A 122,545-nucleotide genomic window follows, 5' to 3' on the forward strand; every position below is an offset into this window, starting at 1 on the left:
ACGTGTGTGCCGTAGAATTAAGTGACACGGGATCATAAATTCTCATCGCGATAAATTGCGCGCTTTGAACGATTCTTCTTGTTTTCCACACGCCGATATCAATTTTCGTTTTCTGTGCCTGATGCCTTTGTAACTTATCGTTTAAATCGATCGATCTAAACCGCTGCTCCGCCGGTGCTGTTGTCGAGGCGAGTTAGTGAGTCAGAACGTGCGCTAAGTGCACACGGAATGCGTTTGTGCGCGGAGTATTTTAATAGAAGGGTATTAGCGATAAATTTAGCACAAAACGCAGTTGAGATCTTAATCTTCAGCTCGTTTAAGTAAACTCATTACGCGATCCCTACTTTGGAGGAAGTAGCGGCAGCATCGTTAGCATAAGCGATGACCCCTCCCTCTCTCTCTCTCTCTCTCTCTCTCTCTCTCTCTCTCTCTCTCTCTCTCTCTTTGCTCGACTGCCTGTGCTACATGTTAATAAGAAACTCGCTCTGCAAAACAAAGGGAATAAACTAGCTGCACTCCGAGAAGAAACCTGTCTTTGTTTCCGTATTAACGCGCTCGCCAGCACGTTTGATTAATTCCGCAGATTAGCGTAATTAATGTTCCTTTAAGGTTTCGTCTACCGCGCGAAACGGTATTTTGCTCGCTGAAAAATTGAATTCAAAAATGCAACTAGTTTATCGCCAATTCAAATGAATTTACCTGATTAGCTTTGATAACGAGCTCACTGAACAGGATTTGCTATACTGATTTAAATGTTAATTAAGATCTCTTTTTTAAGGCTGCACGTAATTATAAGGGCAATAAAATTGAAATATTCTCTTCTGCATACATATAATCTCGAGGTAATCAGGTGAGGTGGTTGTACAGAGATATTTTTACATGTTTATTACATAGTAAACCGAAATTTATCAAACGATAGATATATTCCGCTCGGTATATTTCTTGCAAAAAAATTTATTTTATTTTAAATGCACCGTTATATTCTCACGAAACTCTCGATTTTTCTACGAAATCTTTTCATGCATTCATTTTATTTCTTTGCTTAATTACTTTCTTCTTCTGTGTTGAAAGGAAGGATCTTCGCTCTTCGAATAAGGTATTATTTTGCGGAAAACTAATTCCCTTTTTTTATTTCGTTTCCCGAATGCAACTCGTTAGCTCCGCGTTTCGTGCACCTGCAGCCGTCTTGAATCGAAGTATTCGCGGGTTAACTCAACTCCGTTAACAAGGTAAATTCTCCCCCGTTCCGACCTCGGCGGTGGACTTCATTGACGTCATTACGATCGAGGTTCGCCAGAATGCTTGCACCCACAGCACGGAATAGTTCGGGCTTACCAATTGTTCTCCCAGGAATGCCGTCAATCTCCATTCGTGGAATTGTTACGAGAGCGCGGAGGAGAAGGAGGAGAGAGAGCCCCTCTCGCGCGCCGCGATATCCCACGGCGTTATTCTCGAGTCTTAACGACTCGTCTTTATTCCACCCGGTATAAATTGCACCGGATATTATTTTCGTCGCGCGAGACTCTCCCCGAAGTCGCGCGATTAATCATGTAACTTAATGCGGGGACGGTGTAACTTAAGGCCACCGCCGCCGTCGGGGCAAGTTCCCCCTCTGCAGGCCAACAAGCAGCGCCGCGATCGTGCGATTCTGCGACTTCCGCTTCTTCTCGATTAACTCTCTCGAATATATATCGTCCCCTTTTCGCGACGTGACGCAAAAGCTAATCTGAAATTACAAAGTATACAAGCTGTGATATATAAGTCTCGCTTGAGAGAAACTCGGTATGTTAACGAAGTATTATATTACGACTTCTGATCTTCAGTCTACCGAGTTAAAAAGAATTTTGCATAACGTAAAATAACAGTTACGAACGTGAATGTAAAGCGACGTGGACTATAAATTTATTTTAATTTGTGTATACACGTATGTGTGCTACGTGTGTATATATGCACTTAGGTATATTTTTTTATACAAATTTTTTAGAAGTTTACCTCCCGATGAAATTTCCGCGAGAGTTCACTTTAGAGTTCGTTTACACGCGGGGCTATAATCACGCGAGGCATTTACCGTCCGCCGGTCGATATAGGTGCGTTTATCCGTCTATTCAACCTTAAAGGGGAAACAATCAAAATAAGAGTAACAGCGGCCGAGCTGTCATCGTGTGCGATAACTAAAGCCGAGAACGTCTTTGTCGATTTTCTGCGCGCCGATCGACGGGGACTGGGGGGGGGGGGGGACAGGAGGAGGAGACGTTCGCATGAATTAGTACGAAGCAGCGGTCGATTGGGCAACAGTTGATCGATGCACCTAACGATTATCCGGCCTATAACCGCGAAAGAAACGTGGTGAAATGGAGAAACGAATTGCGCAAGCAACTTAATACCTTTATCTATTTACTTCTCTTAGCTCGAGCGGGACTTGTCATTCCTTTTTGTTGTTTTAAAGCGATTTCAAATGGTATATATTGTAAAACCATCGTGTATCTCGCGATTTATACACGGAGAGAATTTTTTTTAAATTTACCCTGCAAATCATGTTAATTGTGGGACAATATAGTATTTAGGCAAATTTTACTGTGCACTACAATAAATTTTACTGTAAAATCTTATTGTTGTGCATAGTAAAATTTATTGTAGTGCACAGTAAAATTTGCCTTAATACTATATTGTCCCACAATTAACATGATTTGTAGGGTAAATTTAAAAAAAAATTCTCTCCGTGCAGCGACGTTAAATTCGAGAAGAATTTCGGGACTCGTAAAGTATAAGCCGGTCCGCGTAAAATTGATCGCCAACCCGTAAATTGACGTATGCGCGCGCGGAGAAGCATTACATTGAATTACATTAAAGAAAGTCTGACAAGTCATTCTCGGTAATTTATGTTAATTCTATTCCTCACTTTAAGAAGCTGTTGCTCGGATCATTTATCTCCCGCCCGTAAATAGGCGGCTGCTGTTTAATCATCCTACTTTTGCGACGAATGCGAATCGATATCGTCACGACGAAGGAGAATCTAGACGGCCTGTACTGTACCATTTATAAAACTTGTCCAGCCGTAAATCACTTCTATCTCAAATTATTATTTTTCTCTTTTTTTTTCGGTACAATATTTTGTCATTCGCTGTCCCTTCCTTTTTCTTTCTTTTTATTTCCCGCGTCGACCATCCACCCGCCGCACGGTTGCACGCGCGCGGTCGTGTGTCACGTATAATGTTCCGAGAGGACTCGGTGTTTTAGAGAACACACGGAATAAATTCTACTGTGCTCTCTATTGGGAGATCCGTCGATATATCTCCCTCTCCTCGTCCAAATCTCCCTCGTTTCTCTTTCTCGCGCGTTGGTCGTTATACTGACGCGGGGCGGTTGGACCGCGGCCAAAATGCCGCCGGTAAAATTAATCGTTGCCTGACACGAATTCCTCTCTAAGTGGGAATACCAATTTGTAGGTGCGAAATAGAGAGAGAGAGAGAGGTAGACCGAGAAAGAGAGAACACACGTCCCTGTAGGCGAGACGAGGAGAGGTTCGCGGCGCGCTGCGCGCCGCGGGGTGAAAGCCGGAAGGCGGAGAGGCGGAGGGGAAGGAGGAAGCGGGTGGGTAGGAGCCGGGTCTCTAAACATGTCGTTATATCGAAGCTAACAACCCGGTTTACGCCGGCTCTCGACTCGTTCTTAGAGTACTCCCGAGAGAGAACGCGCCGGCGAGCAACGCGCCGTGCGCGTTTTCGCTAGTTATTGGCCGCCGGCCAAGTGCCCCTGAAGACTTATCCGCTATCGAGCATTGTTTATGAAAGCAATGTGACTACAAAGCGACGCGCGTAGTCTTTCGAGTGGGATTAGACCGCGCGTGACGCCAAATTAGCGCTGTCAAATTAATTGGAGCCGCCGGATTCTCAAACGGACGACCGCGCCCTCCTGTCTGTCGCGGCTCGTAAGATCCGTGAGACGCTTTTATTTCTAATCCGCGAATTTCGCTGCACGATTCTAAACCTACTCTCTGCAGGATTTTCTCACTCTCTTCGAGAGATTATAGCATATTTTCTCAAATTAAGTAATAAACTTTCTCTTTATCACTTTATGTCCATTAGTTAAATTAATTCAAAATGCGTATATTACTGAAACGTTCTATGTATCTCTTTTAATCTTTAAATAAAGTTCGTTGACTTCTTTTTTGCTAATATACTGTTGCCAGCTATATACTATTCTTTGAATTTATCGAAGAAAATTTTTTATTATGTAGAAAGTAACAATAGAAGTTAAAGTAACGAGAAAAACATTTTAAATTTGTACATTACCTCATTAAAATATTTTTTTCAACAATCTATAGAACGCTATAGAATGTTTTTTTTTAATTATAATATCTAAAAATAAATTTTAGTTTATAAGAACAAATATACATAATTAATTAATATATTGTGCAACAGTCTATGGCAAGATTGTATAACTTATATTGTAGGTTATTATTGTAGTGAAATAACGGTCGCCTCGTCTTCTTTCTAAAACAATAATTGTGCCGCTGGAATGCGTCTCATGTTAGCGGCGAGCGGCATGTCTATCAAGCTAAGAATGTGCCGGCGTATCTCGGCGTTGTTTTACAAAGAAAACAGAACGGATTGTGCTTGCCTTGCTATATTCGAGTTGCTCCATTCTCGTCGCATGTATTGCCACATCTGTAAAATTTCCATCGAGTTAAAATAAAAAAAAGTAGTAGACAGCGACGATAACGATAGCAGATTTTTCTCGAAATGGATAAAAAGACAGAGTAGTCAGAGTCTTGTAAAATTTTAATACTTTAATACTAATGAGCTCAAGATTCTAAAAATAGAACGTAAAGTAATAAAAGTTTAATCAATAGAACTGAAATCATGAATAAACAGGCGGCGAATATTAATCAGACGTCCACGGAGCGACTGCTTCGACAAGATAATCTCTAGCTAATCCGTTAAGCGATAAATTAATCGTTACACGTTTAACGTCGACGTGAAAGGAATCACTTACGTGTTACAGATCGGAAGCACGTCGATCAGCCGAGGCGCGGTTCCGCCGGGAAATCGAAGGGAAGAACCGCACGTTAGGCTGACGCCGACTGGGAGGATCGTTTCGGGGGACATGGCTTAACTCACGACAAGACAGTGGGAGAGACAGGTGGAGGAGCTACCATCCTCGGGTCTCAGGGATTCCAGGGGAGCGTGGATGGTCGCCGAGATTTCCTACGACGTTGGAAGTAATCACGGAGTGGTGTCGGGTGGTGTGTTCGTGATCAAAAGGGGGGGGGCTCAGTGGCTGTGATCGTGGTGTTGTGTCGAGGGAGATCAGTGTGCCGTCGGTGAGGAAGTGGGTGAGAGGTATATCGAGTTGCGCGTATCTCGGCTACGCGGGTAAGAATTAACGACAGGAGCAAGTGTGGTGAAGAGAAATCAAGGTGAATAAGGTGTACACACGATAACACGAGAGGTGGAAGGCGCGAGGAAGAGGAGAGAGAGAAAGAGAGAGAGAGAGAGAGAGAGCGGGAAGAAGGAAGAGAGAGATACGGCCGGATATATCGCGAATTACGTCGAGCGAGAGTAGAAGCGAGAGAGTGGAGTGATGTGTTCGATGGACGAGGCGCGTCTCGCGGGCGGTGGTCGGGGTAATGATAACGCGTGTAGTCGCGCGCGCTACCACTACTACTACTTGGTATCCAAAGTGAGAAACGGCGGGCAGTCGGTGACCAGGCTGGCGGGCGCCGGGGAAACGTTTCCAAGGGCATGGCGACCACGCCACTAGGCGGTCGCCTCCCTAACGTAAACCGTAAAGGACCATCTCCGTGCATCGGTGGTGGTGGTATTAGTAGTAGTAGTAGTAACAGTAGCAGCGGTGGTAACGTCAGCAACGGCAACACCAGTAACGGTAGCAGCAACAACAACAACAACAACAACGGCTTAAGTAACAACAACGCCAGCGGCGGTCAGTCGAGGAGGCAAGAGAGAGCACTAGTCGGCAGGGAACATCGCGATCATCGTCACCATCACCATCACCATCACCATCATCACCATCATCACCATCACCATCAAGGTCGGGACAAGTCGTCATTGTCATCGTCGTCGTCGTCGTCGTCGTCGTCGTCGTCGTCGTCGTCGTCAGGCCAGCAGCGTGAGTCCAATAAAGCAAGCACAGTGGCTGCTAACGCCGGTGAACTGGATCCGGCCGCGACGAATGCGACCAATAACTTTGAGTACGACGACAACGAATGGGACATTGGCATAGGTGACCTGATAATCGATCTTGATGCGGACATTGAGAAGACGAGGGACGAGAAATTGAGCTCGGGGACAGGCATGGCTTCTACGCCTGCCTCGGCAGCATCGGCACCGAATAACGCGAATCATCATCAGTTACAAAACTCAGCGAGTGGTCTCAACTCCTCCAACTCCTCGTCCTCGTCCGTCCCGTCGACTGGCACGAACGCCGGCAGTCAATCGTCGTCGTCCTCGTCATCGTCGTTGTCGTCGTCCTCCTCATCATCCTCATCGTCATCGTCCTCCTCTTCCTGCGGCGTCAACTCATCGTCCGCGCGCTCCAACAGCCCCGGGAGCGGCGGAGGTAGCACGAACGGTACCGGCAGCGCGAACGGCGCAGGTAACGCCAACGGCACCGTGTCTGTGGTCACCGGTCCCGGTAATAAGCAAGCGTCGGGCGTGAACGTGAGCGGCGTAAACGCCGTCCACGGTAACGCCGGTAATCCCGGCAAGATGGCCGTTGAACACTCGGCCACCGTCGACAAGGGCCTCAAGATGAAGATCAAGCGAACGAAGCCCGGCACGAAGACCAGCGAGGCTAAGCACGAGATCGTCAAGTCGAACGAGATCAACGGCACCGTCTCGTCGCAGGATTCGAACAACGGCACCGCCGCGTCCTCAACGTCCTCGTCCTCGTCCGTCGGCTCGACGTCCGCGTCGGCCGCGGTCGCACAGAACTCACAGAACTCGGAATGCGGCGCGGCCGGCGGCGGTCAGTCGTCGTCGTCGAACAAGTCCAAGCCGAGCCACTCGCCGGCGTCGGCCGGCGGCACCGGTGCCGCGCCATCGTCCACCGCCGGCTCGAAGCGCGGCTCGAGCGGCCATCGGCGCGACAAGGCGCGGGACAAGCACGACAAGCCGCAGAGCAATCACACGCCCCAGCAGACCAAGCCGGAGATGAACGGTACCGCGCGACCCACGCCGCAGGGCCAAAACTCGGCCGGCGGCGCGACGCAGTCTCAGTGCCCAACGCCGGCCGCCACGGCGCCGCAACAGACCCAGGGACCACCGCCCAACTCGAGGACAGGTTTCTCCGTGTCACAGGGCCCCGGGCCACCCGCGACCAGCGCGGCGGCACCCTGTCCGCCGCCGAGTCCGGCGAGCGCCACGGCGGCCGGCGCGGCGGCCAAACCGGAACAGACCAAGGTCGCCGCGGTGCCGGGTCCACCGCTCACGACACCCGCCGAGGAAGCAATGGACACTGCCGCTAGTCCTCCGCCCGCGAAAAAGATTAAGACGGAACCAAAGGTAAGTCCCTTCAAATTGCCAATTAAATTTTTTTCGTCGCACTGTTCAGATTACTTGGAATTAGCAGAAAGCGTTATTCTTACGAGATTTGAGAGAATCTTTTTAAATGTCAATGAAGATGATCATTTTTCCGAACTTCGTAAATTTTAGCATTCAGATAAGATTAAACGAATGAATTTAAAGTAAAAGTTGATTAAAGTTTACTCCAGATTTGTCGACTAATAATATCTCGTTATTTGCTTTCACGCTTGAAGAATTTAATTTATGAGAAACTATTTTCTGTGGATTTATAGAAAACTATTAATGGCTAAATATTTTTAACTTTAAATGTCGCAAGAAATAACATCTTCTGTATTGAATCTGGAATATTTAGACTACACGTTAATATCATTATATCATTCATTTCCCGCTTCGCATTCTCACAAAGTATCCGTCATTAGTACTGCGATTCGAAAACAAACGGACATGTGTGCAATTAATTTTTCTTTCTCTTTTAAGAAAGAAAGAGACAAGTTGAATTAAGCTTCACGGATTTCCTTTTCCCGCACAAAATTACGCGGACAAACATATGTTAGCCGGGACAAACCGAAGGAATTTTTTTTCTCTCCCTTGCGCGACGCATTCCGACCGGATATGTAATGTTGATTTCCGGCAGCTCGTTAGTCGCCACGAGCTCGGGCGAGCCCCTCCTATTATACCGATTGGTATCTTCGTCTCGTCGGCGGCGACGCGTAACGCTCGTACGCACCTAACTCGCTCGCGGCGCGGTGCGGCGAGGCGAGGCGAGATGAGAGTCGACACGGAATCAATTACATAAGTTCATATGCATAGAACGCGAACGAACCGCGACCGGTACGACAGTCCGCGTGATGCGTGGCATGCGCCAATACCTGCGTATACCGTTGCGTGCATCGGAAAAAAGTTTGGCTTGAAAAGGGAGATCGTAGGGAGAAGAAAAAAAAATACTCAGAATGCCGCATTAGAGACTCATGACGTGCATCAAGTAAAATAATAGATAATTAACAAGGTAAATTTATTCAGATAAAAGTGAGTAATTTTAAATTCAAATGAAAGACTGACGTTTCCTGTAGCAACAGTATTTTTTTAAAAACATGATGGATGATTTTTATAAAACGTAAGATATATAAAGCGTATTTTTCCGTTTTAGACAACATATCCAGAAGCGAAATAAAATGGTACTTCAGATCGAATTTGTTTGGAAAATTCCTTTTTTTATTTCATCTATTCGCAAATTGAACAGAAACGCGTTAATGAAAAACTTACGAAGACGATATTTTTTTCTATTTTCATTCAAATGGAAACTCCAAAGAATCGATATCGCATTGACGGTATTTGCCTCCGTTTTATTCCCACGTCAGGGTAAACTATCGCCGTGACACTTGAATAAATAAATCCACGACGAGGAACGTTATTGTAAAATACGAGCTTCGATTTCTGTTGCGAACCTTTGTGCGAGCGCACGCGCGCTCGCTCGCTCGCTCGCATATGTATATCTGAAAATAAACGCGAAGCGAAAAATATCGTTTTAGAGATACGGCGGAGCGCCATAAATAAATCTCGTCTCGCGCGCGCGCGCGCGCTCTTCGCTCGTCCCGATCCGCAGCCATCAAAAGTTGTGCATTATTTTCCCTCGAAGAGATCTCAACGTTATCGTATTTTACGGTTGACCGCGCGGACATGGCGAGCGTCGGACGGCTCTTCTTCTTATTGGGTACCTGTATGTGCGCGACAAATTTTTCCCTCAAGCTGGACCTTATCCGGACTCGACCGCCGCGAACGTTCGCCTCTTAATGCCGTGCATTTTTTATATTCAGTCTTTTTGAAATGTCCGCAAATACAGTCGAGTAGTAAAATTTCATCGTTTCGCTCGAATTCAAGCGGAACTTTTGCCGCACACACGGAATTTTAACCGTAATTTTAATCGGCGAGTTATTAAAAGTTTCGACTCTCTCTCCGTCAAAATACGGTATACACGTTCGCAAAAATCGGTTCCATATTCCGCGTGACGAATATTTCACGAATGTATTATTACATTGTGAAATTGCTGTAGCGCGCGCGCGCACGCAGGACATTGTGTACACGCGCGGAGTCGTGAAATCCCGTCCGCGTTTTCCAACGGGCCTCGGCGTATCTCTCTCGCCTTGGCACACATCGGGGGCCCGTCGTTCGTCGTTGTCGTCGTCGCTCTCGTCATCGTCGTACCGCACGTACATGCTCGTTCGCAACCTTGTTCGCGAGCCATGTAACGCCGGACACGTATTCGCGCGTCAATCAACTCGCGTACGTGTCGCGGATGCGCTCGCGGCTCGCCCCGGCACGGCACGGCTCGGCTCGGCTCGGCTCGGCTCCGCTCGAGCTGGCTGGCAGCACAAAACTTGGGAGGGCACGCGCGTAGGCGCCCGCGGCGGGAAAACCCGGCGACACACGTCACAGTGTTAACTGTTAAACGTTCCAGTTGATTGTAATGACGCTCTTTCGTGCGCTTTGAAGAGCGAAAGAGGGATTCTCGCATAAAGTTGCAAAGAAAGAGCATGCCGCGCGTGGCAAAATACATATATGTAGGTTGCGTACTCGCTAATAGATTGCAGCTTTGAAGTTTGGCTCGTAAATATCAATTTTACAGGGGCGTGGGTGGAATGGGAAGAAATAATTCTGCGCTAAATTGCGAGAGTAAAAAACGTTCGTTTATTATTTTCGCGGCCGTCTTCGGCGCTCATTTCATAGTTAAATGCTAATAAGTTTTTTTTTATACTCTTGTATTGCTGTGTGACTTTTTTATCTATTTACATATGCAAATCACGTGCACTCTGTAGGCTGTAATTTTAAATGCAAATTTTACGTATCGATTTTACCGGACAAATACCGTATAGATTACGATAAATATACTCTTTGTTGGTATAATAGACACTACGTGATGTTTCAATGTTGTAGATCCCTCGCGCGCTCTGAGGGGTATAAAGTTCAACCAAGATAGAAATTGGCACGAACTATTTCTGCTCTTTGTACGATGATTGCAGCGAGTATTTTCACTTGGCGTCTCTCGTCGCTATTCACGGTTCATGGCAGCCGCTTTGTCGAAGCCGTTTTGAAAGTATCACCGACACGTCGATACACAGCCGATTGACTCGCGTCATCTATTATTCGCCGCCCGATTCGGCGAGTGACATCGATACGACTCTGCTCTCCATTGTAATAGCGGCGTCATTATTTTTGCACGCTACGATTTGCCGACGATATTATTAATGATCACCGCGCTGTCCGAGAGAGAGGTAATATTTAACGAACGTATATTCGCGTGCAAACAAACGATATGTAATCTCTGTCCTCGCGGTCTATTGTTTTCCGACCTCATAGTTTTCATAGGTGTTTCCAGATATCGTTTTAAATTGTATTCAATCCTCAATTCTCACTCTCTCTCTCACCGCTATTTATTTTCAACTTTTGCTACACGGTTATTAGATTTCTATTTATTTTTAATCTTAAAGTTTAATGTCGATTATAATTCTCAATTTCAAATTTCCTCCAAAATCCTTCCTTGTTAATGTTAAATCATCGGCCTATTCTCATCTCGTTCTCGGCGAATTTCATAAGTACCGTGAAAGGGATAAATTTCAGATTATTTGAAATTAAGGATCATTGTGTGATTATGACGATCTCATTTAATCTCGCCCCGATGGATTTTAATAATTCGGACGTGTGGTTAATCGAGCCGGTGATGAACGAGTGGATTAACGCGCGGGGGAAGGAGGATCCGCTTGACGTGCCGTTTGATAAATATTTTTGATCGCGCCCCCGTCGACTCGGAATTGACGCTCATCGATGTCGGAGCGGGTGCGGAGGTTGGGCGAAAGCCGAGGGACATGGCATGGTGGCCTGAGCAAAGTGGCATCGTCGACTGCTCTATGCACCGAGGGGAATAATCCGTTATATCCCTCGTATAGAGAGAGAGTTAGGGGTTCTCAAACTCGTTCCGTGTGTGTATATAAGAGCGTTCTATACTATCTCAATAACGTTTAAACGATTGAGATAAAGCTTTTATTCATTCGTATGTAATAATGTAAACTATATGTTTTATAATGATTTATTATATAGGCTAAAATGATTTTATCTAGTAGCAAATTTGATCTTCTGTATTAATTGAGCTACGATATAATAAAGGGGAAATCCACAAATGCTAAATCGAGCTAATAATATCGAATTATCGTCCTTGAATTTATTACAGTTATTGGGTGTGTTTGCAAGAATTTTATTTTGTTCTTTTAAGTAAAAGTCCTTCATAAATTAAACTGCGTCAATATGTATTATTATAATTAATATTAAAATTTAATCTAGAGTTTTCACAAGTGAAGTAATACAAATGTATCGGAGAAAACATTCAAGGAGGATAATTCGATATTATTAGCATTTGTAGATTTTCCCTTTATTATATATCGTGGTTCACAATTAATATAGAAGAGCAAATTTGCTACTAGATAAAATCATTTTAGCCTATATAAATCCTTATTATAAAACTCGTTAAACCAAAAGTTTAAGTTGTTTACTGCAAAAGCGCAGTTAATTAAAAGTTTCATTACCCTCATGTTCATTCGAGATGCTATTAAAAACCGCATTGTCCGACGTTTCCGCTAGTTACATCATGAGAAGTCAGTATATGTCGATAAAAAGGGTCGGATGATTAATCACAAGTTTTAATTGTCATAAACTTTCGGGTCAATCGAATTATCGGTTTTCGCATCGTGTTTCTTTCTCTCTCTCTCTCTCTCTTTCTCTCTATGTTGCAAATGTTTATCCTGCGCCGCATTATTCATCGCCTGCCCCGTGCTCATAAACCGCTTACAAATATCGGACGTATACGAGAGTTTTCCAATTAAATGAACTGAACTCACAAACGTCAGCTACCCCTGGCCCTCCACCTCCTCGCGCGCCCCCTTCAACTCACGTCGTCAGAAAAGCAACAGCGGAATAAACAGATTACATTCTCCCCGGAACACATTTTTGCCCCGAAATTTACTCCGCGATACACACCCATTTCCCGCACGATGTCACCCACCCACGTTCTAACCCTTCTTCCGCGTTGCCGTCCCCACCCTCGCGAGCGTCGCGACGTCGATGCAGGCTGCACAGTGCCATCTTCGTGTCCGCGCTTTCGCCTTTCCTCCTTTTCCACCGTGCGAATTTCCCCCAAGTCACTCCCGCGTTACCTTTCCCACTCTTTTCAAAGGGGTCCTCTCTTTCTCTTTCTTCCTCTCGCGCGCCAACACACACACACAACACACACACACACACACACGTGCGCGCGTACGACTCTCGCAGGGTTGGCTCACCAGGTTGATTCGTTGGTGAACGGTTGAGCAAGGTTTTGTCTGTGTGACGGTCGACGAGCCCCTAGAAGCTCGTCGGCAGGATCTACATCGGTGTTGGTGCACCAGAGCCGGCTCTGGATCTTTCGCCACCCCCGATAAATGACTGGAATCGCATGACTGAAAGTCCCGGTGCTGGAGTGAGTCGTCGCATATATTAAGCTCGGAAACATATGGAAGCAAAATCCACATTCTCCAAGTTTTTTTAATTACTGCGCACCGCTTTTACTTCCGTGCTTTGTTTTTACGTGTATTGAATTTTTTCCTTTTCGTTATTTTCAGATAAAACCATCTAGAAAAATAACATCTAGTATTTTCAAATTGGAAGAATTTAGAAACTTTAGCTAAATGCTGTATATGCGAGTACAAGCTTTTTTCAATTTTAATATAAACTTTGCGAGATGGAAAATATGAATTTTGTTTGGAATTTTCTTGTTTATTTTTCTTCTCTGTGAAGAATATAGTATTATGAATTTAATATTTCTTTAATGCATAAGTCATAAATAATTCTTTAAATTATAAATAGAATTAATCTAAGAATTTGATTCCCTTCAATTATAATTACATTTTTTCATGAAAAATGAAATAAATATTTATGAAAACAGAAAGAAAAGGGGAATTAAGTTTTGCATGTATTGTTAAGGAATGTGGTTAAAAATTATTTTTAATGAAATAAGAATTCCTACTGACATTTGCGCAAAGAAAGATGAAGAAATACGTCTATCATAAGTATTCGCTTTTCGCACGAGCTTCTATGCGTTATTGGAAAAATGTCTTATGATAGAAATAGCATTCTCAAATAAAAATGTTATTTGTTAGTTGTTAGAAAAATACGAGAAACGTATTTTGTATTTTTTTTTTCGTGTATTTTAGACAGTGTTAGTTTAGACAAAGTTTTCGCCAATTTTTTCACACATGTTATCTTCATATCTTTTCAATGAGCTATTTATTCGCAAATATGTGGATCTAAAGTGGATTCCATGGCTTCTAGACCCAGCCCTGGTCGGTAGCGTCGCTACCACCAGTGGTTTGAGTGAAATTGGGGTGGTCGGGTGAGAAAGAGAGAGCGAGAAAGAGACGGAGTGAGGGCTGGTGGCTGCTCCTACGACTGTGTGCCGGTGGGGAAATGTTGCAGGAGCGGTAAAGGGGGGGTGCAAACGGCCTGGGCACGAGGGGAGAGAAGGGCGATGAGGAGGGGGAGAGGGGGCGGTCGACGGGGGAGGAAGGGCGGGGGTGAAATCAATACTCTGCGGTCTCCGCCCCCGGGAGTACACGGATGAATACACGGACAAACACGAGCGCCGACGAGGGTAGCTCGTCGGATTTCGCCCGTGGTGGTGCACCGTTCCGCGTTCCGTTTTCGCCCTTTTCCCTTGCCCCCCTCCCCCCCCGCGCATCTTCAAGCCCTTCCATCCTCCCACTCTCCTTTGCGTGTCGCCCTCCATCCCCCCTCCTCCCTCCCCTCCCGCCTCCGCCAGCAACCCCCTTTCGCCACCGCATGTCGTCGCTGCTTCCCGCTCGTTATAGTTGACTGTCTTACCGAGTCGAGGACGTCGACATGCGAGATGCCGTCGAAAGTGGGATTGGCAGCCGGCCAATCGCGATCATCGGAGACGCCGTTTGCGGTCGTTTGGGGATAAATAACAGGGATGAATTACGGAATCGCTTCGCTGCGCTTTCATTCCCCCTCCCCCTTTTTTCCTCCCTTTTTGCGCAAAAATGATTCTTCAAAAGTGATCCCCCCGGCGCGCGGATTTTTCTGTTTCCCGTTTCCCGGTGTGCGCGCGCGGTAGTATAACAAAAGCGACTAATGCAATGCGATGAAATAACAGAGAATTGTTAACGGAATGCAATCGGGTTGAGGCTTGAAAAACGTCAATTTCGAGTTTTATACACTTTTTTAGATTGCCGTTTGTAATAAAAGATTCCGTGATGATGGACAATTTCCCTTTTCCGAAGCTTTTTCGCTTTGACTTTTTAAAACACTTGTCAAAGACAAAAAGCTGCTGATGTATTTTTGCGGCGATCGTATATTTTCAGTATTTTCGTGCTCTTTTCGTACGCTTTATTTGAGACTAGCATTACAGGCGCGCGCTGTTTAACTTTTTACTTTACTTAACTTTTTACTATAATTTGCAAGATGCGAGTATCAATTTCATGTCTTTTTTTTTTACGCTTACGTCTCCTCTCCGATGAGACGTCTGCAAAATGATAGAGGACTTTTCTGCTCACAAGTCCGTTCTATTTCCAAGCGTTGCGTTAATAATTCTCGGACGTCTTGTATAAAATGTTCGCTGTCGCCGTTCTTTCGCTAATTGTCCGTCACTTTTGGCGTACATTTTCAACAGGAACTTATACATACCCTGAGGATGCCTGCATGTATCGAGCTAAAGGTGTTCCCGTTGAAAATGCATATGTCCAGCTAAAGGTGTCAGTGGTACCTTTATATCCTTTATATTAGAGGTACTGGCGATGCTCCCAACGTATATACAGGTACCACTAACGCTACGAGACAACCAATCGACATCGCGGGAAAGATACAACACTTCGACAGATGCGAGTACCGATGCCATATCTTTTTTAGAAAGGCTAATGAGCCCGATCTCTCCAATCACAATTAAATCCACGGTTACATTTTCATATTTTACTTTACGCAGCATATCCACGGAAATATTATCTGAAATGTATTTTCAAAGGTTACCCGTCGCGTGTAATAGCGTTTTTTTTTTTTAGGTTTCTCATTTGTATTTTACTTGTGATATAATAAGGCAGAACGTTCATTGTTATTACGTTGAAATTTTCGCTCGCTACGTACGGTATTCCCTTGAGGGGCTTCGAGCATATCCGTGAAATTCGAGAACCACGAACGGGATTTTAAAACACAGCTCTTCTCATTGCGGCGAACATTATCTCCACTTAGTGGATAATATTCCTTTTTTTTTAGCGCTGCTACCATCCGCCGCGCGGAGGTGGCTTTAAAATTTACTTCGCGCACGCCGGAAGGAAAGTCCGTCTGATGCCCGTTTCAGAATTACGACGCGGGTTGTAAAGCACGACGGCGGGAGAGAATGAAAGAGAGAGAGAGAGAGAGAGGGAGCGAGAAAGAGAGAAATGCGCTTTCATTCGAACGACGTTCTAAAAAGATCTCTCATAGTCGCGGCGAGCGCCGTTAGCCCTTTTTCTCGGTCATCGCTCTCGTCCCTTTCACGCGACGTCGCTCGCGCGATAATGCAAGCGAAAAACCAGTGCCCTTTGAATCGCCACATCTTTTTGCCAAAGCTGCGATCACAAAATCACATAGACATTTGTATCCGAAACATGTTATTTACCGATACGCAGTGATACGTAACGCGACGCGCTTACGGGTTTTTGCAAAATGTGTCGTTAACAAAAAAGATGAGTTTCCTCGCGTTATACATTATTTATCTATAAATAAATCGTTTTGAGCTTCAATACAATTTTGGTGTAACGAAGGTCTATTTCTTGATTACGAAAAAGCTCTAGCGTTTGTTCTCCTGCTAACTGCTTTTCAGACTGTGCAATTTAAATAATATAAAAACAGATATATGAAAGGGGAAATATTAGTTTTAAAGTAATTAGTTCTAAAAATGAAACTTCTACGAAGAGAGAGAGAGAGAGAGAGAGAGAGAGAGAAAGTAACAAAATGTACTGATTCATATTTTAATAGTTTTCCAAACGATTTTAATACCTCTGACAATTCTCTTTCTTTTTAATATTTTTCTTTATATGTTTAACAATTGATGTCCCTTACTTTTGTAATCAGAAATCTTTCGTTTCATTTAAATTTGAATCCTTGACAAAATGTTAATTTCGATATTATTTCGCGAGGATGCAATCCGCTATTAAACGACGATCAGGAGAGCAGTTAAAGACGGGTGCGGCGCGCGGTATTATTACCCGATGCCTCTATCTACGGCATCGATGTATCGATTCTCGATTTTCGATATACGATATCCCCCGTTCGCAATCGGTTTTATGGCTGGTCGACGCGATTTCGCCCTCGTCGCACCGCAAAGCCGCAACTTCCATCAGCCAGCCCGACGATATCAACGGGCGGACGCGAGTATTCACGTTCGATATTTCGAATACATCTATCTCGCCTGTAACTCCGCTCCGTTTTCGGATGAATTTGTCGACTCCCTTCGACGGCTTCTTTCGATGATATTGACATGATTTCTCGGGAATGCTGCGAGTGGGTGTGTTCCTCGAAACATCGAGATTGAGAATTTACGGAAAAGATTTTTCGAAAAAGTCACGACTGAGAAGTTGCAAATATTATATTATATTTAACATTAACGTTTGATAACTATTATTACATTGAAATAATTGAAGAGGCTCGGTTTAATATAACAATCTCTTGTTGTAGAGAATGTAGAGTGTCTTTCGGAGATGTGAAGAGGAAAATTTTGTTAGCGCTTGCATATATCTACAAATTTTCGAGATAAGAAAGGCAGGTCTGAATTTAGAAAGAATTTTAAACGCACCAGGTAGACATAATTCGTAGCGGAAGCAGAATGCATTGATAATTAGGACATGGGGCAGGTACTTATTCTTGACTGCGCGGACGTAAGCACGCGAAAGAGAATAAGCTTGACGTGTCGAAAAGAGTCCGTAGGTGCCACACCCTCGGGGCAAGGCGCTCGCGTATGCACACCCGAGCGTAGCGGCTCGCACACAAACGTGTTGAGGGGTTGGTCGGGAGGTCGGTACGATGGAGCAAAAGGAAAGAGCGAAGCGAGAGGGAGAAATGAGGGCGAAAGAGAAAGAGTCTCGGAGTGCCATTCCGCTTACAGAGACACACTCGCTCAGGGACAGTTTCGTATATAGGTATCTGCTCGCCAGAAGAGCAGACTTAAAAATCGTGATCTCTTCACATGCTATATTTAGCTTTTAAATTGTTTTATTTCTTGCTAACAAATCAAGTTGTTTTCATGTACCTATTGTGATCATTTTAAAATATATCTGCGTCCTGAAGTTAAAATGCAATATCATTGCAAGTTTCGCACGTCAATCGATATTAATGTTGAGATATGTATAAGGTATCTTATTCGAGAAATAATAGCTCTTACACGTTGTTTATCTGAAACGTGTAAAATCATTGCGGGCGTCTCTTTGCACGACACATCCTGGAGCAGCTGTCTGCCTGATTACCGTCTGAAGCCGCCGCTGCGTTTCATCCCCTTGCTCGTCGTGAGAGACGTACGCAAACAGTCGCAAAGGGATGAGACGTTGCTGGTTATAAGGGGGTAGAGAGTGCGTATTGAGAGTGCGAGATTTCTAGAGAATGAAATCCGCCATGAGAGAGAATGACTGCGAAGCCCGGAGAGTGCTCATTGTGTGCGTGTGTGTGCGTGTGCCGAGGGTGAAGCGAGGGGCTGAAGTACAAGGGACTCGAGGAAACGCGGCGAGGAGTTTTCGAGGGTGTCAAGGGTGTCCGCAGGGAAATCGGCGATTCCCCGCTCTACCGGAGGAGGGGGGGAGGAGGCAAGCGGAATAATACGCGAATTTCTCGAGATGGAGGGTACATGATGAGCGATCGCGGTAATTAAGCGTCCGTTGTAATTAAAACGCCACTTGCTTTCAGCCCCGCTCTTTTTTCGCCCGCGTCGCCCTCCCTGACGTTGGCAGCTGTCTCTTTTCGATTGCGATTCGACGATCTCGTAGGTAAAACGGCGTTTTATCGATGAGACATTCGATGCGATAATTGAATGTACAATTAATCCTTAATTTGATAATATAGATTGTACAATAGAATATAAGCTACCGTCCTAGGTATACTTACGAAGAAAGCGATCATAAAACAAAGTTACATAAATATACATTGGATGATACTTTTTTAACAATTATATATAGATATTGCAAATAAAATTATCTCTGAAATAGGAAAGATATTCTCTATAAATATCTGAAATTATGTTGTTTTAAATCTTTTAATTTTCCAATTTCTAGTAGTAAAATCTAGGCCTTTAATAAAAATATACACGAGCAGTCAGAGATTGCTTCATGTCGCGTTTACAGATCCTAAAAGGCCAAATTATCAGCCTAAAGAAAATAAATGGGAACGTCCTGTCATTCGGTTTGCTGTATGTAGGGGTTTTATTCCAGCTGGAAGCCCAAAAGTGACACTGATTTAAGAACGCTTTCATTCTCCTTTACATCCCCTAATATACATTTCGGCCGTTCCGGATAGGGATTGCGCTTTCGATCGAATCGGAGTGAATCTCGATCCCTTCCTCGATAACTCCGAGGTGCCTATCTCCTGCGCATCGCATAGGAGACGGTAAAGCCGACAAGGTTCAGTCGAGAACAGTAGATTACCATTACAAGGAAAAGGGGAAGGGGCAACCGAGTAGTTCTCTAACATGTCGAGCGCTCTCTCTCTCTCTCTCTCTCTCTCTCTCAGACCTGTTTGAATATTAATCGACTCGTTTGACTTATTTATCAGCCCCTTCGTGCCACGGGCACGAACGATGCTACCGAATCTACGGCATACACGGAGGGTAGGAGAACTCTTTTCGAGGGACATAAAACGACTGTTCCACGACCGCAAGTGAGACAGCCGAGGGTGATGTGTACTGCCTCGCGCACAGGGTGTTTCGAAAACGACGCTCGTCATGCATTATGAACGAGCGTAGGAATAGGGCGGAGGCTGAGATTAATTTTATCGCAACACTAGCACGCCGGATTCGGCGTGCCTTTTACAGCGTCGACCGAGCAAACGTGACACACATTCTTTTTTAGGTGAACGACAGATTAAAATAAATACTGTAATTTTCGTTACTAACGGGAGGCTAAATCGAGTTTTCAACACTGATGCCAGATTGATAATTTGACGCACACGGAAAGAACAATTTTGCTGAATCTAAATCTGAAAATAATTTTTGTTCAATAATCAAAACAATTTTGTGCGAGAGTCAAAATGATTGCTAGAATATCAAAACGTTTTTTATGGCAATGCTTATCAGTTTTAACATTCGAACAAATTATTTTGATGATTGAATGAAAAATTATTTTCAGATCTGTTTTTAGCAAAATTTTTCGACCTTTCAACAAAATCGTTCTTTCCGTGCATCATTGTTAATTGATAAATCAGCTCAATCAGCTTATGCTTATAAGAACACGAGTTAATTTGCGTTAATTAACTTTCGAACATCTCAATGGGTGTTCTCATATAACGATAACGACGTTTTACACGCGTAAACTAGAAAGCTATTCCACGTGCGATTGTATTCATCTCCGTAGTCTCGGGATCGCTCTCTACGACGTACTCCGCGCTCGCGTTCCCCGCGTCTCTCGCGAGATACTTCTTGAGCATCCCGTGACACATGACGTACGACTACGATCGAGTGCGTGTGCGGTCGCGCCTTGGGCTATACGGCGGTATATATACGGCGAACATGACGAATAATTTATCGACACACGGCCTAACCAACCCTTCTCGCGTGTAATACCGCGTGCGCGCCGAGCGGTCGCCGACTAGGTTTTAGGGTCCCGTCATCGCGGTTAAGCTCGTTACACCCGAGCACGCGAGCAGCTTAGTCATGCGTGTCTCTTACGCAAACACGACCGCGCCCGTACGGCTACGCGAAATTACTCATTTGTCGCCTTAATCGCCGCTTTTGTGTCGCGCGTTTCGCAGCCCGAAACATCGAGGGGAGGGGGGACGATCGTTAAATCGGCCGTGTCCACGCGAGGCCTTCCTTAGCGTTCGATACGCGCAGTCACGCGTACATTTCACAATACATTGGACAATTCCTGTTGATTTCCCGTAATAACGTCGCTGCGCTATTTCTCGGCGAGTTTCACGGGAATTAATAGACACACATTTGTCTGGCAATATATTTAATGAAACAGACATTATATATAACGAATAATAAAATGATTACTAAGCTGCGCAATATAATAATATATATAACGCATATAATAATATATGTATAAAGAGAATGTTATTTATAAAATTATTTTTTATTTTTTATATTTTTTAGTAAATTTAGTAATTGTACTTTCTATAAATAAGGACCGTATTTAAATGAAATATTATTAAAACTTCTCTAATCTGGTTAAAAAATTCTTAGATACGGGCGATAATTTAACTTTTATGGGCTACTTAATGACTTATTCACTGACCTTTTGTGAGAAAATTGATACGAGAAACACTCTATTTCGAGCCATTTTGTCCTAGAATTCTCGTGAAATCGGAAAAATGATGGGCGGAAAGAGCGCCGGAGATGTAATGCGGCGAGGAGGAGCATCGGGAACTCTATTTGAGTTATGGTTCTTCCCACGTCGCACAATCGTCGGGAGGCTCGTATTCACGTTCCTTATGTTCCTCCTCTGCCTCACGTCTCTGTGTATCGTACATATGTATCTACCGCCGCGAGCAACAGCACACGAAGCGGTTATCTGTGTAAACCGGGGAGATATGGGTTGGAAGAGATATCCACACACACATACACACACACTGAGTGCAGACGTGTCGCTTCAATTCTGTAGATTGGCGTGGATGATCTGCTTGGCGAATTTTTAGTCGAAATCATTTTCTCGTCAAAAATTTGAGAAAAAACATCGTTGTACATTTTAAGTTTTATTATTGAGGTTTCAATGATTAGACCCTTAATAACAATTCCATTGCCGCGATATTTAAACAACTCGTCATTCTGCACGCTTTGACTTCCATTATCTGTCATCCGTGGGCAATGCGCGATTCTCGGGACATGCCCGCGTACGCGAGCGAATACGAGGCGCTGCGAGTAACGGAATGGAATGCGAATCGCGCCCGGATTTTCATCGCGACTCTCGTTGGCTTTGAAAAATAGAGCTGGAATGTGGGTAATATAAAACGGAGCATCCTAAGCCTGGCCGGAACGCGCTGTTATTAAGTGCAGCGGTACCAAGTCTAACGTTCGAGAGATTAAATTGTTCGTTCGTGATTAATGGTCTCTCTCTCTTTCTCTCTCTCCCTCTCTCCCTCCCCATTTGCTTTCATTAATTTCGCTTTGTCCGCGTTGGAAAGGTCGACTTCCGCGTCGTGACGTCTGCCTTCTTAATTACGCTAACTAACCAACTTGGTTATTAAAAAAAAAAAGGAAGGATTATTTTTATTATCGTCACACAAATACATTTTCATTAGTTTTAATTTACTGAAAAGACGACAGCTATGGCAAAGGAAGGGAAAACTGTGAGAAAACTGTAAGTAAATTACTTTCCTCGGGTATTTTCTCGATAGATGAAACAGAAATACCCTGCTGCGAATTTATATTTATGATATTTATTATGTTACATTATAAGATTGACATTATAACATTATATGTGTGTGTATAAAAATGTAAATATAAAGTAAAAATATAAATATAAAGTAAAGCCAAGGTTTTTCTCAAGCACGATGCTCTCGTCGTTAATTAATTGAAAATTGTACATGCATCTTTAATGATGAAAGTATCAATCATGTAGGTACGCAATAGCTTTCCGGGATGAAAAAACATGATAGTGAAATATGAAGGGGGGCCAATCACAGTGAAACGCGGCGCGCAGTTCTACATGTAACGCAGACTACGTGGATGTGGGTTAATTGCACCGGGAGACAAACGACTTAATTCCTCCCGATTAATTAAGGCCGTCGCGTAATTTCTCCATCCGGTCCATGAGTCAGTATACAAGGCGTACCCCGGGTCCTACAATTTTTCTGGCGACCGACAGAGGATGCTCTTGGTGGAAGATGTGTCTCGAGAGACACGGAGACTGTATTAGCGCGCTCTGAAATTCCAGGAAAATAACAGGAAGCGTGTAAACATCAGTACGTTGACTTTTGACGCAAAGGAGAAATTCAGTTATGGTTCATTGTCACGGCTAATTGTCTCTTCCTGTTTCTTCTTCCAATTTCTAAATTATTCGCCTAGATTGCTATCTCGAGCACATTCTGAGAACGAGCGAACCGTCTTCATTTATCTCCTCGCATCAGATCGCAAATCTGCGAACTGATAGAACGCCGATATCGAAGATTGTATTGCAGTATCTATCTTTAATACAGAGCCAACCGCGTTGTTTTTATTTTTCTCTCTCTCTCTCCTTTATCTCTCAGACACCGCGTTCTCTCTCTCTCTCTCGCGTGTAAATAGGTACTTTATATTTCATCCTGATATATTCTCAGCGAACGAAACTATAGGAGGGCAGGAGAACATAAAGCCTGGACGAGATGAAGCCCGAGGGGGAAAGAAAGGTGCTGATGTCGAGAGTCACGGTCCATTTGCAATATGTCCGATTATCATTTCTTCCCCTTCGCGTCCTCCTGACTTCCAATCCCCGGCACAAACAGGTATCTCTCATACTTTGTCTTGCAATATTCTTAATAAAACTATAACACAGGACGGAGAATAGAATCGGTAGGGGACCCCGAGACCCGAGGGAAGATATTGATGTCGAGAGTCACGGTCCATTTCCAATATGGCCGATTGCCTTTCTCCCCTTCGTGAGCCTCGAACCAACCCCGCTTACATGGATATTTTATATCACCCTGTCTTGTTATATATATTCTTAATAAAACTGCACCGGGAGGGAGCAGAATGTAGCGCCGAGGGCATGAAACCTGACGGGAAGATATCGATGTTATTATACAAGATACTCGTGTTTCAAGCAACGGTTCCATTTCCGGTATTGTCGCGTTTTCTTCTCTTTATGTAAAGACTGCGCCGTCGCAATCGCGCCTTTATAAAATTCTGCCGTCATACAACGTTGTTCTTTTAATAAAACCGCGACAGAGGGAAAAATAGGTGCGAGAGGAGAAAAAGGATAGATTTAATTAAGTCTTTCTATTTAATTAAGTCTTCTCTGCTTTTGTCTAAATTAGAGCGTTGCGCTTCGTCCGTAGCGTAACTTTCTAATTTTTTTCTAAATATATAATATAAATTTAATTAGCGACACAGCGGGTAGTTCGACCGAGCGAAGTCTTGAGCAATATCTTTCTGACATCAGTAGTTAGTTCTTTCCGATTTTTGAAACAACGCACGCGTGACGTTTAATCGTGCGAGAAGTATTTTAGGAGTAATTAGAAATATATCGAGCGAGCATTATATCACCGTGATTGATGCAAAATCGCTCGGACGAACGACTGGCCACTCGAGCGCGAAATACTCGTCGTCGATCGTCAACAGTTACGAGCCGGTCGGCGGATATAAATATCGATAAAGCATCCATAAGAGGCTCGCGATAACGAGCGATAATGAGTGTTCGCTCTTTCGCGCGCGCGGCGATAACACACGCTGCACGAATTTATTCTCGCTCCCTAACGGGGCCATCGCCACGTCCCTCCGCGATAGGAGCATCGATGCCACTTACGAGTCGATTGGTTAGCATTAACCGTGATTAACCCCCGCGGCTCCAATAGGAACCTCAAAGTGTACGTGTTACACGCACCGCATGGGGCTTCACGCCGGGTTTTTCCTCTTACACGCGACTTTCAGAAGCCGCGCGACCATAAATCATCGTGGTGACCTGAATTCCGAAAAACGTATCTACAAGTCAGCAGGATAAATATGTATCGGTTTTTGCTAATCTAGTTTTGATAACTGGCGCTTCGACACACTTTTCCCGTACGGAGAACGACTCCATTCTCCGGGAAAATGGATGAATTTTCCTTCTCCGGACGTGAAACTGGGATCACGAATTAGAAATAGCGGAGATTCGCTAATCAGAGACGGTTAATTCGATATATCGGGAAGAAAATTATGCGAAATCGTGATAATATTCCGAAAATTCGCGAATAAACGTGGCAAAGAAAACGGTCGTATGGCTTTTGATACAATGAATTACCGGAATAATTCCGGATGGAGGTGGGACGGCTCGTTTCGTTTCCCGGAGTATTTTACGCGCCGCCGCGAGCGTTTCGGAGAAATGGTATTTCGGAACGACGCGATTTCGAGATAACGTATTTTCGGCGGCTGCTCCACTTAGCGTTCGCGCGGATTTCGGGACTCTCGCGCATCCCGCGCGCCGCGCGCTTTGCTCTCGTCGACCGGATGTAACGTGCCCCGGAGTAGACACACACGTACGGCAGCGGCGCCCGGGGAGCTGTCGTCGTGTGCGCGACCCGCTTCGCTTTAACAGCTGCTCGTATTTCACAGCCGCCGCCGCTGACACCTGAAATACCAGAACGTATTTGCCTTCTAATTATTAGTTGTACTCCTGAGTTATGACGACGCTGATAAGCCGCGAGAAGACGTCGCTCAGAGGCGCGTTCGAGCGTGACGTATTTTCTCGACGGCGCAGATTGCCTTGGTGTTCGCTGAATTGTTTCCACCTTCTCATTCTAGCATCTCCAACAACCAGTTATGAAATTTTGATTTTTCTTTTATTACTTAGAATCTTCTTTTTATTTATTTATTGTGCAATGTTTAAGGGATGGATATCTCCCTGAATTGAAAACTCTTAAATATACTTAAAGAACTTTTTCGCGATGATAAGTTGATGAAGAGCAACATGATTGACGTCTATTATAAAGAGGTGTATTTTAGATTAAAAAAACATGTTGCGAACAGATATCTTCGAACTTATATTTATAAGAGATTATGAGGAGATTAGATGTTCGAACGCATTGATATTTTTTCTTATCGGCACTATCTTGCAGCTGTCAATATCTACTTAATATCGAAAGCAAAATATCGATATCAGAGATATCTCGGTGTAAAAGGTAAAGTAAAGATACTGGCACTCTTTCTGTGAAATTCAAGCTCTTTCCTAACACGTTACGTGCCGTATTATTTACATTGATACATTTAAAGAGAGGTAGAAAAGTAAATTCTACCGTTTTCTTTGAAGAATAAAAGTCAATTCGGAATTTTGATAACAAATTGAATTTGATAAACTGTAAATTCACGTGACATTTTTGTTAACAGACGCTCTCGGAGCGGATAAAAAAAACTCAAGTCTCGTCGGAAGTCCTGACGCGTTTCCGATTGAAACTGCAACAGGATTAATCAATATCGGCTCGCGAGATATTCGCATTCCTCGTCGGCTCTTCTCGCCGCTCGCGCGAAAGTCTTCGCGATTCCGCGCGGAGAGCCGCGCGATGGCACGACGCGCGGCGGCGCGGGACACGGCGCGTGTTTATTTGCGCGCGTACGCGCAAATATTATCTAACCGCGGCCGGGGTCGGCTTACGAAACTAAGCCGAGCGCCAACAGAGTCTATAATGCACACGGCTGAGCAGAGCAGAGAGCCGGGGCCAGCTCTCCCTCCCTCCCTCCCCACGGTCTGTGCCGCTGACAGATGGCGCGGGAAAGCCTCCCGCGCGAGAATCAATATTCCTGCGGTATAAATTCCCGGCCCGTATATATACTAACCCGTAACTGCTCGCCCGCCTGTGTGCGGCGAGCAGCGCGCACAAGCCGTCCGCACAATCTCCGCCGCGCGCGTACCTACGTTCGCTTCTGCGGTAAAGGATTAAATCCGCGGCCCCTCCCCCCCCCTCCTCTCTTCGGTCCCTTTTTCCCTCCCCTTCTCGTCCCACGCCATCGACCTCGTAATAGTGATTTTGTAACCGCTCCTTCTCGCCGCGAAAAGTACGCGCGAATTAACCTCCGTGGCCCCGGGGGCTGGAACCCTACATTACGTTACGTTACATTACACTCTGGTACCGCGCTATTACCGTACCGTACGCGAATGTTATACCGCTTGTATTATATGAGAAGCGGATAACTAATATGCAGTCCCGCGGTGTCCGAGCTTTGAGAGCGTGATACCTCTCGGTGGATCTGTGTCTTCGCGGAAATTCGCGCACGCGCATTAATAATTAAAACCGTAATAAACATCAAGAGTTTTCCTCAGTAATTTGAGTTTTTGCTGAAAAAATCGATCGCTGAAAACATTTGTATAAATATTTCTCGTTAAGAAATCACTTTGTTTCGAATTTTCGTTGCGTGTTTTTAAAAGCGTGGCAATATGAGCGAACACATTTCGTTAATTCATCGATAGCTTATCGAATTGGGATTACGAGGTTCAAGCCTAGGTGGCCTGAAAAAAATTTAAATCACGTGAAAACGACGCGATTATTCGCGCTGTTCCGTTTTACAGTAGGGCTTCAAATGCGTTACGACCGAGATACCGGCTTACGATATAGCCGATTAGAAAACCGGATCGCGCACGATTTTGGAATCGTATTTCTGTATTAAATGCAAATAAATAATTCTAAAATGTAAAATAGCGTTAACCGGAGAATGAGCCATGCGGAAGTGGTAATTATTGTTGCGCAATGTTAATCGTCCATTCGTCGATAGCACGAAGCGTTTCGAAATAGTCGCGCTTTGTGCAATGAATGTCCAATAATTAACGTAATATTTTTATTGTTTTTACCATATTGCACGGAAAGCCAAGTTCGCGTCACGTTTGTGTACTGAACCTTAAAGTACTGATTAAGCGGCTCGGAATAGTTTGCGAAAAATCGTTTTACCATTTTCGATCATTTTTAATTAAAAAGAAAAAAAAAATTTTCGTCGACTCATTTTTACGGGAAGTTTTATTTTTGAATATTCAATGCAATTTTGAAAGTTGTTCAGCACCCCGCGAAAAATTCGACAGAGGGAATCGCGCGGGTGATTTTTGGACGTTAAATATTTTCCAACGTTTCCCGTTCTCGAGGTCGACGAGAAAGTAAACGACTGGGAGACTTTTTGAAGGCGTGCCGAAGTGCCAGAACAGTTTCAACGATAATCACCACTCTCTGCCGGCACTTTTCATTGTACCTACCCACCGCGTCGTCTCTTCGCGCCGCTTTGGGAGTTTAAGTACGTTGATGTGGAAGTATCGGAGCTCGCGCTCTTTCTCTCTTTCTCTTTCTCTTGCTTGCTCGCTCCTTCTCTCCTCGCTACCCACTCTCCTCTTCTCGCTCCGAATCGTCGGAAACTTTGTTCGCCTCGTACCCTCGTCACGAAAGTTAACCGTTCAACCCCCGGAGCAACCCCTGCTGCTTCCCCAACTGCCCTCTCCCTCCGGTGTGCTCGTTCCTCACCCCGTATGTATTAGGTTGTTACGGAAGTTCCGGCTGGTTTTTGTGCAGTAACAATCGCATCTGCGGATCCGACGGCTGCTGAACTCGGGGAATAGTCTCGAGATAAATCTGACAATGCGACGAACCGTCATTTCGGGATCCAAAGCTTCAGAATGCTACAATTACGGGGCAGTTTTGATAGATCAATTTTTTTTTATCAAAAGAATTTGTCGAAAGATACATAGATTTTTTTCTCTCTCGTCTATTTTTTCGCTTGTATGGATATTCGGAAAAAAAATATTAAAAAAAGAAAAACCAATAATAGATAATAGATCATCAATAGCATAACAGATCATGTTTGAATAAAAATTTTACGATGCTTGCATATTTTAAAAAGAAAGAAATATTAATATTTTGACTAAAGATTTATGAATGTTTTAACCAATTTCAATTATTATTATTGAGTGATGATTAGCTAATAAACTTTTTTCAATTAATTAATAAATAAAACAAGCAATAAGGCGTGTAAAATTCATAATTAAAGACATAAATATGATGTTTGTATGTACGAGAGTTGTCGAAAGCTAAATTATGATTACCTGTTCCATTATCTGTATTACAAAGAGTTAATAGTAAAATAAATAGACTACATAATATTAGATTACTTTATCGTGGCCATTAATAATTGAACTCGATAGTCGATAATTCGTGTGGTACTATAAATGCGGCGTAGTTCCATCATTCGCTTTGCCTCTTCAATTATGCCTTTATACTCTTTTTCCCAAGCACCCTGAAATTATTCCCAGATCGATCGACGTTATATCACAGCGTTTGTGTCGCTATTAGAATATCTACATCTAGTACGTTGGCCGAAGAAGTAGACCGAATAAATAGCCGATCGCGAACGCAATCGCATTACATACTGAATAACTTTTACCGATATCCCTTTCGCACACGTCGAATTCGCAGCCGCTTCTGAGCAGCTTCGCGGCTGCGAGAGATCTGGCGAGATAATAGAATTTTCCCGAATTTCCCGAAAGAGCGCGGCCGCGGCATCCCGGAATTTCCAATTCCGAGCGACACAGTTATGCTATCGACCCGGCATCGCGCGGCATTGTGCCATTAGAATATCTACATCTAGTTTGTTCGCAAAGTAGTAGAACCCGCCGCGCGATACTATCGCGGCATTATACCGCTATTAATTCTAACAGCATACAGAATGTATGGTAATCGGCTTTGGTATAGACCAAAGAAATATTGATTCCTCGTCACTGTAATAAGAACGTATGTACTACCAGTTTTAAACGATAAATAGTTAAAACAGGGCAAAATATAGCTCTGTGATTAACGTCTGACTAATGCCTCCATTATTTATCGAGTAATGCACCGTACGTTCGATACGTTCTGGAGTTAATTATGACAGATCGTCGCGTACCCTGGAATTTGTGGATTAATTTTAAACATTACGTTCCGTAATAAAATGTCTGTACGCGGATAATGAGTTGCTTTTTCGGAGAGAAGGTTATTTTGAACAAATCGACTTATTCTAACAACAAATCATACATCTTAATTTCACAATATCGCAGAATGTGTACTTACGAGAAACTAAATATTATTTTCCAGATAAAGTTTTCAGTTTTCTCTTCTCTCTCTTTGTTATTTCATACGTCCATTTTTCACTTCTTTATTTCAGTATGTTTTAATAACTATGTAGAAATATATTCTTTCTATTTTCTAAATTACGAGACACGTTTTATTAAAATAAATTTCATTGCAGCTCGATATTTCGATATGTAGTCTCTTATGCGGTTTTCTATCTTGCAATTAGCGAGCTCTGTCTCTCTATATCCGCATCTGGTTTATTCGCGTAGTAAGTGGAACGCGCATGATCGCCTTGGGTGGTTTCAGTATCATTTCTCCAACGTTCATTCACAGGCAGCGGGGTCGTTTATCAGCTGGCTAATTAATCGATACGATAGCCTGAAAAATTTACACTCCGCGTGTTATATTCGCTTTATCGTCCGCATAAACCATTCGCGATGACAGGGACGGGTGTTGTATCTCGATTCTTTATTGGTGATTTTACTCTTTCGTACTTTCTATTAGTTCCTTTATTTATAATTTACAGTCTATGTTGTAACAATATAATATACAACATACGATATGTATTCATTTCGTTCGTAATAGCAAATGTCATTGCAAATGTCAACTTAATCCACCTAAAAATCTCCCGTGAAAAAAATTCGTACGTTAAAATCTCGCAAAAATTTTTGTAATATCTACAATCGAGTTAAAAAATTCGTGGAAACGTCTACGTTGTGATGCATAATGTGCGACATATTATATCTCATTTCGCTTATAATAGCACATGTGATTGCAGATGTCAGCTTGAGCCATCTAAAAAGTTCCCGTTAAAAAAACTTGTACGTTAAAATAACACAAAAATTTTTTAAATATCTGCAATTGAGTTAAAAAATTCATGAAACGTCTAAATCGTTGTGACGTATAATATGCGACATGCTATATCTGCCCATTTCGCTTATAATAGCATATGTGATTGCAGATGTCAACTTGAGCCATCAAAAAATCTCCCGTTAAAAACATTTGTACGATGTACGTTAAAATCTCGCGAAAATTTTTGTGATTTCACAGTCAAATGAAAAAGTTGATATCTTTTTTTTTTTCACGGGGCTTACGATACCTAAAAGCATTAATCGGTCAGCGAAACAATTCGTATTTCGATCGTATCTGCGAAAGAGAGAGAAAGAGAGAGCTGTTAAAACGCCACGACGTTGACATTTTCAGGACATTTATATCGCCGCTTTACGATGCGCGCGCGTATAACTCGCGGCGCGGCCCCGGCGCTCCTTTTATCGCGTTTATTGTTTAGTTTCATTATCGGCCGATACGGACTCGCTTAATTGCGGAAAAATTGCCGCCGCGTATCGCGGCTTTACGAGTACAACCCCGGCCGCCTGCAAAGATCGTCGTTATAAAGTCGCCCAGGCGTTAACGATCAAGCGGCAATTTATTGCTTAACGCCGGCGAGATAACGCAAATAGAGACACGCTCGAGCGTGACGAGTGAGCTAACCGGATAATTAGAGTATCGATACTCGGGAATTCAGGCTGCGAGTCGGACGAGTCGTCGGCCGACTTTTACAAGCGCTCGCCTTGGCTTTTCCAGACGAACGGCGATACTAAACGGTCGGTTAATGGCCACGGCTACTCCAATTTACAGTCGGCTATCGACACTGTAATATTCTAATAATTTAATTTATTACTCGCAAAACAACGCAGGATCTCGATATTACTTAGATTAGAATGTTTGGAAACGCGTTAGATATATGATTAATAGGAACGCCTTTCTGCCTGTAGTTTCTAATAGTTTATACGAATATAATTTATCTTTACGTATAGTTCACATAAAATGGACTTGATTCTTTTATTACCGCACGATGACGTTGTTGAATTTCTAAAACATTTTTACTTTTACTGTCCGCGTTTATACGGAATACTTTTTTTGCGAATACGATATTTGGGTTAACATTATAAAATAACTTTTCGGTAGAAATTGCGCGCTGCAATGTATCGAGAAGCTTTTTCATCGCTATCGCACGTATCTATACGAGGCTAATTAGTCAACTTTTTCCAACGGCAAAAGTTACGTCGCACACCTGCAGTGATTTAATGAGTTTGGACATTCGGTCCGTGCCTTCGAAATTCATTTTACGAGCGCCACTGCATCTTGCGGCCGGAGCCGCTTGCTTTTTATTAATCTTCCACATTTCTTAGTTGTATATTTTACATTACGGCGACTGCGCACTCCATAATCTTATTAATATAAAATTCAATCCGTTTGTATCTCCGTTTGTGCAGTTTAATATTGCATGGATGAATAATCTTCAAAAGAAATAATTTTTTTCTATTTTTTTATTTCTTTATATATCTAAAAACTTGGAAAAAACATAAATGGATTATGTGTATCTCATATAACATGTGATAAAATGAGGAAAGTTTCAAAGTTTGACAAATATTAAAATTTACATCGTTAAAATAACCTATAACGTGAAATATCATTCTTCATCACTAAAAATTCTTTTGCTGTCTCATTTCCCTGCGGCGAGTTAGAGAATTTCTCTCAGTTTCTCTCGTTTTTCTTCGCCACGAAAAATTTCTCTTAATTTCTAAGTTTTCTTCTGAAACATTTTTATAAGGGTACGATGAATATATTCCACATTCTCAGATACTTCAAGGCAAACTATGATAGACGAGAGCAACTGAAAGAGTCACGAGATCCACTAGAGATTCCCGGGACTTAATGATTTTATGCGGAAGAACGCGGGAGTTAGCGTAATTTAAAACGGAAGTTGGGGCAACTTCGCGAGAGGGATGTATAACTAAGATTTGAGTCTCGGGTTACTGATAGTGTTATTGAGAAAAGTTCGATAATTTTCTTTCCAAACAAAGTCTATCCTTTCTGGCAATATTTTAGGCAACTTTCTCGATTCTATCTATCTCCTCATCGTGCAACTTTCGCACGAATTCTCGCTAAATCGCCCTTCGATACTACAGACATTATTCATCGCGAGGACGATATCAATCCAAATTTGAAATTATTACGACTTCTTCTTCGTTCGGTAATAAGATTTTACGGGAAAATATTCTCGTCAATTTCTACAAACTACTTGTCTGAGGAGAGAAACGCCCGACCAAGTCTCAGACTGGATTAAAATAATTCTCGATTTAATTTGCATTTTCTTTCTGTGTCTCCATTGTTCGCGCTGCTCTTTATGTTCCCTCATATTTTACGCCGGAAAAGATGGTAACTCTACAGATTTCCCTGGCATTTTCACGGATTTCACGTCACTTTTTCAAGACTGTTCCTTGAAAAGGCCGTCTTTTAAGTCGTTAAATACACAGCGTAAGAAAAGTGAGATATATCTTGTAAAAGCGAATTGCGGCACGTAATCTCATCTTTGGACAGAAAATCCCCTCGGGCGGCGTGTAGGTATAAAGGGCCATACAACCGCACAGCCATGCTTACCGGATCACGAACGAGAGCAACACACAACACTCGGTTCTGTTTCCAGAATACCTCGTGGATAGACAGGTACGCGTGTAGAATCGTGTGTCAGACGGCGTTGTAATTGGCTTAATATCTTATCGGATAACAAGCGTGCGCGCACGCTCTCGTTCGGTAAACCGGACGCGCGCGGGGTGTGGGGCGAAACTTGTCGATCGCCGTTTAATCTTCGCCTTTGCGCCGCCCGATGGAAAGTGATATTACGCCTGCGATAAAAGGGCGACACGACGTGAGAATGCCTCGGGAGTAATTAGGATAGACACATTGAAAATACCTTACCGTTTAATCTCAGCTGCTAGTACATTTTACCATTATTTGCTATCGATTTTTTTTTAACTTTAAATTGTTCCAATCTTTTATAAAGTTTTCCAAAGTTCTAACGTTATGAAGCTTTACAGTCTCAGGATTAAATCAAGATTTTTAAAGTCAAGGTACTTAAAATCAGTTAAGAAATAAAATCCTCTTTGAATCGGTTAAAAAATAAAATCCTCCGTTTTTCTTTGTACCTTTACAGTATACAAATGGCCGATGTCGAATTTCTGATTTATGATCAAACTTCGTTTTTTTTTAAAGAAAATTTTTGAATACGCCCGATCAGTTATCGATCGGTAGAAATCGATTGCGAGAGGCGAATCTTGCGCACATACAAGTGATGGCTTTCAGCGCGATTTCTCGTGAGACCTTGGAGCCTCGAACGAAGTATAAAAAGTCTCCGACATGCACGGCACCTCTCTCACCTCGTCTTCTTTGAAGGTATAAGAAGACGCGGATATCCCGAGGAGTCTCAATTACCCCCCGCGCGCGCCGTAACACGCTCGAGCGGAGGCGCGCAGCCTTGAGACGGTAACTTTCCTCATTCGTCGAACCTTTATGCCCCGCTAATAACGCACGCCTCTTTATCACCGTCCGAATCTTGGCGGTAATTACGATCGTTAATGTCGCGTCTCGTTAGAGACGCCGTTCCCGCCGCGGCATCTCCTCCCCCTCCTCTCCCCGTCACGGAACGCCACGGCGATTTCCCGCATCCGACCTCGCATCGCCTCGTGAAAGATAAGGAGATGCATCTTCCGCGCTTATTAAGAAAGATGGTAATTATACGGCGCGCGAATCATTTTATTTTAAAAATGTCACACAAGCGATTTAATTTGAATGTAATTTTTCCTCTTATACAGCGGTGACATAATTGGGCGACAATATTTTGACAGCTCCGCTCCAATTTATCCGACGCGAGATGAATAACAAGACTGTCCTTCTGTCGTTCGGTAATAGCATTATCGAAATTTCGTTTTCCGAAAGATGTAAGGGACTTATAATGGAATGTTTCTCTTCTGTAATTATTCATTATTCAATTAGTGTAACAAGCTTTTGCAGATCACCCGCGGAGATTATCTCGGATGGAGAAGGTTTATGCAAACATGACTTTTCTTTGGCTTTGTTATGTATCACTTAGGACAAACAGGTTTCGCGACACGAGAGAGAGAGAGGGGGGGGATCTCGGATATGTAACAAGTAGATGGTCGCGGTTGAGTTTCCCCCGTTGTATATCTCAATTCAAATCCCACTATTACGATCTCTTATCTCGCATCGCCGATCCTTCGATTCATACGGGCTGGACTGCGCGAAGCTTCGCAGCGGAGGATGCGCATTCGCGATCGTTGGAGACTCGCGAGAGACGCAGCGGCGTGTCGTAACCCGGGGTGATAGGGGGAGGAGGGTGGAGGGAGGGGGGAAGAAACAACATGGGAACGCGCGACCATTCGCGATGTTTAACATGCACGAGACATAATTTCCGAGCTCTGGAACACGCGAGCGCGCACGTCGGGGTCGCCGGCAAGGGAGCGAGTCGGTCAGACTCGGAAAACGTGTTATTCAAATGAGGGACTCGCAATAAAAACGGCAGGTCGTAATGAAATGACACATTGAATGAATAAACTGAGTTTAAAGCTTGTCCTCTTTTCCCTCGGGTTACTGCTAATATTTCCCTGCTTTGACATTACCGGGCTGGAATATTAAGTTCCCCCTGCGCTATCCTCCTTCCCGTCATTTATGAAAGGTTTTTCTGTCGGTCGAAATAACTTTTTCGTTATATTATCGTACTCGGTTGAGATCTTTTCTTTTCTTTTCTTTTTACGCTTGTCCTAAATTGTGCCAGGTCCCGTTTTAAAATACAAGCACAAATAGTTTTCAAATAATTAACAGAGTCAAAGAACGTGGATGATACGGAAGTGCCTTCGCCGAAGAGCGTCTCGTTTGCGCCGAGCTCTCTGCGCGGAGACACGAACACGTTCGCGGATGTCTCTTTCGTCGGGATTAAAATGGGCACGATAATAAATCCCGTGTGTGGCGAGATGGCTTATCTTGTCAGGCGAAGTCGGCGAGACTTCCTTCGCGGCGGTGCATGAGCGTTGTTGGTCGCCTCTTCGCAGCGTAGGACAAATGCGATCGTTGTCGCACCGCGGCGCGGCGCGGCGGCGGCGGGACGCGCGTGGCGTCAAATTAGTTTCGCCGCGCGCGCGGGGCGGAGTTAATATCGATCCCGTCGCCGGTAAGTCGTTCATATTGTCGGGGCTTTCGCGCTACCCGGCTCCGGTAGTGCAGGAGTTATTGCGACTTAGCGGAAGCGCGGAGTTATAATCCTCCGCCCTTCGCGCCCCAAGAAACCCCGATAATCCTCCATCCGGGGATTACCGCCTCCGAAGCACTTACGGCGATTAGTTACAGGCGGAATGCGACGGTCCCTGCGGAAAGTGGGATCCGCATCCGGTGTGCATAACAAAGTGCGGTAATGGTGCCTAATAGAGTCCCTATCAACGAAACGAGACAGGAAAAAAAAAGGCTCATGTCTCTCCCGACACTTTCTCCAATTTCAATTTTTTTTTCTTTTTTTCGAGGCACGGAAACGCAAGATTGAAGTAGAATGTATATTTTTTTGTCGTTTAGCTGTATGAAAAGATTGAATAATTTTTCTCAAGCTACTCTGCGATGATTCACGAATTGTCTCGAGGATTAGTAAAACAAGAATAACGTGGCTTCTTTTGTTTTCCTATTTACTTGCTCTTTCCTTCATTTCCTTTCCTTGGCTCTCTCTTCACTCAATTAGGATTCGACGAGTTTTTTTTTTTACTCTTTCACGTACAATAATCATATTTTAATAGTCGTATTTTATTTTTATCTCGCTTTTAACGGAGGGATTCTTGATTCTTGCAATCGCAGCATTCGTCGGAAAAGCGGCAACGAGCAAAGCCGAGGGACAACTTAGATTACGCGCTTCAAGCTGTCCCTACCCATGCATTTATCATTACAGCCATTTTGCACAATCCACAGTGAAACTGCCGAGCTCGTGGGAAGCATTGTTATTGTAAATTAACCCCTGAACTGAAAACATATTTCTTAGGAAAGGAACACGGAACTTAATTATAATTCATTACATTTCATTATGCAAAGAGACTGCGCGACCTCTTAAAGGAAAGAGGGAGGGGGGGAGAGAGAGAGAGAGAGAGAGAGAGAGAGAGAGAGAGAGAGAGAGAGAGGAAAGGAGAGACGTTACGGATATAGATGACGGAGCTCAATAGGGAAATAGTTATTTTAACACTCGGCATTTTCCGCAAGCCGCGGCCGCTTACGGGCTCTACTTATAATTCACGGCGTTTCTCGCGGAAATGGCAGTCCATTCCTTTCTTTTCACGTTGTGTTTGTACAGTCCAATGCTAATTCGTACAAGGCAGAAATACACGTCGCCGGAAAATGATGCCGCGGCAAAGGACGTGTGTGTACTACGAGCGGCATTTTGTCGGGGAAAATATCACTCGTGTCCGGAAAGCATGAACGCGCGACCTCAAAGAAACTCGCATTTGCGCGTCGAGCGGACTTCAAAAGACGGACACGGTGTTTGTGCGCGCGAGTGTTATGTCCTCCTCTCGGCATAAGATAATGTCTCTACAAACCGACGTATCAAGAACACCGACGGCTTAGCTCGATAAGAGTCCACCGTCGTTGATTGTCGAGCTGTCAGAGTTATTCGCGGATAAAATACATTAGCAGTTGAACAGTTGTCGAAGTAAGCCGCGGCAAGTGGGCCTCGCGCTCGCGGCTGCATTAATCTCTGTAGTCCGCAATACGTCGCAATTACAATCTTTTTTTACTGCACGATAATTACGCGAAGGAATTAAACAGCGGAGGAATTAACTTTGGCAATTTACTTAATTAGAACGTAGTGTTTCTCGGAGAGAGAGAGAATTAAATTATTACCTCTTATCGCAGTCTTTAATTAAAGGTGACGAACTTTAATGCACATTATATCATTATATGTATATATATCGTTGTAATAGGATTTATAACATACTACGTGCCAATAAAATTATTTCACGGTATGTTCATTCTCGAACAGTATAATCATATTAAATTTACTTTCCAAAGTATGGGTGTAAATTATGTAAATTTTGATTAGTTTAGTAACTTAGACTTACACGTTCGCGCGCACGTCGCGCACCGACCAATTTACGTCGAGCAAAAATTGTCACCGCCGCCGAGATAGGCGGCCTCCGTACACACCGTTCAGCGTTGCAGGTATAATTTTATGATTAAATATTAAGTCACTGTCTTCTCGATCACCTACGCGGAAACGGACGACGCTCGAACGCGGGCCCCTCGCGCAGCTGCGGCGAACAACCCACGACATACGTGTGGGCTTAATCGCGTGTCATTTCGCATCGATCGGCCGGACGGACGGACTTATTATCGATGTAACCCGCTTTACATCACGAGCGATAGTGCGCCCCTATAACAATCTGCCCGTCACTTATTGTTAGAATACCCTGTTGAGGATGCGTACGCGCGCGCTCTCGCAGCCGCGTCTCGCGTGTCTGAGATGCTGCTTTTCAGTTTGCGTTTCCGCGCGATATTACGAGGCGGCTTCGACGCGTCGAGACTGCGACGACGTTGAGAAATTGATCGCGCGCTCTCCCAAGACACGTTAAATTTTATGCCGGACGATGAAAATTATAGTTTATTCTCCATCCCTCCCCCCCCTCTGATGATTTTTCCCTTCCCCCGCGTAATCTGAAATCTGTTGAGCTTATATCGAGCTGCATGTCCGCTATAAATAGCCGAATGCAAGCACCGCGAGTGCGGCCGAAGTAACAATGTGCGTGCATCATGGCACATCGAGGATCAGTGCCGCCGAGAATCCGCGCTGGCCGCCACTCGACGTGTTAATTACACGCCACGATTTCGCGCCAATTGCCCGAAGTCATGATCGCTTCACGTCCCCGCGCGTTGACACGTTAGTTAGCTGTCTTGAACTCGCCATATACTAGATATATGCAGTTACCGTCAAGCCGCGCAGCGCGATGCCAACTTGGCAATTACGAGCACGTAAACCCTGCTGAGGATCGGTCGCTCGCACCGATCGACCTTAAGACCGATCCACACGATTCGCGTTTAATGGACGATCGTTTGATAGACACCCAAGAATTATACTTGAGTCTTGAATTACTGCTTCTCATGATTGACAGAATGTAAATGTAAGATCGCTGAAAAAATTCGACCTCGATGATTCGTACGGAAGGTCTTGCTTTTTTATACATTCAACTGATGAATTATTGATGAAATAAAACTTCTTATTAATTTCGCAAAGGAATTAAACCGCAAAAATTAACGACAATTTATTAAATTAGAATGAATTAATTTATTTAATTAAAATGTAATATTCCCATGTTGGTAGAGAATTATTATTTCTCTATCAATAGTCCTATCTTTAATTAACTTTAATATGCATTATTTTTACCGCCATAATAGGATTTCTTTTATAAATTTATAATACTTATCAATTAATTTACATTAAAAAAATTATTTTATATTATTTTATATTATGTTCGTCTGAAGTATAATCATATTAAGCTTACTTTCTAAAGATGAGTATAATTTCGATTAGTAATTTAAAGTTGAACGTTCGTCGTGTGTCGATCGATTTACATTGAACAAAAATTATATAGGTATAGGTATTTAAAAAAATTCTCATATGAAAATTTTGTTATATTTAATATTCTACCTAGAATCGTGTAATATTAAGCACAAAAAAGCACTGAAGCTTTATATATATCCCAATGTCTATCACTTAATTCTTCACAATTCTTTTTAAATCTTCAATTCGTAATTCTTCACAATTGTCGCATGTTAGTTTATAAATAGGATTACAAACTTAAGAACTCTTTGAAAAATCTTCTTGAGCTTTAAAAATCCTTCTTTGTATCGATTTTTGTAGAAATTATACTTTACGAGAGAAAGAATATCGATTTTTGAAATTCGCTTGGCTTCACATTTTTGACAGATATTAACGTAGAATTAAGAGAGAGAAAGAGAGATAGATAGAGAGAGAGATATCTTTTAACATGTAAGACACGTCGTCGCGCGAGCGAACCACATTGCCGAGCTACGCCAATGGCGGTTCTCTCGGCTACGGAGAATGCGCGGCACTAGTGCACCTGCATTTTATTACTTCCATTAAAGTCGATCGCTGTAATGCGCTCCCGGGTAACAAAGACGAGTTTTTCTCGTAATTGCCCGGCAGTTAACGAATCCCGCCGCGGCGCGCGTCTTACCGTTTTCGATTCCACCGCGCCGTTGGCCCCTTCCTCGAGGGACATCGAGCGAGATCGCGAGGAGCGGTATATAATACACGTTGGCTATACGTTCACCGTAATTATCCAGCATTTTATCTATCGACGCGCCGTACGTGGAAACAGGTGCCGACTTAATGTAATTAGCGAAGATTTCTGTCTCACCGTCGCTGTCGCTCCGCACTTTATTGCTTCCTCCATGCGCCGCTCGTTCGTTCGTTCCCGCCTTCTCCCCTCGGGCTTAAACCCGTCGTGTTCTACACGTTACACGGTATCTCCGCGACTATCATCGCCGTCCTTCCCGGCCGCGGAAACCGACTCTCACAATCAGAGACGAAAGCAAGAAAAGGGGCAATACAACGGCTTTTCGAGGTCCGCGCTGAGAATCTTAATAGGTATAAAAATTTAATGCAAACGTTCTAGGGCGAGAATTTGCAAAGTCATTAAAGTGCGAAGCGATGCCGTTGGGGTATTCTTTTACCGTCCCCCGCGACAATACAGCGTAGCATCTCGATTACACGCTAACGGTCACGCTATACACAGCAGCGTGCCGCCGCCAGGAGGATCCGCAAGTTACACGCTTTACCAGCGACCGACGGTCGCCGTTACAAGGCGATTAGTCCGGGGCAGCTCATTTTTCTCTCTCTCTCTTTCTCTCTCTCCACTCTCGCTCCGTTCTGCTTTAACACGTCGACAAGTCACGATCGGATCGGGCCTTTTCTTCTTCTCGTCGGGAACGAGCCAGCTGCCATTAGACGGCGGCTCCTCGCAGCTGCCGGCGTCACTTGGTTATAAATTTTACAGTCAACCACTTCGTTCGATCGCGCCAGCGCGCCCGACGATTATTTCGGCTTCCTTTTTTTTTCGCTCGTTTTTATCTTAAATATCTATCCCGCGCGCCGGAATGGTAACGAAGAGGGAACGTTTTTTTTTTTTTAACGACAGATCCGCGGGATCCCGGAATAGCGATTTAAATTCTTCACGGGCGATTCGGGGACCCGTGCCGCGCTGCGCGAGCGACCAAATGGCAACTTGAACTCCCCCGCCGTATATTTCTGAAGGTCAAAATGAGCCCGCATGCAGCATATAAATTTCTTATCATATCTGTAATTTCGCAGATGTTGACTCGTATATTCTCGTCATACATTTCGCCGGCAAATGTGATCGTATAACTTCGAGTCTTGTTTACTTAACGTGAAAATCGCGGTCAACAATAACAAGGTGAGAACGTGACCTGATAATGTGGCGTATAACTTAACGTGTTTTATTTCGAAATAAATTTTAATTTTCTTCATTTTATCTGACAAGTTTTTTTTTTAATTATCGGGTTATTGAAGAATTGACGTTTGAAAATTTTAATGCTAGTAATTTCAGCAGTCAAGACATTCTCATTCTCATTCTCTTCGAAGGTACCTCAGCCTATCCTTATCCGGATTTACTAGTCGACGTATAACAATTTAGTTGTCATTTTACGTTACGTGCGGATGTAAGGATTTTTAGGTTGGCGGAAAAGTGGATGATGCGTTAGAGGATTTAAGACCTTCATCACCGCTGATAACCGGTTTCCACCGGGAGAATTGCTTCTGTAACTTCAGTTTCCGACTCCGAGTCTCGTTGGGATCAAACAGCTCGTTGCGACCCTGAGGGTCCTCGCCTTGTTCCCCGAGATTCCTGCACGCTACGTGTGTGTGATTCGAGGGAAACTAAAAGACAGATATTACGAAGTAACTCGGTAACTTTAGCTGGCGCACCGTTTCTTATTAAGTGAGCTTTGACGTGTGCTCCTATATTACATATTTCTCGCGTTTCGAGAAATGTTACTCTGTAATACTTTACTTCTGCGCCGGAACTTTCTCTCTTGGGTTTTCTGGCACCCGTTTGGTATCTTTGTATAGGATTCTTAGGTATTTCGCTCCTCTCCCGAAATACCGAAGCCCATTTGGTATAAGCTCCCTCGGGCGCTGAATACCTGCATTTTTAGATCTTTGTATTCTCGAAGCCCGAATTCTCCTCGCTTTAAGTAAATTGTGGAATTAGCATAAAGCATGATATTTAAATCCCTGAATTCTGTAATTTCACGTCTACCAAATCCCCCAAAGGACTTTGGATTTTGTTCTTAGATTTTCAGGGATTTCTTGTTACTTAGTTTCTTTTTTTTTTCGGAAGGACGATGGACGAGAGCAAAAGGATGTCGATTTTCAGAAGTATTCTTCTATTCATGAAACGTTAAGTGTAACAAAAGTTGGCAAGGATAAATGTATATTTAATAATTCGTTGTGCCATCTTCAAAGTTCTTTTTAAACTCGCAAGACAAATGTGAAGTAACCGCGACAGATGTTAGTCATAAAGAAATGCTGCAGATTTTTCGTATTTCGCCAGCGACCAGTGTTTATACGCGCGGTAATCCTTTATCAGCGCGCGGGCGAGATCGAACGGAGGTGTTATGAAAACTCGTATGAAATTCGAGCCACGCGACACACACACACACACACACATACACACGAGAGAAAGGAGAGAAAGAGAGAGGTGCTCGTACACATGCACGCGCAGTTGACAAAGAACATCCCCGAAATACAAGGCGGGCATTATATCGCAGCTTAATCCGTCCCGATGCAACGCCCGCGTTCGCGTCGTGCATGCGTGTGCATCCGTGCGCGTGCACGCGTGTGCGCGACGTACATATAACGCGCGGGGTTTACGCGCGCGCGTAGATTAACGCGCGCCGTGCACGGCGTTACTTGTTAACTTGTTACGTGCTCGTCCGTCGTGCATTGCCGTGCATCGCCACGCTATATGAACGAGAGGGCGGGAGGGTAGAAGCGCCGAGAGGAGGACGAGGCGGCAGCAGGGGGCCACGCTCCGCTCCGTGTTGATGCACACTCGTGCGACTCGCACCTATGAATATATTCATGAGCGGTGAACATGGCGCCCGGAGCTCCCACCTTCCACCCTGCATGCCCTCGCTCTCCCTTCGTCAGCCTCCATCTGTTTCTTCCTCCTCCTTTTCCCCCTGCGGTTCTTCTCGCTCACCCGCTATAATACCGGCGCGGCCGTAATCGAATCGACCCATCGTTTGATCGGCAATTATATTAATAACCCGCGTGCGACCGACGACGGGACATGAACGGGGAAGGGGGGGACGCTTCTCTCGCCACCGCCGATTTTCTCGCCGTTCGTACATCCGGATCTACTCGCGCCTGGTGCCCGGCATCGCCGTTGTCGTTTAAGGATCATTACTTCGCTCTTGTTGCCATCGCCGGAGGAAGCCTGGGAGCCATATTGCAGTCGGAAACCCTCCTTAACTCTTTCTCTCTCTCTCTTTCTTTCTCTTGTTTCTCTTTGTCCGACTCCGCTTGCTCTTGCTCTCTCCGCCGTGCTTTCATTCGCGTCCGGCTTCTTCCTCGATCTTCCGTCCTCCTCGCCTTCCCGCTGTCCCTCCTCTCTCCTCCCCCGTGCGGTTTTCTATCTACCGGGTGGCACACAACGTGTCGCGCACGTGCCACCGAGTTTTGTGCCAATTCGATGGAAATCGCTTGCGTGTCGGAAATCGCTTCCAGCGAGCGGATTTTACGACGCCGAACGTCGCGACAGACAGCGACGACGTGCTCTCGTCGTTACGTTCGATATTCCTATACATTTCTATACATTACATTGAACACGCCTTTCCCTACATCTTTCTGTAGAACGATAAAACTGCTTCCACAAAACGTTCTTGGCATGAAATTCCATTCCATTATTGGAAAGCTCGTATTAAATTATATTTCGTTAAGCCCTGAAATTAAATTTGGAAATTAAAGGTTTACAACGTGAGAAAATTCACGAGTAAAAATAAATGATTATCACAGAATGCTTTTAGCGTGAGTTAATTTCATCAGTATTGAAAAACTTGTTACATATTGAATTATATTTTGCTAAACAAAGTTTTAAAGTTGAACTTTGAAACGAAAGACTTTCTATGTGAAGAAAATACGCGAAAATTTGTCTTTTAAATTGTTTTAATTAAATTTTAATTAAATTTGTCTTTGTGTAGTGCATTCTAAAAATATTAAAGTATAAAATATAAAAGTAACGAAAAAATTCGCGATAAGATGCGTTTCTGAAATGTACGCGAATTGAATCACGATTGAACGATCTGAAACGTACGAAGTCATGCGTGATGCACGATACACGATCATGTGTGTGTATGAAAGTGTATAGATGTGTAGAGTATTATAATGTAGCGTCAATGTTCGTGAAAATCTCTGAAAGAGATCGTCGTCTCCGCCGTGAACGATCCGGGTATTTCTTTACGCCCCGTATTTCCGTTTCTCGTTTGCTCCACGTGTCTCCACGCACAGCGACACTTCTCTCTCTGTGTAAGTAAATTTACGCGCTTCTTTCTTTATCCCCCTCCCCCCTTCCTCCCGCCTTCTATTTCGTGTCTTTTCCTGGCCTCTTCTAGCCCACGCTCTTTGTTTCTCACCGTGTGCTCCATCACGGCCTCTCTCTCTCTCTCCTTCCTCTTCCCTCTCTCCCTCTTGCGTTCTCTTTACGCGCTCTTTCCCGTTTGTCTCAGAAAACACGTGATACAGCGTTTCCGTCTTCCTTCTCCGTAGTTTTCCCCGTTCCCCTTTTCTCTCCCCCTCGTTACAAAAATTCGTGAGACTGATTCCCCGAGTGTTCTCACAAATGGCGTTCATCCCTTCAGCTAAAGGAGGACGCGCACAAAGAGGCCTCCGTCGTCTCGTTATTTTAATTTTAGCATTTACGATTTCTTTTATTTCCGCGGCATTCTTGATTGACTTGATTCTACCTTTTCTGAATATCTCTTTAACCAATCATGCTTCGTTGTCTTCTCGTTACGTACTTCTATGCTCGCCCTACATTTTTTTTTCTTTTCGGTGTAATGGACCTCTTTGTATCTTTCTCCTTTCCATTTTCTTTCACAAATACTGCTGCGATTTTTTTCTCAACTACACGTGATTTATTTCCAATTGTACACCGCTTATTGTACTCCGCTCCACCACGCCGCGCCACGTTCACGCTCATTTCCTCGTGTTACACAGTCGTATCATGTGCCGTTTCACCGTATGCCTAAAGAGAGGCCTGGTCCCAAGGCGAGATAAAATTCCCTCCCTTTTTCCCACCTCCTCACCCATGAGGGACAGAAGGTCTGGATTGACTCGTGGCTTCCCCTTCACGTTCGTCTCGGGGACCCTCGTAAAGCTGTCTCCCTCGCGGGCTTATAGGGGACAGGGCAGGTCTCGCGGCGAGATTTCTCTCCTGCGTAGCCCCTCTCCTCGGAACTACCTATCGGAATGCTGCTGGCTGTTCCCGTGACACCATATATACACACTCGACGAGCTGTACAGGCGACGCGTCTTCTACGCGGCTTGTTTTCGCCCGACGATCTCGGGGATGAACGGGCCGATAACTCTATTATATTTCTCCGACGAAGGAATATCTCGTGAAATAGAAGGGAACCGGACGCGCGCGCGATGCCGAATCACGTGCGCTAAATCAACAAACGCCGATATAGCCGAGCTCAATATGGAACAGTCCATTGGGGATTTGTCTCTCGAAAAGTGTTGGATATCTGACAGTGGAGAGACTAATACGATAAAAAACGGATCGCATAAAAGAAGTACTCTGGTAGATAAGATCGAGGGGCATATGCACAGGGTGTTTTTTAAATAACTATTCAATAACTTAAGAGTCCATTTTTGAGATTATTCCATGATGAAAAATTTATATGAATTTATGATCTCGTTTCAGAAATACATATAGTCTTATAAAAATTCTACATCGTTTTTTCTAAAAACTTCAAATTTAAACTAAACTTTTAAATTAGAAAAGGCTTTAAAAATTAATTTTTTATCCAAATTTTGCATATTAAAAGTATTGAATCTGATACAAGTATATATCTTTAAGTTAAATTAACCATACTATGTTAATTTATCTTACACAGAAAAAGCGAATTTGCTGCATACAGATCTAAAAATAATTTTATTGGACCATTAAAGTAATTTTATTGGAAATTCAAATTGGTTGCTAGAATATCAAAACGTTTTACAGTAATGCTCATTATTTTGAAATTTCTGAAACAACGTTATTTTGATGATTCAAGTAACAATATTGTTTTTAGATCTGTATCCAGCAAAACTTTTAAGAGCTTCCAGCAAAATCGTTCTTTTCGTGTAACACTTACATCACTGCTTTTTCTTCTATTTAAAAATAGAACACACCCCATTAAAAAAGTATCACTTTATAGGCATGTTTTTTTATAAGTTTGTAAGGCGCTATATTGCAAAGCTGCAGGAAAAATCAAAAGATTACGATATCTTTGAACATCACTGTCATTTACAGTCGAATCCCCGCGCTTGTAACGGTCGTAAAAACATTAGAGACAGCAATCTCGTCGCGATACGCGTAATACTCGCTAAATGACCTATCCGCTTTGTCGATATACCCGCCGATTGATAGGCTATTTTTAAAGAACGTAAAGTCGCTTTTAGATAGGTATCGTATTTATATACATCGGCGACAGACGTCGCCGGACAGGCATCGCCGTCGGCGTCATCATCGTCGCCGTCGTCGTCATCGTCGGCGTCGATCGATAACGGGCGACGATCGTGCGTCGCTCGTAAATAAAACGTAAGGAGAATGTAAAACGCGGGGCCGATATTACCACGCGTTCTGTGTGTCGCGCTTATATATACGAACTTGTATTCCCCGTGTATAATACACCGGGTATACTCTCACCATATCTCTCTTTCTTTCTCTCTGTCTCTCTCTCTCTCGCGAAGCCGCCCCCTTCCGTCACCGCCTCCGCGTTTCTCCCCCTCGGTGTGCCCGTCCCCGTCGGTTACTTATATCCGCCGGTCTCTGCCGGTCTCTTCTTCTCTGCCCTTCGCCACGGTTTCTTCCATCGACGCTGCAGGCTCGAAACGGCAGTAAACCCGGTCCTCTATAGCCGATCATAAAATAGTTACAACTCGCCCTCGCGCGCCGCCTCTCTTGCCCTCTGTCGTATACACACGCGCACAATGCGCGGCGCGAGCGATACACTAGGAATGCATACGCACGCGTATGCGTAGTACGTAAATACAGCCACCCATCCACCCACACACGCATGTAGCCGTTCACACTGGCGCGAGCAACCACGCGCGCGCGTGTGAGCGTAGAGCCCCTCCCACACGCGCGCTAAAATATGCATGCGTATGCACACAAGTGCAACCGGTGTTTCAAGCACGAGGCGAACGCACGTGCGTGCAGCGTCTCTCGCTTTATCATTTCGCAACACCGCCGGCGATCCGCCGATTGTTCCTCCGCAAATTGCATTTCTAGGCGAGAGCGTCCGCGGGAGAAGAGCCCCTCTCGCGTGCGCGCGCGGTTATCGTCGACGATAACGATCGCTGACGACCGACAAAGACTGTGCGGGGGAACCCACGTGTGTCGCTTTAACCCTTTCCCGCCTCTAGACTCCACTCCCTTCCTCGATTTTACGATCGCGCCAAGTCCGTTACGAAACGCGACATTAACTGCAGGTGAGATTTAACTCAGATCCGAGATAAGTGGTATCTCAATTTCGAACGCGCGGATAGACGTTAATGTATGAGCAAGTTGAACGGGCGTGTCAGCTCGTGTCTTCATTTCGAAATAAATAAATTTATAATGAGTCGATTAAGTGCCGCGCCAGAAGTGTAAAGTATACAGAAGTAGAAGTATTTATTTTTTTTTTATCGGCGGTGTATATAATAGATATACACGCGTGTGTATTTGTGTATATAGACGTTAATGTATGAGCAATTTGAACGAGCGTGTCAGCGTGCATCTTCATTTCGAAATAAATAAATTATAATGAATCGATTAACGTGTCGCAAGTTATAAAGCGCATTTTTATCGGCGATATATAATAGACGTGCACACACATATATATATATATATATATTTATATATATATATATGTATATATATATACATATTCGCGTACGGACGTACACATACTCGTGTAACACTTTACCGTGTACGTTATATATCTTTAGCAGTCGACGTACACTTCAGAAGTTCCAACATCAATTTTCTTGATTGCTATACTCGATACCAGACTTTTGTCTAGTATAGTAGCTACTACACGAGCTGTGCATCGTGAATGATTGATCACCCCGAAGGAATTTAATGAAGAAACCGTTTTATCGGGGGGGGGGGGAATGTACAATAATAGCGAAGTATCGTAGGGAAAATATTGCGGTGGCGTGGTGTTTCTAAATGTTCCGCTGACGGACGTTAAAGGACGCTACGCGTAAGCCCCGTAAACGATTTCCAATTAAAAAATAGGTATAGTTCTTTATTCGATGTTTATATTTAATATTTCGTCGCGATAACTCGCACTCCGCGCGCGCTCTTTCTCCACCTCTATATCCGCCAATTTCACCGAAATGACTGCGATAATGGGTAACGTGTTTCCCCCCCCCCTCCCCCTCCGCGCGCGCGATATTATTTTCGCCGTTGCAATTTATTATACTATTCATCTAGCCGTCAATTTTGCCGGCGATAATGATGCCGGCGAGTATAAAGCAACGCGGGGCCGCGTGTCGCGCGTCGGTCGATGCCGTTGTAACGTCGACGTGCTCGAAAGTGCCCGCGCCAGAAATTCCCGACCGCGCGCTTTTTCTTTTCTCGAGGAAAATGCGCGCGGGCGGCAGTTCCATTTTCGCTCTCGAAACGTTAAAAGGAACTCATTCGATGTGCGCGACGTCGATCTACGATCGCGCGCGAGACGAGGGCCTCTTGAAAGAAATGCGTATCCAGCTGTCCCTTTGACACCTCAGTTTTACCCCCCTCCCCCCGCTTTTCCGCACGACCGTGTCATACGGCGATCCTCACGAGTCTCGCGACAACGCTTTCTCTTTGAAAACGTTCAAGCGCAGTATAGGACTATTCGTTGCATCCCTCGGTGCTGGGGCAAAAACGCGGAATAATTAACGACCAGCCAGGAATCTTATTAAATCAGGAGGAACAGGAGATTAAAACTGCAATTGCTGAAATGAGCTGGCATCGTATTCACGCCCGGAATGCAATTCAACGAAGCTATGCAAAGTTTTCTAGCAAACAAAGCGTGCTAACGTTTACGTCAGGAGTAACGTCGAGTGACAAAATGCGATTATCTATCTTTTTAATGTTCTTACCCGAAAAGAACGATTTTGCTGGAAGATCTAAAAATTTTCCTGCATATCAGATGTTGAAAATAACTTTCTTAGATCACAATAATTTTTTTGTTGAAAAATTAAACCGGTTGCTAGAATATCTAAATTAACAGTTTTACAGAAATGCTCGTCATTTTTGTTTTCAACAAAATTATTTTGATGTGGTCTGAAAATTATTTTCAGATCTGTATCCTGCAAAACTTTAAGAACTTTCAGCACAATCGTTTTTTCCACGTAATGATATAGGCATGATGAAACTGTGATTGCGTTATTCATTGTTCTTTTATTTTATTTGTTAAACGTCTCCGTGACATTTTCCTAAAACAGTATCGACATCTCGGGGTATTATTGAAGCTCCGTCAGGGTTTTTTTTCTTCCATACCCTGATATCCGTCGAGTAACGACGCGATGTCGTTCTTCTTTATTGTCATAGACAGGTTGCGCAAAAGCTCGTTGGCGAAGCTTCGATGTATTTCCTTCCTCTCGCAAGCTGTCGCATCTCACGTTTCACGGCTGTCCTTCCGCATCACCGACTCGTCGCCGTCGTCGTCATCGTCGTTACCGTCATCACCACCATCGTCGTGCGTATCGTCGTCGTTGTCGTAGTAACACGGCAAAATAGTTTCGCGCCAGAACAATGCCACGATTACGTCGGTCCGTGTGCATTGTACATTATGAGAGAGGTAACGCGCGCGCTTGCTTCTGTAATTATGGAAACCAAGCATAAACTCCGCGATTTGCATTTCAAACTACTATTGTAATCTCGGGCCCCGACAGGCGGCCGCGTGCTCGTTCCTCCGTGCTCTCTTACCATACCTTATACCCATCTATCGCCCCCCTCGCCCTTACCCTTTTCGCCGTAGAATATTCCGAAATTGCCTCTTACTTTCGTGGATCCCCGCCGACCAATTTGAAGTCGGTTCGTTCTTAACGAAAATATACGAAGGCACGAATAGCCTTAAACTGCAGTTTAACTGAAATTAAAGGATTTTTTTGGGAGAATTATTTCAATTTCAGAAGGATACAATCTTATATTATTTCTCATTTTACTTTGGCGAGTCTCGCGAGGGTGTACGGCATTAAAAATCGTAAATCAGCTCCATTCTGCCGTTAAGAGCACGTCGAAATTATCAAAGAGATGAAGAGAGATGCAAAATCCGCGGAATCACGAATATTCCGTATACACATGCATGCGGATTCATCCGCGCACGCTGTCACTCTTCGTCCCGATTATCCACGTTAATGCGTTTCGACGCATTCAGCCAACCCGCCTGTAAACGCGTTTCCGGCACAAATTTTATTCCCCCGCACACAGGCGAAACGTCGGCGAAGCGATAACGCCGATAAATTCGTCTGGATTAATACAGAGCACATGTATTGGAAGCTATCTAAAAGGCCGATTCCACGCGCGCGGCGCGGTCGATATAACTTTCGATGGCGTGCAAAAAATCAAATAAAAACGGGCCGAAAATATAATATAAGCAATTCCGTTCTTTTTGGCCGACGGGTTCAAGTAAAATCGAATCCCCTGTACTCTCGATTTTACGCCTACGAGGAATTTTGTTATTGAGAGACGCGCTATCCCCGCGGGATATAACGGGGCCGCTTATCGAGCGGACATATGGCTTTGTGCGCCGTTTGAAAATCCGTTCCGCGAAAAGCAGATATTAATATTGAACGACGACGCGGGGATATGTATCGTTCGACATCGGGCGACATTTAAATCCCGCAGGGTGAATAAATGAAAAATTCGCGGCAAGCGCACCGCCGCGTCGCGGCGCCGATATTTTCCCGGGAACATGGCGAAAAAGTTACGCGCCCGCGTTACCCAAAATTGCGCCGCTAATTAGCGCGTTAATTATGCGCGGCATCACTAATTGCTCTCAAAGCCCCAGTCGCTCCGCGCGCGCGCGCGCGCGGCGGCGGATTTTGTTTTCCGAAATGGAAATTTGTTTGCATCGAGCCGCGAAAATTACCGCGACCGGCGGAGCGCATTCATTCAGCAGACATCTCGCTAATTGCTTTTAAACCCGCAACAAACCGGCTCACGGCTGCATTTCCCTATTATGCCATATTTATGTGCTTAAGTGCGTGCTATACGTATACGTACATATATGAAAATGTATCGCGTATCGTATAATAACAAAATGGCAGCCGTAAATAAAATAGTAGTAAATACGATACTCGGATATTGATAGTAATGCCAATGATAAAAATGGAAACAATGAGAAATGTCATTAATCTGCACGAATCCCGCTGTACCGCGCATACCGCGATAACGAGATCGTATTTACCTTACATTGTATCGACACGCATTTTTAATGCCGCATAAAAATATAGGAGGGGAAACATTTTTAACGCGATTAAAAATATTTGCAATAAAACGATCGCGCGAGGGTGAGGACGAGAGGAAATTTTATCACGCGGCCGAGATCCTGTAAAATACGGTCTGTCCCGCGGGCGTAAATCAGAATCGATATCGCACGGGCTCCGCCTGGTGCTGTATATATCCCGAGCCGGGAATGACGTGTTCGTCAATTTCCAGCGACGCGACACGGTAGGTGTGCGGAAACGTTATGCGAAAATCAACCCTCGGCGCTCTCTCGCGCGGGTCGCGTTTCTATTTGCAAGCCCGGTGTAAACGTGCCGATGGCGGAACCGCATTTCCCGACCGTGCATGCGTTTCCCGTTTACGGCGTACATACTATCGGGCCGATATTTCCATAAACATAGCGAGCGAGCAGGGGCGACACACGGCGCGATCGAGAGAGTGATCGACGTTAATTGGGTCTCCTCCAATTGCTTTTATATCCTCGGCTGCATTTTCGTCGCGCCTCGAGGCCGCCGCGCCGCGGCGGCCCGGGATGCATTTTCCGCGTGCGCGCGCGGGCGAGTCCAGCGCGACCGGGATTACATCGATTTCCGAAATGAACGAGCGAAACGATACTTTTTCGCGTCGTCGCCGCGCACAGGCGGCGCCGGTATTTCGGCTCGACAGCCCGACGCGATATTTTTGAAAAGCCCGGAGATATCATGTACGATGACTCGTTAACACCTCGTCGAAATCGTCGCGCAACGTCATGTCGGCGAAACGGTCGTGCACACTGTGTATTACAAGCCGGCCAGAGTACAGCGTACCTAAATGTATGGACTGAAAAATGTATATTTTCACGACAGCGGGACAACCACACACACATACACACACACACACACGCGCGCGCGCGCGCGCACGTCGGGATTTTATCTCGCGTTGCACAACAATGAAGAGTGGATGAATTGAAATTAAACGTATGAGAGTACACGGTATACGCGGTATACACAGTCGCGGAAATATTCGAGCGAAACAGACGTTTTTCTCTCTCTCTCTCTCTCTCTCTCGAAACGGACGTTTATTAAACATTAGTTTCGTGCACTCGCCACGGTGGAGAGCCGCTCGCGGGATCCAGCGGATCGTTAGTTAGCATCCTCATCGCTCAGTCATGCTATCGCTCTTGATCCATTCTCGTGTGGACTTAGGAGACCGTGTCGTAGTTAGAATGCGAGTCCCCGGGCGTTACGGGAACCGCTTCGTAGTTGGAATGACAAGTCCCTGGACATACGAGACTATCTCAATCTAATTACGAACAATATACATTGTCTCCTGCGCTTGCATCAGAGGGTGCCCGATGCATACAGCGGTGGTCTTTGATGCCAATGATATTCCAGAATAAACGCGAATAAATAAATCCAGAAGAAACTAGCCCTTTAATCGCGGTGGAAAATCACTGCTAAAATAATTATTACTCTTACGTATGTTAAAAATCATTGTTAAAATAGTTATCACTCGTATTATTAAAGTAGTATAAGCTCACGATGTAATCTTCATATTGTAGATTATTTCACGCGGGTGGAATTGATGGAATACGCGATACCTTATCGATCCTGCATATCGCACGTAGTGACAAGTGACACATCACGGCTCACCGTACGTCGAACTTTGTGTTGCAGGACATGTCCGACGTGTGCGTTGGGACCAGCGTGGGGACCATTACGGAGCCGGAGTGTTTGGGGCCCTGCGAGCCCGGCACCTCCGTCACCCTCGAGGGCATCGTTTGGCACGAGACCGAAGGAGGTAAGAACCTCGTTACAGCTTAATTCGCCCATTTGCCTTCGCAAGCTCCGCGCCACCTTGGACCTCCGAACTTCTTGTTATCCCCTTAGCTGCCTCTTAGTTACAGAGGATTAGGCAGCGAAATTAATCCTAGAAACGATAGCGTTTGATTTAGCGAACGCGAGGCATTGATTTTTAATGTTCTCTTAATTGACAATTATCGGTCGATGAAACGACATGCTTTTTCCCTTCGTCGGGAAAACGTATTTTTACACAAATTGATTTTATATTAATTTTCACGAGATATTGTTGGTTTTCTTTTTAATGTATTTAATTGTCACATCGCGCAGCTAATGGATCCCCAATTAAAGATAAATGAAATAATATTAATTTTAAATGATAATTTCACATGTAATTTCGAATAATATGTTTTTCATGCAAGAGTCAGTTCGCGAATACAGAAAATTTAATTACAATTAATTCTATTTGATATCTGAAAAGAGTATAACAGAGAGGATATTTCCATTTAGCTGCGATTATTTAATGATATTCTTTAATAAATTATCTATCGATCGATCTACCTTATTTTTGTCCAATGAAAATGGAGGATCCTTTTTTTCCTTCTCTCGGCAAAAACACGGTATTTTTATACAAATTGCGACCTGTGCAATTAATGCCGTGCAATTAATCTAATTTTTCTTTTAATATAATCGGAGGAATATTACACGCGCCCGACCGCTTTTCTCAAACTTCTCTTCTCGGATGCTAAATTAACAATCTATCCATTTTTAATCGATTCGTTAAGTATATACGACGGATTTAACTGTCAACGCTAAACGTCGCGGACGTCGGTAAAATACGAAGAATTTGCATTTCGGCCATTAATGATTCATGCACATTCCCAGGTACTTGCTTGCCAAATTTGCCTCCATCAAATTTACCCTGCTATTGCCCCCGAGGCACTGCGGATAAAGTCATACACGGTGCTTATTGATTTATCGAATTTCTGCAATTCGCTGAATAACAGTAATAACGCTAATGGTACCGCTGCATACACAGAGAATCTGCGTTATTATTATGGAAATCACCGTCGTCGTGAAGGGGGAATTAAGTTATACGAGCGCATCTTCTAGCGCGTTCAACGTGAAATCACCGCGTCCATCCGCCCACCTGCTTTTCCCGGGGATATTAAATAATATCGAGCATCGTTAGAGTTGCTTTACAAAATGATGTTCACCGTTAGCGGCGCGTTTAAACGCGGGGCGGGGTGGGGGGGGGGGAGGAAGCAGCGGCAGGAAACAAGAGCCCCGCGCGTTCGCATTTCGCGGGCATTTTCCTCGCGCTGTAATAACGAGCGATAATTACGCGAGAAAGGATTACAGGCGCCACTTTTCCGCTGTGCAGGAATAGAAAAACATTTATTTCCCCATGCATTCTCGACTGTATACAACATAACAATTTAAATGTATAACGTTTACTACCAGAAATTACTCGCACCGTTACATTTCCTCGTCACATAAATTGTTTTTCCATTAGCCGTTATTTTGTCGGCGATGTATAATGCCCGATAAATGTAATTGAACGTAATGTCTCGAGCGTCAGACACACCGCTTCGGAAATTTTCCGGTCTTTTTTAATTTTCATATAACGTTTCGAGCGGATCGACGTCGACTTGGATATATTCATGCGACACACCGACAGGACAAATGGCTGAATGAAGGGTCCGATAACGGAGGGACATGCATAATGTATCCCCTGATGAATTTGAGACGAGTCGACATTATCGTGAAGATTTTAAATGAAAGGCTATATATAATTACCGGCGGAACAGTCTTACGCGGGTTGGGGAACGGTCGGGGAAGATAAAACGAAACCTCGTGCCCGTAGATTAATTTCGAGCGGGCTCTCATCGAAATTTGATTTGCTTTCACGAATTTCGTTGTGATACTGATCTTCGGATTTAATGAACTCGATTATCGCAGGAGTTAACAAATAATGATTGACGGAATCGACGAATGACGGATCTAGTTGTTACAGAGTCGTTACGTTTATTCGCCCCGTAGCCTCGCGCGAATAAATAATAATCACATCTGTCGTTGTGGTTATCGGCGGAATAAAAGTCGTATCGTCCCGTGTCGACTGAAAATAACTAGCGCCGATGATCAATCAATCGTTTGCCCCGGGTAAACATTCGGAGAGAGCACCGATGTAATAGGAATAGCACTCGATCGATCTTGTTGCTGCTCGAACGATTCGGGGTTATAAATATCCGTCCGATATTCCGCCGGCCGGAAAAGTCGGGTAAATAAAAGCGTGTTGCAATCCCCGACATCATTATTTCGTTTGCCGAGTCGCGATCGTAATGTTAATGTATACGAAATTTTGACACTTCGTATTTCATTCGTATATATTTTTCAATTTAATATTTGTTTCTCGAGAAATTTCCAAATATTTTTCTGTCTTCCGAATATTTTACTTTGTTAAAAAAAAAAAGTTTTTATTATAAAATGTAATCGCACGCGGGAAAGAATAAATGCTTTTTGCGCGCGCGCTTCTCCGCGGACTATCTAATTTATCGCAACGTTACGCCGAAATATTGCACTGTCACGCCGGTGTATTTCCACGAGTAATGAGTGTGATTAGAACAAACGCGGATAAACTACGTAATTGGATCGCTTGCAAGCTTATTAAGACCATTTCGACAGTTAAAGTAGCGGTAACTCGATAACGATCACGTTTGCGAAGTAATGCAAATTAATTTATCCGCGGGTTTAAGCTTTCATCGCTTGTTAGCATACGTTCCGTAAGCTTAACATTCGCCGTTGTTTTACGGCTCGCGTACGTGTACCTATGCTCGCTATAAGCGAGCTACGCTTGACTCGCTAATTCCACATCGGCTGCGAAACGCACTGGCTGGGACTTTGCGTGCGACGCGCGGAATAATGTAATAACGTGGAGTGTTGATAGAGAAAATATATTTAAATATTTAAGAATACACGCGGTGTGTTAACGTATATGTATGTTGCGAGAAGCTCTAATGGACATACATATTTCTGCGCGTCACTTATTTCATGCCTTAATGAAAAAAATACGGAACGCCTTGAATAAATTATACGCGACTCGTACTAGTTAGCGCCGATGTATATCAGAGAAAGAGAGAGGGGGTATAAAAAATGCAACTACGTGAAAATCAACAACGTATATATATAAACTTATTCGGTGAACTTTTATCGAATTTATGTAATGAATATTGAAATTTGATTCGACTGATGATTAAGATACTTAAAAATTTACCGTGTCATTTCGAAACGTCAACTAATTTGATTCGCTGCAATTTATTAAAAACACATTACGCTCTTAACGAGAAGCAATCTTTCCGTCGTTCATGTAAAAGTTTATTAAAATTTACAATGTGCACATCAACGATTTTTCGCTCGACGAGCGTATTTCGATCGACTTTTTTTTTTACTTTCCACAGCGGCTGCTAGCCTGAAAGTTTATTAATGCTTTTTCCCTCTTATCACTCCCTGTATAATAATGAGCCGCGATATAATAATACGATACAATAATGCGCCGCGACTCGCACGCGAGATAAAAACTGATGTACGTAAAATGAAATTAATACAAAAGTGCCGGGAGACGCTCTCCGGCGGAATAAATTAATTCTACCGAGCGGACGAGCATAATTAATATCAATTTCGCTAATAGATCGTCTCCCCAATTCCCTGGGGAAGCCTCCCTGAGTTCCTATTCGTCGCCATGCCTCAACGACGATTTCTTTGTAATACGATTAAAGCGATCTGCGGAAATTATAAAGAAAGCCGCACGCTATATACGAATACACACGCGAGCGCTTCGCCCGCGCCTCCATTTACATTCGCGACAAAACGTGACGGCTGCGCGTAATACATGTTTCATGAATACAAATAAATTCTACAATATCGAGACATTCGAGACGCCATACCCCAAAATTATGGCTCATTCTTTAGCTCGAAATACTTGCGAAATCCATTCCCTTCGTCGTACAAAGCTTCTTTTTTCCGTATCTAATATCAAAAAGTTATATGAAATAATGTATAAAATGTAACGCACGCCCCCCCCCCCCCCACACACACACACACACCGTAAAATTATAAAAGTATAATTATGCCGACGGAATGAAATCGATAAAAGTCTGTTCTTCGCATGCGATACGCAAGATCCTGCCAACCGTTTCGGACAGGCCTACAATTAGTTTTACCCGAATCCTCGAATTCTCGAACCACACTCGAGCGTGCAACGCGGGCACATGCAACCGCATATACGCCTGTGCATGCCGTGCGGTAAGCTCTGCGTGCACACAAAAGCGCGTGTTTCGCACACACGGACGAGGATTACACACGCATACACACGTGCACACACGCGCGTACAATACGTACGTACACACTCGATACAACACGGGTAAGGTAGCTTGTCAGACAGGTATTATATGTAATGCCGCGGTCGTGGTTGTCGTCGGGTTAAACTACATCGTGACTCTCCCCGGTTGCTCTTCCCTCTTCCACTCTTTGTCCTCTCTCTCTCTCTCTCTCTCTCTCTTTCTCCATCTTTTTCCTTCCGTCCTTTTCTCATATATTCCTCTCGTGTTTTTCCCCTCTTCTTTCATTCGCGGCACCAAAGGTCCACTTTATGATCGTTCCCTCGAAGGCGGTCGAATCGAGTAGCTGTTTTTCACCGCGCTGGATCCCCTCGCGAAGTAAGGATAAATGAACGGCCATTATGTGAAAGGAGCCAAACGCTTCCACGTCAAAACTGAGAAATGGACTTTCAAAGTTTTCTAAAGAGAAAAATGTGCTCCCTTCGCCGTGACGGTAATTCGTAGGATTCTAATGTAAAGTTTAATCTACTTAATAAACGACTGCTTGAACCCGCTTGAAAATGTAAGTGCCTTGAGCTCGAAGTAGATAAAACTGACGTTTGGTACCTTTCATGTAAAAAGCCCGCGTAAAATACAGCCAGCGTGCATTTATGCGTACACGGGAAGAACAATTTTGCTGAATCCAAATCTGAAAATAATTTTTGTTCAATAATCAAAATAACTTTGTACGAAAGTCAAAATAATTGCTAGAATATCAAAACGTTTTTTATATCAATGCTTATCAGTTTTAACTTTCGAACAAATTATTTTGATGATTGAATGAAAAATTATTTTCAGATCTGTTTTTAGCAGAATTTTTAGACCTTTCAACAAAATCGTTCTTTCCGTGTACGCTTTCAACGAATGGCAATTTTTGTTATACTTGTAAATTCACGCAAGAGAAAACAAACAGCTAAACGTGTATGGATACACGTACGAACACATCCGGTAAAATTACTTTTAATTAGAAATTAATTCCAGCGGCGATTACATCGAGAGATATACGGGGAGGAAATGCTCGTAGAGCTGCTTGCTACGCATTAGATAACATCAACGTGAGTTATATTTTCTGCGAGTGATACTCTCGATTCGCGTTGACGCATCATTACGTCTCTGCGAGCATCTGGTAGGATGACCTGGCCTTCTCTCTTTCCTCGCTTTGTTCGCCATCGAAAGAACAAACGACGTAGCGGCGCGTAGCTAGACGCGAAAGGGAGTTCCTAAATGGCCGTCCATAATGGCAGATTAGGAAGTCCATAAATTCGTCGAATTCCCAATTGAATGGCCGACCAATCTGTCCGAGCCTGCAACCATCCATCCAAGTTTTATTACTTTCGTCGTTCGCTGCTGATATCCTGCTGCTACATCCTTTCACCTCCCGTCCTCCGCCCTCCGCTCTCCTCCTCCCGCATCCCCATAACTCTTCCATCGCCCTTCACCCCTTTTTCTTTCTCTCTCTCTCTCTCTTTCTGTCCTTCGACTCGCGCAGTCTTCTTCCACTTCTTTTCATCTCCTTGTTATTCCTCTTCTCTTTACTCTTTGGCCGGTTCCATCTTTGACTCCCGGCGAGACACGAGAAAAAGATGAGTGAGTGAGTGAAAGAGAGAGAGAGAGAGAGAGAGAGAGAGGAGGAGGAGGAAGAAAAAGAGAGAGAGCTCTGCCAGCGTGTTATATCGGCGAGAGAAATAAAACAGCAACGGAATCTCGAGCATGTCTGTTCTGGTTTCGCGGCTGCTGCCTCTTCGCGCCGCTTTACTTTATAGCAAATTTATTCGCTCTGCCCTTCCACTTCCGTTCCTTCGAGACTTCTCTCCTCCGATCCGCGAGCGTGATTATGTTTAGAAATGTAATCTTCATGTAACGAGAAAATCTTAATGCACGAGTGGCTCCCAGAAATCTCGGGGACTCTGAGAGAAATGTTTACAGTTTTATAGAAGAGCCTGCATTTCTACAATTAAACGGAATAAACAGAATTTCATCGTCCACCTTCTTCCTTGAGAAGCTTAATTCGCCAGAAGCTTTTTATCACCGCGGTCTTTAATTAAAAGAGCTAGGGATAAGTATGACATTTCCGTCGAGGAGGAATCGATTTTATACATTCATTAAAGCAGTCTACAGCAGCGGCACTCGGTGGTTTCGCGACAGTCGTGCAATTTGCATTTCGACGATATGTCAAATGCAAATTGAATTTGTCGATTCCGTATCCTTCCTTCGTATACGACCCCATATCTCGTGCTCGCGTTTATCGCGCCTAACGAGACGACACGTCGTCGATCCGCTCATAATAGGCACATTAAGATCCCTCCCTGAGAAATTTTCCCGGGAAGCGGGCGATTAAGAAGGCTGGCGCGATTTCTTTCGCGTGTACGCGAGCCACGCGCGCTCGGCAATTACGTAAGGCATTCGACACGCGTGGATAAGTCAAATGAAGTCAAACGAGTTATATTTGCAAACCGCGCGCACGCAGCGACGAAGACGAGAAGGAGGACGACGACGAGGATGACGACGACGACGACGACGACAACAGCTCGCGCCGCGTCGCCCGCCCTCCTCGATCGGTCCCGATTTGCGTCTCCAGCTTTATAAACGCGGCGCATTAATAATTCCACGAAGCTAACAGGTTAATCTCCAGCAATAAATGTCATACGCGCAAATGTGTAATTATGCGTACGTGCGCGTGTAACTAATGACCGGCGATCGGCCGACAGAAGTACTAAACCGCCGATAACTCGTATCGCAATAACATGCGTTTCCACTGCGTGCGGCGCTCGTTCGCATTGTGAACACGATCGCCCTCTAATTGAAAAAAAAACTTATCCAATTTTTATTTTTATTTAATATTTTTAATACTTTTTTATTATTTTAATTTAATATTTTTGTTTTAATTTCAATTTTTATTTTAATTTTGATCTTTTACGCTAAACTTTTTTTTTACTTTTTGAGTGTTTTAATTAATAAGCTAAAAAGAGAGGATAAAAATTAAAGAATTACTTCTATTCTATTTAGCACGAAAATATAATTTTCATAATTTAATTTTTAGAGCTGATTATTCTGCAGGTATTTTGGCTCTTCAACGTTAAATATAGCCGGGCAAAAAAGTTATTTTGTCGAAATATTTATATCCGTGTTTAAGGATCTTGATCCGTGCGATATCTCACGAGCACGTTCCGGACATCTTGTACAGAAAAGCATTACGCGAGATTGTGAGAGGGCTACACGAACGAGCCACTAATACAATTACAGGTTACCACCGTGAGCGAGGTGTGTATCGTAAAGGCGTCTATCTCCCATCGGACCTGGTTTTGTCGATGTCAGGGTAGTTTAGTTGGATCACAGAGACGTTGATGAAAGGATGCTTGTCGGTGACGCGACGGGGCAGGGGACGGGAAAAGGAAGGAGACGAGAGGAGTGAGAAGCGAGGGCGGAGGAAGAAAGAGGGAAGTCTCTCTCCCGTGGAGGGAAGCTAGAGTTATACAGCTTGTTATCGATCTTCGGAACATCTCTCGCTTCACCTCGACGGAATCCTGCTCTTGCTCCTTCTTAGGTCTTCTCCGCCTCCTCCTTCTCCTCCTCTTACAATCTGCCCTTCCTATCTCGTCTACTGGGTGTCGCTTCTTCCCGGCTTGCAGGGCTATTTGGAGTATCTGCTCGTTTGGATGATAAATATTACCGCACAAACATACACTTCCGAACTTTAGTTCTTTGATAAATAGGGACTCAACGCTTAATTCATCAAAATCCTTTAATATGTTAAGTAAATTTGCATTCAAGAAACTTAATACAGTTAGGTAATTATAAAATAAAATTAATATATGTTCCGTATATTTTTATATTTATATTTCATGTTTATTGGATTATACGGCGCAATTGAAATCAATATCCATATTGTTGCACAAAGTATTTTGTATAATAAGTCGAGAAGGTTGAAAGACACTTGGGGGAGAAAAGAATACGCGACTTCTCTGGAACGCGTATCTTCTTCCATCTGTGGGGATCTTGAATACATCTCGTTTCTGAAAAGACCTCCGCCGTCGCGACCGCGAGCTCCCTGAAGCCGAAAGAAAATCCACTTATTTCCAGACTGATCTCGGTCGATGTTGTCTCCGGGCGCCACAGGCGACCGCCATTCGGCGAGGACAAATAACGCTGCCCCGTGATTTCACGTTTCGCCTGGCAGCTGCACCGCTTCGTTCCGCTTCGCTCTGCCTTGCGGACTTTATCGAGCGCGCGATATCGCCGGTATATCATCTGACCGCATCGCAACTATTAATCCCCTCCACACACATACGCGGTCACATATATTTTTAATATTATTTTCAAAATATTTAAAATGCAATTTATACATGTTCCGTATATTATTTGAAAATGTCCAGTATTAAATTTAAACTTTATTTCACGGATTAAAACGTCTGTCTGGTCGAACGATTGTCACGCTAGAAAAAAATTATCGTGTTTGTAATCCGACGGTTACGAAGCGGCAAGCAAGTGCCGTAAACAATATGTCAAAAAACCGCTGGTATTTCTTTTATCTTTTCGTTTGTCAAACAGCGCTTGTCGACGATTTTTCTCCCACTGAAATGCTAATCCGTCAAAATCGGGCTTGACGTGAAATGTGCACGCTCTCTCGAAGTTTAATGCTTCCCTCGGCACGTCGATGAACGAGACACCTGCCTCGCTCACGAGTCTCGGTAGAGACTTCCGTGACGAGTTTTCGGTATACGAGGAGAAATCCGCGCGCCGTACCGAAAGCAATCTCTCGTTTTAGAGCAACGACCGCGATTGTCGTCGCTCTCCGGAGGGCGGCTAACATCGGACGTGATTTCACGTGACAGCTGTTATAACGATGTTGAAGCCAGGAGAGCTCTCGAGGCATCGAGATATCGTCGCGAGAAGAGATTAACTCGTCGCTTTACGGCGCGGATGCGAGAGAGAGAGAGAGAGAGCGAGAGCGAGAGAATGAGAGAGAGGGGGGGGGGAAGAGAAAAAGAGAGAGAGAGAGACACTTTTCTTTTTCTCGTCCTCGTGCGGTTCCCCGGGTTTCCTTCGACCGCGACCGCAAATCTCCCGCTTCGGAAAAGAGCTCCTTTATCGTCCGCCGGCTTTCAGGAAGAGGAAACCCCAAGTCGGCGCGTCGGACGCCCGCGCCGTCTCTTCGCCGCAAGCGAGCGGACAAATAATGCCTGAATGTGACTTCGCGCGAGCAGCTGCGTCGACCGCAATCTCTGTGGAGCGAGCCGCGCGATTATTCGTTTACTGTGTCGCGGGAAATTCTATTAACTCTAGGAGAGAAGCCGACCGCGAGGCCGAACGTGAAACTTGAAGTTGAACTCGTTTAATAGCTATTATCATGTATAAGACAGCATCATGAGAGCACGTCGGTCAGACGAAGATAACACGGACAGACATCAGAGATGCGGTCGATTTTTATTTTTATTCGTATCCCGATTATCTTTTCTATTTTGCTTTTTTTTTCTCACTAATCTTTTCGACGTAATAGGTTTGCTCTATAGATTTATTCAAAGTAAACAGTGTATCGATGTGAGATCGTGAGTGCTTTTTCAAATTATAAGAATAATTTGATCATTTGCCACACACTCGATCACCGTCAAAGTTCACGTATATAGGTATCACGTGAAAGCAGAAAAATAAAAGAAAGTAGCATTAGTTCGGGAGAGGAGGGGGGAGGGGAGGAGGGGGGGACGGATGGGATGAAAAGGCGCGTGACGGGGGGGAGATGTGCGGATTTATCATCATCCCCTCGGTGCTCGCCCATACGTTTATCTTCCGCGGCAAATGGGAATGACGTCGAATGCGCGGAGGGGACGACTCAATCAACCAAAATGCCCCGAGGTTTCTGCCTCGCGCGGCGAAAGGGACGGGGAGGAGAAACAGGAGCGAAATGAGGGGCACGCCACCGCCGCCGCCGTCGCCGCCGGGGTGGAGAAAGGAACAACGAGACGTCCTCTCCTTGTCTCGCCCCCGAGACGACCGGGGAAAAAGAGCGAGAGACGTGTGTCTGACAGATGGAGAAGAAACACGGTGTCATGTGTGGCTTTTAGGAACTTCGGTCGCCTTCCGCCCGTTTTTATTGTTCTTTTTATGCGCGCCTCTATTTTTTCCTCCGCGTATACGCCGCGCCGCTCGCTTCTTTATTTTCGGGTTCTCGATTCACAATCTGAGTCGGCGAAGAGAGAGAGGGGAAAGAGAGAGAGAGAGAGAGAGAGAGTTCGCAGATGCAAACGACGAGGCTCGTTTCGGCGATCCTCCACGAACGTTTTCATTCCGGGCGGAGGTGTCTATTTTTAAACGGTATCCCATCGGGAGAGGATCGCCTCCCGAAGAAAGAGTTAATCCGAGCGATGAAAATAAAGAATCCCTTCTTCGTATGGACTCGGTTTCATCTCCGGCTGGTATTACGCACTTAAATTATCTTTTCTCTCGAATTTAACGGCGTGTCTCATCGTTTCAAAAGAACGACCTCTCTCGGATTTCTTTCTTTCCTTTTTTTATTTTTATTTTTCAGCCTTACAATTAATACTTTCACGAAGCGCCGGACGGTGTTCCAAGAACAAGGTTAATGCAAGACTATCCCTTTCCCATGCTCGCAGATCACGTCGTCTGTTCCTCCGAAGCTTTGACATTTGAATCTGGTGCGGCGCTCCCCCGCGGTGTCGATTCGATTTACGCCGATTCGACTCTCCCTATTACGCGAACGCGAAAGTAATTTAGCCGCGCCTGCACTTTGTGTGGAACACGGGAGTCCCGCGTGGCGGACGCGGGAACACCTGCAGCATCATCGTCGAGATCACCTGCGAAACGCCGCGTTTTCTTGCACGTGCACGGGCGAGATATTTTCAATTAGCGGCGCTGATCGCGCAAGAACGAAGAGAGCCGCGAGGGGGTAGGGGGGTATAGGGAAGGCAGCGGCGGGTGAGACAGACGCGAGTTAGCTCGTCACAGGTTGCCACGAAACTTATTACGCGATGAAACTGCTCGGAGGGGCCCCCGGGGGTTAAAACCGCCGTATTTTAGGACCGGTTTTTCCTTCGCCGCAGCTTTACGCGCGTTGTTCCGTCAGCGAAGCGATATACAATCGTGCTTCTTCGTCCAACGCGCGAGATCCTCTTTCTTCTTCATCCATTTCTTTCGCTTCGAGCGTTGCACAAAGTTGCGACATGCATAAGTCTTTTTTATTAGAAATTACTGTAGATAAATGAGAAGAATGCACCCTTCAGATTTATTATTTCTATATCAATACCTATAAAATATTACGTTTTAAAACGAATATAAATTAATTAAATTTTAATATCAATTCGTATTATTTGGAATCACGGAGATGAAAAAAATTTAATTACAATGTTTGTACACTGTATATTTTATATATTTATATTTGAAATTTAAAGAATTATGTACCATATCAAGTTTAATAGCTGGATAATAGATATATATGCTAAATAAATATAGATATAGTTATTTTTTTATAGCAGAAATTCACATTAGCAGATTTTAAAATTACAAACGAAATATAATTTGCGCTATAATTTGTTTTAGCGTAGTTTTGAAATTATTGATATTAAAGACAATTATGAAACTCGAAGAGTCCCTTCTATCGGTTATTACGATGCTAACATTTTCCTTCTATTGCAGGTGTACTAGTAGTGAATGTTACGTGGCGGGGTAAGACGTACGTCGGGACGTTGCTGGACTGTACGCGCCACGACTGGGCGCCACCACGTTTCTGCGACTCGCCGACCAGCGATCTGGACGCCCGCACGCCTAAGGGTCGCGGTAAGCGCGGCCGCGCCGCGGCCAACTCCACGCCCGGCAACGACCTGAGCAACTTCACGGAGACGAGGAGTTCCGTGCACAGTAAGCTGCGCAACGGCGGCAAGGGTCGTCGGGGCGCGCAAGGTTCACCGGCGGCCAGTCCGAGCCCGGCGGCGTTTGTGCCGCCGCGGCCGGATCCGGCGGCGAAGCGGAAGTCACGCGGACCCGAGGAGGATCAGCAGGACAAGAACAAACGGCGGGCGCCGCCGCCGACGCCGCCCAGTGGTTCGCCACCCGCTAGTCCAGTATTGCTCGAGTGTCCCGAGCCGAACTGTAGTAAAAAGTACAAACACATCAACGGACTCAAGTATCATCAGAGCCACGCGCACGGTTCTGCCGACGATGATGACACCAAGGAGGGTATCACCAGCATGTCGGAGAACGACGAGAGCAATATCGAGGCGCCGAGTCCCGCCACGCCGGTGAAATCGCCGGCGGATAAGCCCGAGGGCACGCCGGTGAGAGCGGCGAGTCCACCGGCGGCGGGACTGCCACCGGAAACGCCACCGCCGCCCCCGCGGGTCCCGTCGCCCAGCATAGAACCGCCCACGCCTGTGCTTGCGGACAAGAGTATCGTCAAACCGGGCGTGCTCAGGTTCGGTCAGGACGATCTTCCGGCGCCTACTTCCACGGCGCCATCGAGGCAGCAGCAGCAGCAGCAGCAGCAGCAATCTGTGCAGCAGCAGCAGCAGCAATCTGTGCAACAGCAGCAGCAGCAGCAGCAGCAGCAACAGACTCAGTCGTCTTTAGGCTCATCGAACCCACCCCAGAGTCCCAGTCCTCATCCCAGTCAGTCGCCCAGGCCCGTGCCTTCGCCGCATCCGAGCACGAATATTCCCCAGCCCCTCAACATACCGCAGCCACCGCAGCCGTCTCAGATGCAGCAGTCGCATCAGTCGCAGAATCCTCTTCTGCAACAACCACAGCAGTCGTTGCAGCAAGTCGGCCAACCGCCGCCGCAGCAGCTACAGCCTGGCGTTGGCAGTCAGCAGCAGCAGCAGCAGCAGCAGCAGCAGCAACTGCAGTCGGTTCAGCAACAGCTACCGCCGGCGCATCAGTTGCAATCGGTGCCGCATCCCCTGTCGGCTCAGCTGGGTCAGCCCGCGCAGGCACACGTGGTGCAGTCGTCCGGGTTACAGCAACAGGCCAGTCTGCAAAGCATAGCCAGTCAGCATGCGGGTTTGCAGAATCTTACGAGCCAGGTGTCGCAGCAGACGGGTCTACCGCCGCCGCCGGGACATCCAGGCCAGGGTGTACAATCGCACTTGCAACAGTACCCGACCGCGGTGTCGCTGCACGCCGCTGCGGCGAAGATGCCGCAGTTCAAGGTGAAACCTACGGCCGCGCTGATGCCGGAGCAAGACAAGAGCAAAACGAGCGCGGACGCGCGCGCACCCAAGCCGCAGGGCTACAAGAAGAAGTCGCGAAAATCGCCCGGCGGCAGCCCGCATCCGTCGCCCCTCGAGGCGCCGATCGTCGATTCGGCGCGCGATGACGTACAAAGCCCGGCCTACTCGGACATATCGGACGACGCGGCACCGGTGCTCGAGGCCGAGCCGGTGGACAAGTCCAAGCAAAGTCAGGAGAAGGACAACAAGGCCACGGCGCCGGCGCATCTGACCCCGCATTTCAGTATGTACCAGTACTACAGTCAGCCGCCTTACCTGGTGTCCAACGTTACGGACAGTAAGCCGGTGGTAGATCAGAAGCCGAGCGATCTTACGCCCAAGCCGGAGATGAAACCGCTCAACATACCGCAGATGCCTTCGATGGCGAGCTTGCAGAGCGTCGTGTCGGAAAAAGAGAAGAAGGAGCTGAGCCAACCTGTACCGCAGCCGCAGCAGCAGCCGCACTACTATGGCGGTTACGGTGGTTATATGCCGCCGAGCTATGCGGCCTACCAGCCACCGCAGCCAGTCTCGCAGCAGCAGCAACAGAGTCAGCAGTCGCAGGATCAGGAGTCGCACGAACAGAAGGTTAAGATCAAGCAGGAGCCACAGCCGCAGCCGAGTCTGAAGGACAAGCAGCATGAAAATCATCAGATACTCAAGGAGAGCATCGAGATGAAGAGTCAGATGAGTCCGTACCACGTGTACCACAGCTCGCAGAGTCAACGAGCGGCACCGCCGCCGCCACCTCCGGGACCTGTTCAAGACGACAGGAGGTATTATTTGTATCCTAGTGAACAAAGGAGAAAAGAGGAATCGAGCAAACAGAGTCAACAGGCAAAGGCGCCACCGCCCAGTCCGAAGCACCAGCCGAAGCAGGAGAAACCGCAGGATCTCGGAAAGAGCGAGGACTCGAAGAGCAAGCAGGAGGGCGTGAAGCCGACGATGGAGACTCAGGGACCGCCGCCACCGCCTACCTCGCAGTACGCTTACATTCATCCCAGTTACATGCAGCCGCAGCACTACGGAGCGCTGCCATTCGATCCGGGCCATCCGGTCTACCGCGGCCTCAGTCCTATGCTGGTGCCCGGTCCGTATTCGAGTAACCCCTATCTCCACCAGCTGCCTAGGTATCACGCGCCGGAGGACCTCAGTCGGCCGCCCGGCGGCAAAGCGCTGGACCTGCTTCAACACCACGCCAATCAGTATTACTCGGCGCACAAGATACACGAGCTTCAGGAGCGCGCGCTCAAGTCGCCGACGCCCAAGACGTCCGCGGCGTCCGCCAGCCCGTCTTCGGCAGGCCCAACCCCCGCCCGGCCCCCTAGCGGCCCGCCTACGTCGGTTGCGGGCCCGGGCCCACCGCCGGGTCAGGGTCAGCAGCCGTCCGGCAAGCAACAGGGTCAACCGGGTAGTCAGCAGCAGCAGCAAGGTGCGGTGGATGCCAGCGGTGGCAGCCTTGGCAAGGACAACAGATCGCCGCCTCCGCAGCGACACGTGCACACACATCATCACACTCACGTGGGCCTGGGGTATCCCCTATTGACGGGACAGTACCCCGCCCCCTACGGAGGTAAGCCTCTCGTCAGACCCTGACAGTAAGGCGACCCGCGGGACCCAGTGAAGCGAGAACCAGAGAGAACGAGAGAGAGGCATGAGCGTAATGGCGTGAAAACGAACGCTTACATGCGTTAGGACCCCGTTTTCGTTTGCGTCGTTGGCGTGCCGCGTTTCTCTGGTGAACTCTTAAGGACGAACGAGTCGACGAAGCGAGTCGAAAGCGTGTTGAGAGGTGCCGAGCGTTTGCGACAGACCGCGCTTTGCGAACGATAAAGGTGAACTCTCAGGATCCATGCGTTTTAGACTTGAAGGTGCGTTGCGTTTTGGAATAGCGCAGCAGATCGCCGAGAACGTAGACTCGGTATTCGTAGGCTTTTTATTAAATCTCGAATTCTTCGAAATGACATCGTGAACGAAATTAACAGCCGGCCTCTAAAAAGCATTTTAAGTGTACCGATGCGATGCGACTTGTAAGTGCGTTTTAAATACGTGCGTTCGCACACACTGACATGTTCTCGGTTCGAGGTCGAATTTGGACAGTACAAAAAAAAAAAGAATACGACTTCGACGACGAAATAAGAAACGGCGAACGGCCAATTTTAGTTTCGGAACGAATCCGGACGAATGTCGTCCGACAAAAACGGGTAAAACTCGGCCAGGTATTATTTAGAGCCTGAGTGTCTATAAACCGTACACCATATTGGTGCATAAAAATTGAAAGGAAAGAAAAAGGAAAGAAAAAAAAATACATGTGGCTCTTGAATGTGCAACAAGGAGACTCGCGCGGCAGGAGCACTCTCCGTTCGAGAGTCGGTCCGCGCGCAGAGTCCTCCGCCGAGGTACTATTTTATTACCAGACCAATAAGAGACGCGCTTCTTCTTTTGTACAAAAAACAAAAATATTAAAATGCGTGAATATCGATTGAACCTCTTCTATACGTGGGCTCCGCGTCGAGGACCCGACACGACAATTGTAATTAATTTATCTTCGATTGTACATTCTGCGAGCGCGAGGGAGAAACGACGCGGTTCGCTCGCGCTATAGCGTTGCATTTTTTGAACGTATATATATATATTGGTCGTCGGGGATTCGTGCACGTTCTCTCCACTGCGGGGATTTAAAGTATCGATTTAACTCAGCGAAACGTCATTTTTCAGTTTTAAATACTTCAAATTCAGAGCCTTAATAATGTAAGCTTGATTTAAGCGCAAGAGAAAATTCGGTATTTCGTTTGAATGACGTCTATCATTTCATTCATAAATATTTTTCGATCTTCAAATTTGAAAAGATACCCTCGAGATATTTTCTATTCAGCATCGCGCCAATGTCTGCAGTTGGGAGAAAGCGCACGATACCTGAAGCATTCTGTATATCTTATACATATATACATATACGTAACGAGTCTCGTAGCGACGAATTGAATATTTTGGAGATAATTGAAGTATAACTGCGGCCGTGTGTAGATTAGCCATGTAAGCTGTGTACCGCAAGTAGGGCGCAATTAGGGATTAGACGTATAGTTCAGACTGTGATAATTATTTATCGTGCTTCTTTCCGGAACGGGAGAAAAGAAAAAGTTAACAGCAGATTTTACGGGCGAGATCATCCGGGCTGCGGATGACGGGCAACTCGCGTGTAATAGTAAAACGATGACGATAACGACCTCATCGAGCTTGATAAATGGATATCGATGCCACCGCTGATGTCGATATCGATTGCGGCATTCGCGAGAAAAATGCAGTCTCTAATTGCACAAATTAAAAGGTCTAGATGCCAAAGGGAGGATAATCACAGGAACTTTAATGATAGAGAGAGCTCATGCGATGCTTAAATATTCAACGACAACTTTATTCGCAGCCTTAAAATAGAATTTAATAGTTTCGTGTCCTAAAGTCGCGAATATCGAATACATATGTAACTTTATTGATAATGACTACGGAAATATAGTATTATTTTAACGCGTTCTCGAAATTTTGGCATTTAGACTCTTTTTAATTTGCAACGTTCTATCCTCTCGTGAAACGCAATACGTATTCGCGTTTGCAACCACGTATGTATCCTTCGTTAGACCTCGGTAGTCTTCCACGAAAGCTTCTTTTGCAGCAAGATAGTCGTCAGGACTTTATAGTTTCGATTTTTGCGTTTAGTCGCGAGTAGCGTACGGTTTCTGTTACGAGAACGTCGTTTGCGATTTGTAAAAATATCGTTCTTTTATTATCCACTATCCATTAGAAGCAAATGCGGCTTTTACAGATTTCATCTTTGATATTGATAACTTTCAATGTTAACGATATTACGGATATGTCTTTACAGCTATGTGCTTCTGAAAGACGATATTTTTCCTCATTTTTCTTTTCCTGCCAATCTTTTTCTATCCTTTTTATACCTCGAGGATCGAAGTACAAAGACGTGTTCACATAGAAAATAACAGAAATGCAATACAATGTTCTCGATATCTTTTTCGAAAAAAAAAAAAAAAAAAAAAAAACGGACCGTGTAGTCGTGCTTGTCGAAAGAAATAGAACGAGTGGATTTGAATTCCGTCTAGAATTCTCCGTTCGGAAATTCTGCCAGTTTTAGAATTCGACTTTAATCTTTTTATCACGTTCAGTTTTGCATTCGTCAGGCTTCGGTTTCATTGTTATTTCTGCTATTACGACGCCTCGGCGCGTTTAACGACGTTCTCGTACGGGGAAAACGTTCGTCGATCAGCGAATTTAATCGACCAAGTGTACGCTTACGGAGCCAACACTGCCAGACTTTCGCGTGAACGAGGGAAGTCCGCAATCACGCGACTTAGGAAATGCATTGTATAGGTGCGGGATCATTGAGACAAAAGCAAGAGCGAGGGGAGATAGAAAAAAAAAACGATCGCTTAGGTACATGCCACTTTGTATGCTTTCCCACCGCTCTTCACACACATACACGAACACACATACACACAACAGAAAAACACACACATACACACACACACATTCGTCGTCATTTTCCTTCGAGTAGTGATGGAAGTAGCTCGGTGTTTAGATATCTCGAAATATACGGGTTTCTCCTCGAGCGCGGTGGAGCTCGAGGACACGATGCGTTTCCTGGAGGATTGCACTCGTTAACGATCGTCTCGAAGATCCTGTCTCGAACGCCATTACTTGTCAACGTGCGATTTTCATAATAGATACACTTTCTGGTGCGTCTTACCGTCACTCGTCAGATAAGAAACTTTATGAATCAATTGCCAGGATCCAGGGGCATTAATAATGACGTCGAGGAGTTTACAAAGAACATACAGTGTGAAGATTGGATCGTGTAATATATAATTAAGTAATGCAGAGTGAATCTTTTCTTAGTTCGCACAGGGAGAAAGTTTTATCTGAAAATGATACTTTCTAATCACACGTAATACCTGTTAATTTATTTCTTACATTGTCTCTATTATTTTGTGATTATTTTAATTAGCGAATTAATTTTAATGTAGTGAATTCATACACCTCAGGTTGTCTCATATTATAATGTCATTATAGACGATCGGTAATCAATGCTCCTCAATTATTCATGGACCCGCAATATCTACTCGATATAGTCGCTTCCTCGTTTTTTCATTTAGAAGTAATGGAATTGTTAAATATGGAGTGTTTCTGCTCCCACGATTTCCAAACCTTCGACCTCTTTTCGCAATTCGCACCAAATGCGACGCGATCTTGTGTATTGCGTAATACAAACCTATCTCGCACGGGGCGATGAGAGGAGCTGTTTTCTCAGCTGGTGGCGAATCTTGGTCCTCTCCCTTCTTGGTCCTCTCGAGATAGCGCTTCGAATTTAGATCACGGTTTCGGGTGCCGCGGGTCGCCATCCGCCTCGAACAGCAAAGCAACAGCAACAGCTCGAAAAGAAAAGAAAAAACCGCGCGCGTTTAGTAGGTGCTCCAGAGTTAATCGTGACGTAAACATTAATGGCCTGCTGTCTCTCTGTGTGTGTTGCAGCGGCAGTGCTGGCGAGTCAGCAGGCCGCCGCGGTAGCCGCCTCGGTGATCTCGCCATTCCCGCCCAAGTGACCCGCGGCCCCCGCCCTCGTCCTGCCCGGCGGAACCGCCGGGGCCAGCTCCGCCGCACAGGCCCATCACACGCATCCGGCGGCGGCGAGCGGCGCGCCCGGTGCGGGACACCCGCACGGCACCGCCGCCGGCGGCGGCAGACAGCCGTAGGAGGCATGGACACGAGCGAGCGAGCGGTGTAGCCGATACTGAGCAGGGTGTGCCGCGTGTGTATTTTCCATTTGCTGGCATTGTACGGCTGGATTAGGACCAAGATGTAACCGGTAAAGAGAGAGAGAGAGAGTCTAACCACGGCCAGATTAGGACCAAGATAAAGTCCGGTAGAGCAGAGCCGGAATGTTCTTTACCTGCTCTGTGCCGCCCGTTCTCTCGATGTCGCTCGAAGTTGGGATGCTCGGAAAAGCTAGTCGAGACCTATTAGGACCACGAAGCGATGACCAAGATGACGGGTGCTGTCTCTTGTTTCTCTTCTCAACAATGATTCGAGTACTAGAAACTGAAGACTAGATGGGACCGAAGTTCTGGCTGAAATATTAGGACGCTGATGTGGTAGCCAGTAAAGGAGGAATGGTGGTGGTTTTCACATCGTGTATTATTCACTTGCTCGAGCTAATGCTAACTCAAGCTTTAGGGCAGGGGTGTTCTATGTGGTTATTAATGTCCTTGCGAACTGGTCTGAACTAGGAATTTTAGACACGCGAGAAAACCGTAAATCATGACTACTGACGATCTATTAGGAGATTTGAGTAAAATCAGGGAAACTGGGTGGATCGCGAGGATCCACGACTTTCCAAATCAGGTGCAAAACGTGGAAAGTACTATTATGTATATTGAACTTTAGAGTGTGAGGAAGATAAGAGACTGATCTCGATCCGACGCACAAATACGTTGTCCATTCTCGGACAGAACTGCTGATGATTAATCTGTTGAACTTGATCGCGGTAGGCTCAACGAGACGATCGTGAGTGGAGCAATCCTCTCGGATGTATCGAACTATCGGACCGATGCTCGCGCGACGAGAGGACGAATTTCCTCCTTACGCACTCCCCGAGTATCGCGACGCCCCCCCCCCCCCCTACGTTATATCCGTTGCGGATCCACGATCCTCGCGCAGACGAAACCAGCTTGCTGGATATCCTTCTTCGTGTACATAGTGTATATCTAAGGAAACACGCGCCGCATAATGTACAGACGCCTTCGGCTAGGGTAAGAGTAAGCGACTGGGAGCTCGATCTCGGCCCGTAAATTGAGACCTCTCTGACAGATTTCGAGGGGTACGATCTATCTCGCGAGATGAGGGTCCTCGAGCGGGATCGAGCCGCGAGAGAGTTCGCCCCGTTTCGGTGTGGATTGGATTCGCTCGGCGTTATCCGCAAGAAAATCGTTGATTCCTCGCTGACCCTGAGTAACGCTCGGTTTCTCTTTTCTTTCTAGCATCTAGATCTAAACAGACCTTGTTCAGGTAGAGAGCCTTGGAGTGGAAACGGAGAATTACAGATCCGGGAAATATTGACTAAGAGGTAGCGACACTCGGGACCCGAAGTCAGGACAAGGCCGAGGAAGGATCCGGTCCATCCACCGGGACGAGGCGTGGGAGATTTACGCGACGACGATCGCGAGGTAGCAGGCGTCTCGTTAGACTGAAGCACGCGAGGACGGGCGGGCGCACCGTCGACGTTCTCGCGTCCATAGGGTCGCGCTGGCTGAAAAAAAAAAATTTGCGGCGAGCGTGGATTTAATGCGTGCCCGGTGCGAGCGCGGCTCCGCCTCCGACTCTCAGACTCGAGCGTGCGTGTGTCGAGGCGAGGTGGAATTTTTATCGAGCGTAGAGAAGCTTAAGAGCGTGCGAGCGAGCGAGCGAGCGAGCGAGCGCGTGACTCGTAGACGTGTGCGTGTGCGTGCGTATATGTAAGAGAGAAAGGGAGAGAGAGATAAAAAAAAAATATATATATATAACGATTATAGGGTACACGAGAGATGTAAGAGAGTAGCGAATCACGTGCGTCGACTGCCTTGTACAAGCATAATGCATGCGTGTGGGATGTGCGTGCGTATAGATTCCGTATCGATGTATTTTATTGTAAAGAAACTAAGGACAAAGAATTTAGGCGTGCGCAGACTTCGATTTTTGTAGAGAAAATTGTATAACTTGCTGATAACTTATCTCTTAGGGAAATGAAGAATTCATGATTGTGTGTTGACCGATCGCTAGAAATGCCGATGACGCGACTAGAGAGGGAGAAACTCGTCCTTAAGGCATGAACGATTTATAAAGACGAGTCGCGTGGACGACAAAAAGAAGGAACATGAGAGAAAAAAAAAACGAGGCGACACGTAATGCGTTGATTCTAAATAATTAAGTGGCGTTAAGTGACTGTAAATTCGATGCTAGAACGCTATTTGTTTACTAAGGTAATGGTAGCCAGTGATGCGCGAGAGCTAGGGGGAGAAAAAACGAGGCGCAAGGGGCTGCAGGAGGGGTGCAGGGACGAGGTGCAGAGGTAGAGAGAGAGAGAGAGAGAGAGAATGAGGAGTAAACAAGGAGGAGCGAGACGTATAATTACGTATGCATACGCAACTATATATATATGTATCTATAAACTACATAATGTTTGTTCAGTAACTACTATCGTCATCCATTTTATATATATTATGCGATTATTGATTATTAATTATATTATTTTATTACTATCGTCAGTGTGACGTAAAGTAGGGAGAGATAAATGGGGAGAGAGAAAAAAAAAGAGAAGAGACAACGGCGGTGCGAGAAATTTTATCGGGCAGCGTTTCGCAAATGCCAAATCAAAAAAGGTACGGCCGATGATGCGTTTCATATAGCGGGAGAGGAAGAAAAATATTTAATAAAAACGAAGGAACGGAGAGGGGTAAATCGCAATGCATTCATTTTGCCGAACGTAAGCGAAACCGCGATAGAGAGGCGCACGCGCGCGCACTTACGAGAGCGTGAGAGGGTGTGTGCGTGTGTGCATGCTTAGTGTGTTTGTGTGTTGTGCGCGTGTATTGTGTGCGTACATGCGAGTGAATGAGAGGAATAAAAAGTAATACGCCTCAGTTTTAGTGGGGCGCCCAGCGGACGAAGGGATGGGCTTTAAAAGAAATAAATGCTGGTGCTGCTCTGTGATTTTTGTAAAAAAAAAAGCAAATAATAAAAAAGAGAGAGAGGAGATCCCAGAAACAGAGAGAGGCCGAGAGAGTATACACGAAACGATCGAGGGACTCGATATTCTGCGGGATCTCTCCATGAGCATAAAAGAAATAAAATAAAATAAAATAAAAATGCAAAAAAAGAAAGCAACACGCAGAGAGATAGCTTGAGTACCTGGATCCTGTCCTGATCCGCGCCTGCCTCCGCGAGCGGAGGTGCAAAGAAAAGAAAAGAGAGAATGAGAGAGAGAGAAAGAGAGGAAGAGAGAAAGATAAATGAGAAATCGAGAGAATGTGAGAGAGTGAAAGAGGAAGAGAGTGCGCCGCGTCGTTTCACTCAGTTGTACAGGCTGTAAAATGTATTCGCTTTCAGTAAGCAAGGGAAAAAAAAAAAGAATTTTAAATATAGATCGTTAATCGCTAATTAGGGGATATATGTAGAGGGAGAAAGATTATAAGGGTGAGAAAGATGGATGAGAGTCGTCGTCGTCTCTCGTAAGCTCAAAGAGCTTTATTGCACCTACATGCGAATCGCACATTAATACCGGAAGACGGGTTACAGCTTTGTGGATCATGTGGATGATCTTCACCCCTTCTCTCGCTCTCCTCCCGTCGGCCCCCTCGCTCGCTCCGCCATGGGAATGAGTAAACCCCCCCCCCTCCCCCCTGGGGACGCGCCGCAGCTCGCCCAAGTGTAATAGGGAGCGTATGTAATTAGCAATTGGAGACAACCTCCGTGTCCGAGAATAACGACACTGTAGCGAGTACTACGCATATTTGCCAGGACGTTGCATAATCGATCACGAGAGAAAGAGGAGAAAGAACAAGAGAGAGAGATAGAATGTGTGTGTGAAAGAGAGAGAGAAAGAGAGAAGCAGCGAAAGTGGAAAAAGTATAAGAGACGAAGGGATAGAGAAAGACCGTGTGAAACAAAAGGGATGAATAGATGCTTGTGTGCGTGTATGTACGTATAAGAGAGGTATGCGAGTGTGGATGGAAGCGAATGGGTAAAACGATGCTAAGAGAACTGAGACATATAACATAATAAACAAGGACCCTTATTCTCGTCTCCTTTTTTTAGAATGATAAAAATAGTGAGTCGTTACGCTTTATATATTATACATCTCGAGTATATGAATATACGAGTAAACATAACGTACAGAGAAGCAGGTGCAGAAGAAGAAAAAAAAACATGCAGGCATCTTGTCGTTAAATTGTAAGATATTGTGTTCAAACTCCAGAATGTACTCTGATCCCCCTTCCTCAGACTACTATATATTAAATATATTGTGCACTATGCTCCAACTTGTCCATACAAATAAATATATTCAAAAATCTCAAAACAGCTCTGCCTTTATTTTTCGTTTCGCTGTCTTTATTTTTCAGACTGGGAGAGGCGAAGTTAAGAGATCGCTTTGTCACTTTCAGGATTCAAATGATTGCATTGCCGATTAGAATTAATTACTTATGAAAATATTAAATTAATGGATTGAAATAAAAAGTATATATTTCATAAAGTATCAGTCGCTTTCACGTGAACATCACGTCACGAAAGCATCTAGCTAATTCTAATTATCTGACTAGATTTCATTACTTTTAACGTTAAGCAAGAATTAAAAATTGGCAATTAAAATAATTAAATTAATTATCTACAGAGTGTGATAAAATTTTTACTCTTTAAAGTGCTTGATAATAACGTATATTAATAAAATAATAGAGAAAAAAAGAGAAGTGTAATTAAATTAAAAAATAGAGAAAAGAAAAAGAAGATAAATAATTTTTATTTTTTTATTTATTAATCTATTTTTATATTGCTGATTATATTCCTCTAAATAAGACTACGACTTTTTAATTTAAATTTAAATTTTGCTGACGTCATGAACATTGTAATTGTTTATAGTGAACAGATAACTTACTGATTGATGATATTTTGTAAAACTAAAAAAAATTAAAATATATTTGTAAAATATCTGAAGAAAATACAATATAATTAAGTATTATTTCTTATTCGAACATATTTTTTAGCTCAGAAATTTTTAAGTATTAAAATCTACATTAAAAAAAATATCAATATAATATTGTGGATAATTATCGACATCACTATTTAGTTAACTATATCAAAAAAACATTTGTAAATAAAAATTCGCAAAAAATACATAAATAAATTTTAAATACAAAATTAAATTAATTCGGAATTTTAAGATTTCGTACTGTAGTTCAGTAGTTTCGTGATTGGTTATGTCCGTCCAGCCGCGGCAGCCGTCAGCTGGGCGGTTGAGGTTATAGATAGTTCTATGTTGTTGTTTATGGAAATCATTGATAACTTTATATGTACACACATTAGATATCTGAGACATTTATATTTTGCTTAATTTTTTTACCATTTTGACGTAATCTTGTCTATTCAGTGATAAAGTGAACTGCACTGCCTGCCTTGCTTTTTAACCTCGTCTTTTTGGAGTCTGATGAATAAAGGTTATTATATAGAGATTCAAGTATAATAATAATTTATGCATAGAAATTAAATCCAGCAATTTAATCGGATACCACAATTCAATGTTTTGTTCTGTTTGTGCAAATAAACATCTGGCACAGTGTTCGGAAAATAAGGTTATGTCTGATCATTTTCAAAACATGTGGAAGAGGCAAATGCAAGAATAAGAAATATATATTTTGCATCTTGAGATCATATGTTCGAACAAATATACACGTTCCCATCTTTACAGAAAATACAATTTTCAAAAAGTAATTTAATCTCTAAGATAATACATGAATGTCAACATGGACGAGATCGATTATAAATTGAGATCACAAAATCCTACTTTGATATCACATGTAAGTGTGACAGTAATAATTAATCGCATATTTGTGTCTGTTCTCTGACTGTATGATTACTCAATTATCTTTCTGTAAGGCAATATCCAAGCTGATTGAGGCAATAAAAATGAAGTTGGAAACAGAAGAAAAGGATATTTCAAAAGTAAAAAATTTTTCCTTTCTTGATAATTATGATTTTAATATTTTCTTAGCATTTGTTTTCTTTCTAAATATGTATATATATATATATTTTTTTTGTAGATATCAGAATTTAAATTACTCTCAACTAAATGCAACAGTGATGATTCTATAGTTAGCACGTCTGCATTCCAAGCGTTGGCTGTGCTCGGCGAAACTGGCTTGTGGGACGTCAAGTCTGCATTAGCAACATTCATGGCATGCCTATCTTCTTCAAAGTATGTACGTACGTGTTAAACGAACTGTCAATGTTGAACGTGTAATCGATGTTATTTATTTATTTGTTTATTTATTTTGATATTTATTTCACATTTTGTATTATCACAAATTTTAGGAATTACGAGATAGTCACTGTGGTAGTAAGTCGACTTTTGATATTAGATTGGAAATCGCATGATAAATCCAATGAATACACTCTCGAGACTCCTACTCAGCATCCATTTATCGCGATCCTGGCTCAGGAAAAGCTCAGCTGGAGATGCGTGCTGAATCAAATGAAGTTCATCATGCATCATCACGACAAACAGTACACTTTTATCATTAGAATAATTATTAGTATTATATATATATATAGGAATATATTATATTATTATTTTTGCGTTTGCCTTTATAAATTGAATTCTTCAGTCTTACATAGTCGCGCTGTTAAATTTTTCTATTTATCTGAATTGCAGCGTCATGGAGCAGAGCGCAGAGCTGTTACGGCCTGTATTCGTGCACATATTGTGCAATCCTTCCATGGATTTGTGCGAGAGCTGTAAACAAGAGGCATGGCAACTTGTGATCAAATCAAGCAACACTACAGATTTGCGAACGGAAATTTTACTCTGGCTATGCACCAATCGAGCAGACATTTGCGTCGACGCGAATTGCCGAGTTCTCGAGCTTGCGGATATGGCGCTGCTGAAAAGAGACAGAGAATTTTGTACGGCGTTAATGCCTCTAATCGCCTCTCTGACGATACAGCTTTTGGAATGCGGTCACGAGCCAGTACAAAATTTTTGCACGATATTGGATCTCTTTGAATGCTGCTACAATTACATAGGAGATATTATGATAGTTTTGATGGCAGAAATAATTTTGATATGTCCTGCAGTTTATTTACTTAACGCCCTGGAAATATGTAAGTAAAACATAAAACATACATAAATTCTGAGATTATAAAATCACACTTTTTGAAGACAGCGATATTATTAAAAAAAAAAAAAAAAAATTGCGAGATTAATCTTGATCGATTTGATGTAACAGGTACAGTTGTCGTAGATAAAATGCCATGCCACCTTACATTATTAAATACGTTAGCCGCATCCCTGTTGAAGTGGTTGGCTTATCCGTCGTTGTTGTGCTCTGACGCGTTAGTGACAGCAAAAGAGTTGTTAATCAAGATAATGTCGCGAAAGGAAACGGACACTGGTGACGGTACTCTTTCGAACAAGACGCTGCTCATATTCAGCTACAGCAACAGATACATCCAGTTTTACATGGAGCTCATCCGCAGTCTGTACTCTCTGAAGGACGACACGCTGTCGTGGCTGGAGAGCCTGTCGCTCGCACCGATCGATCTGAGATACATGTGCAAGCTGGTCCTGTGCGGGATCTTCCTGCGTAGCGACGAATCCCCCGTCGTGCAGAAAGTCTGCCATATTCTCGTGCAAACAGCGCGGGAGATCAACTCCTTCGCGTCGCACATGCTCTCCCTGTTGCTGCACAAGTTAACCAAGACCCACGACAGCTCCACGTTGAAATACCTGTTGCTGACCGTCCCGGAGTTCGCCATGACCAAGGACAATCTGCCGATCGTCATCCGCACGCTGGAAACGCTGCTGAACAGCGGCAGGCCGCTGAAATACCTGGCGATCCAGCTCTACATAAAGGCGCTGGAGAAGGAGCCGCGCTGCTACCGCTTCGTATCCACCGCCCTGATGGACACCATGGAGAAGGATCGCAGCTGGCGCTCGGACGTGACGTGTGCTCGGGCGATAAGGTACATTTGCGAGAATCGGCCCGAGCACGGTGAGGAACTGGTGCCGTTGCTGTCGCAAATCCTGAATCGGTGCGTCGACCAGAGCGGCGGAGCGGCCAGCGCGCTCGCGCTCGACAGCATCTCGGCCCTGTGCAAGTCCACGGTGATAGGTACTTGGCATCTTGTATCTTTAAACACTGAATTCTTTTTTTTTTAATCAATTTTATTTGTTACTCTTTTGTGTTTTGCATAAGTCTTTGTAAAAGTTCTCATTTTCCATGATTAATACGGGGGCCGTGATTTTACTTGGCAGGCATTTATTCAACATGGCAAGTGTTGGCGCCAAAGATGCGCAAGGAGAAGCGCACGGTGGTCCTGGAGAGCCTGTGTGATCTCTTCGCCAACATTCCATCGTACCTGTTTCGCACGAGCGAGGACTACGACAGATTCATGAACGATGTCGTGACGCATCTGTGGGGCTACACGGTGTGCGACGACACGAGGGTCGCGAAAGCGGCGTTCAAGGCGCTGAGGTCTTACCCTGTGGAACTAATTCCTCTGACTGCTCTGCCACGAGAGTTCCGATCGGACGTCGTGGTGCAGCACGCGTCCGGAAAGACGGGCAATGAAGGTAACAAGCTCGACAGTTCGCTGCAGCACATACCGGGCACTTGTTGGATCCAGATGCTGAGGAACGTGAACAGGAGCGTCCTGCCGGCGGCTGGGGATCTTCTGATCTCCTACATCAGGGACGAATTGAACGCCTTCAGGTCGCGGATATACAGTTGGCCGCAAGGAGAGCCGCAGAACTTTAAGTATCTGCCGGAGAGAAGCGTGATAAGGGCCGTCGGCGAGTACTTAAGACGAGGCGACAAGACGGACCCGAGCAATCGGATAGTCACGGTGGAGTGCCTGCGTATATTCGCTCATAAGCACAAGAAGCCACTGCCGAACGTGAAGTGGGACTTCTTGAAGGACACCATGAAGATATCGAGGGAGGCTAAGGAATACGGTGTATCCATCGCGAGTCGTCAATGTGAGATCTCGCAGTCGGCGAAATCACTGACGGAACGTTTCCTATCCATGTACACGTCCACGTCGGAAGTCGGTCGACTGTTGCTGGACGAGAAGCACCTGGTGCTCTACTCGAATCTGGAGGAACTGTGCCAGGCCGTTCAGCCGAATAACTTGAAGAAATTTCTCGAAATTACTCTCAATTACGCCGTCGACAGAATCCTGCTGAACAACGAAAAGTCCGCTTATCTGTTCAATCATATTATGTCCTCTTACGTCGGCGCTTTAAAAAACAACTCGATACAAATGGGGAATCGCACGTTGCTGGCCACCATGCTGGACGAGGTGTCGGGAAAGGTCGACTTGACGTCCAAACATTTCGAGAAATACTTTGAGGCTGTGGTGGAATTGTTGCCCAAGGACGTCGAGAGAATGACGTCGCCCGACACTTGGTGGGTGGTAACGCCGGAGAAACTGAAAACCGCCATCATTGTCAGAGTCCAGTCAGCCTTCACGGGATACATCGGCACGCCGTTCACTTGGCTGCATGAACTTATCAACGCGACCGAGTTTGATCTTGAGTAGGTATTAATAACGACTATAACAGATCTAGTGCTTTTGGCCACAAGTTTTGTCTAATAAGTTTTTCTCTCTCTTTATAGGATGCAAAAGTATTTGTTGGAAAGTGTACAAAAAATGCAGGCTGACTTGAGATTGGAAAAATCCTGCAATCTCGAAATACAAAAAGACTGGATTTTAGATTTTATGAGGCACATCGACGGGCTTATGGTGGAACCGGACAAGAAAAACAACGTAACTTTTTACTGTGATATTTTATTCATCCTGATCATCTGTTTGTCCGGCATGGAGTGCCTCCTGCCGAAAAAAGAGTTGCTAATCACTTCGCAAGACATTAGGATAAGATTGTTTCCACAGGCGATCGCGATGCTTATCGATCGACAGATTTGGAAATCTATAACGCGCCAGGTATGTGTGTGTAAACTTGTCTTTCGTCAGCTATATAGATATTACAGATTGCAGAGATTTGTAATCTCTTGATTTGTAGCAATTAAAAAAAAGAAGACATTACATTCATACATAAATTACGTATTACAGTTTTGCGGTGGAACTTTTCGTCGCGAAATGTGTCTATTGTACATAAATATACATTGAGTCGTATTAATAATTTTTTTTCTTTTTAGATTATGAATTGGCTGAATCACATGAGGAGTAGTTCTGTACCTGATGTATATATACTTGCGTTTCAAAGCGCATTAATCTTATTAAGGCATGAAGAAGACTACAACTCAGAATGGAAAAATTATCTGTCAGTAAAAACTCGTATTTAACTAAAAAGAAATATATATACATATATATATGTATATATATATATATATATGTTTACATAAGAAATATTTTTGTATAAAAAAAGGGAAGTTTTCTCGCGTTGAACTGATTCACTTACTTGTATTACTCAGCCTTGAATTTCATTAACGATATTAAAATCTTACAATTGTAATGAACAACTGTTAATACACCTGATTTTAATGTCCTACTTTAATGTCTATACCTTAAATACTAATAAAATAACGATTATTATACAAGCTTCGATAGGTATGTACACTTAGGTCCTTATCGCGTGATTAACACTCAAAATTCGTTAAAATGTCAAAAATTTCTATGTTAAAACAGTGACGTGTAGAAAAAGATATGCTAATCCGTTATCGTTAATTAAAAGATAAACATTTAAAAAAGAGGAAAGAGAACAACTTTCTTCTATCATCTTTTAATTACTGTAAACATTGTTCTGAATGTATCGTTAGAGATATGTAGATCTATATGCGACCGCGAGCATGTGTAAATTTCACTATTAAATTATCTGCGGAGTCAATCGGGAAGAGATAATGTACGATTATTTACTTAGCGCTATTATCACCTGAAGAAATTACACGTGACGAGAATGGACGCTTTAAAAAGATCTCTGGTCTACCACGCTAATTTTTTTCTAATTCGGCGATTTCTAAACACCATTACTTCTTATGTACATCAGTATTTGTTAAAATATTTTACAAGCGGTGCAAAGATCGCGCGAAAATTCTATTTCATAAGGCTGACTTTGTATAAATGTAACTTCATACGAATATCAAACAAATCACAGAAAGAAACGGTATGCCTGCTCGTTGTATACAAAATTACATGTTCGTTCGATACGCAACTTGAATGGAGAATGGCGAGCTTAGGTGCATTCATTGATAAAAAGTAAAAAAAATGCATATTAATAATTCCTAACTAAATTGGACGTACCGTGTTGCGCATAATTTAAATATAAATTACCTTAGCGTCGTGTAGCTATCTACAATTTCCTCGTCACATATGTTGTATGTGACGGCACTCATAATGCTACACGGACGTCTCGCTGTTGTCTAACGTCATCACCGTTAGAGTATTGGGTCTCGTACCAGTCAGGATTTGCTCCTCGGGCGGACGCATCCTGGGCTCGAGGATATTCCTCTTCGTCTCCACGTTCTTCTTGATCGGCGTGCGACTGGGGCTGGACTTCCTGCTGCTCGGATATGACTTCAATAAACGTGCCCTGTAAACAATTGGTAAATTATACCTGTGTCTTTGCATCTCTAAGGCTGTGTTCCATTTAACGCTCGCAACGCTCGCGTGCATTACTTGTTTAACATTTGACAATTGGAATCACTGTTTAACAAGGATGAAATGATTCCAGAGAGCATTGCGAGCGTTAAATGGAAACGCAATCCTAAATATTCTTTTCTTCAGCAACACTTGAGGCGTATTTGAAGCGTTCAAATACCTAAGATATCGAAGTAATTACTTTGCTATCTAAGATTTATTCTTGGGAGCCTGATTTTTTTTCGTTTAAATATCATCACTCCTATCGTTGCATCTTCTTACATGGAAGACCAAGTGGACACTTTGAATCAACACTTACGCATCCATCAACTTCAGGAACAGGCGAGTGTAAACTTGGTACTCCTCGTCACCGAACTCGGTAGGGTCGTGCCTCGCGTGTTCGTACAAATCGCAGAATTGATGAATTAAACGCTGGCCGCTGCCGTTCAACGGCGTAGCGAGTGTGGTGAGCAGGTACGCCCTCAGATTCTCCGAAGGGTGTCTCTTCAGACAATTGTCGTACCTCGTGATCTCCGTCTCTGCGAACGAGATCACAATGTGAGACAGGGGCTAACGATGACTTACCTAAAGATTTTCATCACAACGCTGACTTACCTAAGGTCTTAACGTCGTCAACCGCTTTCAGTCTGTAATAGTGCGGTGGAGCTTGTCCCCCCGGAGTCAAAATGTACCTAGGATCGCCGATCAGTTGCGGCTCGTACTGGATCCTCGGTATCACCTCTATTCTCCTCTCTATTTCCTTCTTCAGGGACTGAAACAGCAGGTTTTAGCGCGTTGCGAGCAACAACCCAGGTGATGGGCTAACCTCAAAATTGCACGTCGAAACGTAAAAAGGCACCTTTTTCGCGTCGTGTCCTATGGGAATGTGAGGCCCTCGACGGGACCTCAGAGCGAACCTCATGATCTGCCGCTTCGCGAAGATAAATAGTAATAATATCGTCAAAACGCCCGCTGCTATAAATATCACTATGGTCACACCGGACAACTCCTGTGTCATTCTCGCGCGATAATCGGAGGTGGTTCGTCCCGTCCGTCTCCGCGAACAATTGTCGACGGCCACTAGTCCCTACGTGAGATTCGTACACCGCTCCGGGACAGCAATGTGAACTGTCATTCGAACTTTCGAATGGAAATACCTCCAGTCAGCTGATCGGCGCACGGAGTCCTTATCTCGCGCGCATCGCCGTTCATCAAGTTAATTATTAGCAGAGAGGATCCTCTCTGTTATTAGTTATTAATATCTGCCTTAGTCTCGGTAGGAAATTTTAGTTTATTCCTTAATAGATAACGAAATCTGATGCGAAAAGAAATACCGAGCTGATAGCATAATTGAAAAAAATCAAGAAAAACATGGCAAGGAATTACAATTGACAGAGTTAGAAAAACGTATACTTAAAACAAAATAAAAAATAGAATATAAGCATAGAAAAGCCAACGCATAGAAGGATCTGCGTGAAATAAAAAAAAAAATCTTCGAGAGAAAATTTTCAAAAATTATACTTAAATAAATTTTAATCAATATATTAAGGCTATATGATAAATTATGTAATTATAATTGAATTATAACATTAATTATCAAATATAAATCTACAAATAAACTTGAAAATCAATGTAAGAAAGAATTAAATTCTAATTTAGTCCGATTTTAATCCCTAAATATATTTAGAAATTCGGAGTAAACTAGACAATTGTACATTTTTTTACAAGTGTGATTTAGCGATTACATCTTCTTTAAAATATTTTCCATTGGTTTTTTGAATAACGTTTCATTGACGGCGGCGATTTCAGTCATTACACTTTTCTGCTCTTCAGACAGTGCTGTAATAACTTTTAAAAATGACAGCACAAGCTTTCCGAAGTTCTTGTCTTTGGAATAACAAAGTGCCTTCTCCGAGAATAATTTGGTAATTTTATCGATCATATTGTGGTCCAGTCTCACAGATAAAAAGTTTTGCAATACAGATATATGCCATAATTTCAATTCCTTGACATATTCAAGAAACTCTCTGCAAAAATACAAGAAAGTTATTAAATCTGCTTTGAATTCAATCTTCAGAACTGAATAAAATTATATCACGTGACTGTGTAAAACATACCCTAAAAGAATTATTTTCCTGTCCTGATCAAACGTATTGACAATGGTGGTCATCAACGTTACATCTTTCAACTCGGTACTGAGAATAGGAACAAATATGAGTTGCTGAACCTCATCGGGAAATATTTTGATGCATTCAACAATAGCAGATGACAATAAACGAGACGGCTCCTCGAGTTCAAGTATCTATAAACGCAATGCGAACATTAGTGTAGAGTAATTGATGCAAACAGTAATTAATGAGGAAAAAATATCTAGTAGATATTTTTATATCCTAGTAGATATTTAGATATCAGTAATGTGCTATTGGTACCTTTGGTAGCAACAGATGCGTGCAGAATACATTGAGATATCTCATTCTTTGCTCGACGGTCATATCGTTCAACGACTGACACAGATTATAGATACCCTTGTGACTTAATTTTCTCGCCATTTCGTTCACCAGTGGGACAAGATCTTCGTCGGGTAGGTTGTCTAACTGGGTGAGATCTAGCCTGCCGTTATTTCGTTCTAAATTCTCGCAGGCACACTCCAAAATATCACACCTTTGCGGCACTGCGGCAGTAGATCTCCTTGGTTCTACAATTGTTTCAACTTGTGTAAAGTAAAATTGAGTAGACGGTGGCAGCGCTGATTGATCATCCCTCATTTGAGTATTTTGAGTTTCGCTATTGTTCATCGGCACATCATCATCGTCGTTGCTCTCTTCGGTCTCTGAATGCGTTTCTTCTTCATTCTAAATTGAACAATGCATTTGCAATATTTATGTTAAATTATCTGTATATGTGTGTATTATTTTATATATATATATATATATATATATATATATATAATAATACACATAAACATAATCATAAATAAACAGAAAACATCAAAAACATAAAATAATTATTGTGTAAACAAAAAACTACATTGTATAAACCACATTGTGTAAACCACTAATTAGGCAACTTTGTTATATATATATATATATATATATATATATATATCAAAGAGAATACAAGTTATTATAAAAATTAAATGACTATGCAAGCTTCACTTAGAGACTGTAATTCATAACATGCATGTACCAACTCGTGCAATTCTAACCTGTCCCGCTATAACTTTCCACAATGGATTAGCCTGAGCGATGTTATCCTTCATCGCTTCCCTGATAGATTCAAGTCTCGTCATGGTTTCTTCCGATAATGTGTATTTTTGAAAAAAGACCTCCGAATCCGTATTTTCCCGCATCATCTCGCTCGCGTTGCGTCTCGCGCATGTCGTTCGCGTGTTTCCACTGACATCATTCGGTTCAGTGACGTATCTGTCGTCCCCTCCGTAGATCGAATGTTTTGTAGACATACCTACCGAGAAATTCTTTTTACCGGGAAATTATTTCTGGGCAGGAATTCAGAGCATATGTTCCGAAAATAAGAATTATAAAACAGAATGCATACCTATGCAATACAGATATCAGGAATAGATAAAATAATTTATAATTATTAATATATTTATTTTTTATTATAAATATAATTATAATATGTATAATATAAATTATAATTATATAAATAATTATATTATTTAAAACAATAATTACTTTCAAATCTGTGGAAAACGTCTATTATAATATATAATATTTGTCGATGGAATGCAGAAATGCAACACAGAATTTGCCAACAGAATATTAATATAGTGCATTATGTAGAAATCGAGTAATATTTGTCGTTTAGCAAGTATTTAAGTGATGTATTCCAATTAATGAATTTTTTACAGCTTTATGTCGACTTTGCGACCAAGCTTTGATTAACTTAAGTCAACAGAAAGAATGATCTACGATAAATCTTCTTATTATATCATTTGTTGTCCTGATTTAATCTTCTTTTCACAACTTCGTCAAACAAACAATTAATAATATATTCCATCTAAAATAGTACAAAACAGTACAGTTAATAGAATTAACAACAGTACAGTACGCTAACAGATTGCTCGAACATTGTTTGATAAGTTCATAAAAAAAATTAAAAAAAAACACAAGGCGAGTGCACTTCCCCCAGAGTCCCTGGTCGGTCACGCGTCACGCGGCTCGTCCGCCGTCAGCCGTGCGACGTGCGAGTCTGGCGAGTCAGTCAGTAATCAGTCGTTGACGATCAACGCGCGAGTTGAGACGTCCGTCGTGAGTATTCGTGCATTTGAAATACACACACGATCGGCAGATACACAGCGACAGCAGCAGCAGATATTCGCCAAGCGATTCCATGATCACGCCCGCGAGAAACGTCGATTTGCCAGAACGCTCAATCTTTCTCGGCAGCAAGGTGAGCCACACGATCATCGTAGATCTGCGATTTCCGATTGTGCGCATTTCTCTGAATAACGTGGAACTTCGAGCGTGACCTGAAGGACTCATCCTCGAGACCTCGGGGACCGTTCGTTCCTTAAACCTGAAAAAGGCATTTGGCATTTATCTCTTGTGCTTTCTTCACGAGGAGCTACCTGCATCTGAGAGGTCCGTGATAAGCGATGATAATGCGTATGCTTGTATATAAAATGAAAACAAGCAGCCAAATGTATATATACACGGAGAGAATTTTTTTTTAAATTTACCCTGCAAATCATGTTAATTATGGGACAATATAGTATTTAGGCAAATTTTACTGTGCACTACAATAAGATTTCGCAGTAAAATTTATTGTAGTGCACAGTAAAATTTACCTAAAATACTATATTGTCTCACAATTAACATGATTTTCAGGGTAAATTTTGAAAGAAAATTCTCTCCGTGTATAAGTATTTTTTCAAGCACTTTTACACTTACGCTTCTTTCCTTTGCTTTCTTACCAGAAGCGTGGTGATCCCTCATCGTATTTTTGTAGCGCTATTTACAAATTTGTACGGAACCTACAGTTTTAACACCGGTTCCGAACTGCCTGAGGGATTTTCATGGCAAGATATATACTCTTGATGGTTTTGCCTTCCGCGAGATAACGATCGAATAAAAATCCGATGGTAAGAAAGCGAAGGACTCGAAAGAAGCGAAAAGGTAGAAAATCTAAACGCATAATACATATGCATTTGGCAATGTTGTTTTCATTTTGTATATACTTATACACGCATACGCATTATTGCGGACATTTGCGATATACAGACTATTTCTAGTCGGATTTGAATCCGGGTCTGCGGAACACAGAAAGCAAAAGCAGACGCACAACTTTTGCGCTACGTGTGTATATAGGTGAATTATTGAAATTACTGTAAATGTTGATGAAATGGCTGACGCTGCTGGACAACAGACTGTGTAACCATAAGCCGTTGATATGATTATCGCCTCTTCGACAGCTTCACAGAATTTTCCCGCAGCAAGGAATTTCCTTTGTTTCCGATACGCGGTAAACGCTCTCTCCCGCGTGCCGTGTGTCACGTGCGCGCTGTGAACGGCGATTTGAATCCTGAATATGGAAATTATTCACATGCATATTACGGTTAATTTGCGTCCGTCGCTGCATCGTCGTTTTTGCAATGCAAAAACGATAGCGGAGCGTGATAAACGATAAGGTTCCACGTTCGGCACGCAAATCAATTGTGATATGCCGCCCATCGGATATGACATCCGCGCCGTTTTTATCGAGTTCAATAATGAGAGATAAATTGCTCCGTGTAATTCCGGATAGTTTCGCTTCATTGCTTGTTTGAAAAAAAAAGCGGATGACAAGCGGATGTATAATATATGAATAAATCATTGCTCGTGCGTGAAACAGTGCATTATCGTAAACATGATTTTATTCATACCTGAGAATATCGTGAAGAAGATCGTATATTGGCCTTCTATCTTCTATCAGGCATATTTCAACACGTAATATAATTGGAATAAATTTGAGGTCTGCTTCCTCTTCCTCGTCGCGGTTTCTCGTAGACATCACTTTTTTATTCTAGGTGTATCATGTATTTAGCGTTATACAGGGTGTCCCGAAATTCGCGAATCATAATATCATAGCAAGAAAGTCTTCAAAAAATTAAGTAAAAAAGTTATTTGTAATTTTTTATTTTAAGTAATAGTTTTTGAGATATGAGGATTTAAATTTAGCCAATTATAGATTAGTACTCGCGTGAAGTGCGCGACCGCTAACACTATCGACGCGCTCACGGACATGTTTCCGTTTAATCGTAATCTATAATTGGCTAAATTTAAACTCTTATATATCAAAAATTACTACTCAAATTAAAAATTTACAAATAACTTTTTTACTTAATTTTTCGAAGACTTTCTTGCTACGATATTTTGATTTGTGAATTTTGAGATACCTTGTATATGATCCTTCCATTGATTTATGCGCGTGTCTCATATTGTACGCGTATTAAATTATCAGATTATCGTATTAGCCTCAGGCTGAGTTCCGATCCACGTTAATTGCATTTAGATTAGGATTATTCACACATTAATTTATTCTAAAATAAGTTAACAATATTAATAATAATATAGATAGAAAAAAGTAGTACAAAAAAATAGTATGTTAATATCAATTGTAAAACCTACCTTTTTTTAGAAAACCTGAAAAACCGCTAGCCGAATGTAATGTGGAATTATGACGTAAAAGGAATTGTGACGTTAGCGCGTCAGACTTCAATCTTGAATCTTTAATCTTGAAAACAATTTTTGTTTCCGTCCGTTCGTTTCGCTCTCTGGTCTTCTTTTTACTCTGTGTAGTACACTTGCAATCAAAACAGCCAATATCGTTCTGCGGTTGACACTAAAATAGAGCATGTGTAATCCGTTCAGATGTGTAATATATTTGTTTCTTTTATTTCCAAGCATACAGATAGAAAATAATATTTCTTTAGATTTAACAAATTTCGAAGAAAATTATTTCAAGCAATCACGTTTTTTTCTGTTTGGCTTACATTTACTTCATTGAAACAATATAATTCTAAATGAAACATTACTTTGTTTAATACAAATTTTGTAATTTTATTGAATTAACTATATTGTTTGGTAAAAAAAACGCGATTGATTGAAACAATTTTCTTCAAAATTTATTAAATCTAAAGAAATATTTCTCTCTGTGCAGCGAAGAAATTGACAAAAATAAAGAAAAAGAATCCGAATGATCGTATTGATAGGTATAATATTACATTTATTCAATCTCATTTTAAAATTTTTATTCTTTCTTCTCTGACACTTATATAGCTAAGCGTAAGAAATGATAACTAATCAGTAGTTAATCGCTTAACCAGATAAATGTCGATATATTTAAACTTTGAGTCGAGTCCCGTCCCATCTCATTTGGTTTCAACCAAGAATTCCGTGCATCCACTTTTTTGCATCCAATTAACATTGGAATGCACTTTCTTTCACACGTGACTCGGAATTGAAAAACTTCTATCGAGGCCACGTTTCTATATTTGGAGTTGCCACGTGATGAATCTAATCTTTCTAATAAACGAGATTCCGATTTTCGAAAAAATTGTAGGCTTGCCTTGTTAACAGATTTACAAGAGACATTTATTTTTTCATGACAAAGTTAACGCTAACGAGAGAAATTAGAATGATAGGTGAAATTAAACCGGCTCTATAATAACACGCATTGTTTAGCCAACTTCAAAACGATGATTTTCATTAATGGCTTGTACTAACAGACGCTTCTAAGAACCGATTAGGCAAAGCCTAATCTCTTCATAAATTATCTCGTTAAATTGAGCGATTATAGTGACGCGCGCGAGACACTTCGTTTTCCAAACATCTATTTTACAGAAGCGTTTTACAGTTTGTAAATATACTGCAGTTTGTATATCCAGGCGACAGTGTATCATAATACCGATATCTCTGATGTAACGATTTTAGCATTGCATTAATATTTAATTTTTGTGTTCATTAATTATCAATATTAAAATGATTGACGTATTAAAAGACATTCGTGATCGTATTTTCCTCGCGTGGCGTAAGAAGTGACGCTTTTAATACGATGTAGTCTCAGCTAAATTATTACATAATAGATTTATGATGCCAATTCCGCTAATAAGACAATAAGTAATTCTACTAGTAACATAGTGATTATTAGATGGACGTAGATGATGATGCAGGAGTTTTTTTATTATCTAATGTTTTGTTTGCAGATCCCTCAATTTATAATTAGAAGTCTGAATACTATTTGAGACGATTTGCATTTACGTACATTCAATTACGCGTATGGGAAACGGATGTATTCTTAGACAACTCCCAAGTAATAAGATGACGTCAAATGACGTCAAATCATGTCTCAATAACGTCTTAATGACGTCTTAATGACGTTATTTCTCACGTCGTTTCTAACGTCGATATGTTGATCAGTATAACTATATAACTTCAGGAAGTCATTATCTACGAGTCCTCATCAGACTTGTGGTTTTAATTTACGTAAATCATTCATTATTCAAATTATATGTATCAATTATTCTCAATATTCACGTTTAACAGTTTATAAATTTAGAAACTCAGATAAATCGACTGCATATTATTTATTCATCAATTTGTATACTCAACAATTTGTGTTTAGGTTGAATTTTTTTTTGTATTGACATTTTGGATCTATCACTGTTTATTTAGCGCCTGCCAAGGAAATCATGATAAATTACAACTGCATTTAACGAGACGCATCTGCAAATGAATGTTTCTTCAAGATTATGATCTATTTTGAGTTGATTTCTTTAACGAACTGTCTTGTCATTGCTACGATTTACTTTGGATAAATTCTGTTTTATTCTATTAAATAAACGTTGCTTTGTTTTAACACCGGCAATTCGATCTTTCTGTAGACTTAATTAATTATGCAGACGATTTGTCTACATAATTAAAATGAATCGATATTGTAATGTAATACCTCTGTAATACCTACGCTGAAGTGTGACTCTTCTGTAATAATTAGTCAATCTAAACGTATCTGCACAATGAGTCATTGAATCGATATAAGTAACACATCTGTCGTAAGTTTGCCACATTAAATTGTGAATTAGTCGAAAACCAAAAATAGTTGGCCGATGGAATATAGATTCGTTTTTCCAATTCAATTTGACAATTATTATAATTGATCCTGATAATCTCCCTAGATTACACAAACGATTGTGATATAGACTACTGTATGGGAGCCGCGTCTACGTCAAGTAACAGCTTTGTACCGTGAAAATTAATATTAATATACATAATTAAATGGATTCTAAAACTTCGATTTTTGCATACTCAGCCTCGATATCAGCGCACTAAAAATTTTCGATTAAAAACAAAATATGAAAGTCGCAGAGAGCTACAGAAACCACGACATTAGTATGGAAATCGCGCATACTGTCATGATAATTTCACTATAAAAAATTACCCGCAAGTTAGAGGCTTTGTCCTCCGTTCAGCATTGTCTGTCGTGCCGCTATCAAATTCATTAGCATCGCCACGCCGCGTCGCGGCAACTGGTTTTGCCGTTGGAAAACCCAGGTGGCAAGGCCGTTTTCTACGTACATACGTCTCGTTTGAGCAATGCACGTTGTTGTCACTGAACCGTGCGAACACACTTTTGCATCGCTTGCCGATGAAACGACACGATTTGCATAGATAGAGCATTTCGTAGAGAAATCTATTTCCAGATGAAAAGCGTACGATGAGTCACAATGTCACTCGTAATTATACGGCATAAAATTCTTATTTCTGCAGTGTCTGCTTGGAATTTAAATTGGTAATATCACAGGAACGTAAAGAATTGATAACAAAAAATTTGTGAATATAAATGATTCTCTACTTTTGATAAACTGTTATGAATATTATAAATATATAATAAATTTTTTATTGGTTCTTTCGTAAAATAGCTGCAATATAGTTGGAATTCCAAATTTTAAGCTAATATCTGCTTGCATACGATTAGGGGCTAAAGACTTTTTTTTAATTTAGTAACTTCAAAACTACTATTTTGGTCATAAGTGTTACGCTCGGTAAAGTTAATCAATTAAAAAACTCAAATAAATCACTGCATTATTTATTCACCATTTTGTACGAGTATGCTTAAAAATTTGTGTTTAGGCTGAACGTTGTTTTAATTAGGCATTTTGGACCCATCACAATATTTATTTATTATAATGCGTTAATAGATATTCGATCACCCGACGAGTATCTATAAGGTGTCTATCATGAAATGTCAACGGCACTCAACAACTCCTCTTTTAACATTCTTATCTTCGCTATAAGTATAGACATCCGGCTATACACATAACACATCCGGCTTAATGGAGAATTCAATAAAATACGTTGTTATACAAGTTAAATGTACAAGTGGCATATTAATTGCCACACAAAACGAGATGTTGGAAAATTAAATTAATTAATCCAAAAATACCCACGATTTTGATTATAGTTTGCGTCTTATTACAAATGTTCTTCGTTAGACAAATGTTCGGCATTAGGCTTAATTCAGATATATAATATGTCAACAGGCAGTGCTTTTCCGCGATGAGCAATTGGTTTTACTCATTTTTCACGGACGCTAGGTTGACTTAAAATCGCGTTTAACGGCGGTACAAAAACTTTAGATAACGTACGTAAATTACGCAAAACCCGGTTACATAATGCTTATGTTTGGGTTACTTTATCTGAAATTCGCGAAAGCGCGATTAATTTTGCAAATACGAAAGCACGAGTTTGCTTACCGAACGCTTAAGCTGATAATCCCGTAAGCACGAATTTTACGATCGCGCGAAACTAACAAGGGAGGAAAATATCTTATCGGAGCGGTTTTTTTTAGCAACAAAATCACACATATCTCGCGAGATATTCGGCTAATTAATTAATTTGATTTAATTAGTAGCTACGCGTTTACTTGGAAACATTGAATTTCTTGATCCGACTTGACGAACTCTGCGATCCGAAACACTTTCAAGATCAACAATATATACGTTGCGTATTGACGAGAATGCAATCTCAATAAAGTAAAATATGGAGGGTTATCTCAAACCGGATGATATAATCAGAACTCCTTCACTCACCAAACTTCTAATTTTCTCCAAATTGATCTCTGCATAAAAGGCAAGCATAAAATAAGGGTCGAGGGATCAAACTCGAGATCCATCGACTATTCTTGCAAAGATGAAGCCATGCATCATCCTCTCTTGTCTTCAAGATATTACCTATTAGTAAAAAAAACCAGCAGTACGGTATATTCCTCTGCAGTTGCATTGCAGGTAGAAAACTCATCATGGAGGACAACAACTGTCTCTTGATCGACTTGTTTGAAATACATATCTCGAGTGATTCACACGTTTGATTAAATATATACAGGTCGTTACACTCGCAGATTACATAGATAGCACTTTCCTATAAAGCTTCAATCGAACGCGTAGAGAGCTTCTCTCGATTAAAACGTTCAAGTTTGGTTTTTTTTGCTACTTTCAGCGCAACGCTATAACGTAATCGTCATGCACTTTCCTGTTTATCATTGCGACGTGAAAAAGTCTAACGATACACCGCATGTGGGTCACGGCTGAGCTGATAGCGAGAAGCATCATATGTTCGTGTAACAGAATGTAGAAGATAACAATATAGTCGAATGTACAATTAAAATTGTCGTTTTTCTATTAATTAAAACAAAAAATCGCTTTGCTGTACAAAAGCTCTCTCTTTTTCTCTTCTTTTATACGATTAATCTAAAAATTTGAAAAATTGTAGAAATGTTTCTTTCTATCAATAAAAAATAAAAATTTGAAATTAAAATTTTACTGCTCTATTATAAGAAATAGTATTAAATGTTACATAGATTCATATTGTATAGAATTAAATATTATAGATTGTAACATCGCGACACACACACTTATTGCAGATAGACCAATTTATCCATTTATTACAGATTTTATCAGATTCAATTGAATCCAACAAAGGAATGATATACATGTGTAATTGCTTTCACACCCGCGAGACATCTGCGGTTAAAAATACACTCGTTTGCAATAGGTATACAAGGTATATCGCGTTATCGGTACAAATAACACAATTCCGGGAAGCTTGTGCACGTATGACGCAATGAGAATAGATATATGCTTTAATCACAAAGGTATACAAAGAATGCTCCATAAAAAGTTTTCTTTAGAGTTTGGGAGTGTATCCTCTGATAAAATCCGAAACAATTTTCGCCGCGGTAAAAATTTCAGTAAACGCAATATTTTTCCTAGCATTTTTAAGTTAATAGATATTGGTATTTAAAAAAAAATTATTTAGTATTTTGTATAAGCAAAATTGGTTACAAAATTATTATTATTCATGAAGTCTTGGATACCTCTTACTTTCCAAAATTAAATTTGCGATGTTGAGCAACAAGAATATTATTTTTCATTTCATATCATATATATAATATTGTACTTTAGGATCAAGTACCACTATAAAATGTTTTTTTATTTATATTTTTGATCCGCTTGAAAAAACAGTCGAGATGTCTATTGAATCGAGGTGTTCCGAAGCGAATTAAAACGGGGAAATAAAAATTCACACTCGGGAATAAAAATTCACCAACGAATTGACGAGTACATATCCATTCGAGCGATCGGCAGAATTGTATCGATTGTATATCAAAAATGAACGAGAGAAGCGCGTGTCAACTGATAACCAGATTACACACATTGGTTACTTTACACGATGAATATTTACACAGTGGTATTTAGAGACTACACTCCGCAAGGCAAGGCACGCAGCGCGCGGGGGTCAACGTAATCTCAGACTTTTTCGTATCACGGTCAGAAACATGATCGAGGAGAGACATCGGAATTTCCAGCGATTTCATTTTTTCGACCGCGAAAAGAATCGCCTCGGATGATTCAGATGAATCTTACTAAGCGCGATAATTGCAAACCTCTGTCGGGATTTATCCACACTGTCACATTAATTAGCATAAAAAGGCGATGCAAAAAATATAGGAATTACCAATATCAAAGTGGCGTGAGAAGTCATCCTATTTTACGAGAAGCTTTGGGAAAATCTACAAAACGAGTGCTGGAACATCTATCGATACGAATTGCGAGATAATTTTGTTTTGCTTCGTAATAGTTTGAAAATATATTAATGATTGTATATATATTTTATATATTTAACTGTTATACAGTTTTGTGATATTCGAATGCTGGCGGTCTCTGCAGTAGGTTTCTATCTTTGATAACACTCTAAATTTTCAATTAAACGCTTCATGCCAAATCACCTGTCAGTTCAATTACAGTAAAATTTTGCACAATAGCGTTTCAATTCCATATAATACTTTTTTTTCGCAGACCGGAACTTATTCTCAAAGAATATACTGTGCAAGCGAGTGATGCGTGTTTGTATGCATCTGACAATAGCGCCGGAAGTACGTCAATATAAGTGGATCGTTAAATTCAGAATCGCATATAATTACGATAATGGCACGTCCGTGAGAGCACGAAAAAAAGAAGTAATTCATTTTCGAAACAAGTTTCGATCATGGCTTGTTTTTAACCGATGTTCTAATTTTGGTCATATTGTGATTTTTTTGATAAAAAGTCTAGAATCTATCGAGCTAAAGGACTACTAAAATTAAATTAAAAAGAAAAAATCGTAGAGAAAGAAAAATGATAAACTAATTTTCATAAAAGATGTACTTCCGTGAAATGCTTTTCCACATTTTCACAGCCGTCTTTGCTTCGTCATGCTTTTCGTTATGACGATGTGCGAGCGCGAGTATAATAAACTCATGTCTCCCAGGAAAATGCTGCGCCTGGTTACTGACTGTATCTACTTAACGAGAAATAATGTGAGGAGCGTCTGGTTTGACGTTAGCAGCGGCATTGAGAAATGTCGCGTGTAACGAATGCATAGCTTGAAAGCACATGATTTATACCCTGTGGCTTAAATGTCGCGCATTTTTTCTAGACAATGTAAAAATTCAATTAAAAATAACGCGCGGTTCTTTCTTTTATCTGATCTTTTTATCCGTCGGGAAGATTTATGAAGTGCTTAACAACATAATCACATCCACGCTTATATTTCATTTTTATTTTAAAAGGATCGAATATTATTCTTAAAACAACATTGTATTCCAATGCTGCGATTGTAATTTGCAGGCGCATCGAGCGTTTAGGAAAATGCCGATTCTGTCCCAGCTGTCGCGCCGATTTCACGACATGCTGACGACGGACGCGAAACCGGATCCGCCGCGAACCGGAAGTTACGTGCACAATCTTTCGCCGAGCGCGGACGAGGAGTCGACGAAAACGCAGTCGAAGTCGATGCCCGCCACGCCGGAAAAGGAGAAGGATGACGTAACCGCGTCGATGCAGAGACAAAGGTCGGTGCCGAATGACGCGAGGCCGACGACACCCACCGATTTTTGTACGAAGCCGGAAGATCTCGGCGACACGAGGCCCACGAGCGAGTCGAAGGAGTACAAACGGCCAAGGACGAAGACGAAACCAAAATATAGCAAATATAGTAAGTTGTAACAAGAGCGTTATCGTGGCCGTAAAGACCGGTGCAATTGTCGACACGAAGCGAAGATCGTCCGCGGAATTTTATTATTTTGTCACGCTAGTATTTTTTACTGCGCTCCATAACTTTTATCTAGGAAACACTTTTCCTTACACTTCACAGCGAAGAGGAATATTTTGAAATTTGTTTTTTTTTTACAAAAATAGGACGGATGTGATGAAAAAGACTATTTGGGCAGAGAATTTGTAAAATTTCTTACATTCGTGATTTTTTGCGATTAGACTCTTAATTTTGTAAATGGAAATAAACCTATCATAAATGGAAAGATACGATTGCGAAAGATACGAAATGCAAAGAAAGAAATTACGCAACAAGTAGTTATTTCGGCATTACATTTCGACAAATTGACGTATGACATTTGCATTAAAAATTAGCGGTGATGCAGGAGGAAAATTACTGAAAAGTGAAATTATGTCGCACAGTTGTCGCAATTTTATCAAAATCGAGTTAAATGAAATAAAAATGTGCCGCTTCATGCATTCATGTTGCAAATATTTGTATGACCGAAATAAGACATGTTATCTTCACGATCAAAGCACGTAAACTCGGGGAATATCAAAAGTTGCAAATCGCTACTTTGTAAAAAAAAAAAAAGGATACGAAGTGTCATTTTTGGCTGTTGTACACTTTGACGCTCTATTTGCGTTCGAAAAGCCGCAGTATAAATTATTCTGTTTGCGAACCAAACATTCGTGCTCCTTTAATTCGCATCTGCGGTTTCACGTGTAACGACGATGGAAGATTCCCTCGAACCGACTTCATAAAAATATTTTACGAGATTATCATCGCGGCGGACTCGTAATATAGCCGCCGAAATTTTGTGTCGTGCAACTCTTCCGCCGTTTCAAATCTTGGGATTATTCGCCGCGATAATACGACGTACACGATAGTTACAGTATTGAAACAGGTCGCGAACGATGATAATCGAGAAGTTAAGGCGTTATCTAGGCGCCCCTTAGTTACGCGATAACTCACAGGCGAGGTGAATTTTTATAATTGTCTAACGATCAATTGAAATGTTGTATTCGAGATAGTAAATATTTAATGCAAATGTTTAGGAATTGCGCGACAGATTTGAAAATTTCGTTACGGCATCTCGACAATCTTTATAAATAAATGTAGTTGTAAATTCGCGACAATACCCGATGTTTCTCTTTAATAATTCTACGAAATCAATTATTCCAGCGCAAGGCACGAATATCGTAAATTACAACATAGTCAATTCGAGTGGAGTGAAGATCGGCTCGCGCACGAGCTACATATGCAATGTAAATCAGTGTCCGGCGAACAACAATGCGGCACAGTCCGAGACGGCTTCGAAGCCCAAGTATCGGCCGATGCCCGAAAACGTGGAGGAGATGAGCACGTGCGAGGAGGAGCTCGGGTACGACGACATGTTCATTATTAAGACACACGTCGGGCACGGATGGCGGGACGTCGCGAGGAGGCTCTCGTATTCGGACGGGCAGATCGATCAGTTCGAGGAGAATTACAGGCACAAGGGTATCGACGAGGTGAATATCTACGTACTCTGAGAATCAGATATTCTCAGATGATTCATCAATTTTCGCGATTATCAGACTGCAATCTTGGTTGAGCAAGATATTTGAAACTTGATCGGTTCGAGATCGATGCTTGCTGTTAATGAAGCGCTAAGCATTACTCACGTAGTTAAACATTTCACGTAAAATTTACAAATTTCTTCGTAAATATACATGTATTAATAACGAGCGATTCGTCGCCGATTTTCATTCATGGATGATGATTTCAGGTAATCTATCAGCTGCTGCTCGATTGGAAGCAAGCCAACACACGGGACGCTCAACTCGGCACGTTAGTTACCATACTGTGGTCCTGCCAGGAATACGACTGCGTCGAGCGATTAGTTGCAGCTCGCAAGAATCCGTCTTAGTTGAGCGCTGCGCGCAAAAAATTTCTAATTAACGCTTGTACATACGCGAACGATTGTGATTTTTTTTTACTCGAGATAGCATTCCATTATTTTTATACATATCATATTTTAGCGCGTAGTTAATAGACACACGGTATACGCATCGTTACGAAGATCGTTTTACATTCGTCTGACACGTCAGATAGGCCGAAAGAATATTGTCTAGACCAAATTCGTATTCAAGCCTTGATTTGGCATTGTACGGAACCGCGATGAGCCTGCGTTTCAAGTAGAGACATGATCTGGTTTTTGATACGAAGGTATCATGGACGAACCTGTAACTGTCGCTTTGCGCGATACACACGTCTACACGTAATATTGCAATATGTATGTGCATATGTGTATACATACATACATACATTTTTTCTACTTATCCTTAATTTTGTAAAATCTAACAGAAATAAACATGCAATTCTTTAAATATTATATATATATTTTTTCAGTCATACAAGTCCATATACATATGCGTTTATGTTACACATTTAAAATAAATATTGAATATGATAAACTTAAACCGTATGCATGTGCATACATCAACATCCTGTAATTAATGTTTTCACTTAAGTTTTCAGATTAATATAATTTACACAGCTATTTTCTATTTTTTTCCTATCCTAATATTTTCGAATTCTCAGATTCTTTTTTTTATAAATATATACATTCTGTGCATTTTTAGCATTCATTTCTCTCAAACGTTTTACAAAAAGCTTTAAAAAAAAAAACAAATTTTCGGATATATTTAACATTCTAATACAATCCCTCTTGTACTTTTCTAACAGATTTTTTTGATAAAGAATTTATCATCCTTTATGAAATATCTCCATAGATATTTCATGTCTTCCAAAAATTTGACACTAATATTATTTTGTACTCATTGATTTAAAAAACCTATTATATCTAGTACTCTACAAAAGGATTTAAATGCATAAAATTATTTCAAATATTATGTAATTAACAAATTGATCAATAATAATTGAATTAAATATGTATTAAGCCAGACACAAATTTCTCGTTAATAATTCAAATTGTATTAATTTTGTAATTTGAATACCGATAGAATGTAAAATTAATTCTTTGATATTGAAACAATCAAAATTAATTATATATTACATTTAATATACTACAAATTGAACGAAAAAAGAAATAAATATATGCAAATGCAGTCAGTGGAATTAAAATAGTACACAACGTACAAAACTGTATATAATAATTAAGCAATATAAATGCATAACACATTCGCTTCAATCATATTTAAATTAATTATTATTTTTGGTCTTTTTTTTATTCTACGACTTAGTCTGAAACAGCTTTAATTTCGGGTAGCACGTGATTTTTCGATACCGTAATCATCGTATTATTTATGTCGCTGTCGTCTATTACCTTGCTGAAGATTTCATTTTTACATTTGTCAAACTCCTCCACCATTTCATCGAGCCCCCGATCACCGTTTATGGTTATAACCGGCGACGGCACCGGCTTTAGTATTTGGTGATAGAGCCAGTCATCGTGGATCTCGTGTATTTGCTTCAGATACTCCAACGAGACAGCGTTCTCTTCCTTCCGACCTCGTTGTCTCATCCTGTCGTATACGAGCTCAGGTGTTGTCCTTAAGTATACTGTTAATCAATACAAATAAAAAGAAAAAGTCAGTAAACAGATATATAGATACCGCCTCAGGTGTAGGGTAACTTCTCAAAAAATTATACGTACCTATCAAATCAGTCTCTATAGTGGCATTTTGCAAACACCAGTCATACCAGTTGTCCAAGACAGTGACCTCAACGTCACGTAGTACGTGCGTGCGTTTCAAGTTTTCGACGAAGCACATTGCACTATAGACGGACCTCTCCATGATTTTATACGGCAAGGGTGTCTTACAAGTGTGCAATTGGAGCATAGTCAATTGTACGTAAGATTGAAACAGGAAGGCGTAACGAGTCGGCTCTCTGTACATTAATTCCTGCAATGCATTTTTGTAATGTTTCTCCTATTATTTATACAAACACATAGATTAATATAGCAATATGTATTAAAATATGTACATTTTGTAGTTGTGAGACATTAATTTTGCTATTTTTTTTTATAAATATAGTGTTATTACATTTAATATATAAAAACCGAGACATTCTTTAATAAAAATGAAGTAAAACACATGTTAATATTGTGCTAAATAATATTTAATGTTAAATAATCATTTGACATAACATTTTCTCATCACTATTGTACTGAAATCTTCGTAAATAATTAAGATTTAACAAGATTTAAAAATATTGCATATTTGTGTTAAATCGTCTCTTAACTAAATTTTAACTTAATAAAAGTATTTTCTGTCTCACCAGTAGATTCGTCCCAGACACGTCACGCCAAAGCTCAACCGGCTCTTCTAATACTGTAACATTGTCATATTTCTTGAAGTGGCTTAAAAACGTTGTTTTACCGCTTCCTATGTTGCCCTCCACGCATACAGTGAACGGACGTCTGTACAGTTTCCCAATGGAGCCAGACATTTTGATGAAGGCTTCAAGAGCTGTTTTACCTGAACAGACAGATTATGTGCTTGATTTCACTGTCTAGTACTGAAGACGCACCAAAGATCTACTCGGCTCAAAGCCGATTACTTCGAATAAACTATGTGACAATTTATTTATCAGATAAATTGTTTCTCACATAGTTTATTCAGTTGAATGATTGTAGAGCCAATAGCGTTAGCTGTGGTCACTCAACAACTGATCAGTAAGAAACATGACGTATCATATAATACAAACAGTATACTTTAAACAAGATAATTACTTTCTCAGAATTAACTTATCAACAGTACAAAAAAATCTTAAAACATGTTTTAAATATGATAGAAAGGTATTATATGTCCTTAAATATCGATTATTTTAATATGAGTTAGAACACATTCACTGTAATCTTGTTAGTGAAAATTCTATTGTCTTAATTTTTAGTTTAGTATTTTAACTTAGTAAAACTATCAAAAACATTTTTGTACAGATAATATGTCACGTATATGATACATATGTCACATACATCACATTCATATAAATCCACAGATTATTGTTATTATCAATAACATAAATGTCATTAATTTTAATTTGCGTTTTTCCTTTGTTAATTGCATTATAATAATATTAAGAATTTTTCAGTTGCTAAAAGTATATTAACAGTGAAAAAGGCAATGGAAATCAGTGTGGCAAATAATATGCAGTTTAATATTATACAGCGAAGAAGTTATCTACTCTCACATGTGTTTTTCAGACGTTTTGACATTTCTTAGCCATCTTCAGTGAAATGAACAATAAATTATGATCTCTCGCTTATTGTTAGTGAAATGTGCACATACCGTAACTGGTGAAGGAACTATCAAATTCTTCACTAATGCCAAGCGTTGAAAAGCTAAATAAATGTCTTGTCTGGACTCCGATACAGCAGATAACGATAACGCACATAAATGCAACATTGTATGAATAATAAAATGTCAATAGATAAAATAATAAATAAAAAAAAATTTTATCTATTGACGTATTATTTTATTGTTGAAAAGCTAAATAAATCTCTTGTCTGGACTTCGATACAGCAGATAACGATAATGCATATAAATGCAACATTGTATGAATAATAAAATGTCAATAGATAAAATAATAAATAAAAAAAATATTTTATCTATTGACGTATTATTTTATTATTTATACAATGTTAGGATGAGTAAAACTCTTCGCTAGAATATTAAACTGCGTATTATTTATATATTACACTGATTCCCATTGCCTTATTTTCACTGTTATTTTAATTTCGGGAGTCTTGTAGGAATTTATTGTTTTAAAAAGTATATTGTGGTACTTTTTGTAATCACCGAAACACACCTTCAAAATAAATTCTTCTAAAGCTCCTATTTATCCATATTTCTTGGAATAAATTTATTGAAGTTTTAAATCACATATGTGTCACAAACACGTACAGAAGAATGCTTGCGAGTCGTATGTGCCTCGCGAGTAGAGAATATCTAATTAAAATATAACTGTCTTATATAAAGCAAACTTTTTATTAAAGCTGGAAGGTCGAAAATGTTGGCAAAATAAAACAATAAATGTAACAATAGAATTATCTCTATTATTTAACATAGCTAACTCGGTAAAATATTTCCTATTATTTCTACATGAAATATAATAATAGAACATCTTACAGTAGCAGATTAAATTAAGTAATTTCCAGCGATTGATCAGAAATTAAATGACTCCCCACGTGTTCGATTTTCAGTGAACATTACAACTCACCAACGGATTATCGCGAGGGCGTTCACTCTCGTTTGTGTTTCGAAACCAGCTGACTCCCAAATCAACGTGGATCGAATAACAACGCTCGTGGGGCCTCAACGCAGTGTTCGGTCACGGTGGCTCTCTTGGCGAAAATGCAGTTCGGAACAGTTCCGAAAGTCGAGCCGCGACAAGGTAGCAATGAACAAGGGCGAAGAGGACTGAGGAAGGAAGCGGCGAGGCAGAGAAACGCCGCGTAACTTTCCCGCCAAAACAAAACGCGAGCGCCATCTCGAGCACGGGCGCGTCGTTCACCTGCACTTTCCGTCTCTTCTGCCGTCCAGAAGAAACTCAAACGTGCACCTTCGTCGTGGGAAGAGGTGCAGCTACACCGAACACACACGCGCATAACCAAACACATTCGCGTACATGAGTACATGACGGTATTTTGCTAAAAGCAGAGAATATCTTGGGCGAATAATATTCCCCGATTTCCGCTAAATTTCCAGCCTCGCGTGCAGATCGAGCGATGGTCGGTCTGTGAATGTACATGTATAATCGATTGTCAGACGACAAAACGATTCGCAGCTTCTGATCTCTCGAATATACCAATCCAGAGACGCAACTGCAACTGAGGATTGAGGAACAAGTGGCGCAACAACCCCGACCGGGGGAGAGGGCGTAGCTCCGAATTTACGATCGGGGCGTGAATTGACCGAGTAATGAAAGAAATAATAAAGGATAAGAAAACAAATAGTAAAGGATTTAAGATTAGTACAAGGATATTACGTGAAATTAAGAAATTATAATAAATTTCTAGGGAGAAACTCAAATTTTTGCGTGCCGATAATTATCGTGCGTTAAATGACGGTCATCAACGCGTTATATATTGCCCTGAATGCGCGCTTATCTAATTACGTCACTGACGCCGGCATGAGTGTCTGCATCTTGGTGGATTGAATTACCGAGTGACGGAATGAGTAAGCGCGACACACGGCGTAGCGGCTCCGCGTCGATTGTCACAACTCACACGGACACGATCCTGCATCCTACCGCTAATGACACGTAACTAGTAATTACTATTTATTTGCTGTCATCACGCCAATGATCAAACCGCGACGTCGCTGCGCGTCGTCGTGCGACGTGCACGGAGTATTCGTCGCGATAGCGCATTATCGGCGTATGTCATACTCACCGGCGGAAGCCATCGTTGCGATCTGTCGAATCTATGAACGCGAGCGATTCGTTGTTTGACAGGAGACTCAGCGTGGCACTCGGCGTTTGCCGTCGCTCAATTCTACGGTCCTGCCATTTCCGAACTTCTGAATTTTCTGATGCAACTGGATGCAACTGCGTCCCGGCCGTCCCGAGCGTCGAAGCGTGCGCGTAACAAGCGTGTGGATACACGTGACGACGAACGACGCCAAGTAGTATTGATCCGCTCGGAAGGTACTCTCACCGACGGCCGATCGGCGAGAGATCATCGTCGACGACGGTGTTACCACTGAACACAGCTTGCGAAATTTATCACGCCCTCTCATCTGGAATAAAAAACAATTTAAAAAAATTGCGAATGGTAAAACGGAAAAAATAAAATAAACAATGGGGAATTGTTTTGAATAAATACATGTGAGCGGAAGCAAATACTTTACACGTATAACTAATATTTTTGTATCGATAAAACTGTAGAATGTAAAACAAACGAAGTGATTTGAGATGTTTTTTTTATCAAATGTATACACTATACAGTATGTTTAAAAAAAATGAGAAGTACTTAATTTTAAAAAGATAAATAGTTGAATTATTTTTATTTAAATTAACTTTCTAATTTAAATACTATATTTAGAAATTAGGAGAAAAATTAGAAAGAAATATTTTTTAACGGTGAAATAAATATAGAAAACATATTTGAGTACAGAAGATAAATAATTGAAGAATTTTTTATCTTCAATTTTTAAAATATAGAAAAAATATTTTAATACAGAAGATAAATAATTGAAGAACTTTTTATCTTCAATTTTTCAAAATTTAGATATATTAAAAAATTAGAAATTAATTATTGAGGGATATATTTTAACCATGAAATAAATGAAGAAATATTTTAAGGATAAATAGTTTTGAATAATTTTATGTTCTACTCTTTTTAAAATTAGATACTATAATATAAAAATTAATTATTGGCAAGAAATATTTTTTTCGACCAATAACGACGAAGTGGAACTTAATAAAAATCGAAGTAATTACAAAGTTTTGTGGTCAAAGACGCCTGAATTTTTACGATCTTAAAAAAGATTATACCGAAAGTGTTAATATCTCCGTCTTCATGTTCTCAAGGATGCTCGTCAAACTATAGCGGCTTTAACGAGAACGTCACCGCGCCTTTGTTCGCATTTCAGTGATCTCTACGCGCCTTTACACATCTCAGCACATATGGTCGACTATAATTTCCGTCAAAGTGTGCCGCCTCATGAACGAAAAGTGGCACAAACGCGGCCCGTTTTTGATTTATAACACCGAGAGCGGTCCTAGTTACAGCTGGAAACGTATATCCGGGGACCGTGGAGGTATCTGGGACGGGATGACGGGAGTGTATGCGGCTAGCTTGCCATAAAGAATTCCTGGCTTTGAAAGTGGCCGCGATGCAAAACTTAAATTATATCTGTTAGATGACTTTTATTAGAATCGTGCCCTTCATTCGGAGAAAAAGATTTAACGATATGTTACAATATATTATATCTAGAATTTTATTGTGAGAGGCAATCAAAATTAATACAAATGGAACTATATTTCGCTGCGAGTTATCGTAAAAGAATGCTTGGTTTTCATAGTCGCCGCGACGTAAAACTTGCATTTGCCAGATGACTCCCATTTTAGAATTTTCTCGTGCGCTTTAACCGCAGGAAACGAAGTTCAAGGATGTATTCATTATTAAAACATATATTATATCTTAAATTTTATTAGGAAGCAATGAATAAGATGTAATTATTTACTGTAGAAAGGGTGAATTACTGTAAAAAATTCTTAGCTTTGAAAAACCGACGTGAGACATTTACTGAATGATATTCATTAAAATTTGTTTTTTCACTTTAATAGCAAAGTCTAATATGTTGCAATTTTTTAAAAAATATAATTGAAAAACGAAGAAAAGATTTAAAAAAGTGAGTCTAGAAAAATTACCAGGGAAAAAGATACTTCAGCTTCGAAAGATCGACGCCAAATATATTTTAAGCATACCAGATTACGTTGAATTCAAATTCGTTGAATTTGCTCTTGTTTCAAAAGCGCCAAAAGGATTTCACTCGACGGTACGTGATATATAAAGACATATGCAAAGAATTAAACGAATGAAAAGAAGCTTCAAGTATGATACAGTGCTCTTCAATACGATTACTCCTCGACGTATTCGTAACGCTCGAGCTTATGATACATCTATATTCATTCATTGTGTAACGAGCGAGAATATAATTTCCGGTGGAGATAAATATGACGAGAAATTGGCTCCGCGAGCGTAGCTTAAATCATCGTGTCTTAAATCACTGAAGGTACGTGCCTGGAGATATTTGAATTTCCGTCGAGTTTCCGAAACGGATTTCCATGCGGTTTGCGATGTGTACGCGGACTGTCCGATGTCTATTTTGAATCCCGGAGTATTTATAAACTTACCTTTACCGGCGCGAAGTACAGCACGGCCTTTGCGCATAAATGGAATCGTTGTCAATCTCGTCGGCCACGTTTTAACGCTAGACGGTCCAATCGATCGTATTTATCGTATCCACTTATGTACGATCACGTGTTAATTAATTATATATCCTCTAGTGTTATTTGAAAAATTTTTTTCCGATCGAATTTCGATATCTGCTGAATTTGTACTTAACAGCTTATATTTTAGATTATTAAATATAGTTTCTTAGATATCAATTAGTCTCCTCTTAATCTTATGGCTGGGCACCAATTCTGAACTTTTTGGCTTTAATCCATCCCCATCGATCATCGTCGGTATTTGTAAATTTCTCCCTATTTTTAGTACCTCTGTTTTCATCTCTAAAAGATAAGCATTCCTTTTTTGATTACATCCATTTTATTCTAAAGGTATAAAATATTAAAGTGACCTGTTTATATTATTGATGCGTTACTAAACACGCTTAGGTGTCTACGAGTTTCTTGATAAAATGCGGCTTGTGTACGCCTCTTCTCAAGGACCGGCGTGGATTATTCATCTCGCGTGCCACGGCCATTACATTCATGCGGCCCTGCGGGGGGACGAGCCGAACGGTCAGCCAAGGGTTTCTCGGGATAATCTCGGAAAAGCGGGATAAATAACCAGACGGTCGGCAGACTGATCCGTTTACTCGTTTATATTTGGATGACGATGCCTCTCCTCGATCTCTGCCGTCGCGGCCTCGTCGCAAATTGTATCAGTGTGCCATTCCGCAGTCGCAGTTTTATGCAATTTCACTGACGTCGCCGCCGCTCGCCCCCGATTCGAAGTCGCGCGCCGCGCCGGTGGAAAGTGGAAATCCGAGCGAAGCGAATCCGACGGCTCCGCTCTCTCATGCCTTACGTCTCCCTTATGTCGCGTCGGGGAACCGGGCGATGCAATCGATATAAAAGGCAACGCGACTTTCGAAGCAACGCGTTCCGTAGAGTGTCTCACATGTATTTTCATTCAGTCCGAAGCTTCCTTGGAATGTGCGTGGAACTGTACCGTGAAATATCATGTCCAATGAATTACTCTTATAGAATTCTATTTGAACTCGTTTCAAGCCATACACGCAATCGATCCTGGAACTTAATTGCCGCGCGTGATATTTGCGCGAGATTCTGTGATTTATCATCCGGTCGAGCGACGCCTTTGGGAGACGCCGCGGTACACATCCGTCAAATCTTTTTTCCTTTTCCTCCGTTTCCTTTTTTTCCGCGGAGAATCGTACTGCGAGAAATTCGGTGAACGATTGAGTCTTCGTCGTGCGAGAGACCTCTCCCGCGCTCGTTTCCCATGGCAGGATGGACGGATTCGTGCCACGTGATACTGTTTTGACGTGATACTCGCTCGCCAGCGGAATCCCAGTCGCGAGGAAAAACTAAACCACAGAGAGCCGCGGAGCCGAAAAACGAGAGAGGGGACCATCTCGCGACTTGCGCTCCCGTGGGACGAAACGCACAAATGTAGCCTCAATGTCCTTCCTGTCACACGGAATGTCATTGTGAAAAAGAACATCTCGGAAAACACCCTTTGGCTTTTTCTTACGGAACACGATTCGTAGGATAGAGCGAAGGTTCTAATTATTAACATCCATCGTGATGTCAGCTCTCACTTTTTATATGACGGACGAATTAGAATTTCACGGCGTAAACAGTTTCTGTAAAATAATCTTCAATTTTCTTTACAGATTTTAATATTTTTAATTTACAGTTTTATCGCAATTGCCTTCAATTAAAAATATTTCATTACAAACCATATATGGAAAAGAGAGAAAGAAGGAAAACGTTTTCACAACGATATATAATATATATATTTAATTCTAAAAATTTTATAAATTCTAAAAAATAATTCTAAAAAATAATTCTAAAAACTTTTACTGTAAGATAATCAATTTTTTATAATTTTGGTAACTAAGCCGTTTTCGTGAATTTCCACATGGTAAAAAAAACAGTACGTTTCTACAACGATGTGTATAAAGATTCTAAAAATTTTATAAATTCTAAAAACAATTCTAAAAATTTTATTGTAATATAATCCATTTTTTATAATTTTGGTAACCAAACCGCGTTCGTGGTAAATATGGAAGCTTAAAAATACGAGACTGAATTCGGAATTGAATTAAATTGAAAACTCGAGGCTAAATTGCAATAATCTCCGTCTGTCTTTTAGCGTAACATAATAGGATACTTCCCGTTGCACATGCAGGCCGCAATGCGCTTGAGCACCGATTGCCCTTTGGCCCTTGCCAATTTGTGAGCGACCTTAAGTTTCAATTATGTGAGATCGTTTCGTGTTACGGGTTAAAAAGCGTCCCTTTACGATTCGACCGGACGAAGAACAAACAATTTAGATCCGCCCGCTATACGCCCGCTTTTAATTCCCGGGATTCCACTTAGACGGCCGATTTTACACCGCCGGTCAATAAAACTGTCGACTAATTGTTGACGAACGCCATGCTCATTACCGGCGTCTCGGGTTTCAAACGAAAAAATCCTCCTCGCATTATCGAGAGTATGCAGGTCGTCGAGGTCCAGTCCCAAAACACGTGTCCGGCCTATATATAGCCCGCTAAAACACGCGCACCCCTTCAGATCTTTACACTTCGAGCTCGACAATGGCACCGTATCGCAATGCCGTGACATGCAGACATTACCGTTGTGTAATATTAGAAAAAATCAGTTAGATTGGCAAAAAATTACGCTTGATGATAATATCATCGATGATATTCTTGATGGTTTAAATCAGAATCTAATATAGAATCAAAGATAAATCTAATAAAAGAGGGATCTATAATTTCTCTCTAAATCTGAATCAGTGGATAGTCACTGATTATCAATGGTTATTCATTGAATGCATCAATCTCAAGTATGTCGCTGGTAATCAGTAAAATTCAACTTTATTGCCTATCGGAAATCATTAATAAATAAGTGAATAATCGCTATATCGTTGACAAATCAGTGGACTTTGCTGTTCTCGCACAGCGGATTCGACTCTGTTTCACATATTCATTAGCGATGCAAGGCGTTACTGACTGAATCAGTGACTTTTCCACTAATTCAGATTTAGAGAGTTCACAATTCTTATCAAATTTAAATTTGATTCGATATTATGATAAGCACGAAGCCTGAGAGTCATCGGCTTGATTTCAAAAGTATAATATGACGATCTTGCTAATGTAACATTCAACATAGGTATAAAAAGTACAATGTTATTAGGTGTTAAGTGAATTGATGTAACTCGAGATATCTCGGTACTTTGCCTTGCTAATATGTTACATTCGACATATAAAAAAAAATACAACAGAAATGTTATTAGATGTTAAGTGAATTGATGTAACTCCAGGTGCCTCGGTACTTTGATCCCCATTTTATTGGGAAGTTCGACATCACACGCCTCGTACCCGATGTCCGACGTGCGCTAAGCGACTTACGGCGTTTGCAGCGTGCGTCGACGGAAATAGCGTTACGGCGTGCACGGCCAAACAGAGTGCGGAGAGAAGAAGATAGAGAGCAACGCGGAGAGAAGCGTCACGCACGAAGGAGAGAAGAAATGCAAAGTTCTGTCCAGAGAAGAAGATGAAGGGAAGAGAGTAAGAGAGAGAGAGAGAGAGAGAGAGAGAGAGAGAAGCAGGCGTGGCGAAATGGACGCGGCGAAAACGAGGAACGAATCTGCGAAACGAAACCAAGGGGGAGGAAAGCGAAAGTGAAATGAAGTTTCGAGGGCGAATGGGACGGGCGGAACGGCCGGAGAGTAGACAGGCAAAGCCCGAGGACGAAAGGGAAGAGACGAAAAAGGAATAGCGGAATACGAAGAGCGAGAAGAGGCGTACAAGACTCTTCCTTTTCTAGCGGGACAGGTGCACGCCTCTATTTTGGCGATGCCGGCCGGCGAACGGCTCGCTCCGAACTCGAGTAAAGCGAAATCGCGACATTCCGCCGCACGGCTCCTCCGCATAAGCGAGCTCTCTCTCTCTCGCTCCAGGCTCTCCTTGGTCTCTTCCGATCCCTCTTTAGCACATGCGTTTGCGACATCTTTGCGACGACGTCCCTGCCCTCCGAGAATTTTTCACCCTCCCCCACATGTACGAAAAATTACATAATGCATCGTCTAATACCTTTTGCCGATGTCGTTTCTGACAACACACTTCCTTCTAATAATTCTTCAAAATTTATCTTTTAAATATCCTAAAAGCTTCTTTCTCATCAGAAATAAATATAATAAATTAATTAATTTTATGCAACGAAAGAGACAGGCGCTGCTTTATCATATTTCAACATTCCTGTTAGCAGGCAGAAATGAAAGACTGTTATTTCTGTGTTAAATTTTGGAGGAGTGATAAAAGTTCCTAAAATATCGCGAGTCCGAGAAGTTTAGAAAATCTTCTAATGTGACTTCAAAGCACTCGTCTAAGTGAACTTCTCAAAGGCCACTGACGCCATAATAACATTGTAGATGTGTAGAGAATTACGTAAAGTGATATAATTGCCAATTAGTTCTACTATATTCATAAATCGCGTTACAATTATAAGTAGATACACAAAGTAAAAATGCTAATTCACAAATCTGTTTTACGGGCTTTAGCTTTCGCGGAAATTTGTCGGTATAAAATTTAAATACACGTCGCTTCATTATTACTATTACGTTACGATATCAATTATAAATTCGGACAAAAATAATTTTAGCGCATTGCAAGCGAGCAACTCTATATACATGTAACGTTACTATTTATGAATTTACTGCATATATATGTATAATAAGAATGTGGCTCGTGAATAAGCCAACGCGATATGATTATGATTTCTCGTTCTGCATCTAAATAAAGCTCGCCATTTTGAACTTTAAATATAGTGCCTCGTGTGATTTAATTTTCCTCGTATTTCACACGGAATAACGTGGCTCTCAACAGAGTTGATACGTTAAAAACGTTGTAATTTACATCCGATTAGCGGAGTGTTTCACATAAGTCTCGACGATGAGTGAGATTAAAAAGTTGTTTCGCCACTCTGCCGCGACTTTACTTCCATTTCGTGTGTTTCCCGCACGCGTGTCGATGATACCTATAATATCTCTCTCGGCTCGTCCGACTCGCGCCGAGTTAAAAGCGAGAGAGAGAGAGAGAGAGAGAGAGAGAGAGAGAGAGAGAGACAGGAAAAAAGAGAGGATCGCTTTATGCCGCCATATACGCGGACGGAACGGCAAAAAGGAAACGGCCGCGACAACTCGAAGAATTCGGGAACGCTCGGGATTCTCGGCGCCAGAAAACGCGAAACGACGGCGTCTCTCCCATCGGCATCTCTCCCCGCGCGCGCCGTCGGTCGTCGTCGTCGTTGTCTGTGTCGTTCCGCTGCTTTCTTTCTCGAGCTGCTATTTTCTAGTCGCTTTACACGCCGCGTTATTCTCGCGCGTGCCGAACGCGTCGCGCGATCCGCGGCCGAAATACCGACGCAAGTGTATATATGTCGAATGTTATATAGAAGAATTCCGTCCTAATTAAGGAGGCGATTTCTCTGGCGAGAAGCAGCTTCGCGAATCTACGGAATGACAGTGATATATATCTATAATCGAATCGACAGAGAGTATTAAAAGATCGATTATTCTTCTACGACACGATATTTCTTTGTTATAAAAAAAAAGTACAGATGAAGTCTCCGACTACGTTATACCATTTAATCTTTTTCTTTTACCGCTCGCCTTGATCTAGCCGCTCTTCCGTTCTCATTAATTTCGTGCCACGGATGACCGGTCCGAGGGAGGAAGACCCCACGCCGCTAAGTGCGAACGAAAAATGTTAGGCGCCAACCGGGAAATGTGACGGAATCGGGCCACATGCGTGTGGCAATACACATACACACACACACACACACACGCGCGTGCGCGCGTACGGACACATGTGTGCACGTATAGCGCTCGAAGCCGCTGCAGCATGTGTCAGTCGGACTGAATGGACGCCTTGAAACGCCACGAGATTTATCGATGCATTAGTGCTTTCGAAGTCAGCCGGGCGAGTCGCGTGGCCTGACGCCTCTCGTCTCCGGTAATTTCCAGATTTATCGGAGGTAGAGATTCCCAAGGCCAATCATCCGCCTCGCGTCTCAAAAAGCGCATACTAACTCCGGGTGGATCTCGGGGCGATCGGGGGATATTGCGGAAAGGGAGTGATAGAAAGTAATGCAAGGTAGAAGCATAAGCGGCGAAATGTCGAACCGTAAAAATAAATTGAAGTGTAAATTCGCACTCGCGAGAAATTTGGAGCAAGAAACATCTCGTGCGCATCTCGTATGCGTAAAAATAGCAAGTTTATGGTCAGACCTTTAAGTTTGATCTCTCCCGCCATGAGAGTTTGCGTTAAGGGGGCCACTTCGAGATGGATAAAACTTATTAACTTTTCTCACTTACGCAAGTTACGAGATTTATATTCATGCGAGTTCCTACTCCGGAAGAGCTGTATATACTGCATGTACATATATATGTTCATGTACTTCTTCGTCTTTTTATCATACCAAGTGGATTGTAAACTCAGAATGAAAACACAGATTCAAAATATATACATAAATATGTACAAATATGCTTCTTTTTAATCATATATGTTATTGTATAATTCATTATTTAAAAAACAATATATTATAATAATATACTTTGAAAACTTTTGCCTAAAACTCTCAAGAAAAAGAAAACATAATAAGCAAAGAAAGATTTTACATAGTCAATGTTTTTACATGTCTAATATAGAAATAATCTTTCTCTTTTTCTTCCGTAACTAAAAATTACTTGTAACATGGATATTAGAATTTGACGGAAAGAGAAAATATCAATTAATAAGTAGAAACAATATTCGATAAGAGCAATATTATAAGAAATATTTTCTAAGGCAATAAGTAGGAACAATACTGGTCTACATTTTTTTTCCTTACATATAATACCAGAAAAATAGAAATACTGAAAAAACTTGATATTGCAGTTTGATCATTTACATTAACACGGCATGCGATACAATCATGAACTATCGCGGTGATAGCAGCGATATAGCCCGATTCCGCGAAATCGATAAATCCGCGAGGACAGCGGAATAAATCGCCGTCAACGCGCGGGGCGCTAACAAACGTATTTTCCCCGAGCGGGAGCAACACGCGGCGACCCAGTGCTATCGATACGTCCCACGAGGTTCGCCGAATGCGTTTACGGCTAATCAAAATCGCGCGCACCACCTGGAGTAATTAACAGGGGGCGATGTTACGCGATGGTCCGCCTGGGATTTCTGACGATTCATTCACGCGAGCGGGACGTTGGAACCGTCGGTGGTTACCATCGGGGGAAGGGAAAGAGGGGGATGTTTTAGAGTTCGAACCAGGGGGTAGGTGGCGGGAAAAGCCTGTGGGCTCGTGAATCATAGCGCCCACGCGAGAACACCATAAAAATAATGCAGCATGCGTCACGGTATGGCAAACGTGACTCATCGCCCTACGGGAGGAGCGCATGAAACGCATATACTCGCGCGTCGCGCGAGAGATTGCATCGACAAGTCGCTTGACGCGAGATCCCCATCTCCAGCGACGCGGGAAGTTGTACGTATCTCGCGGATGAGAGCGCAGCTGTGGGACGCGATACGAGCGATGCATTTGGGGGCACGCGCGGGAAAAGCGCATGGCACACATAGTACGTATATCGTGACCCAAAATTGGTAAATGCATGCGCAACGCGACGGCGGCGATCAAACACAGGAGGCAGCCCCCCTGTATTACACATCGCGAAGACTATACCGACAATTAAATTAACAAATTGCGAATGTAATTTCGGGCCGGGACGCACATAGCGCAAGAGACAATTAATCAATTGAAGCAGGCGTGAGAAAGCGAGGAAGGCGAGTCACTTAACTTCCACGAAAGAATTAAGAAAGTTCGCCGAAATTTATACCGCGCCAGACGACGATCGAGCGCCCTGGTAAACACGGGGAATTAAAATTTAACGTCCGCGCGTCAACAAGTCGCAGGTACAGGGCCTCGCTCGCCCGCGCGGGGCGAGTTTCCCCGGACTGCAGGCTGCTACAGCCGAGAAAAATGACATTTCACGGATGATTAATTGATCGCACGTGACAGGGAGGAAACGATGGAGTGCACCTCGAGCGTTAACGATAGCGCGATAAGTCTGTCATGCCCGAATCGCTCGCTGGAGTCGGAGTGATATCGACCATATATCCCGATACTTCTTAGTCATCGCCGACCGACACGTTTCGTGCCGGCCTGGCCCGCCTGGAGGAGTACGGAACGCGTTTCTCGTGAGTCACTAATAAGAGAGTCCATTTCCAGTTAGGTGCTTTGCCTGTACGCAAACGTTAGCTAAGCGCCAGATGCAATAAATGTCCGGGCTCTCATAGAACGAGGAAGGTTGATCGTTTCGACCGGAATCGTGTGCGACGCGCGTTTATTCCCAAATTTTCCGTGAAATCGTTTCCACGAAAGAACCAAGTTACCGCACGATGCATGCACAGCTACAGCGGCCACGATTGTATAACTCGGTCGATTATAGTCGAGCGAATTTTCCTGTAGCTCCAAATAAACGGGAGATGTACGATAAATATGAATAACAAATAAGTAGAGAGGATAAAAATGTTACAATAAAAGTGCGAATTAATTCGCGCGAAAATTAATTCACTCGACGGAAAATCTCCGGTGGCGCAATTCGGATTTACTCGTAAGAAAAATATATTACAAATTTTGTGATTTAAAAATTTCCCGAACGCTTTTGTCAATTACGAACTGACGCGGGGTCCATTTCCGTTGTGCGTAAAAGATACATATGTGAACGTTATATGTTATCTCGTAAAACGAGTTGAATGGTAATAACCGAGCTTCAGCATCATCGTCTGTCCGGAGGGGCCGGATAAATTGGAAGTAGTAATTTACGATCTTATATACGCACGCGCTTTGAACCGGAAGAGTAATTTTCGTGGCCCGCATAAGAACGATTAATCTTCTAGGAAATCGAGAAGGCGGTAACCCGTGCGTGAATCTACATAAGTATAGCTGCTACGCGCGGATGCTAAGTAGCCGTTCGTTAATTCGTTAATTTTATTCATTAAAACGCTTTATTGGACGTCTCACTCTCGAGCGCGCGGCATGAAGGATGCGTTTCTGAATACCATCAAAAATCCATTTCTACGTCTCTGTCTCTCGTTCGAGAGCCACGGGAAGAAGGAACATTAACGTTTTTGTACTCGTAAGCAGCAGCACTTTCGACAGTGTGTGCGTTAAACCATCGCGATAAGAAAAAAAAAGAAGCAAAAACCAGCGTTTTAGCCTCGAGAGAGCCTCGAGTGGATCTCCTTGGAATCTCCGCTGCTTTACGAGGCTTGTTGAATCCGAGTCGATTCTCCCGCGGACACGATCGTGAACTTTTCTCCCGGCGAACGCATCTTCCGACGTCCGTCGGAAAGCGGAGAAATTCTCAAACAAATATAAGAAACGGGCAAACACTTCTCAAAGTGAATTCGCGGCGATCGCGTGATGGACGTAACCCGATTAAAAAGTGCAACCAGAAGTTATTTCAACGGAAGAGACGTATTCAATTTCTGCGGAATTACCTTGACGTTCGCCCGGACATAGTAATGACATTTCACATCGCGCCAACTCAATAATAGCTTTATTTCATTTGACAAACGTGCGCGCGTTGCGCAGCGAGATAAAACGCGCGCTCGCGCGAGCGCCCCGGAGCCACCCGCCCCGGGGGCACCCATAAATTACGCCGGCAATTCGTAACAATTACGTCTCTCTCCTGTAATTCTATTATTTATGCCCGCTAGGAAGGGCCACCGCACGGGCCTCCTCCACAGTCCACGTCGTCGTAAAAGGGACGCGGGATATCGATCTGCCTCTTCTCGGCTTATCGTCCGCCGAAGGCACACGCTGCGAAACGCACGTGCGTGTAACCGCATTCGACGTCTATCGGGCGTATAGGTATACGAGCGGCGAAAGGGATCGTTTAGGGGGGCCAGCTGGAGTCGAGCGAGGGGACCGCGCGTTTGACTGTAACAACGTGGGCAAATAGATGCACCGCCGGACGCGGCGATAGACATCGAGACGAATGATGTTCGAATCCCGTCAATGTATCGTCGTGAGATAAGCGTCACGTGGCGCCGGATATTCGTGATAGGCAGGCAGGCGTGAACCATTAATTGAAACACCATTGAACGAACGTCGGATCGACGATAAAGGGCTAATAAAGAAGTATCGTGTATCAGGATCTATTTGGATGTACATCAAATTGTGACTATGTTTTATCATATCACGATATATAAGGTTATTATCAATGTGTTTTTATATTTCACGTGTCTTGCAAAATTTCCAGATATACTAAATTAAATCGTACACCACATACTAATTGGATATCGTATCGTTATGTCGGTTCACGAGAACGTATATTTAATTCCCGCGTCGTTTTTCTAACAACGAGTAACGTATATTTTGTTCTCGTCAGATCATAACAGATTTTTTACAAATAAAAAAAATAATCACCTTCGTGATGAAAGTGATTATTTGTCGAGGCACGCGTAAGTGGACGAAAGACACTTATGCGGATAAAGTTCTCGAGAGTCCTCGAAGGCGCCCGTGCATCCACTATACGCCGCGCTCGCGCTCGCTTCATCTGCGTATAAACAAATCAACGGCTGAGAAGCGGGAAGAGAGATTTGTTCGGTTAAATAAACTGCGGTCCGATGAAAAATAATGTTAAAATCACCGTCAAAGTGAAACCCGCGCCGTTTCCGCCGTGGCAACGGCAAAACAGCCTTTTCGTTCATCGAATTAATAGTACAAATATTTGTCCTTCTGCAACAATTACCGCTGTTATTTTGGACATTTATTTAGCCTCTTTCCACGGAAGTTGTGCGGCAGTAACCCGAAAATATATGAGAATATTATTTCATACTACCCTAATAATATTCTGAATATCCACGCATAATTATGGTAATAGTAACAATTATGATAATTGTATCGAAATAATTAGACAACGTTTTAAAATTCCGCATTCTAAGAACGCAGCTTTGAGCTTCAGCATTTGAGTCTTCCTCATAAAGATACCCCCTTAAATCTCCGATTTTTTTCCTATTGAAATGGGGTGTATCCGCAGCTGCTTGTTATTTCCGATATATTCACATCGCCACTTTCATTAACGACGTACTCTGCATACTATGCATTGGTGATTACGCAATTTGCAGCACTTTTCCGGGTAATCACTTACGGGGCATTGAGCCCGGGGTAGAGGCAGGCCGGCCGGCGAAAAGTGCTCCTCTCGTGCTATGTCGCGCGTATTTACGCGGGTGCGTACGCCGGTCGGATGAAAGGAGAGAGAGAGAGAGAGAGAGTAAGAGAAAAAGAGAAAGAGAGAGGAGGGTTGTCGTTGCGCGGCATCCAGCGAGGGAGAGCACGTATGGAACGACGAACCGGGAGTCCAGAAATAGCGAGGCTGCGAACCGAAGCGCCAAGGCTAGAAAATTTTACAGGCGCCGTAAAATCCGTGCGGCCCTGCGTGCCGCGCGCGAACGTTCGCGCGCGCGGCGGTCGCCGTGCCGCTACTACTTGTTCCTCCAGTGCAGCGACGAAATTTGAACGGAAGCGAGAGAGAAGCTAGCGCGGGCGTTGGAGAGAAGCGTGCATTTTATTTATAGGAAGTTTACGCTGACGGAAACGAGCGCGCGAATGTTCGGCGAGAGAGCGAGCGCGCGCGAGGCGCTATAGGGACAAACGCGAAAATTCCCGTTTCTCGCGCGGGCGGCGTTTCTGCTTGGCAAAACTTGTGACGCGAATGCGCCTAGCAAATTCGCCTAATGAGCCTAAGCCGCGGGTGAGTAATGGTAGCGGCAATAATAGCGAAACGCGGGAGAGCGCGTTAGTAATAATAATAATAGTCACTCCACGCCGCGAGATGCGTTTGCTAAGTTTGGATACGCATTTGCTGTACTTGGAAAGTGGTTAAACTAAAATTAAGGATCTGTCTCTCTCTCTCTCTCTCTCTCTCTCTCTCTCTCTCTCTCACTTATTTCAGTAAATATTACGATCGAAATAAACGTCGAATCTATTTGTAAGAGGATGTGAAATATTTTCGAGACGCAAAATACACGAGTGACAAACAGGAATTTGTGGCACTCCAGAGGATATGACGCGCTCGAAGAAATAGAAGTTTTCTAATAAACAGTTTAGTAATTAACGACGTAGCACAATATATACGTATATATGTGTGCTATTTCCTAGGCATAAACGATAAATTATATATATATATATATATATATGTATATATATATAACTTTAGATTACAGAAAAATAATTATAAAAAGTATTACTTTAGAGATGGTTAGCTATTACCTAAGCTGTAGGCAGTAATTTGCTGTCTATTCAAGAATTTTATTTACAAGAGCCGTTTTCAGAGAGCAAACATTAGATCTCGTCCTGGCAGAGCACGTGAAATATTTTTAACCAACAGAAAATATGTTTATAGAGACTCCGGAATGCACGCTCGTCGATCGAAAGGCCGGGCGTCAGTTCTCCGTCTGTATTCGAGAATTTTGTTTTTGAGAGAGCCGCGGTTCTCTCTCGGAGAGCAAACACCAGGGCCCGATCCTGCGGCGGAGGATCTCGGAATGCTTTTCCCGCTACAAAAGCAAACCAGAGAGCGCGGCTGGTGAACACACGTGACAGGCAGGAAATCGTGGCACGCGTGAAAACTGTCCCTTCTTCCCCCCCTCTCGGACGCAACAATAGGGACCCTTGGGCAAACAAGGCAGAATTCGATGCATCGCGGCTGGCGACGCGACGCGACGCTTCGAAACACGTTTGGTCCTTTCAGAGCGCATTCCTGACCCTCGCCTGTTCCGGAGACCCAACGGTCTCCGCTCCACCCTCTCTATAAGGCCGAGGGCTAGCCCGAGATCACCCGAGATCGCTGTAGCTGTGCATGCAGCGTTTCCAACCCCACACCGATGTGCCGGTGGGGTCGGCATCGCGTAATCGTCCGTACGATGACACGCCAGAAACCCACCCCTGGTTACATTTATTTCCAGCGCACCAAACTCGGGCACTCGGGGTTGCCTTCCTGATGGTGGGCGGAAGGATCGGGACGGAGACGCACACGCACGACGGACGGCGGCGATGCGGAACGCGCGCGCGTGTGCGTGCAATGTACGCGCGAACGCACACGCGGTATTCGATATAGCGTAACTTTCGCACAACCGGGGGAATTGTAACCGGCAGAATTTCGGTGTGATTCAATTCGCGATATACATCGCGGATATGTATGGCCTACGGAGACAGTAAACATATGCTTCGTGCCGAGTGTCTAGCGCCGCTGTCGTTGTTGCGACCAAAACACGGTAGATCGTTTTCGATTGTCTAAAGGCACTGAAACACAAACCCGGCGGAATTACGCGGGATTCACTAATTGATCTAGAGTAGCTCGGTGGAATTCGATATGGCTAGCTACAGGTAAAATCTATATTATGTACCGTAAACGTCGTTCGCCTAGAAAATGGAAATGTCAAATCGAGTTGTGTTATCGTAAGTTCTATATTGTATACGTTAGGACCGTTAGGCTATTTTCAGAGGAAAATCTCTCTCGGAGATGTTTATAAAGTCTCTGTAACTCTTTAAAGATTCTATTTTTATTTCTTGGAATTTAATTTTAATAATATTATCTACGCCTACAATGCGTGTAAAAATAGATACAGTTTAGAATAGCAAATTCCTAGAATCCGCTTTAGACGATCTATAATTTGCGACTGAACGAAATGGAAATCTATTTATAATTTTATCTGCGACGCGTAATACGGGAAACATTTGAAAAATTTAAATACAAACAGTATCTTGTATATATATTTATATATATTATGTATCAAAATAAACGACACGTAAATAATAAATTAGAATTTTTTGCCTACGTTTTATCGCGAACTGCAAGCAGATCCATGACAAAGAATTAAAGAATAAAGCTAGCTAAATATTCAGCACCCACGCGCTTCCCGAAAACCAATAAAATTTTCAGTTCTCGCGTAACACAGGTATATAGAAGTGCTTCGTTTTTACGTTCTCGCTTTTACAAAAGGGTATTACTCATTGCGGCATTTGCATGCGTTACTTAGACTCTTATTTAGCATTACTCCCACGTCCGCGC

General features: G+C 42.7%; 7 protein-coding genes across 14 annotated transcripts; 3 read left to right on the forward strand and 4 right to left on the reverse strand.

The window, feature by feature from the left end:
• The first annotated feature begins 5,744 nt into the window (after positions 1 to 5,744).
• Positions 5,745 to 72,096, forward strand: LOC105450744 (zinc finger protein 608). Its single transcript, XM_011690731.1, has 5 exons — positions 5,745 to 6,051; positions 6,121 to 7,523; positions 52,777 to 52,900; positions 64,923 to 68,063; positions 72,026 to 72,096. The coding sequence occupies exons 1-5, from the start codon at positions 5,745 to 5,747 to the stop codon at positions 72,094 to 72,096; spliced, it is 5,046 nt and encodes a 1,681-aa protein (XP_011689033.1).
• Positions 72,097 to 77,502: 5,406 nt separating this feature from the next.
• LOC105450728 (focadhesin) lies at positions 77,503 to 82,772 on the forward strand. 5 transcript variants are annotated; one of them, XM_011690706.1, is made up of 10 exons: positions 77,503 to 77,736; positions 77,857 to 78,096; positions 78,176 to 78,241; positions 78,340 to 78,494; positions 78,611 to 78,802; positions 78,951 to 79,399; positions 79,525 to 80,409; positions 80,553 to 81,834; positions 81,916 to 82,240; positions 82,456 to 82,772. In XM_011690706.1, exons 2-10 carry the CDS (start codon positions 78,031 to 78,033, stop codon positions 82,600 to 82,602), a joined length of 3,567 nt encoding a protein of 1,188 aa, XP_011689008.1. In that variant the 5' UTR covers positions 77,503 to 77,736; positions 77,857 to 78,030; the 3' UTR covers positions 82,603 to 82,772. The 5 variants fall into 5 exon arrangements, with proteins under 5 accessions (XP_011689008.1, XP_011689009.1, XP_011689007.1 ...); XM_011690707.1 differs by having other exon boundaries at positions 77,988 to 78,096; XM_011690705.1 differs by having other exon boundaries at positions 77,503 to 78,096.
• Positions 82,706 to 85,340, reverse strand: LOC105450727 (uncharacterized protein C1orf43 homolog). Its single transcript, XM_011690703.1, has 4 exons — positions 84,753 to 85,340; positions 84,509 to 84,665; positions 84,213 to 84,432; positions 82,706 to 83,846 (listed from the first exon to the last, which is right to left on the reverse strand). Exons 1-4 carry the CDS (start codon positions 84,909 to 84,911, stop codon positions 83,654 to 83,656), a joined length of 729 nt encoding a protein of 242 aa, XP_011689005.1. The 5' UTR covers positions 84,912 to 85,340; the 3' UTR covers positions 82,706 to 83,653.
• A 94-nt stretch (positions 85,341 to 85,434) lies between these two features.
• LOC105450729 lies at positions 85,435 to 87,389 on the reverse strand. Its single transcript, XM_011690710.1, has 4 exons — positions 87,099 to 87,389; positions 86,323 to 86,745; positions 86,011 to 86,195; positions 85,435 to 85,920 (listed from the first exon to the last, which is right to left on the reverse strand). Exons 1-4 carry the CDS (start codon positions 87,351 to 87,353, stop codon positions 85,635 to 85,637), a joined length of 1,149 nt encoding a protein of 382 aa, XP_011689012.1. The 5' UTR covers positions 87,354 to 87,389; the 3' UTR covers positions 85,435 to 85,634.
• A 213-nt stretch (positions 87,390 to 87,602) lies between these two features.
• LOC105450731 lies at positions 87,603 to 101,502 on the forward strand. The gene is made up of 4 exons (XM_011690712.1): positions 87,603 to 88,306; positions 98,058 to 98,424; positions 99,667 to 99,995; positions 100,253 to 101,502. The coding sequence occupies exons 1-4, from the start codon at positions 88,247 to 88,249 to the stop codon at positions 100,391 to 100,393; spliced, it is 897 nt and encodes a 298-aa protein (XP_011689014.1). The 5' UTR covers positions 87,603 to 88,246; the 3' UTR covers positions 100,394 to 101,502.
• On the reverse strand, positions 88,317 to 90,818 carry LOC105450730. The gene is made up of 5 exons (XM_011690711.1): positions 90,523 to 90,818; positions 90,291 to 90,434; positions 89,778 to 89,917; positions 89,242 to 89,437; positions 88,317 to 88,432 (listed from the first exon to the last, which is right to left on the reverse strand). The coding sequence occupies exons 3-5, from the start codon at positions 89,903 to 89,905 to the stop codon at positions 88,427 to 88,429; spliced, it is 330 nt and encodes a 109-aa protein (XP_011689013.1). The 5' UTR covers positions 89,906 to 89,917; positions 90,291 to 90,434; positions 90,523 to 90,818; the 3' UTR covers positions 88,317 to 88,426.
• Positions 101,503 to 101,716: 214 nt separating the features above from the next.
• Positions 101,717 to 106,300, reverse strand: LOC105450733 (deoxynucleoside kinase). 4 transcript variants are annotated; one of them, XM_011690714.1, is made up of 4 exons: positions 105,884 to 106,300; positions 102,769 to 102,968; positions 102,143 to 102,392; positions 101,717 to 102,048 (listed from the first exon to the last, which is right to left on the reverse strand). In XM_011690714.1, the coding sequence occupies exons 1-4, from the start codon at positions 105,894 to 105,896 to the stop codon at positions 101,726 to 101,728; spliced, it is 786 nt and encodes a 261-aa protein (XP_011689016.1). In that variant the 5' UTR covers positions 105,897 to 106,300; the 3' UTR covers positions 101,717 to 101,725. The 4 variants fall into 4 exon arrangements, with proteins under 4 accessions (XP_011689016.1, XP_011689017.1, XP_011689018.1 ...); XM_011690715.1 differs by lacking the exon at positions 105,884 to 106,300 and adding an exon at positions 104,710 to 105,838; XM_011690716.1 differs by lacking the exon at positions 105,884 to 106,300 and adding an exon at positions 103,779 to 103,844.
• Positions 106,301 to 122,545: the final 16,245 nt, after the last annotated feature.

Source organism: Wasmannia auropunctata, unplaced genomic scaffold (genome assembly GCF_000956235.1).
Source record: "Wasmannia auropunctata unplaced genomic scaffold, wasmannia.A_1.0 LD336057.1, whole genome shotgun sequence".
Lineage (NCBI taxonomy): Eukaryota > Metazoa > Arthropoda > Insecta > Hymenoptera > Formicidae > Wasmannia > Wasmannia auropunctata.

Bases quoted from the DNA above. Each gene is read 5' to 3' on its own strand.
- LOC105450730 (XM_011690711.1), bottom strand. From the start codon at position 89,905: ATGTCTACGAGAAACCGCGACGAGGAAGAGGAAGCAGACCTCAAATTT. The intron at 89,438-89,777 runs GTATGAATAAAA...TTCCATATTCAG, and splicing joins CTTCTTCACGATATTCTCAG to GATTCAAATCGCCGTTCACA.
- LOC105450728 (XM_011690705.1), top strand. From the start codon at position 78,031: ATGAATGTCAACATGGACGAGATCGATTATAAATTGAGATCACAAAAT. The intron at 81,835-81,915 runs GTAGGTATTAAT...CTCTCTTTATAG, and splicing joins GCGACCGAGTTTGATCTTGA to GATGCAAAAGTATTTGTTGG. The intron at 82,241-82,455 runs GTATGTGTGTGT...TTTTCTTTTTAG, and splicing joins GGAAATCTATAACGCGCCAG to ATTATGAATTGGCTGAATCA.
- LOC105450731 (XM_011690712.1), top strand. From the start codon at position 88,247: ATGATCACGCCCGCGAGAAACGTCGATTTGCCAGAACGCTCAATCTTT. The intron at 98,425-99,666 runs GTAAGTTGTAAC...CAATTATTCCAG, and splicing joins ACCAAAATATAGCAAATATA to CGCAAGGCACGAATATCGTA. The intron at 99,996-100,252 runs GTGAATATCTAC...TGATGATTTCAG, and splicing joins GGCACAAGGGTATCGACGAG to GTAATCTATCAGCTGCTGCT.
- LOC105450729 (XM_011690710.1), bottom strand. From the start codon at position 87,353: ATGTCTACAAAACATTCGATCTACGGAGGGGACGACAGATACGTCACT. The intron at 86,196-86,322 runs GTACCAATAGCA...TTGCGTTTATAG, and splicing joins CGCATCTGTTGCTACCAAAG to ATACTTGAACTCGAGGAGCC. The intron at 85,921-86,010 runs GTATGTTTTACA...GTATTTTTGCAG, and splicing joins AGGAAAATAATTCTTTTAGG to AGAGTTTCTTGAATATGTCA.
- LOC105450733 (XM_011690713.1), bottom strand. From the start codon at position 103,705: ATGTCAAAACGTCTGAAAAACACAT. The intron at 102,969-103,680 runs GTGAGAGTAGAT...CTGTCTGTTCAG, and splicing joins AAAACGTCTGAAAAACACAT to GTAAAACAGCTCTTGAAGCC. The intron at 102,049-102,142 runs GTACGTATAATT...ATTGATTAACAG, and splicing joins TATAGAGACTGATTTGATAG to TATACTTAAGGACAACACCT.
- LOC105450727 (XM_011690703.1), bottom strand. From the start codon at position 84,911: ATGACACAGGAGTTGTCCGGTGTGACCATAGTGATATTTATAGCAGCG. The intron at 84,666-84,752 runs GTGCCTTTTTAC...CTGCTGTTTCAG, and splicing joins TAGGACACGACGCGAAAAAG to TCCCTGAAGAAGGAAATAGA. The intron at 83,847-84,212 runs GTAAGTGTTGAT...AATTGTTTACAG, and splicing joins TTCCTGAAGTTGATGGATGC to GGCACGTTTATTGAAGTCAT.
- LOC105450744 (XM_011690731.1), top strand. From the start codon at position 5,745: ATGGCGACCACGCCACTAGGCGGTCGCCTCCCTAACGTAAACCGTAAA. The intron at 6,052-6,120 runs GTCGGGACAAGT...CGTCGTCGTCAG, and splicing joins TCATCACCATCACCATCAAG to GCCAGCAGCGTGAGTCCAAT. The intron at 52,901-64,922 runs GTAAGAACCTCG...CTTCTATTGCAG, and splicing joins TTGGCACGAGACCGAAGGAG to GTGTACTAGTAGTGAATGTT.